At 50.7% G+C, this 144,179-nt stretch overlaps 2 protein-coding genes across 2 annotated transcripts; one reads left to right on the top strand and one right to left on the bottom strand.

The window, feature by feature from the left end:
- Window positions 1-9,080: 9,080 nt before the first annotated feature.
- DYNC1LI2 (dynein cytoplasmic 1 light intermediate chain 2) lies at window positions 9,081-52,216 on the top strand. Its single transcript, XM_077450653.1, has 13 exons — window positions 9,081-9,244; window positions 16,878-16,951; window positions 18,158-18,274; window positions 27,529-27,759; window positions 31,157-31,329; window positions 34,301-34,394; window positions 36,229-36,364; window positions 39,320-39,431; window positions 39,561-39,620; window positions 40,494-40,535; window positions 46,810-46,921; window positions 47,878-47,997; window positions 49,012-52,216. The coding sequence occupies exons 1-13, from the start codon at window positions 9,183-9,185 to the stop codon at window positions 49,113-49,115; spliced, it is 1,437 nt and encodes a 478-aa protein (XP_077306779.1). The 5' UTR covers window positions 9,081-9,182; the 3' UTR covers window positions 49,116-52,216.
- A 14,578-nt stretch (window positions 52,217-66,794) lies between these two features.
- LOC143926641 (cadherin-1-like) lies at window positions 66,795-135,671 on the bottom strand. The gene is made up of 16 exons (XM_077450566.1): window positions 135,328-135,671; window positions 114,271-114,379; window positions 110,989-111,197; window positions 107,918-108,031; window positions 103,788-103,943; window positions 101,596-101,740; window positions 98,235-98,410; window positions 94,051-94,179; window positions 91,719-91,901; window positions 87,903-88,147; window positions 85,272-85,414; window positions 82,999-83,223; window positions 79,494-79,703; window positions 78,308-78,402; window positions 72,615-72,758; window positions 66,795-69,466 (listed from the first exon to the last, which is right to left on the bottom strand). The coding sequence occupies exons 1-16, from the start codon at window positions 135,376-135,378 to the stop codon at window positions 69,458-69,460; spliced, it is 2,343 nt and encodes a 780-aa protein (XP_077306692.1). The 5' UTR covers window positions 135,379-135,671; the 3' UTR covers window positions 66,795-69,457.
- Between the last annotated feature and the right edge of the window lie 8,508 nt (window positions 135,672-144,179).

The raw sequence follows: 144,179 nt of genomic DNA, 5'->3' as shown, positions 1-144,179 counted from the left end.
AGTGTTCATCGATCTAAGGGGCCCTTCTCCCAGTGTTCATCGATCTAAGGGGCCCTTCTCCCAGTGTTCAACAATCTAAGGGGCCCTTCTCCCAGTGTTCATCCATCTAAGGGGCCCTACTCCCAGTGTTCATCCATCTAAGGGGCCCTACTCCCAGTGTTCATCCATCTAAGGGGCCCTTTTCCCAGTGTTCATCAATCTAAGGGGCCCTTCTCCCAGTGTTCAACAATTTAAGGGGCCCTACTCCCAGTGTTCATCCATCTAAGGGGCCCTTTTCCCAGTGTTCATCGATCTAAGGGGCCCTTCTCCCAGTGTTCATCGATCTAAGGGGCCCTTCTCCCAGTGTTCAACAATCTAAGGGGCCCTTCTCCCAGTGTTCATCCATCTAAGGGGCCCTACTCCCAGTGTTCATCCATCTAAGGGGCCCTTCTCCCAGTGTTCATCAATCTAAGGGGCCCTTCTCCCAGTGTTCATCCATCTAAGGGGCCCTACTCCCAGTGTTCATCCATCTAAGGGGCCCTTTTCCCAGTGTTCATCCATCTAAGGGGCCCTACTCCCAGTGTTCATCCATCTAAGGGGCCCTTTTCCCAGTGTTCATCCATCTAAGGGGCCCTACTCCCAGTGTTCATCCATCTAAGGGGCCCTACTCCCAGTGTTCATCCATCTAAGGGGCCCTTCTCCCAGTGTTCATCAATCTAAGGGGCCCTTCTCCCAGTGTTCATCAATCTAAGGGGCCCTTCTCCCAGTGTTCATCAATCTAAGGGGCCCTTCTCCCAGTGTTCATCGATCTAAGGGGCCCTTCTCCCAGTGTTCATCAATCTAACGGGCCCTTCTCCCAGTGTTCATCAATCTAAGGGGCCCTTCTCCCAGTGTTCATCGATCTAAGGGGCCCTTCTCCCAGTGTTCATCAATCTAAGGAGCCCTTCTCCCAGTGTTCATCGATCTAAGGGGCCCTTCTCCCAGTGTTCATCCATCTAAGGGGCCCTTCTCCCAGTGTTCATCAATCTAAGGGGCCCTTCTCCCAGTGTTCATCCATCTAAGGGGCCCTTTTCCCAGTGTTCATCGATATAAGGGGCCCTACTCCCAGTGTTCATCCATCTAAGGGGCCCTTCTCCCAGTGTTCATCGATCTAAGGGGCCCTACTCCCAGTGTTCATCGATCTAAGGGGCCCTTCTCCCAGTGTTCATCAATCTAAGGGGCCCTACTCCCAGTGTTCATCGATCTAAGGGGCCCTTCTCCCAGTGTTCATCCATCTAAGGGGCCCTTTTCCCAGTGTTCATTGATCTAAGGGGCCCTACTCCCAGTGTTCATTGATCTAAGGGGCCCTTCTCCCAGTGTTCATCCATCTAAGGGGCCCTTCTCCCAGTGTTCATCAATCTAAGGGGCCCTTCTCCCAGTGTTCATCCATCTAAGGGGCCCTTTTCCCAGTGTTCATTGATCTAAGGGGCCCTACTCCCAGTGTTCATTGATCTAAGGGGCCCTTCTCCCAGTATTCATCCATCTAAGGGGCCCTACTCCCAGTGTTCATCGATCTAAGGGGCTCTTCTCCCAGTGTTCATCAATCTAAGGGGCCCTTCTCCCAGTGTTCATCCATCTAAGGGGCCCTTTTCCCAGTGTTCATCAATCTAAGGGGCCCTTCTCCCAGTGTTCAACAATTTAAGGGGCCCTACTCCCAGTGTTCATCCATCTAAGGGGCCCTTTTCCCAGTGTTCATCGATCTAAGGGGCCCTTCTCCCAGTGTTCATCGATCTAAGGGGCCCTTCTCCCAGTGTTCAACAATCTAAGGGGCCCTTCTCCCAGTGTTCATCCATCTAAGGGGCCCTACTCCCAGTGTTCATCCATCTAAGGGGCCCTACTCCCAGTGTTCATCAATCTAAGGGGCCCTACTCCCAGTGTTCATCCATCTAAGGGGCCCTTCTCCCAGTGTTCATCAATCTAAGGGGCCCTTCTCCCAGTGTTCATCCATCTAAGGGGCCCTTTTCCCAGTGTTCATCCATCTAAGGGGCCCTACTCCCAGTGTTCATCCATCTAAGGGGCCCTTTTCCCAGTGTTCATCCATCTAAGGGGCCCTACTCCCAGTGTTCATCCATCTAAGGGGCCCTACTCCCAGTGTTCATCCATCTAAGGGGCCCTTTTCCCAGTGTTCATCCATCTAAGGGGCCCTTCTCCCAGTGTTCAACAATTTAAGGGGCCCTACTCCCAGTGTTCATCCATCTAAGGGGCCCTTTTCCCAGTGTTCATCGATCTAAGGGGCCCTTCTCCCAGTGTTCATCGATCTAAGGGGCCCTTCTCCCAGTGTTCAACAATCTAAGGGGCCCTTCTCCCAGTGTTCATCCATCTAAGGGGCCCTACTCCCAGTGTTCATCCATCTAAGGGGCCCTACTCCCAGTGTTCATCCATCTAAGGGGCCCTTTTCCCAGTGTTCATCCATCTAAGGGGCCCTACTCCCAGTGTTCATCCATCTAAGGGGCCCTTTTCCCAGTGTTCATCCATCTAAGGGGCCCTACTCCCAGTGTTCATCCATCTAAGGGGCCCTTTTCCCAGTGTTCATCCATCTAAGGGGCCCTACTCCCAGTGTTCATCAATCTAAGGGGCCCTTTTCCCAGTGACTACCAATTTGAGGAGCCCTTCTTTCCCTATCCACCAATGTAGGAGGCACTCTACAAACTGACTGCATGTAATAGGACCATTTTCCCAATCTAAGGGGGCCCTTCCCCTCTGACCTCCATTCTGAGGGGCCCTTCCCCTCCAACCTCCATTCTGAGGGGCCCTTCCCCTCCAACCTCCATTCTGAGAGGCCCTTGCCCTCCAACCTCCATTCTGAGGGGCCCTTGCCCAATGACTGCCCATGTAAGGGGCCACATTCCTCTGCCCGGGGTGTCAGTATACTCGGTAAGCCGCATTCTTCTCTGTTATTTTTGGGGGTCCATGGAACGCGGAGATCTGGGGATACATTTTGGGGTTCCTCCATGCTGAGATGGTGGATCTGCAGATGTCAGGAATATGGGGAGCTCAGAACTGAACCCACCATAGTCCGGCCCTCCCCCTCCATCCTCTCACACAATATGCGGATCATTTCTATACTCCCACACCTTTCTTTTCCCCCTCCTAGATTATCATTCCGCATTCTGAGTCTCTGATTGGAGGACGATGATGGCCTTTTCTCCTGGCAGGTTTATATGAATGGTGCAGTACAGCAGAGTGGTCGGCACTTCCGCCTGGCAGCACTGGGCTCATCGGTTACAAAACCCCAACCACAGTTCTACCTGCATGGAGTTTGCATGTTCTCCCTGCGCCTGCGTGGGTTTCCTCCGGGTACTCCGGTCTCCTCCCACACTCCAAAGACATGCAGGGAGGTGAATCGGCCCCAGTATGTGTATGAATGTGGGGTGCGGACATTAGATTGTAAGCTCCTGGGGGGCAGGACTGGTGTGAATGTACAATATATATGTAAAGCTCTGTGTACACTGACAGCGCTATATATAAGTACCATAAATGGTGGTCTATATACCACCCTATAGTACATCGGGGGCGGGGGGGAGGGGGGCGCCTGTCATATATATATATATATATATAATACATTCTCTTCCTTCTTCTCGGATCTGTGAATTATCAGAAAGGAAATTTCTTCATCTCATTCTCTGCGATTAGAACTGCAGCGGATGGATGGAGTCCGCCTATCAGAGGAGAGGCAGCGCCACCTCCAGGCTGACTGAGGGTATTACAGTGACAGCGCACCCATAGACCACCTACAAATGAAGTGGCAGCTAACCACCTCGGGATCTGGTGTAGGGATCGTCTGCCCGGCGCCCGACATACCGGCGACCATGGGAGGGAACGATTGAAATTTTATTTTTTCGTCAAAATCACGAAGAAATCAACGGCATAAAATGGAAGCGAACTGGACGGAAATTCCCGCCATCAGATGCGGCGTAACAATCCGCGGGAATCGCTTTTCCTCGTTTCAGGTCAATCGATTTATAAACTCCATTAAAGGTGCACATTTTTTGCCCAGTTTGGATTTCACAAACGGCTGAATTCTATTGGCCGGCTGATCTCCTGGGTGGAAGATCTCCCTCATTTATGGAAAAGACTTCTGATTGGTGATTGCAGTCCCTAGAGGCAGGAAAGGCGTGTCCTGTGTACGGTGAGATTAAAGCGGAACTCCGCCCACAAAAACGAAATATCTGAATATTCTCTATAACAATCACAAAGGACACAAATCAATATAAAGAACAATAACTGAATGAGCGCTGAAATAATGTATAAGACCAAAGAAGTGCAGCGCTACAAATGTGTGGAAAAGGTGTGAAGGCGGGAACAAGCGAAGAACAAAACCTCAGTGCCGGTGATGATAATACAAGAGACTCCATAGCAGAAATAGAAATATGAATAAAAAATATACAAAAATGAAGTGTGATGTCAGGAGGTAATTCCATCGACCTTAATACACTGTGACGATCCGGGGGATGGCGCTCTAGTGGTGAATGTGAACTGAAGAAATCCTCTCAGTCCGACTCCATCTTCAAGGAGGAAGTCCTGCGGAGGCACTCCTCCTCAGACCTTCCTCCTCAGGCACTCCTCCTCAGACCTTCCTCCTCTGGCACTCCTCCTCAGGCCTTCCTCCTCAGGTACTCCTCCTCAGGCCTTCCTCCTCTGGCACTCCTCCTCAGGTACTCCTCCTCAGACCTTCCTCCTCAGGCACTCCTCCTCAGACCTTCCTCCTCTGGCACTCCTCCTCAGGCCTTCCTCCTCAGGTACTCCTCCTCAGGCCTTCCTCCTCTGGCACTCCTCCTCAGGTACTCCTCCTCAGACCTTCCTCCTCAGGTACTCCTCCTCAGACCTTCCTCCTCAGGTACTCCTCCTCAGGCACTCCTCCTCAGACCTTCCTCCTCTGGCACTCCTCCTCAGGCCTTCCTCCTCAGGTACTCCTCCTCAGGCCTTCCTCCTCAGGTACTCCTCCTCAGGCACTCCTCCTCAGACCTTCCTCCTCTGGCACTCCTCCTCAGGCCTTCCTCCTCAGGTACTCCTCCTCAGGCCTTCCTCCTCTGGCACTCCTCCTCAGGCCTTCCTCCTCAGGCACTCCTCCTCAGACCTTCCTCCTCAGGGTTTCCTCCTCAGGCCTTCCTCCTCAGGCACTCCTCCTCAGACCTTCCTCCTCAGGTACTCCTCCTCAGGCCTTACTCCTCAGACCTTCCTCCTCTGGCACTCCTCCTCAGACCTTCCTCCTCAGGTACTCCTCCTCAGGCCTTCCTCCTCTGGCACTCCTCCTCAGGCCTTCCTCCTCAGGTACTCCTCCTCAGGCCTTCCTCCTCTGGCACTCCTCCTCAGGCCTTCCTCCTCTGGCAGTCCTCCTCAGGCCTTCCTCCTCAGGCACTCCTCCTCAGACCTTCCTCCTCAGGTACTCCTCCTCAGGCCTTCCTCCTCAGACCTTCCTCCTCAGGCACTCCTCCTCAGACCTTCCTCCTCAGGTACTCCTCCTCAGGCCTTCCTCCTCAGGCACTCCTCCTCAGACCTTCCTCCTCAGGTACTCCTCCTCAGGCCTTCCTCCTCAGGCACTCCTCCTCAGGCCTTCCACCTCAAGCACTCCTCCTCAGGCCTTCCTGGATAACACACGGCACTCCTCCTCAGGTACTCCTCCTCAGGACTTCCACCTCATGCACTCCTCCTCAGGCACTCCTCCTCAAGCACTCCTCCTCAGGCCTTCCTCCTCAGGCACTCCTCCTCAAGCACTCCTCCTCAGGCCTTCCTCCTCAGGCACTCCTCCTCAGGCACTCTTCCTCAGGCACTCCTCCTCAGGCCTTTCACCTCAGGCCTTCCTCCTCAGGCACTCCTCCTCAAGCACTCCTCCTCAGGCCTTGGTCTGTCTTCTCCAGACCTCTGTGCTGCACTGCCTCCCTCCTGACTCCTAAACCAGAGCTGTCTCCAAGGATGAGCACTGACCTCTATTCCTGGGATGATTATGATGCCAGCGCACTGGTGTGCAATTAGCAAGCCTACCAAAATCAGACATACACCACTCATATGTACCTGTGACATGGAGGGTCGCATCTCCACAACATATAACACAATATAAAGTCCATCAATGATGAGTGTCGTGATGAAATCCTCAAGAAATGGTCCAGGATGGCAAAAGAATCAAATGGATCTTAAAAAACATAGAAGTGCCAATATTCCTAAAACCCCCAGGACTGTGCTTCCACCACCCGGGGGAGGGGTAGGTACTCCTACCATAAAACGTGGACACACGCCAGCTGTATGTATGGAACCCTGGATCTCAGGCCACGGTCTCCAATAGCTGAAACGGTACTCTCAGCAATGGAAGACGACCACAGTCTCCTGATCTGTATGATATCTTGGTTGTGAACACTTACAGACCACTTTGTGCTACAGGTAAGTCTATAATAAGGCCTATAATAAGACTTACCTGTAGCTCCCCCGGAGATCTCCTATGCCTGCACAGTTTATGAGATATCCCTGTGTCTGCATGTACCGACGTCATCGGACCATGCGCACTGACACAAACTGAAGCAATGGCATGTACGTACCGTTTGTTTCAGTGGGCTCCGCCCACTACAGGAGGGGGAGGAGACAAGACCAAGCCCCCTGTACAAGGAGCGAGAGCAGAGCTGTGGGAGGGGCCTAGCAGGCTCCGCCCACTACAGGAGGGGGCGGAGACAAGAGCAGGCCCCCTGTACAAGGAGAGAGAGCAGAGCTGTGGGAAGGGCCTAGCAGGCTCCACCCACTACAGGAGGGGGAGGAGACAAGACCAGTCCCCCTGTACAAGGAGAGAGAGCAGAGCTGTGGGAGGGGCCTAGCAGGCTCCACCCACTACAGGAGGGGGAGGAGACAAGCCCAGTCCCCCTGTACAAGGAGAGAGAGCAGAGCTGTGAGAGGGGCCTAGCAGGCTCCACCCACTACAGGAGGGGGCGGAGACAAGACCAAGCCCCCTGTACAAGGAGAGAGAGCAGAGCTGTGGGAGGGGCCTAGCAGGCTCCACCCACTACAGGAGGGGGAGGAGACAAGCCCAGTCCCCCTGTACAAGGAGCGAGAGCAGAGCTGTGGGAAGGGCCTAGCAGGCTCCACCCACTACATGAGGGGGCGGAGACAAGAGCTGGCCCCCTGTACAAGGAGAGAGAGCAGAGCTGTGGGAAGGGCCTAGCAGGCTCCGCCCACTACAGGAGGGGGCGTAGACAAGAGCAGGCCCCCTGTACAAGGAGAGAGAGCAGAGCTGTGGGAAGGGCCTAGCAGGCTCCACCCACTACAGGAGGGGGAGGAGACAAGACCAGTCCCCCTGTACAAGGAGAGAGAGCAGAGCTGTGGGAGGGGCCTAGCAGGCTCCACCCACTACAGGAGGGGAAGGAGACAAGCCCAGTCCCCCTGTACAAGGAGAGAGAGCAGAGCTGTGGGAGGGGCCTAGCAGGCTCCACCCACTACAGGAGGGGGCGGAGACAAGACCAAGCCCCCTGTACAAGGAGCGAGAGCAGAGCTGTGGGAAGGGCCTAGCAGGCTCCACCCACTACATGAGGGGGCGGAGACAAGAGCTGGCCCCCTGTACAAGGAGAGAGAGCAGAGCTGTGGGAAGGGCCTAGCAGGCTCCGCCCACTACAGGAGGGGGCGGAGACAAGAGCAGGCCCCCTGTACAAGGAGAGAGAGCAGAGCTGTGGGAAGGGCCTAGCAGGCTCCACCCACTACAGGAGGGGGAGGAGACAAGACCAGTCCCCCTGTACAAGGAGAGAGAGCAGAGCTGTCGGAGGGGCCTATCAGGCTCCACCCACTACAGGAGGGGGCGGAGACAAGACCAAGCCCCCTGTACAAGGAGCGAGAGCAGAGCTGTGGGAAGGGCCTAGCAGGCTCCACCCACTACATGAGGGGGCGGAGACAAGACCAGTCCCCCTGTACAAGGAGAGAGGTCAGCAGTGGGCGGTCTTTATTACAGGAAGACTCACTCTGGATTATTGCACAGATCTGGGACATGACCGATGGATTTATTACCCCGAAGTTCGAGGGGAGGAGGGGTTTATTGAGGGAGGGAGTGGTTACCTGCCCCCACCATCTCATACTTTGTGCCGCCCCCAGGGAGCCATTGCCCCTCCCCCTCTTATTCTGGACATACATGGAAGATTTCCGGTCATTAGACTGTCTACAGAGATAAGGGAACCTCCTGCACTATAAGAACCTTCTAGGTGGAGTTACACTTTAATTTCCACCTGCAGACCCGCCCCCGCCATGATTATACTGCGGCTCCATTCAGAGCCATAGCAGGTGCGCACACGCCCGCTGCACGGCGGGGGAGCTGATGGGCGTGGCCGGGGGCCGCGATGTCTACCGGTGACCCGCCATCGCTCCGTAGAGAACGGGGATCTCTCAGTGTAAACAAACCGTTCTCCGTTCTGTCAGAGGAGAGATCGTCTGTTCCTAGCGATCGATCTCTCCTCCCAGTCAGCCCCCTCCCCCCACTGTTAGAACACACTTAACCCCTTGATCGCCCCCTAGAGTTACCCCTTTCCTGCCAGTGACATTTACACAGTAATCCTCTTTATCTCTGATCGCTGTATAAATGTGAATGGTCCCAAAAATGTGGGGAAAAAAGGACATTGATTTTGTTTGTGTGCAGAGGTGCACGACCGCGCAATTGTCAGCTAAAGTAATGCGGTGCCGTATCACAAAAAAAATGACCTTCCAGGGCTAAAGTGCTTAAAAAAATTTCTGATAAATAATAAGGATGGAATGTTTCTATTGGTTCCTCCTCTGGCTGCTTCATGGGCCCCATAATATGAACTTTTATAAATTTACCAACATATAAATCTAACGAGTGAGCTCATCCAGTGACGTCACCCAGGGACATCTCAGCATGCAGTACCGCGCTGTGGCCGGCAGGTGGCGGGGTGCTCTCAGGGCGTCTCCTCCAGCGATGACCTCACCCTCAGGCCCCCATCACACACATTAGCTGCTTCCTCCATTGCCTGAAAAGAAAGAGAGATGATTTGTGACTTCCGCTCCTGATTCCAGCGCGGAGCGGGACGGGGACGGAGCAGTTCGGTTTCCTGCGCGGACAGCTCTCCGGTTATCCAGGAAGTCGGATATTTCTTTGTTTTCCGGCACCGCCGCGGACAGCCCTGAGCCGGGGCCCTGAGGCCGCGCCGGGTGACGTCATTCTTTGTGGTGGCCGCAGTGGCAAGATGGCGGCGGAGAGGAAAGTGTTGGAGACTGAAGGGGAGGAAGACGAGGGGCAGAGCCTGTGGTGAGAAGGACCCCCGACCGGAGAGACCCCCTCCCAGTATCACCCCCGGACAGGAGAGACCCCCTCCCACCACCCCCCCCCTGACAGGAGAGATCCCCTCCCACCATCCCCCCTGACAGGAGAGACCCCCTCCCACCATCCCCCCTGACAGGAGAGATCCCCTCCCACCCCCCCCCTCTGACGGGAGAGACCCCCTCCCACCATCCCCCCTGACAGGAGAGACCTCCCTCCCACCACCCCCCCCCCTGACAGGAGAGACCTCCCTCCCACCACCCCCCCTCTGACAGGAGAGACCCCCTCCCACCATCCCCCCTGACAGGAGAGACCCCCTCCCACCATCCCCCCTGACAGGAGAGATCCACTCCCACCATCTCCCTCTGACAGGAGAGACCCCCTCCCACCACCCCCCCTCTGACAGGAGAGACCCCCTCCCACCATCCCCCCTGACAGGAGAGACCCCCTCCCACCATCCCCCCTGACAGGAGAGATCCACTCCCACCATCTCCCTCTGACAGGAGAGACCCCCTCCCACCACCCCCCCTCTGACAGGAGAGATCCCCTCCCACCATCTCCCCCTGACAGGAGAGACCCCCTCCCACCACCCCCCCTCTGACAGGAGAGACCCCCTCCCACCATCTCCCCCTGACAGGAGAGACCCCCTCCCACCACCCCCCCTTTGACAGGAGAGACCCCTCCCACCACCCCCCCTTTGACAGGAGAGACCCCCTCCCACCATCTCCCCCTGACAGGAGAGACCCCCTCCCACCATCTCCCCCTGACAGGAGAGACCCCCTTCCCACCACCCCCCCCCTCTGACAGGAGAGACCTCCTCCCACCACCCCCCCTGACAGGAGAGATCCCCTCCCACCATCTCCCCCTGACATGAGAGACCCCCTCCCACCACCCCCCCCCCTGACAGGAGAGACCCCCTCCCACCACCCCCCCCCCCCTGACAGGAGAGACCCCCTCCCACCACCCCCCCCCCTGACAGGAGAGACCCCCTCCCACCACCCCCCCCCTGACAGGAGAGACCCCCTCCCACCACCCCCCCCCCTGACAGGAGAGACCCCCTCCCACCACCCCCCCCTGACAGGAAAGACCTCCTCCCACCACCCCCCCTGACAGGAGAGATCCCCTCCCACCATCTCCCCCTGACAGGAGAGACCCCCTCTGACAGGTGAGACACCATCCCCCTCTGACAGGTGAGACACCATCCCCCTCTGACAGGAGAGATCCCCTCCCACCACCCCCCTCTGACAGGAGAGACCCCCTCCCACCACCCCCCTCTGACAGGAGAGACCCCCTCCCAGCATCACCCCCCTCTGACAGGAGAGACCCCCTCCCAGCATCACCCCCCTCTGACAGGAGAGACCCCCTCCCAGCATCACCCCCCGGACCGGAGAGACCCCCTCCCAGCATCACCCCCCCTGACAGGAGAGATCCCCTCCCGCCATCCCCATCTGACAGGAGAGATCCCCTCCCGCCATCCCCATCTGACAGGAGAGATCCCCTCCCGCCATCCCCATCTGACAGGAGAGATCCCCTCCCGCCATCCCCATCTGACAGGAGAGATCCCCTCCCGCCATCCCCATCTGACAGGAGAGATCCCCTCCCGCCATCCCCCTCTGACAGGAGAGATCCCCTCCCGCCATCCCCCTCTGACAGGAGAGATCCCCTCCCGCCATCCCCCTCTGACAGGAGAGATCCCCTCCCGCCATCCCCCTCTGACAGGAGAGATCCCCTCCCGCCATCCCCCTCTGACAGGAGAGATCCCCCTCCCGCCATCCCCCTCTGACAGGAGAGATCCCCCTCCCGCCACCCCCCCCCGTGACAGGAGAGACCCCCTCCCGCCACCCCCCCCGTGACAGGAGAGACCCCCTCCCGCCACCCCCCGTGACAGGAGAGACCCCCTCCCGCCACCCCCCCTGACAGGAGAGACGCCCTCCGGCCCCCCCCCCCCATGACAGGAGAGACGCCCTCCGGCCCCCCCCCCCCCCGTGACAGGAGAGACGCCCTCCGGCCCCCCCCCCCGTGACAGGAGAGACGCCCTCCGTCCCCCCTCTGTGACAGGAGAGACGCCCTCCGTCCCCCCTCTGTGACAGGAGAGACGCCCTCCGGCCCCCCTCTGTGACAGGAGAGACGCCCTCCGGCCCCCCTCTGTGACAGGAGAGACGCCCTCCGGCCCCCCTCTGTGACAGGAGAGACGCCCTCCGGCCCCCCTCTGTGACAGGAGAGACGCCCTCCGGCCCCCCTCTGTGACAGGAGAGACGCCCTCCGGCCCCCCTCTGTGACAGGAGAGACGCCCTCCGGCCCCCCCCTGTGACAGGAGAGACGCCCTCCGCCCCCCCCCCCCCCGTGACAGGAGAGACGCCCTCCGCCCCCCCCCCCGTGACAGGAGAGACGCCCTCCGGCCCCCCCCCCCCCCCCCGTGACAGGAGAGACGCCCTCCGCCCCCCCCCCCCCCCCCCGTGACAGGAGAGACGCCCTCGGGGCCCCCCCCCCCCCCCCGTGACAGGAGAGACGCCCTCGGATCCCCCCCCCCCCCCCGTGACAGGAGAGACGCCCTCCCGCCATCCCCCCCGTGACAGGAGAGACGCCCTCCCGCCATCCCCCCCGTGACAGGAGAGACGCCCTCCCGCCATCCCCCCCGACAGGAGAGACCTCCCTCCCACCATCCCCCCCCCCCGACAGGAGAGACCTCCCTCCCACCATCCCCCCCCCCCCCCCGACAGGAGAGACCTCCCTCCCACCATCCCCCCCCCCCCGACAGGAGAGACCTCCCTCCCACCATCCCCCCCCCGACAGGAGAGACCTCCCTCCCACCATCCCCCCCCCCGACAGGAGAGACCTCCCTCCCACCATCCCCCCCCCCCCCGACAGGAGAGACCTCCCTCCCACCATCCCCCCCCCCCCGACAGGAGAGACCTCCCTCCCACCATCCCCCCCCCCCGACAGGAGAGACCTCCCTCCCACCATCCCTCCCCCGACAGGAGAGACCTCCCTCCCACCATCCCCCCCCGACAGGAGAGACCTCCCTCCCACCATCCCCCCCCCCCGACAGGAGAGACCTCCCTCCCACCATCCCCCCCCCGACAGGAGAGACCTCCCTCCCACCATCCCCCCCCCCCCCCTGACAGGAGAGACCTCCCTCCCACCATCTCCCCCCCCTGACAGGAGAGACCTCCCTCCCACCATCTCCCCCCCCCTGACAGGAGAGACCTCCCTCCCACCATCCCCCCCCCCCCCCTGACAGGAGAGACCTCCCTCCCACCATCCCCCCCCCTGACAGGAGAGACCTCCCTCCCACCATCTCCCCCCCCCCTGACAGGAGAGACCTCCCTCCCACCATCTCCCCCCCCCTGACAGGAGAGACCTCCCTCCCACCATCTCCCCCCCCCTGACAGGAGAGACCTCCCTCCCACCATCCCCCCCCCCCCCCCCCGACAGGAGAGACCTCCCTCCCACCATCCCCCCCCCCCCCCCCCGACAGGAGAGACCTCCCTCCCACCATCCCCCCCCCCCCCGACAGGAGAGACCTCCCTCCCACCATCTCCCCCCCCCCCCCGACAGGAGAGACCTCCCTCCCACCATCCCCCCCCCCCCCCCCCCCCCCCCCGACAGGAGAGACCTCCCCCCCACCATCTCCCCCCCCCCCCCCGACAGGAGAGACCTCCCTCCCACCATCTCCCCCCCCCCTGACAGGAGAGACCTCCCTCCCACCATCTCCCCCCCCCTGACAGGAGAGACCTCCCTCCCACCATCTCCCCCCCCCTGACAGGAGAGACCTCCCTCCCACCATCTCCCCCCCCCTGACAGGAGAGACCTCCCTCCCACCATCTCCCCCCCCCTGACAGGAGAGACCCCCATGCACCCCGTGTGACAGGAGAGACCCCCATGCACCCCGTGTGACAGGAGAGACCCCCATGCACCCCCCTCCCAGCATGCACCCCTGTGACAGGAGAGACCCCCCCCTCCCAGCATGCACCCCTGTGACAGGAGAGACCCCCCTCCCAGCATGCAGTACTGTGTGCGGGGATGAGAAGTAGAGAATCATGTGATTATATGTCAGTATTACATTGTATCTGCACACTGGTGATCAGTAGGTCTGGTGAGGCTTTATTTCTGGTTGGTGCGTCTTCCATCCGACCAATAATACTGAGGGCCACATTCCTCCTCCCCGGGGATGGGGGATGGGGGGGGGCAGATAGTACAATTCCTGACTCGGCTCCTGCATGTGGTGATCTCTCCCTGTAGAGATGATTCATAAATCACTAAGAATCCGAAGTGTCATCTTTTCCCTCCCCATCTACAAAACATCACAGGGGATTCTTTCCAGTGCAGAGAGTTCTCACCACCGGGAGAATCCAGGCAGTGTGCCTCATCACAGGGGATTCCTTCCAGTGCAGAGAGTTCTCACCACCGGGAGAATCCAGGCAGTGTGCCTTATCACAGGGGATTCCTTCCAGTGCAGAGAGTTCTCACCACCGGGAGAATCCAGGCAGTGTGCCGCATCACAGGGGATTCCTTCCAGTGCAGAGAGTTCTCACCACCGGGAGAATCCAGGCAGTGTGCCGCATCACAGGGGATTCCTTCCAGTGCAGAGAGTTCTCACCACCGGGAGAATCCAGGCAGTGTGCCGCATCACAGGGGATTCCTTCCAGTGCAGAGAGTTCTCACCACCGGGAGAATCCAGGCAGTGTGCCTTATCACAGGGGATTCCTTCCAGTGCAGAGAGTTCTCACCACCGGGAGAATCCAGGCAGTGTGCCGCATCACAGGGGATTCCTTCCAGTGCAGAGAGTTCTCACCACCGGGAGAATCCAGGCAGTGTGCCGCATCACAGGGGATTCCTTCCAGTGCAGAGAGTTCTCACCACCGGGAGAATCCAGGCAGTGTGCCTTATCACAGGGGATTCCTTCCAGTGCAGAGGGTTCTCACCACCGGGGAATCCAGGCAGTGTGTCTTATCACAGGGGATTCCTTCCAGTGCAGAGAGTTCTCACCACCGGGAGAATCCAGGCAGTGTGTCTTATCACAGGGGGCACCTTCCAGTGCAGAGAGTTCTCACCACCGGGAGAATCCAGGCAGTGTGCCTTATCACAGGGGATTCCTTCCAGTGCAGAGAGTTCTCACCACCGGGGGAATCCAGGCAGTGTGCCGCATCACAGGGGATTCCTTCCAGTGCAGAGAGTTCTCACCACCGGGGAATGCAGGCAGTGTGCCGCATCACAGGGGATTCCTTCCAGTGCAGAGAGTTCTCACCACCGGGAGAATCCAGGCAGTGTGCCTTATCACAGGGGGCACCTTCCAGTGCAGAGAGTTCTCACCACCGGGAGAATCCAGGCAGTGTGTCTTATCACAGGGGATTCCTTCCAGTGCAGAGAGTTCTCACCACCGGGGGAATCCAGGCAGTGTGCCTCATCACAGGGGATTCCTTCCAGTGCAGAGAGTTCTCACCACCGGGGAATCCAGGCAGTGTGCCGCATCACAGGGGATTCCTTCCAGTGCAGAGAGTTCTCACCACCGGGAGAATCCAGGCAGTGTGCCTTATCACAGGGGGCACCTTCCAGTGCAGAGAGTTCTCACCACCGGGAGAATCCAGGCAGTGTGTCTTATCACAGGGGATTCCTTCCAGTGCAGAGAGTTCTCACCACCGGGGAATCCAGGCAGTGTGCCTTATCAGAGGGGATTCCTTCCAGTGCAGAGAGTTCTCACCACCGGGGAATCCAGGCAGTGTGCCTTATCAGAGGGGATTCCTTCCAGTGCAGAGAGTTCTCACCACCGGGGAATCCAGGCAGTGTGCCTTATCAGAGGGGATTCCTTCCAGTGCAGAGAGTTCTCACCACCGGGGAATGCAGGCAGTGTGCCGCATCACAGGGGATTCCTTCCAGTGCAGAGAGTTCTCACCACCGGGAGAATCCAGGCAGTGTGCCTTATCACAGGGGGCACCTTCCAGTGCAGAGAGTTCTCACCACCGGGAGAATCCAGGCAGTGTGTCTTATCACAGGGGATTCCTTCCAGTGCAGAGAGTTCTCACCACCGGGGGAATCCAGGCAGTGTGCCTCATCACAGGGGATTCCTTCCAGTGCAGAGAGTTCTCACCACCGGGGAATCCAGGCAGTGTGCCGCATCACAGGGGATTCCTTCCAGTGCAGAGAGTTCTCACCACCGGGAGAATCCAGGCAGTGTGCCTTATCACAGGGGGCACCTTCCAGTGCAGAGAGTTCTCACCACCGGGAGAATCCAGGCAGTGTGTCTTATCACAGGGGATTCCTTCCAGTGCAGAGAGTTCTCACCACCGGGGAATCCAGGCAGTGTGTCTTATCACAGGGGATTCCTTCCAGTGCAGAGAGTTCTCACCACCGGGGAATCCAGGCAGTGTGCCTTATCAGAGGGGATTCCTTCCAGTGCAGAGAGTCCTCACCACCGGGGAATCCAGGCAGTGTGCCTTATCAGAGGGGATTCCTTCCAGTGCAGAGAGTTCTCACCACCGGGGGAATCCAGGCAGTGTGCCTTATCAGAGCAGAAAATAAGAAACAAAGTTTTCTTCATTCTTTTATCAAATGAAATAACTCCGGTGTTCTGTCGGGTAGTGCCCGCTACGGAGACGTGCCCTGCTATGGAGAGACGCGCCCCGCTACGCACTGCCCATGCACCGTACTGAACAAAGCAATAGCTGGCTTTATAATCCGCTGCTGTGACGGCGCATGCGCACAACAGCCGACGGAAGGAATGTTTCTGCCAGGTTGTGCCGGGCGCTGGGGAGGCGTGTCCATGTGGGTGAGGGGCAGATTTTTATATGATGGGCAGTGCTGCAAAACAATTTTTATTCTGCTGTTTTCCTGGATGTTTGTGGGGTGTGCCCATCTTTTAAAAATCCGCCCCCAAAGTGTACAAATCCGCCCCTCACCCACATGGACACGCCTCCCCGGCACAGCCTGGCAGAAACATTCCTTCCATCGGTATATTGTGTGCAGGCGCCGTCACAGCAGCTGCATGCGCAGTACATTGCGGGCCCTCGTCGGTGGCGGGCGCTCGTCGGGGGCGGACATTCCTCGGGGGCGGACATTCCTCGGGGGCGGACATTCCTCGGGGGCGGACATTCCTCGGGGGCGGACATTCCTCGGGGGCGGGCACTACCTGACAGAACACCGAAGTGTTAATAAGGGAAGTTTAACCATTTAGAGATCGAACCTTTTCTGACATTTGTAGAAATCATTTTTTACTTGAATATGACTTGCAACCTCCAAACATGATATATTTATTTTTAGCAGAGACCCTGGAGAATAAAAATGGTGGGTGTTGCAATATTTTATGTTGCGCCGTATTTGCGCAGCGCTCTTCTAAACGCAATTTTAAAAAAAATACACTTTAATGAATTAAAGAAAAAAGGAAGCCGTAACGTCCTCCCAATTTATCTTGTATAATGTGATGTCACACGGTGAGAATCGCCATCTTTATTCTGAGCAACAGAATCATGAATGTCATTTTAGCGAGGAGGGTGGCGCTCTGAACCCCCCCCCCCATGGTGGCGCTCTGAACCCCCCCCCCCCCCCATGGTGGCGCTCTGAACCCCCCCCCCCCCCCCTCCCGTGGCTCTGCTCTCCGTGGTAATGACTGTTTTCTCCTCCTCAGGTCTTCCATCCTCAGTGAAGTGTCCACCAGGGCCAGTAATAAGTTGCCGTCCGGGAAGAACATCTTGGTGTTTGGTGAGTAGCCGGGAGGTGCCCAGAAATGACCCTATCAGGGGGCTCGATAGTACTGGGCCCTTTTCACATGGGGTTTTTCAAGCGGATCTGATTGGACGTTCCCTGGACAGGTGGGTGTGAATGAACTTGTGTCCAGTTACACCCGCCTACAATCCTCCAATCGGCTTCCATCTGATCCGTTCAGAACAAAGGAGAAGAAAGAAGTGGTGGATCCGTCAACTTTTTAGGCGGATGGAATCGGGGGAGGGGGCAGTTGGGTGTAAAGGTGGGCGGAGTCTGTGTACTCCTCCCGTCCGTTCTGCAGAAACGGAGTGCAAACCGACCTGCCATCACCCCGATCCAATCAGCAGGAGATCTGCGAGCGGATCAGAGTCCCCCTCCCCCATGTGAAAGGGGTCTGAGGCTGTACAATGATACATTTCCCCTGTCTTTATTTCCTGCTCAGTGTGGAGTTCACTGTGATTGCTCTGTGGTGAGGCGGCTCTTTGACAGCCAGGGCTGCAACTAACAATTCTTTTCATAATCGATTAGTTGGCCGATTTATTGTTTTGATTAATCAGTTTATAACCTTAAAAAAAGTAATTTTGCTGCAATTTGCATTTTTACATTTTTTTGGCCAATTTGTTGTTGGGCAGATTAAAAACCACAAATTGACGCAAAAATTCATTATTACACGCTTTTCTGCAGTTTATCCATTGAAGTGTATTGATGCAAAGAAACCAAATTAGCCCCGTTTTGCGTTTAAAAAAAAAAAAGTCCTCGTCTTTTCCAAATACGCAGCAGATGAAGAAATCCTGGATGTGAAGGTGTCCCATAGGAAATCATGGAAATGGACTGTAGTGCGTTTCTGCAAATAGCACCAAAAAGCACAGAGGTGTGACCCGGGCCTGAGATATTTAGTAATATAATGGGGTTAAAAAAACTAAAATTAGTACAAAAAGAGTAAATAATCGCTACTGTAAGGGGCTAATTTTTTACTACGGGACAGTGAAAGTAATATTTACCGTAGCAATTTGCTCTTTTTGTACTATAAAGGGCTCATTTTCATTTTTTTTTTTTAACCCCATTATGTTAGTGGCCATTTAATCGATTATGAATTGAAAATAGTAATCGATTAATTTCATAATCGATTAGTTGTTTCGACCCTAGTGACGGCTCTGTGGTGACGGATCTTTCTGATTTATTTCCTGCTTTTGTCTCCATCAGGAGAGGACGCCTCGGGAAAGACCACACTGATGGCTAAACTACAAGGAGCCGAGCACAACAAGAAGGGACGAGGCCTGGAATACTTGTATCTCAGCATCCATGATGAGGACAGAGATGGTAAGTGCTACAAACCGCAACCTCCGATCTACAAAACACAACCTCCGACCTACCCAAACCGCAACTTCCGACCTACCCAGACCGCAACTTCCGACCTACCCAGACCGCAACTTCCGACCTACCCAGACCGCAACTTCCGACCTACCCAGACCGCAACTTCCGACCTACCCAGACCGCAACTTCCGACCTACCCAGACCGCAACTTCCGACCTACCCAGACCGCAACTTCCGACCTACCCAGACCGCAACTTCCGACCTACCCAGACCGCAACCTCCGACCTACCCAGACCGCAACCTCCGACCTACCCAGACCGCAACTTCCGACCTACCCAGACCGCAACTTCTGACCTACCCAGACCGCAACTTCCGACCTACCCAGACCGCAACTTCCGACCTACCCAGACCGCAACTTCCGACCTACCCAGACCGCAACTTCCGACCTACCCAGACCGCAACTTCCGACCTACCCAGACCGCAACTTCCGACCTACCCAGACCGCAACTTCCGACCTACCCAGACCGCAACTTCCGACCTACCCAGACCGCAACTTCCGACCTACCCAGACCGCAACTTCCGACCTACCCAGACCGCAACTTCCGACCTACCCAGACCGCAACTTCCGACCTACCCAGACCGCAACTTCCGACCTACCCAGACCGCAACTTCCGACCTACCCAGACCGCAACTTCCGACCTACCCAGACCGCAACTTCCGACCTACCCAGACCGCAACTTCCGACCTACCCAGACCGCAACTTCCGACCTACCCAGACCGCAACTTCCGACCTACCCAGACCGCAACTTCCGACCTACCCAGACCGCAACTTCCGACCTACCCAGACCGCAACTTCCGACCTACCCAGACCGCAACCTCCGACCTACCCAGACCGCAACCTCCGACCTATAGAGCACCAGCACTGCTTTGTAGAATACAATCCCCGTTCCCAGAGGGAACTTGCGGATTTCTGCAGTAAGGAGAATCTGATCCTCGGTGTGATCTGATCCCCGGACCGCAGAGCTGACACTCACCCACAATCCCGTACCTGGCTAATTCCATTCACTTTATTTTTTCCTTCTGGGGATGATTGATGGAAGCCGGGCTCGGACTTTGCATTGTTTTGTATGTTTGCTTCCTTTCTGGGTGTAATAAAAGGGGAAGTGGAGCTCCTCGGCTCCTCATTTGGTGCTCTCAGAGAAGGATTTGTATTGAGAGCTTTTCCTGACAGAGAGAAGGGAAGGACTGTCACCGGAGCGGCCTGTGGGCTCGATTTCGCTGATTGTAAAAGATACATTAGTCGCTTGCTCCCGAGCCACCTCTGTGTGTCTGAGACACACGGCGCAGCTTGGCCCCGCCCCCAGTAGCTATAATTGACAGCAGCAGGAGCAAATGGCTCCCATTGCTGTGTCTGAACTAAGGAGGGAGAGAGCCAAGCCAAGCCGCTGCTCCGGTGCACATCACCGGATCGTGATCGGTAAGCATGTAGTGGGGGGGGATGCTTTGAATGGAGTAAGGTAAACAAATCTTCTGCCAATACAGCCAGGTGGGAAGCTTGGTATAGGAGCAGGGCATTGGTTCCTCGTGTCAGGAGATGATTAGGAGGCAGTGGGGGAGGTGGGGGAAGCACAGTCCACTGACTGAATAAAGCAGGGAGATCATTACAGTGCGGATTCTCAGGTACAGCTTGTCTTCCAGCAAGGAGAACAGGAAGCGGCACAGCAGTGACGTCATCGCGTCTCATAGGATGCACTCACTGTTGTGGCTGATAACTTTCCCCAGGACTCAGTCATTTGTTTGTTTGAATGGACTTTTATCAAGCTGAGTGTTGCTTGCAGAGCCACTCAAATTTCAGTCCATTCAGCTGGAATCTGACAAAATGAAAGCTCTCTGGGGGTTTTAGTTTCAGATATGGTAATTTCCCCAGCCTTTGATCACTCGGTGAGGGGAGAAGAATCACACTGATCAGTGGGTCTCATCGTACTCTGCTGTCTCCTCCTATCAGCACCTCAGCTGTTTGCTAGTGCTGCTCCTCTCTCTCCCAGTTTGAGCTTTGCTGTACAGGGCCTGTAAATGGCTTGATACCAAGTCACACTCACATGTATACAGAGCATTAAAATACAAATAATGATGTAATGAAGAGTAGAGGGGTGTCTGGATTTTAGCTTCAAGGAACAGAATCTGAAGTCGCATTGAATTCCTGATTTCACCTGAAATGCCCGTTATTTTCCCCCATAAATGGCGCTGAGCCCCCTCTCCATCCAGAGATGTGCACAAGAGCCTCAGCTCTCCGGGGACTCTGCCGCCCCATTGGCTGAGACAGCAGCAGGTGCCATTGGCTGTAAATCACAGCCAATGAGGAGAGAGAGAGCAGGTGGGGCTGAGCCGCACTTCTGTGTGTGAATGGACACATAGAGCAGTGGCATGGAAGTAAGCTTCGGAGCTTCGGCGGGTGGCCGAATTCACAGAGCGGGTCCAGGCTGGGGAAAGATTGTGACCATATGGTTGGGATCCGCCCACATGCCTGGACCGCCATGCTCAGTGAACCTGAGCCGGCAACTCTTGCCCCCTCCACAGCCTGGTGCTCTAGTGAGCACTGGAGGGGGCAGAGCAGACAGCGGTGACAGTGACCAGCTCTCCGCTCGGGGAGCTCCGAGAACTGAACAACCAGCGATGTTGATGACAAGCAGGCGGGTGATGATGATGTCATTGCGCCGCTACTCGGCCACCGCCGGGTGGACCAATATAGCCACCGCTCCAGGGCTAGGCCAGAGCCACGGCCTTTACTATGGGCAAGACCGCGGAGCTCAATCTGCAGATCGTCCTTGATCAAAATTATTTTGATCGATCAAAGAAATTAACGATTAATCGAGCAATTAATCATTAATTTCTGCAGCCCTATAAAAAAACAAATGCAGACTGGGTGGTTCGAGAGCGAGTACACACAGGGGCTTTCCCTGGTGGAGGAGGAGTCTGGAGCGCCGATGGGGGACCTCAGAAGAGGAGGATTGGGGCTGCTCAGTGCAAAACCATTACAGAGCCGTAAGGCCCTTTTCACACTACCGCAACTTTGCCGTGATTTTACATGGTATCGCTGCTGCGATTTTAGGGACTGCCTGTGTGAACTTGAGATCTATGGACCCCCAACTCGCATGGAAGTCAGACCAAAGTAGTGCAGGGAATACTATGAAGTCGCACAGATATGAACGGTTATCATTGGAAATCAGGGGGAACGACTTGTAATGTGACTTTGCAGTCCCAAGACTCAGGACAAGTCGCACAAATGTAAAAGGGGCCTTTATATTTTATATAACATGTTAATTGATTGGCTTTAATATCATTATAAAATGTGCTTCTGTGTAGATATAAAGACTGGGGGTGTCGGTGAAGGCGCAGGCTGCGGGCCGCTCCCTATTATCCCTCTTAGACACCAAACTAAGGGCTCTTCTACACTTCAGCTTCGGACCGGCTTTGGTAAAGCTCTCTGAACGCCAGTCAAAGCTCCTCCCACTAAATACAATGGTTGGCTTACAGTCCTCTTTATACTTTTCTTTTGCTTTGACTTCGCTTCAAAAAGGATACCCCATGTAACTTCAGTGGCGCTTCAAAGCGTCTTCAAAGCCTCCATAGAAGTCTATGGTGAAGCTCCAAGCAAAGGCAAGGTGTAAACAGGACTGTAAGCCACCCGTTGTATTTAGTGGGAGGAGCTTTGACTGGCGTTCAGAGAGCTTTACCAAAGCCTGTCCGAAGCCTTGTTTTGAAGCAACATGTAAACTAGCCCTGAGGAGCTTTTCAGGTATTTTAGCGCTAAAAATAGCACCTGAAAAGCGCCTCATATGCCTCCCCAGTGTGAAAGCGCGAGTGTTTTCACACCGGCGCGGTGCGCTTGCGGGATGTTCTGAGAAGTCTGCAAGCAGCATCTTTGGGGCGGGTTGGGAGCGCTGTATACACAGCTCCCAAAACTCCCTGCCCATTGAAATGAATGGGCAGCGCTGCCAAAGTGCCTGCAAAGCGATTCGGCACCGCTGAAACACGGGCGCTATTAACCCCTTCTTTGAAAAAAGCGCCACTAAAACTACGATAAAGTGCTGCTAAAACAACTGCCAACTCATCCCCGCCCCAGTGCCTTACACTGCATGGTGTCTCTGCCCTCAAAGGTGCATATTGGGTTTAAGGAATACTTGCTCCCGGCCAGTGACCCCCGTGAAGGGGCTTGCTCCCGGCCAGTGACCCCCGTGAAGGGGCTTGCTCCCGGCCAGTGACCCCCGTGAAGGGGCTTGCTCCCGGCCAGTGACCCCCCGTGAAGGGGCTTGCTCCCGGCCAGTGACCCCCCGTGAAGGGGCTTGCTCCCGGCCAGTGACCCCCCGTGAAGGGGCTTGCTCCCGGCCAGTGACCCCCGTGAATAGTGAGAGGGGTGGCAGCCCAGCACTGGCAGGGCGAGGTTTGCAGTCGGCACCCCTCTGGGGATAACACATTGTTAGGTGTGGTTGGAAGGGTTGGACTCGTTCAAACAAAGCTTTTATGAGCCACACCTTGAGTAATCTGAGGCTTTATGTTTGGCGTTTGCTGGGAGGTTCTCGGTGAGAAGAAGCAGACGGGTGACATGTAAGGTGTTATGAGGTTCTGGCGGCTCGGTGACATGTAAGGTGTTATGAGGTTCTGGCGGCTCAGTGACATGTAAGGTGTTGTAAAATATGAAAATGTGGCGCTCCCAAATAGTAATAAATGTGCAAACTAAGTATAAATGAGTGCAGATGTAAATAAACACAATTCATGTGAAGTCCAAATAAAATATTCTAAATGAAACTTTCCAGGTGCGAATCAACACCCCGATATGTGTCCCCACTCACCAAATGACGATGACCCCCACCCCCTCTTTGCAGTCTGGGGGTCACTTCAGGCTTAAATTACGGTATCCATCATTGTAGATGTATCCGGAAGCTCCTGGTCCCTGGAACACACGCCTGTGGGTGGCGTCCGGATACACCTACACCCCCTTTACATGCCAGTTTTTATCAGCACCCTTCTGTATGTGGAATAAATTCCTTTCAAATGGTACTTTCACTATTCGTTCCTTTTTTTAAAATCTTTTTTTGGTGCTGGCGACTCTGCTGAGAATGAGAATTTCTAATAAGAATGCTTTGCTGTGCACATCACCACCCCTGAACGTCTCTGGATACCATCATTTAAGCCTAAAGTGACCCCCAGACTGCAGAGCGGGGGGGTCGTCGTCATTTGGTGAGTGGGGACACATATCGGTTTGTTGATTTGCACCTGGAAGGTTTTTCCATCGCGGATCGGAAAATTTACAATATTTTATTTGGACTTCACCGCACATGAATTGTGTTTATTTACATCTGCATTTATTTATACTTAGTTTGCATGTTTATTACTATTTGAGAGCACCACAATTTCATATTTTACATTTTCTAGTGAGCAGAACTTTGTGGCTGCTGCTTTTATTTTTTTTTCACCATTCAGCGCGAGTTTATATTTTAGGATAAATAGTTTACTATGTAAGGCGTTGGGTCGTTGCCGGGAGGTTCCGGCGGCTCGGTGACATGTAAGGCGTGGATCATTGCCGGGAGGTTCTGGTGGCTCGGTGACATGTAAGGCGTTGGGTCATTGCTGGGAGGTTCCGGGGGCTCGGTGACATGTAAGGCGTTGGGTCGTTGCCGGGAGGTTCCGGCGGCTTGGTGACATGTAAGGCGTTGGGTCGTTGCCGGGAGGTTCCGGCGGCTCGGTGACATGTAAGGCGTTGGGTCGTTGCTGGGAGGTTCCGGCAGCTCGGTGACATGTAAGGCGTTGGGTCGTTGCTGGGAGGTTCCGGCAGCTCGGTGACATGTAAGGCGTTGGGTCGTTGCTGGGAGGTTCCGGCAGCTCGGTGACATGTAAGGCGTTGGGTCGTTGCTGGGAGGTTCCGGCAGCTCGGTGACATGTAAGGCGTTGGGTCATTGCTGGGAGGTTCCGGTGGCTCGGTGACATGTAAGGCGTTGGGTCGTTGCCGGGAGGTTCCGGTGGCTCGGTGACATGTAAGGCGTTGGGTCGTTGCCGGGAGGTTCCGGTGGCTCGGTGACATGTAAGGCGTTGGGTCGTTGCCGGGAGGTTCCGGCAGCTCGGTGACATGTAAGGCGTTGGGTCATTGCTGGGAGGTTCCGGCAGCTCGGTGACATGTAAGGCGTTGGGTCATTGCTGGGAGGTTCCGGCAGCTCGGTGACATGTAAGGCGTTGGGTCGTTGCCGGGAGGTTCCGGTGGCTCGGTGACATGTAAGGCGTTGGGTCGTTGCCGGGAGGTTCCGGTGGCTCGGTGACATGTAAGGCGTTGGGTCATTGCTGGGAGGTTCCGGGGGCTCGGTGACATGTAAGGCGTTGGGTCGTTGCCGGGAGGTTCCGGCGGCTTGGTGACATGTAAGGCGTTGGGTCGTTGCCGGGAGGTTCCGGCGGCTCGGTGACATGTAAGGCGTTGGGTCGTTGCTGGGAGGTTCCGGCAGCTCGGTGACATGTAAGGCGTTGGGTCGTTGCTGGGAGGTTCCGGCAGCTCGGTGACATGTAAGGCGTTGGGTCGTTGCTGGGAGGTTCCGGCAGCTCGGTGACATGTAAGGCGTTGGGTCATTGCTGGGAGGTTCCGGCAGCTCGGTGACATGTAAGGCGTTGGGTCATTGCTGGGAGGTTCCGGCAGCTTGGTGACATGTAAGGCGTTGGGTCATTGCTGGGAGGTTCCGGCAGCTCGGTGACATGTAAGGCGTTGGGTCATTGCTGGGAGGTTCCGGTGGCTCGGTGACATGTAAGGCGTTGGGTCGTTGCCGGGAGGTTCCGGTGGCTCGGTGACATGTAAGGCGTTGGGTCGTTGCTGGGAGGTTCCGGCAGCTCGGTGACATGTAAGGCGTTGGGTCGTTGCTGGGAGGTTCCGGCAGCTCGGTGACATGTAAGGCGTTGGGTCATTGCTGGGAGGTTCCGGCAGCTCGGTGACATGTAAGGCGTTGGGTCATTGCTGGGAGGTTCCGGCAGCTCGGTGACATGTAAGGCGTTGGGTCATTGCTGGGAGGTTCCGGCAGCTCGGTGACATGTAAGGCGTTGGGTCATTGCTGGGAGGTTCCGGTGGCTCGGTGACATGTAAGGCGTTGGGTCATTGCTGGGAGGTTCCGGTGGCTCGGTGACATGTAAGGCGTTGGGTCATTGCTGGGAGGTTCCGGTGGCTCGGTGACATGTAAGGCGTTGGGTCATTGCTGGGAGGTTCCGGCAGCTCGGTGACATGTAAGGCGTTGGGTCGTTGCCGGGAGGTTCCGGTGGCTCGGTGACATGTAAGGCGTTGGGTCGTTGCCGGGAGGTTCCGGTGGCTCGGTGACATGTAAGGCGTTGGGTCATTGCTGGGAGGTTCCGGTGGCTCGGTGACATGTAAGGCGTTGGGTCATTGCTGGGAGGTTCCGGGGGCTCGGTGACATGTAAGGCGTTGGGTCATTGCCGGGAGGTTCCGGGGGCTCGGTGACATGTAAGGCGTTGGGTCGTTGCTGGGAGGTTCCGGGGGCTCGGTGACATGTAAGGCGTTGGGTCGTTGCTGGGAGGTTCCGGGGGCTCGGTGACATGTAAGGCGTTGGGTCGTTGCTGGGAGGTTCCGGGGGCTCGGTGACATGTAAGGCGTTGGGTCGTTGCCGGGAGGTTCCGATGGCTCGGTGACATGTAAGGCGTTGGGTCGTTGCCGGGAGGTTCCGGTGGCGTTGGGTCGTTGCCGGGCTCCCGCTGTCACCAGTATAAGGATAGGATGCTCAGCCGCCCTCATTGCTTTGATCTGGCAGCTCCTGCCTTAGACTGTTTGCAGCGCGTGGCTTTGTGCCTCTTCCCAGCAAAGTGCCAACTATTCAGCACCCGGCGGTGCCAAGCAGCAGCTGCCGGACAAATGACGGGGAGATTGTCCCAATACAATGAGCCATTTATTGGCGGGATCCGGCACATGGCAGGCAGCGAGTTCTGTGTAAACATGAAGAGTTCCTCTACACCGAGCAAAGTCCAGTGTGGTGAAATACCGATCACTTCACCAATAAATCAACAAGAAATCTATAAAAAAATCTGAAGGTCCTCCCGCTAAATCCACCAGATATGAAGGAAAATATATAATATATACTATAGACCGCGAACATCTGACATCAGGACCTTCTTCACCTGACAATAAACCTTTGTGTGTTTTTCATTTAAACTAAAATAACAAACATCTCACACTTGCTCTGTAATGGTTTTGCACAGAGCAGCCCCAATCCTCCTTTTCTGGGGTCCCCCATCGGCGCTCCAGGCCCTTCCTCCCCCAGGGAAAGCCCCTGTGTGTGCTAGCTCCCGAGCCGCCCAGTCACATCTGTTTTTTACCTTCATGCATAGAATGTGTAAAACGGCAAGTAATTCTCTTAATTTGCAGAGATTTCCTCTCACTTCCTGTTTGTCTATGAGACAGGAAGTGAAGAGAAATCTCTGCAATGGGACACGGAGCCGGAAAAAAAAATCTGACTGGAGTTATAACCCTCTATTGCTCTAAGCAAGGGGTAAATTTATACTTGTGGTGGTTGGTGGAGGAAAAAGTGAACCTGTTGTTATTTTGCTCTCAGCCCAATCGCCCGTCCCCAGAGAGTGCCGCATGGTGAGAGAGAGAGAGAGACGTCTTCACGAGAGACCAGAACTTTAACACTTTCTGAATGTGTCACCTGGAGGAGGTCTTTAACCTCAATACCGGACCCCCCCCCCCCCCCCCGTACAAATACCCCCCCCATACATATGCCCCCCAAATCACCCCCAATTCACCCCCTCTGTACGAATCACCCCCCCCCCCCCCGTACAAACATCCCCCAATTCACCCCTTTTTGGAAAGTAGACAGTCTGAGGTATTTTTGGGGTCCATCACATAGAATGTGTTGGAGCCACAAGACTGACTGAGTAGAATTTTGATATTCTGGCAGCTAAAACTGTTTACATGAATGTGGATGATCGGCTGTAGTTCTGTATGGGAAGACGAGGCTTACAAAGAAACGATTTCTTCTAGTACAGGAAGCTTTCCTCCCCTCTCTTCTTTCCTCTGCGCTTTTATTTATTTTTTTGCTCGGCTCTTTTTTCCTTGGGGCTCTCTCCTTTTTATTTATTTTTTTTTTTTCCTTGGCTCTCTCCTTTGCTAGGCTCTTTTTTCCTTGGGGCTCTCTTTTTATTTATTTATTTTTTCCTCGGCCCGCTCTCCTTTCCTCAGCTCTCCTTTCCTGACGTCATGTCTTTGCTTCTCTCTGCAGATCACACACGCTGCAATGTCTGGATATTGGACGGGGATTTGCACCATAAAGGCCTTTTAAAATTTGCTGTATCGGCGGAGACGATGAGGGACACACTGGTGGTGTTTGTTGTGGACATGTCCCGGCCCTGGACTATAATGGAGTCATTGTTGAAGTGGGCCAGTGTCCTCCGAGAGCACATAGACCGGCTGAAGGTCCCACCCGAGGAGCTGAGAGACATGGAGCAAAAGAGTAAGTCCCCCCCCCCCCCCCCCCCCCCAGTGCTGTGTATGGAGGGACGCTGGATTTTCTTTGTAACTGCTGTCATTATTTCACTGCTTGTTAACTTGTGTGCTAAAAGGGGCTTCAGATGTGGCCCCTGACATCACCAAAGGGCCACACATAATGTTCAGTATATGTAATGCTGGAGAGGAGTGTCCGAGACTGCAGAGATTACCCCTAATTGCAGCCGGTCGGTTCCTGTGCAGTTGTGGCTGGAGAGGGGTAATTGTAGTCGGTTCCTGTGCAGTCGTGGCTGGGGAGGGGTAATTGTAGTCGGTTCCTGGGCAGTTGTGGCTGGGGAGGGGTAATTGTAGTCGGTTCCTGGGCAGTTGTGGCTGGGGAGGGGTAATTGCAGCCGGTTCCTGTGCAGTTGTGGCTGGGGAGGGGTAATTGCAGTCGGTTCCTGTGCAGTCGTGGCTAGGGAGGGGTAATTGCAGTCTGTTCCTGTGCAGTCGTGGCTGGGGAGGGGTAATTGCAGTCGGTTCCTGTGCAGTCGTGGCTGGGGAGGGGTAATTGCAGTCGGTTCCTGTGCAGTTGTGGCTGGAGAGGGGTAATTGTATTCGGTTCCTGTGCAGTCGTGGTGGGGGAGGGGTAATTGTAGTCGGTTCTCAGGCAATTTTGGTCGGGAGGGGTAATTCTATTCAGTTCCTGGGCAGTCGTGGCGGGGGAGGGGGTAATAGTTACAGATGTGTCTGGAATTGGCGCTTCATACTTTGCACAGATGTTTGGGAATATATGGAGGGAGAACTCCGCTGGAAGGGAGGTGACATTTTCCAGTGTGAGAGCCGCTCTGATCTCCTGGATGAAGAAGCGAAGGTACGATGTGATTGGACGGTTGGGAGATGGGCAGTGGAGACGGGGCGTTATTCTAGGGACTCGGCTGATTGGAAGGAGCGGTAAAGCACAACTGCTGGATATCAGTACAAAGGAGGGGGCGGGGCCTGGGGAGGAGGCGGAGCCTGAGGATGTGATCAGCCAATATGTCTCCTTCACCTTCAATAAATAACATAAATTGGCATCTTTTGCGCTGCAGCCGGTCAGGCTGTAATCAGTAGTAGTAGTAGTAGTTGTAATCAGCAGGTGGCGGGTGCAATGCCGGGATCCTGCACACTCTCAGTACACGGCCCGCCTGTTCCTCCTGTATGGACCCGCAGGTACTGAATGGCAGGAAGAATCAATGAGAGCCTCACCAGCGCCCCCTCGCAGCTCATTGAGAATTACAAGCTATATGACACAGAGGCAGAAGGTACTTGTAGTTCATCCATTCACAGAACTATGTGGGTGGAGCCTTGCGTGGTCACACTGGTTTTAAATTGTGACAGTGTGTGCGGGGAGATGATCCCTGCCTGTTGTCACAAGAAGAGGAGGCAGGAGCTGGAACATGTTAAATCTTCCACCCTGAATACTGTGTGCTATGGGGGGGTGCATGTGCGGGCATACTCCCACGCTAGGCTATGTGCATCCATAGACACACACACTCAGCACGGCTCGCCCCCAGCTCCCTCCTCACTGACCACAATGGCTCCCATTGCTCTGTCCTGTGAGTGGAGAGACATCCGGCACGGGGCTGATCCGGGGGCGGGGGTGGGGGGGAGTTTTAGCTCGGTGCAGGGAATGTCTGGCTTTGCAGAGCGCTCCTGTCAGAATACGGGGTCACGGAATTCCTGTTCATTGCTCCGGATTTTTATCCAGATGTTGCTGTGGTGCACCCTGCCCCTATTTATCGGTGATCCGGTCAGACCGCGGTCATCTCATGTCTGTGGGGGGGCCATAAAATCTCCATCAATATTTGTAACACTTCACACCTGCGCTCCATATAGAACATAAACAAGGACGCGTTTTCCTGGCTGCGGTTTTCCGGGTAGTTGATGAAATCTTCTGTGTGCAAATAATGAATGTTCTCTGCAAATATCGATCGCGGTGAATGTGTGTTTACCTGTCTGGCCTCTGTACAGCCGCCTTTGTTTGCCGGGTTCCGGGGTTGTTGTCTCTGAAAAGCAAACCGTTCAGTCAGCTTTCCAGTTACATCGGAAAAGCGACTTCCCAACTCGCCCAGATCGCTAATCCCTGCGTATCTACAGCGCTAGATGGGAAATGCAGCCCTGGCCACCTCATCCAGTCAGAGAACGCTTTGCATTGATTGGTAAAGGTGCAAGACATTCTCTGAATGGCGCCTATGGTGAGCGAGCGGCCCTGTCTTCTCTGTGCCGCAGAGGAGCGAGCGGCCCTGTCTTCTCTGTGCCGCAGAGGAGCGAGCGGCCCTGTCTTCTCTGTGCCGCAGAGGAGCGAGCGGCCCTGTCTTCTCTGTGCCGCAGAGGAGCGAGCGGCCCTGTCTTCTCTGTGCCGCAGAGGAGCGAGCGGCCCTGTCTTCTCTGTGCCGCAGAGGAGCGAGCGGCCCTGTCTTCTCTGTGCCGCAGAGGAGCGAGCGGCCCTGTCTTCTCTGTGCCGCAGAGGAGCGAGCGGCCCTGTCTTCTCTGTGCCGCAGAGGAGCGAGCGGCCCTGTCTTCTCTGTGCCGCAGAGGAGCGAGCGGCCCTGTCTTCTCTGTGCCGCAGAGGAGCGAGCGGCCCTGTCTTCTCTGTGCCGCAGAGGAGCGAGCGGCCCTGTCTTCTCTGTGCCGCAGAGGAGCGAGCGGCCCTGTCTTCTCTGTGCCGCAGAGGAGCGAGCGGCCCTGTCTTCTCTGTGCCGCAGAGGAGCGAGCGGCCCTGTCTTCTCTGTGCCGCAGAGGAGCGAGCGGCCCTGTCTTCTCTGTGCCGCAGAGGAGCGAGCGGCCCTGTCTTCTCTGTGCCGCAGAGGAGCGAGCGGCCCTGTCTTCTCTGTGCCGCAGAGGAGCGAGCGGCCCTGTCTTCTCTGCGCCGCAGAGGAGCGAGCGGCCCTGTCTTCTCTGCGCCGCAGAGGAGCGAGCGGCCCTGTCTTCTCTGCGCCGCAGAGGAGCGAGCGGCCCTGTCTTCTCTGCGCCGCAGAGGAGCGAGCGGCCCTGTCTTCTCTGCGCCGCAGAGGACCATGGACAGCCAGTGGGGTGCAGAAAAGATGGGGGGAGAAACTTTGGGATGATCCCAGCTGAAGATTTACCTCCAATTTGCCTAAAATTTTGGGGTGACCCCGGAGTAAGCTCACAAATCTGGTGCCCCGCCGCCATGTGGCATGTGCCCCGTGTTACAGGAAGTGTTGATGACGCTGGAATATACAAACTGAGCTTCCAGTGTGTGCCAGTCCTTATTACCCCCCCCCCCCCGCCACCTCCCCCCCATTATCAGCTGCTGGTTGTGGTAGTTGAGGGAATGGCTCCTCCGCTGCCCCCCTTCTGAGTAGATCTGAGACTTCCATCTCAATGTCACTTCATTCAGCTTGTTGGTTTGATCTTTGCAGTTGTGAGAGACTTCCAGGAATATGTGGAGCCGGAAGACGCGTCGTCATTGAGTTCTCCACAGAGAAGAGTGCCTACAACCTCCAGTCCAGAGGACGAGAACATCATCCTTCCTCTCGGGGACAACGTTCTCACCCACAACCTCGGCATCCCCGTGCTTGTCGTTTGCACCAAGGTCAGTTCTTTGCTGCGGTCATACAATGCAGCTATGGGAGGGCATGCTGACATCCATCTTAACTTACAAGGGCCACATCTGTAACCACAAGTAGAGCCAGGGGCCAAAACCACACAACAGTCTTTCATTCTTCTTGATGGTTGGACCACCTATGATTGGTTAGTCACCAGCAAACCCTAAGGCCCCGCTCTCGTAGGCGGAGTTCCAGGCCTTTTTTGTTTTGTTTATTAAAAGTTACCAGGTACACTTTATTTAGCTGCTGAATCTGGTGACTTTTAATAAACGGACACTTACCTGTCCCACGGCCCAGTGATGTGGCCACACAGAGCCTCACTCCTCTCCCCCTCCTCTCCGCGGAGCCTCCATTGAAACTGTGGGCACCCGGCCGTGACAACTTGTGGCTTCACAACCGGGGGGTGTACTGCACATGCACAAGGCACGCTCTCCAATTGGACAGGCAATCTTCTGGGACCTGTGACTTGTCCCAAAAGGTTGCCGAGAGGGAGGAGCCACCTAGGGGGAGAGGAGGAGTCTTCTAGGCGGCCTGGAGACTGAACAAGGAAGTGGGACAGGAAGTCCCACTGAAAACTAAGCAACCCCCCCAAAATAAATGACATGTAAGGGGGCGAGGAGTGCTTAAAGCTGAAGCTTCACTTTTGGGTGGAACGTAAAACAAAGGGAGATTCCCCCACTCTATTTGTCCTGCTTACTATTGTCATTGAAAGGGAAAGTAAAACAAAATCCCAAATTTTGAGTTGTCAAAAGAAAAGTAATGGAGGGGACCTGGGGGGGGGGGGGGGGGGGGTCCATTACAAATTCCCTTCATTTGCAGAGTTTTCCTCTCACTTCCTGTTTGGCTAGTGAAGGGAAATCTCTGCAAAGGGCCACAGATGGCACAAACAAATCTGACCGGGGCTATAACACAACACCCCAATAACCCCCAAGACCCCCCCCACCCCCCCACTCTACAAAATCGAGAAAAAAAAAGTTTTGCCCATAGCTCTCCGTGTGATGGGCCGTGTTCTCCCGCATGGGATGAACGGATGTTCTGTGTATTCACACCATATAAACAGAGGCCGGCACTCCCGTGTATCCGTGTTCATTTTGGCAGCAAGTTTCAATTTCGTTTTAGTCTTAGGACTAAAATTGCATTTTAGTTTTAGTCCCATTTTAGTCTATTGCAATGGTTTTAGTCGTATTTAGTTGACTAAATCTCCAGTACATTTTTTTCGACTAAAACGCATTATAGTCGTCTATTTACACCCATTCGATTTTAAATTGTAACGCATTCGTTAACATTTCTCTACAATTTCCAAACTCATTATATACGGCTGGAGTGAAAAATCTCATCTGTTGTTATTGATGGTATTGAGGTGTGAACATGCACTACAGACCAGTGTTCATTTTGAAGTCAAATTTCAATTCAGTTTGTCTTAGTCTTTTGACTAAAACGCCATTTTAGTTTTAGTCGTATTTTAGTCTTCTCAATTGTTTTAGTCGTATTTTAGTCAACTAAAATAATATTCATTTAGTTGTCCAAAATGTTTTTACTTGTTTTAGTTGACAAAATGAACACTGCGGTGTATGCTCTGCAATCTCTGTTTATTGGTGGGTGACCAATGACGGCCATAAATGTCAACGCGTTTCAGCCAAGCTAGACTTATTCATGACCTGTTCCAGGCAGTCCCATTCGTGTCACTGGCTGCATGGACATGTGCGCTGCTCCCGATTTGGCATCCATGTGGTTGTGTGTTGCTGAACTCACGCTGCAATTGAGGACACGCACCCACATGGATGTAAAGTGGGGAGCAGTGGCTGTGTCCATGCTTGATATAGAAGGGACTGCCTGCATGAAGATGTACATCCTGTGTGAGCTGACATGGAGCTTCACATGGCTGTAAGAGAATAGCTTCAGTCTGCACTGCTCTGCCATTCACAGGGAACTTTGTATTTTATGAATGATGTCATCTGCCCGCCTCTCTACCTCAGCCAATCAGAGGAAGCTTTTCTCAACTCTCATCCCACTGTGGGATCACAGCGCTGTATACTGTATATAGCTCAGGCTCCGTACAGATTATACAACACTCACAGCTACTTGTTCACACCGGTGCGATTGTCACGTGATTTGACAATTCCAATTCGCATGGCAAGATGCAGCCCATTGCTGGCAATGAAACTGTTCAAATCTCCACGAATCGTGTCGCAGCGACATTGGAAAAAAGGTTCCTGGACTACTTTTTTCCAATTTCATTGCGACTGGCATGGACTTTTGTTAAATGAAACCGCAATGAATTGGGAGGTGCAAATTGCTGATCTGCAGCTTTGAAATCGCTCTGAAGCAGCACAATTCCCGGGCTCAGGCTTCACGCACACTGGCAGCTCTTACACTGAGTTTAGGAGCTTTTGCCATTTATTTTCTTGCCAAAGCCCCTGAACTCCTCTCCATAGAGGCCTCTCTGTCATTGTATATACATTGACTTTAGGCAGAGCTTGGCCACTGCTGCCTTTTAGGTGAGCTGCAACCTCCCTCTTCTGAACGCAGGAGAATAGCATTCAGGAAAGGAATGTTTTGACTGCAGGAAAACGCAGCAAAACTGCGGCAAAAAACGCGTCAGTAAGCGTAGGGCAGTGTATATGAAGCCTAATCGTTCGTTGGGATCAGCTTAGTCCAAACAAACTAAACTTCACTAAAATCTGCAAATTATCTTCACACCTGATAGAGGTTCAGCTCTTCACCTATCCTGCCATCCGGTACGGCCTCCTTACTGGTTATTAATACTCCTATGGGGAGGACTGATAGCATCATATAAAAGATGAGCAATGTGGGTGATGTCAGGTAAGTGATTGGATGGGGGAGGGGATGTTTCCTGTCTGTGTTGCACTGTGCTGCCCGTGGTGATCAGTCCATGAATCTCATCCAATGAAATGTGGGAAGAGGTGGTGACTGTGACTTTGTCTCGTCCTGTCGCAGTGTGACGCGGTCAGCGTGCTGGAAAAGGAACACGACTACAGAGAGGAGCACTTTGACTTCATCCAGTCCCACATCCGGAGGTTCTGCCTGCAGTGTATCCTTTCCAGTGCCAAGTGATGGAGCGGGAAGCTCTATAACAGGGATATGCAATCAGCGGACCTGCAGCTGTTGCAAAACGACAAGTCCCATCATGCCTCTGTCTCTGTGTGTCATGCTTGTGGCTGTAAGAGTCTTGCTATGCCTCATGGGACTTGTAGTTCTGCAACAGCTGGAGGTCCGCTAATTGCATATGCCCGCTCTATAACATCCAATCATTCAATTCTCTAGGCAGAATGTAAAGTGGGATTGGTCAGCAGCTCTGTGGCTGGATCGTTTGCCCCTTTTATGAGATGAGTACCCCCCCCAGCTTTATTTTATTCCGTGCCTGAATATCATTTCTGAATACTTAGAACAGGGAAGGAGCGGTGCCATAATTCCTGAATGACCCCCTTATGATTGGCCCACTTCAGTGACTGCTTCCTGGCAGGATCGCTCAGGGGGATTCGGACCCCGGATCTGAGCTCCTCCATCGCTGCCGTGTTCGGATAATGGGAGAGAAAATAAACTGCAAGTATTTTTGGTTGGGGTTATTGGCCAATCATTGACCCAGTGCTGTGAGAGGGGGGTGTAGAGAGCCCTGCCTGTCACATAGAGATTCCTATCTATCCGCCCTCCTGGGGGCTGAATTGAGTAATGGGGGGGGGGGGGGGGGCAGCTACCGTACACCGGCAGGTCTGGCCTGTCAAGCTGATGGCCAGGCTTTATAAATGGGGGGAGGAGCCCATAAACTCCTAAGGCCTCCTGCAGACCCCCTGTGTTGTGGTAACACCCAGCACTTACATTGGGCGCCTTACTAGGGCACTCCAGTGTACAAATACAGCCTGGACCTGCCCTGCGGCAACACAAAACATGCCGTGCATTGAGGTGTGACACATTCTTTTGGTGCATTGCAGCCCATTCCACATAATTCTATTGCATTGTCAGCCATTCACAGTGTTGTGAAAAAGTATTTCCCCCCCTTCCTGATTTATTTATTAATTTTATAAATTTGCATATTTATCTTGGGGATAATGAAGATGTTTTTTGGTAAATGTGAGATGAGCCTTTGTGTTCTTTTGGGTCAGCGGTGGCTTTGGCCTTGGAACTCTCCCATGGACGCCATTTTTGCCCGGTCTCTTTCTTATTGGTGAATGATGAACACTGACCTTACCTGAGGTAAGTGAGGTCTGCAGGTCCTGGATGAGTCCTTGTTCTCTGAGTCATTTTGGTTGGCCGGCCACTCGCTACTGGGAAGGTTCTCCACTGTCCAAGTGGTCTCCATTGGTGGATAATGTCCCTCCCTTAGAGGCCATAGACATGTCTGTGTAACCCTTTCCAGAATGATACATGTCAGTGACTTTGTTTCTCATCTGTTCTCGAGTTTCTTCATGATATGTTGCTTTTTGAATTTTTATAGCGTTTTTTTTTTTTTCTTTTTTTTTTTTTGACAGTTTTTCTATTTGAGCAATTTCATAAATCAACAGGTCTGGCAGTAATCAGGCCTGGGTGTGGCAAATTCAATTTAACTCCACTTTCCAAAAAATGTGTGTTAGTCACAGTTCATTCATGAATGTTTGTGTGTAGGGGGGGGGGGGGCAATTACTTTTTCACATACTGTAAGGCCAGGCAGGATTGGACGGCTTTTCCCTTAGTTGCAATCATCATTTAAAAACATTTTGTATTTCATCGGGTTATCTTTGTGTAATATTAATATTTGTGTGACAAATATATGCAAAAAAATCAGGAAGGGGGTAAATACATTTTGTGGTTTGTACTTCCCCTTGATGTGTGGATTTCGGTACTTTCCACCCTCTTCCCTGCTGTGGATTTGTCCTCAATGTATCTGACAGACGGCGCGGCCTTAATATATTCTTCTGTCAAAGAAGAGAAGAACCTGGACTTGCTGTACAAGTACATCGTCCATAAAATGTACGGATTTCACTTCAGTACTTCTGCCTTGGTGGTGGAGAAGGACGCCGTCTTCATGTAAGTCATTCATTATGTTTACTCCATTCACACTTCCTAAAATGTGTGTGACGTGTGCAGGGTGTTTACTAAACGGTGGAGGATAAAGTGAATAGAATGGCTGCATGCCTTAAAGGATAAGTTCACCTTTTATAAAAATAAAAAAAAATAAAGTAAAGCATTATACCTGTGATCCGACTGACTGAGAGTCCACTGTCTGTACCTGTGATCCGGATCCTGCAGACTCTGTCCGCTGTCTGTACCTGTGATCCGGATCCTGCACACTCTCAGTCCGCTGTCTGTCTGTACCTGTGATCCGGATCCTGCACACTCTCAGTCCGCTGTCTGTCTGTACCTGTGATCCGGATCCTGCACACTCTCAGTCCGCTGTCTGTCTGTACCTGTGATCCGGATACTGCAGACTCTCAGTCCGCTGTCTGTACCTGTGATCCGGACAGTCTGTGAATGGCAGGAAGGTGATCTATAAGAACACTCGCCAGCACCCCCACAGTTCATTGAGAACTACAAACCGCTGAATGATGGGGCTGTGTGGGCGGAGCCCCACGTGACAGCACTGTTTTTAAATTGAGAGCCTGCCCACTTTTCACGGGGGGGGGGGGGGGGGGATTGGGGAGAGGATCACCTGCCCACTGTGACAGGGGGGGGGGTTCGGGGAGAGGATCGCCTGCCCACTGTGACAGGGAGGGGGGGTTTGGGGAGAGGATCACCTGCCCACTGTGACAGGGGGGGGGGTTCGGGGAGAGGATCGCCTGCCCACTGTGACAGGGAGGGGGGGTTTGGGGAGAGGATCGCCTGCCCACTGTCACAGGGAGGGGGGATTGGGGAAAGGACCGCCTGCCCACTGTTACATGGAGGGGGGGATAGGGGAGAGGATCGCCTCCCCACTGTTGCAAGGAGGGGGGAGGATTGGGGAGAGGATCGCCTGCCCACTGTCACAGGGAGGGGGGGATTGGGGAGAGGATCGCCTGCCCACTGTCACAGGGAGGGGGGGTTTCGGGGAGAGGATCGCCTGCCCACTGTCACAGGGAGGGGGGGTCGGGGAGAGGATCGACCTGCCCACTGTCACAGGGTGGGGAGGTTCGGGGAAAGAACCGCCTCCCCACTGTTGCAAGGAGGGGGGATCGGGGAAAGGATGCCGGAACTGGAACATGAAAATAAAAATGGAGGATCTCATTGTGCCCTAAATAAATGACTTGGTGAGTCAAAAGAGTTGGTGATTCTGATAAACCATCAATTCAATAACAAATCACTAAATATTTTCACATAAACAGAATAAAAAATATATTGTGCAACATGGGCAAAAAAAGTCCAAAGTGAATATCTAAGTCTCTGATTTTAATAATATTTATAAGGTGACTTTCAATTCCTCTTACTCCAATATGTTCAGTGACTCCCACCACCAACACACGCATGCGCTCCCCTTCAGGGATGGACCTACAAATAATCAGGTCACTCACACTTCCCCTCTCCAGGATTATGCTCCTATTCCACTCCGCCTAATCCGTCTCTCCACACTTTCCTTCTGTGGAGTCTCAGCATTGGATAAACTGTATCCACTTAAGTAGGTGTATAGCCCTTTAAGGGATCCTGGCTCTCCCTACAACCAAGCCCCCACAACACAGGGGTCCCATATAGTGTAGTAAGTTGGAAAAGTAAAATTGCACCTACATAAATAAAACAAGAGACATGAGAATGCCAGCTGGGCCATGGGCCCTGTGTCACTTCCGGTTTTGGCAAATGACCCGGCTCCGCCCCACGTGTGTCGCCATTGTCAAAAAGCAGCTGTAACATGTTTCAAAGGTGAACTTATCCTTTACTCACATTTCAGTACATCAGTACTACGTTCACTATTACTGCCGTGTATGCTCTCCATGAGAGCGAATTCAAAATGGTCAGATCAATTAATAGCTGGAAAAAGAAATCTGAAACCTTTTTGGTTTTAGGATCAGCAGTTTTTGTTGTATATCTTTTCAAAATGTGAATCCACATTTCTGTGCCCTTCACATTGTGGTCTGAGCTTCTAACCTGCAATGTGTATAGCGATGACCTCGGAGCAGGCGGGCCATGAAGCCCTATGTTCAGATATGCACTTTTCTGTGTCTCTGCGATCCCTATCTGGGTCTGGGGACTGCCTGGCAGCATGGATGGGGGTGTGAGCGGGATTATGAGTCCCTGACACCTCTGATCACTATTTGTTTACTGTGCCAAGAGATCCATCTTCTTACACTTTATGGGGTAGATTTCCTAAAACTGGAGCACACAGAATCTGGTGCCGCTGTGCTTGGTAGCCAATCGGCTACTAACTTCAGCTTCTTCAATGAAGCTTTGATAATGAGCCCCCCGTTCACACCAGTGCGACTTGTCATGTGATTTGGCAGGTCCATATCACGGGACAAGTCGCACCGTATTGCTGGCAATGAAACTGTTCCAATCGGTGCAACGCCGACTTTGCAGTGCCGCACCGATTTGAAATAAGTTCCTGCACTATTTTTGGCGATTTCAGGTGCGACTTCCATAGAGATTTGTGCATGAAGTCGCATAGATGTCAGCCAAGTGGTGCCTGAAGTCGCACTGACATGCGGCTGTGAAATCGTGCAATTTTCAAGTGAAGGCGCACGATTTCAAAGTCAGATTTGCTGTGAACAGGCTGGTTATCTATACAGAGCTGCACGCCATATTCTGTTTGCTCCAGTTGTAGTAATTCTCCCCCTCCCAGACTCTGTAGCGCAGCGGGTCCCAGGTTCTGATTGTGTAGCACAGCCGGATCCCAGGTTCTGTAGCAGTGCCGTCATCAGGTTCAGTAGCGCAGCCAGGTCCTAGGTTCTGTAACAGAGCCGGGTCCCGGGTTTGGTTTGTGTAACACAGCAGGGTTTGAGTTGTGTAGCACAGCACAGCAGGGTTTGGGTTGTGCGTTTGGTTTTTATTGGCTTTCTTTTCTTGTGATGTTTTCTGTAGTCCTGCTGGCTGGGACAATGAGAAGAAAATAGGAATTTTGCATGAAAATTTTTCCAGCATCAAACCTGAAGATGCCTTTGAAGACTTTATTGTAAAGCCGCCTATTAGAAAGGTAAGTGATTGGTCTGAGTGAAGGATGTGGTGGAAATGCTGCAGTTCGAGGTCTGTGGGGGTTTATATATTTCCATCTTCACAGTCAGGAAAAATCCACCTGACCTGTCGTCTTCTCTTCTCTGATTAGCTGGTCCATGATAAGGAGGTGGCAGCAGAAGATGAGCAGGTCTTTCTGATGAAGCAACAGGTACGTCCGTTCACTCTGCACAGGTGATGTCACATGTCGTCCTATTTATTTATGGTGAATGAGTTCAAAATGGAGCAAGGTGATGAGCGGGCAAGCATTGGGGGCGGACGGGCAGCCAGGGCGGGCAGGCATTGGGGGGCGGACGGGCAGCCAGGGCGGGCAGGCATTGGGGGGCGGACGGGCAGCCAGGGCAGGCATTGGGGGGCGGACGGGCGGGCAGGCATTGGGGAGCGGGCAGGCATTGGGGGGCGGACGGGCAGCCAGGGCAGGCAGGCATTGGGGGGTGGAAGGGCAGCCAGGGCGGGCAGGCATTGGGGGGCGGACGGGCAGCCAGGGCAGGCAGGCATTGGGGGGCGGAAGGGCAGCCAGGGCGGGCAGGCATTGGGGGGCGGACGGGCAGCCAGGGCGGGCAGGCATTGTGGGGCGGAGCGGGCAGCCAGGCATTGGGGGGGCGGACAGGCAGCCAGGGCGGGCAGGCATTGGGAGCGGACGGGCAGGCATTGGGGACGGGCGGGCAGGCATTGGGGGCGGACAGGTATTTGATTTAATATTACGCATATAATGTAGTTTGGGAAATTTCTACATTAGGTTTCGTTTAACCTTGCAGAGTATTAGCATTCATATTTATAGTACACTAATAAGGTTTTAGCGCCAAAGCTCAACTTACTTTTCAGATTTCCAGCCTATTCCCATTTAGAGGGATAGGTTTCAAGCACAGGCAGCTTTAACCCCTCATAGTTCACTTTATTGTAGTTTTTTTGGTTATTTCAAACTTGTCTAGTGAACAGGTAAATTTGTCCATAGCGCAATCTTATTTTTTCTTATTGTCATTTGATTTAAAACTTCTAATTGTTTTCATTCTTTTATTGGCAGTCTTACCTGGCGAAGCAGCCGGCCACTCCAACCAGAGCCTCGGTGAGTATTCCAGGATATACCGGACTAGTTGCCTTAGAGAGTACCTGTAAGTAGTCAGGTCTGTCTTCAGATCAGTTCCTGATAGTCTAGGTCAGTGGTTGTCAACTCGCAAGGTAAAGGGGGCCCTCAGATACATCCCCTAATGGCTCCAAAGGGGCCCATATAATATTGCATGTAATGCTCCAGGAAACGAACAGACTGAAGACTTACTGGGGGGGATGGCCAGAGATTGGGTGTGTTTGGAGACTGAAGTCCCGCTATAGGAGACCGTCGGGTACTAGGCCATGAAACTGCCAGACTTTACTACTACCAAGAGACCCTTTTCAAATCTCAAATGTTCCCTCTATTGACTGCTGGGGCCCAAGGGCCACACTACAAACACTAAAGGGCCATAGGTTGGGCACCAGGGGTCTAGGGGGACCCTAGATTACAGAGTCAGGCTGTCTGTCTGTGTACCTGTGACCCCGATCCTGCACACTCTCTCAGTCCGCTGCCTGTACCTTTTGATCCAGATCATGCACACTCTCAGTCCGCTGCCTGTACCTGTGATCCGGATCCTGCAGACTCAGTCCACTGTCTGTACCTGTGATCCGGATCCTGCACACTCTCAGTCCGCTGTCTGTACCTGTGATCCGGATCCTGCACACTCTCTGTCCGCTGTCTGTACCTGTGATCCGGATCCTGCACACTCTCAGTCCGCTGTCTGTACCTGTGATCCGGATCCTGCACACTCTCTGTCCGCTGTCTGTACCTGTGATCCGGATCCTGCACACTCTCAGTCCGCTGTCTGTACTGAGCTGTATAGGAAGGTGTTGAACTTTTTTGTCTTCACTGTTTTTTCTGGCAGATATTTGTCTGGAGGTTTTCTTTAATGGACATTTCTTCTTATAATGTTACACAATAGTGAGATTTTTTGGATGATTGTGTTCAGTTTCTGTAGACCAGCCTGCTTGTTATGTGAACATCTCTTGCCCTGGGCTAGTGATCCCATGCTGTACAATGGTGTGCCCTCCCCCCCCTGCCCTCTGCAGACAGGGAAGTAGCTCAGATCCCCGGTGGTGTGATGTGTTGGTGGCCGTCTGCCAGTGCAGCCCCAATACATGAATGTCTGGGAGCCGAGCCGTGTGATTGGTCACAAGCCACGGGGTGAGACACCCTTCCTCACAATCCCGCTCTTCATCTAATGGAAGCTCCGGACTACAAACCATTGCTGAGCTCTCACTGAACACATCTCATTGTTCATTCCGTGTTCACTACATCTCTACCGAGGATATCCCGAGCTGCACTACATCTCTACCGAGGATGCCCCGAGCTGCACTACATCTCTACCGAGGATATCCCGAGCTGCACTACATCTCTACCGAGGATGCCCCGAGCTGCACTACATCTCTACCGAGGATGCCCCGAGCTGCACTACATCTCTACCGAGGATGCCCCGAGCTGCACTACATCTCTACCGAGGATGCCCCGAGCTGCACTACATCTCTACCGAGGATGCCCCGAGCTGCACTACATCTCTACCGAGGATGCCCCGAGCTGCACTACATCTCTACCGAGGATGCCCCGAGCTGCACTACATCTCTACCGAGGATGCCCCGAGCTGCACTACATCTCTACCGAGGATGCCCCGAGCTGCACTACATCTCTACCGAGGATGCCCCGAGCTGCACTACATCTCTACCGAGGATGCCCCGAGCTGCACTACATCTCTACCGAGGATGCCCCGAGCTGCACTACATCTCTGCCGAGGATGCCCCGAGCTGCACTACATCTCTGCCGAGGATGCCCCGAGCTGCACTACATCTCTGCCGAGGATGCCCCGAGCTGCACTACATCTCTGCCGAGGATGCCCCGAGCTGCACTACATCTCTGCCGAGGATGCCCCGAGCTGCACTACATCTCTGCCGAGGATGCCCCGAGCTGCACTACATCTCTGCCGAGGATGCCCCGAGCTGCACTACATCTCTACCGAGGATGTCCCGAGCTGCACTACATCTCTCCCGAGGATGCTGCGAGCTGCACTACATCTCTCCCGAGGATGCCGCGAGCTGCACTACATCTCTCCCGAGGATGCCGCGAGCTGCACTACATCTCTCCCGAGGATGCCGCGAGCTGCACTACATCTCTCCCGAGGATACCGCGAGCTGCACTACATCTCTCCCGAGGATGCCGCGAGCTGCACTACATCTCTCCCGAGGATGCCGCGAGCTGCACTACGTCTCTCCCGAGGATGCCGCGAGCTGCACTACGTCTCTCCCGAGGATGCCGCGAGCTGCACTACGTCTCTCCCGAGGATGCCGCGAGCTGCACTACGTCTCTCCCGAGGATGCCCCGAGCTGCACTGCGTCTCTACCGAGGATGCCCCGAGCTGCACTGCTTCTCTCCCGAGGATGCCCCGAGCTGCACTATGGATGGAGTCAGGGAAATTTCCACAGCCATTCTCTTTTCTACACATAAGGAATCGCATACAGTGAAGGGGAAAAGTATTTGATCGGCTGCTGATTTTGTAGTTTTTCCCCACTGACAAAGAAACAATCGGTCTGTAGTTTTATTGGTCGGTTTATTATAACAGTGAGAGAATAACAACAAAAATATCCAGAAAAACACATTTCAAAAAAGTTCTAAATTGATTTGCATTTTAATGAATGAAATATTTGATCCCCGATCAATTGGGAAGATTTCTGGCTCCCAGGTGTCTTCTATACAGGCACCGAGCTGAGATTAGAGAACTCTTCTCTCATAAAGGGAGTGCTCCTAACCTCAGCTTGTTTCCTGTATAGAAGACACCTGTCCACAGAAGCAACCAATCAGATTCCAATCTCTCCACCATGGAGACCAAAGATCTGCCCAAGGATGTCGGGGAGAAGATTGGAGACCTACACAAGGCTGGAATGGGCTACAAGACCATCGCCAAGCAGCTTGGTGAGAGGAGACAACAGATGGTGGGATTATTATTCACAAAATAACGATGGATCTCCTCGGTCTGGGGCTCCATGGAAGATCTCACCTGGTGGAGGATCAATGATCAGGAGAACGGTGAGGAATCCGCCCAGAACTACACCGGAGAATCTTCTCCATGATCTCAGCTGGGACCATAGTCACCAAGAGAACAATCGGTAACACACTACACCGCGAGGGACTGAAATCCTGCAGCCCCCGCAAGATCCCCCCCGCTCAGGAAATCACATGTACAGGTCCCCCCGCTCAGGAAATCACATGTACAGGTCCCCCCGCTCAGGAAATCACATGTACAGGTCCGTCTGAAGATCACTAATGAACATCGAATGATTCCGAGGAGAACCGGGGGAAGTGTTGTGGTCAGAGGAGACCGAAATCCAGATCTTTGGTATCAACTCAACTCGGCGTGTTTGGAGGAGGAGGAATGCTGCCTATGACCCCATGAACACCATCCCCCACTGTGATACATGGAGGAACTATGACCCCAAGAACACCATCCCCCACTGTGATACATGGAGGAACTATGACCCCAAGAACACCATCCCCCACCGACATACATGGAAGACCTATAACCCACGAAAACACCATCCCCCACCGTCATACATGGAAGACCTATGACCCCAAGAACACCATCCCCCGTCGTCATACATGGAAGACCTATGACCCCAAGAACACCATCCCCCGTCGTCATACATGGAAGACCTATGACCCCAAGAACACCATCCCCCGTCGTCATACATAGAGGACCTATGACCCCAAGAACACCATCTCCCACTGTCATACATAGAGGTCCTATGACCCCAAGAACACCATTCCCTACCATCATAATCATACATGGAGGACCTATGACCTCGAGAACACCACCCCTCACTGTCATACACGGAGGACCTATGACCCCGAGAACACCATCCCCCACTATCATACATGGAAGACCTATGACCCCGAGAACATCATCCCCCACCGTCATACATGGAGGACCTATGACCCCAAGAACACCATCCCCCACCGTCATACATGGAGGTCCTATGACCCCAAGAACACCATCCCCCACCGTCATACATGGAGGTCCTATGACCCCAAGAACATCATCCCCCACCGTCATACATGGAGGACCTATGACCCCAAGAACACCATCCCCCACCGTCATACATGGAGGTGGAGACATTATGCTTTGTGGGGGTTTTCTGCTAAAAGGACAGGACAACTTCACTGCATCAAAGTGAGGATGGACGGGGCCATGGACCATCAAATCTTGGGTGAGAACCTCCTTCCCTCAGCCAGGGCATTGAAGATGGGTCATGGATGGGTCTTCCAGCATGACAATGACCCCAAAACACATGGCCAAGGCAACAAAGGCGCTCAAGAAGAACAACATTGAGGTCCCGGAGTGGCCTAGCTAGTCTTCAGACCTTAATCCCATAGAAAATATGTGGAGGGAGCTGAGAGCTCAAGTCAGCAAACATCAGCCTAGAAACATTAATGACTTGGAGAGGATCTGCAAAGAGGACAAAATCCCTCCTGAGATGTGCGAACCTGGAGGCCAACTCCAAGAAACGTCTGACCTCTGTGATCGCCAACAAGGGTTTCTCCACCAAATACTAAGTTATGTTCTGTGAGGGGTTCACATACTTATTTCACTCATTAAAATGCAAATCAATTTATAACTCTTTTGAAATGCGTTTTTCTGGATATTTTTGTTGTTATTCTTTCTCTGTTATAATAAACCGACCAATAAAATTACAGACCTATCGTTTCTTTTTCACAAAATCCGCAGCCGATCAAATTCTTTTCCCCTCACTATATGGATCAGTCATGGAAGTCCTGAATCCTGAATGATAAAGGGGGTGTGGTCTGTTCATACAGAACACGTATGTTATGAGGCCTGTTGGGCTATAAAGTGGAAGGCAAGTAAAAAGATAAGTTTAAATCCACTCCCTCCCCCATTCTAGTTCTGTCTTTCCTGTAAAAGGAGAGATGTTTATAGTTGCCTATTCTGAGGTCACTCCGGTCCAGTGACGTCACATGAACTCTCCAGCACTGGCTTTAGTGCAGTGGAGAAATCGCCAACAACTGACCGTGACGTCACGCATAGGCTTCCTATGGGGCTTCCGTTGTCAGCTGTCTCTCTGCTGCACTGAAAGCCGGTGTTCTATCAGCCGCTACCCATCAGAAAGCCGCTACCCGGCCTACTACGCATGCATGATGCGCAACCGAAGTGACGTTCCATCGCAGCCATCTTGGTACACCCGCACTCCTCCGCAGTAAGCCTTGAGTTAGAAGTCAGCAAGCGGACATCTATATACACCCACCGGAGTCTTGCTTTTCACAGTTTATTTGTACAAGTTAACACAGCTTATATCGTGATATACAGGATTTAGAAGTCCGTAAAACTGTTTTGATGCTGAATTATAAAATCAGCGGTGTTCTGTCAGATCAGCAAACCTGTGAGATCAGAAGGCTCCCCGCTGCTTTTAAAATTCAACATCAAAACTGTCAGACGGACTTCTAAATGCTGTATGTCACTATATAAGGTCAGCATACTGCTAAAAATAAATGAGAAATGCCAGACTCCGGTGGGTGTAGAAAGATGTCCGCTTGCCGCCTTCTAACTCTAGGCTTACAGCAGATGAGTGCGGGTGTACCAAGATGGCCACGACTCAACCCTCACTTAGTTTGCATATTCTGATGGGTAGCGGCTTTCTGACAGGTCACTGGCGCTGGTATACGATCATGTGACCAGAGTGACTTCAGAATAGGTAAGTATTAGACGTCTTTTCTTTTATAGGGGAGATAGAAAAGTCTTAGAATGGGAGTAGAGTTAAAGGGGTTGTAAAGGTTCGTTTTTTATTTTCTAAATAGGTTCCTCTAAGCTAGTGCATTGTTGGTTCACTTACCTTTTCCTTCGATTTCCCTTTATAAATGTTTTTTTTTCTTAGGGGTTGACCAGCCATCCACTGTAAAGTGCATGTAAAGCCAAAACCTTCTTTGTTTTGGGTATGGGGTGAGGGGAGAGAACATTTTTATTGCTGTCTGTATGGGAAATTCTTCCAATGGGGACGCTCCTTCCAGTGACAACCGTCACTGCCTGTCTACAGAGCAGAATGTACGAGGAAATCTCCCAAATTGGCAAAATACCCTTCACACCTTGTTCCAAAATTGTAAAAAAAAACGTTTTGGCTTTGATGCACTTAAAAGTATTCCCTACCTGTGATTGGAGGAAATTTTCTTATTGCCCCCCCGTTGTGCTCTCTGATATTTGACACATCAGAAGAGAACATTAAATAATCTCCAGGTTTATTTTTTTTTTGTTTTTCAGGAATCACCGGCCAGAGCTCCCACAGGTTCCCCCCGGACTCCGGGCCGCACTGGTTCCACCGCCGTGCCCAGCTCTTCACCCATGGCAGCCGTCAAGAAACCCGACCCCAATAGTAAGAGTAACTGGGTTTAAAGTGATTGTAAAGTCCCTCCTCTGTGTAATGGGTTTGCACAGAGCAGCCATGATCCTCCTCCTTCTTGGGTCCCTCTTCGCTCCTCCTGGCCCCTCCCTCCTGTTCAGCACCTGAGCCAAGCTGCAGCCCCGCGTGTCTATTCAGGCTCGAAGCTGTGGCCTGGCCCCGCCCCACCCCCTTTCTCTCCTCATTGGTTGACTGACTTTAATAGCAGTAGGATCCAATGTGCTGCGCTGCTGTCTCAGCCAATGAGGAGGGAGAGTCGAGGACAACTGAGACAGTCCTACAACATCGCTGGATAGAGAGGGGGCTTAGGGAAATATGAGGGGGGCTGCTGCACATAGAAGGCTTTTTATCTTAGAGTTGTAAAGGCAGAAGGTGCATTCTATGCATTAAGATAAACCTTCTGTGTGTAGCAGCCCCCTCCCCCCCCCCCCCCCCCCCAATACTTACATGAGCCCCCTCTCCAGCGATGTCCAAAAGTGTCTGAGCTGTCCAGGACCTTTCTCCTGATTGGCCGAGAGACGGAAACAGCGTAATTGGCCCCCGTGGCTGTCAATTAAAGTCAGTCAGCCACTCAGGGGATAGAGGGGACGGGCCGGGTCAGGGTTCCATGTCTGAATGGACACATGAAGCTGTGACTCGGCTCCAGTGCCCCCCACAGAAAACTGCTGGCTGTGGGGCACTCAATAGGAGGGAGGGACCCGAGAAGAGGAGGATCGGGGCTGCTCTGTGCAAAACCAACTGCATAGAGGAGGTAAGTATAACATGTTTGTTATTTTAAAAAAAATAGACTTTGCAATCAGTTTAATGCATAGAATGCACCTTCTGCCTTTACAATCACTTTAAGTTCCATTTTAAGGGGGGGACCTATAGATTTCAAATATTCTTATTCTGTATGTTTAATATAATAATAATAATGTTTCCTTTTGCAGACGCAGCGGCCAGTGAAGGTGTCTTGGCCAGTTTCTTCAATAGCCTGCTGAGTAAAAAGACCGGATCACCGGGGAGCCCAGGGGGGGCGAGCCCTGCACAGAATTCAGCAAAGAAGCCAGGTATGGGTATGGAGGGGAGCAGGTAGGTCTTATGCACGCTGCGGCAAACATTCTTACCTCCTCTGTGTAATGGTTTTGCACAGAGCAGCCTGGCCTCTCCTCTTCTCGGGTCCCTCTGCTCCTATCCCCTCCTCTTCTCGGGTCCCTCTGCTCCTATCCCCTCCTCTTCTCGGGTCCCTCTGCTGTGCTCCTGGCCCCTCCTCTTCTCGGGTCCCTCTGCTCCTGGCCCCTCCTCTTCTCTGGTCCCACCTCTGTTCTCTTGGCCCCTCCTCTTCTCTGGTCCCACCTCTGTTCTCTTGGCCCCTCCTCTTCTCTGGTCCCACCTCTGTTCTCCTGGCCCCTCCTCTTCTCGGGTCCCACCTCTGTTCTCCTGGCCCCTCCTCTTCTCGGGTCCCACCTCTGTTCTCCTGGCCCCTCCTCTTCTCGGGTCCCACCTCTGTTCTCCTGGCCCCTCCTCTTCTCGGGTCCCACCTCTGTTCTCCTGGCCCCTCCTCTTCTCGGGTCCCACCTCTGTTCTCCTGGCCCCTCCTCTTCTCGGGTCCCACCTCTGTTCTCCTGGCCCCTCCTCTTCTCGGGTCCCTCTGCTGTGCTCTGGCCCCTCCTCTTCTCGGGTCCCACCTCTGTTCTCCTGGCCCCTCCTCTTCTCGGGTCCCACCTCTGTTCTCCTGGCCCCTCCCTTCTGTTGAGTGCCCCCCACAGCAAACAGCTTGCTATGGGGGCACCTGAGCCACACCTCTGTGTGTACAGACCCAGAGCCATGGCTTGGCCCCCGCCCCTTTCTCTCTTCATTGGCTGACTGACTTTGGCAGCAGTGGGAGCCAATGAGGAGGGAGAGTCCCGGACAGCTAAGTCTCTTGTGTAACATAGCTGGACAGTGGGGGCTCGGGTAAGTATTGGGGGTGGGGCTGCACACAGAAGCCTCCTTATCTTCATGCATAGAATGCACCTTCTGCCTTTAGAACTCCTTTTCAGGGCACAGATCTTGTCCTCTGACTGTGTGCCTCTCTTCTACAGGACAGAAGCCGGTACTGACCAACGTCCAGGAGGAACTGGACAGAATGACCCGCCAGCCTGATGCCGTATTAACAAATTCTGCCCCCACGGAGAACGAAGCCTGACCCGCCTATCAAGCAAACCATTACACCTGTGTAAATGACCAAATAATAACCATGTATAACGGACTTATGGCTGCTCTGACACAGCGGATCCTGTAGGTTTCGTCGTGGAAAGGGGCGGGCCTCCTAGCTTGTCTCAAGTGTTACATGCCCCTTATGGGAAGCTTGCCTTGATTTTATTCCACCTGATTAACCCCTCAAGTACAGGAAGTGGTCCCTGCCCCCCACGAATGCTTATAATGGGTTGTTGTGAATGGAGAGTCGGGAGTTACTGGCGGCGCGTCTCACGTGTTCCCGCGGTCTGTGACGTGCGCCGACTCTGCTTAAAGAGGGAGATTTGTACGTTTGAACCTGAGCTGAATGAAGCATGTGCTCCAGTTATTGGAAAGTAAAGGCCCGGCTGTAGGCTAGGGGCAGGAAGCCGAATCGCCTTCCCCTTTGTGCATCTGCTCTGGGACGCTTCTGCCCCAGGGTGTATGTCTGGCTTTCCGGGAATCCTTCACTTTGCCCCTAGCCAACCTCGGCAAGGGAATTCTGGATAGGACACTTTGTCGCCAGTCGGGAGAATTATACATGGGGGGAGGGGGGTGGCGGCCATATCGTAGGGTGGAAAAAAAATTAGCATGTTTTTCAGTTCCAAGTGCCTAGAGCGGTTCAGGATGTGCCACTAGGAGGCGCTTGGAGGATTTCTGCACTGTATGAACAGTCACTTTTATAGACTTTTATTATTTGCAATGACCTAGCAGCAGTCACTGTTACCTGTTGATCCATAACGTTTCCCAGCATGCATTCCTGCATCATAAACACCAAACCCTTACCTGTGGAAGCTCTGCGGAGCTGGTCAGAGGGGTTTGCTGCCTCTGTTCTCTCATAGATTATTATTGAAGGTAATTCTGGGACTACATGCTGCAATGCTTAACCCATTAAACCCCAGAGGCACAACAAGCTCCCGCTTTTCAGGTGGATCAGCAAAAGTACAATGGGAACATTGCAGACCTGCAGTCTGTAGAACAGACCACTTTAGCACCTTGTCCAGCCTTACGCCAACTAGAAAAGAAACTACTCCTATGTACATAGCAATGTTCATACTTCTACCACCAGAACGCCGCCTGCTGGGGAATTCGTGTGACCTTTATGTCCTGAACACCACTTCGTTTTCTTCTTTGTTTTATAAATGTGTTTTTATCACTTGCCAACAGTCCGAGCACTGGGGGCTGCTCCTTCTGTCTCCTGATCCCAGGGTCGGAGCTCCTCTTGGGGCAGTTCCTTCTGTCTCCTGAGGGGTCGGAGCTCCTCTTGGGGCAGTTCCTTCTGTCTCCTCAGGGGCAGAGCTACTCTTGGGGCTGCTCCTTCTGTCTCCTCAGGGTTGGAGCTCCTCTTGGGGCAGTTCCTTCCGTCTCCTGAGGGGTCGGAGCTTCTCTTGGGGCAGTTCCTTCCGTCTCCTGAGGGGTCGGAGCTTCTCTTGGGGCTGCTCCTTCTGTCTCCTCAGGGGCGGGAGCTTCTCTTGGGGCTGCTCCTTCTGTCTCAGGGGCAGAGCTTCTCTTGGGGCTGCTCCTTCTGTCTCCTCAGGGGCGGGAGCTCCTCTTGGGGCTGCTCGTTCTGTCTCCTCAGGGGCGGGAGCTCCTCTTGGGGCTGCTCCTTCTGTCTCCTCAGGGGCGGGAGCTCCTCTTGGGGCTGCTCGTTCTGTCTCCTCAGGGGCGGGAGCTCCTCTTGGGGCTGCTCCTTCTGTCTCCTCAGGGGCGGGAGCTCCTCTTGGGGCTGCTCCTTCTGTCTCCTCAGGGGCGGAATTTCTCTTGGGGCTTTTCCTTCTGTCTCCTTAGGGGTGGATCTCCTCTTGTCTTGGTTCTTTTGTGGGCGGAGCTTGTGAGGTTTCACTTTGGACTGTTGGCAAGTAGATTTTTTTTGTTTATTCTTATCAAGGCACTTTCCCAGTTTTAGCTGCAAAGTCTGTACAGTGAGTTGTGGAGTACACTGCCGGAAGGAAACCTCCGATCCCACCGCTGGGTTTCTTTTTTAATTTATTTATTTTTTTAATCCTTTAAATTGGATGAAGTTGTTTTGTGTGCAGTGCAGTCCGGCCTCTCCTGTATATTGAGTAGATATGTCTCTGTTTTACCACTAGAATCCACAACCTGTTTTATCGTCCGATTTTTCTGTGTAACCAAAACACTATCAAACGCGTTACAAATGTGTACTTACCTTCGGAGCGGGGCGCGCGTTCCTCTCTCCAGTTTCCACATTATTGGAATCTTTCTGCTTAGTGTCCTAACATAACAGTTATTAGTAAGGATTTGTCAGTATGAAGCATGCGGACCCCGATCACGTCACTGTCCATGATCCGCACACGCTGGAGGCGGTTCTTCTCATCCTAACCCACTGATTGGCTTATTCCCTCATTGGGGACACCTGTCCCTCCTACACTATTGTTTATAGCAACCAATCAGGTTTGTACCTTCAGCTTCCCTGTGCCCTATGGGAGAAGAGAATAAGAAACTGGTTGCCATTGGCTACAAATTTGATACTTTTTGTAAAGACCTTTTAAAAATCGTGTCAATTTGTGCTCCCCCCCCCCCAGTCATGTGACTGGCTCTGAGGGGTTGGATAGGTGAGTTGGGTGATGAGGAAGCTGCCTTGGCTAAGTGCAGGAAGATGGACACAACGAGGTGATATTTCAGCCGGATCTCGTCTCAGAAATCGCAGTGCTCAGTAATTGTGTCCTCAGAAGTCGCACACAACTTCACTACCATTGTATTTATAATCTCTGAGTGATTGGAAGGATTTCCTTAAAGGGACCTTCGTCTGAACTGGCTCCTCCCCCTTTCTATTAATTGGAGCTTACTTTTTATATTTTTTTCTAAATTGCGTGTAGAGACCCCCTTTTTTATTTTTTTTTTTCAATCGTTTTTAATTGAGGTTATAAACCATACAGATATAAAACCATACAATACAGTATAGAAAAGTACCAGTACATGATATCATCAGTAACCTACACCATTGGTCACTAAGGAACCGGCATAATGTCATTTTGGGCTGTGACTATATTTCCTAATAACAAGAGGAACTGCATGATCAGTGGGGGGGGGGGGCGCCCTCGTCTAGGACGGTGGGGGGGGGGGGGCGCCCTCGTCTAGGACGGTGGGGGGGGGGCGCCCTCGTCTAGGACGGTGGGGGGGGGGCGCCCTCGTCTAGGACGGTGGGGGGGGCGCCCTCGTCTAGAACGGTGGGGGGGGGGCGCCCTCGTCTAGGACGGTGGGGGGGGGGCGCCCTCGTCTAGGACGGTGGGGGGGGTGCCCTCGTCTAGGACGGTGGGGGGGGGCGCCCTCGTCTAGGACGGTGGGGGGGCGGGGGCCCTCGTCTAGGACGGTGGGGGGGCGGGGGCCCTCGTCTAGGACGGTGGGGGGGGGGGCGCCCTCGTCTAGGACGGTGGGGGGGCGGGGGCCCTCGTCTAGGACAGTGGGGGGGCGGGGGCCCTCGTCTAGGACGGTGGGGGGGGCGGGCGCCCTCGTCTAGGACGGTGGGGGGGGCGGGGGCCCTCGTCTAGGACGGTGGGGGGGGCGGGCGCCCTCGTCTAGGACGGTGGGGGGGGCGGGCGCCCTCGTCTAGGACGGTGGGGGGGGCGGGCGCCCTCGTCTGGGACTGGTGGGGGGGGCGCCCTCGTCTAGGACTGGTGGGGGGGGGCCCTCGTCTAGGATGGTGGGGGGGTTGGATCATCCCAGCCATGAGTTGATCACAGTAGTTGGTGTTTGTATATACAGTCGTATATACGAGAAGTAGGACCAATGGCGGCTGACCAGCGCTCCTACGTCTCTCCCCAAATTAGGTTTGAAAAAAAAAAAAAAAAAGTTTAAGTAGGAAGAGGAGAAAGAGGCAAGAATGGGAACAGACAGGGGGGGGGGGGAGATTAGCTGGCGGTTGCACCGGATTCTGCAGATAGACAGAAGCCGGTCTTCAGGAGCTGGCGGAATCATTTGGCACATATCTGTATTCACAAGATATTCAAAGAGGGCGGGGCCAGAGAGGAGGGGGGCGGGGCCAGTATTTACAACCAAATCCCAGCTGAGTATAAATATAAGAAGTCTGATCTTCTGACTCAGACGGGGGAAGAACTTGTAGAAATTGAAAAGTCGGATTTTCTGGGTAGCCGGCTGCTCAGACTTTATATATAAAGAACGAGGGCTGTAGCCTGAGAAATGTATCATTGATATTCTTTTATTGAGAGCAAAGATTGCTGATTCATGCAAATAACTCGCTCGTTTTTTTTTTTTCTTTAGAAGTCGCCCGCTGAGGTATTGCTGTAATCAGTGAAAAGTCATTTTTGACAGTTTTTTTTAACGTCGGCTTGTTTGCTGTTTCATATTTAATGTTGGTGTTTCATACGCTAATTTTTCATTAATTTCTGCCCAGTAATATTGCTCCTCCATGCAAGCATATATTTATCTTTTTTTTTTTTTTTTTTTTTATTCAGACCTCCAACCCACCAAATAAAAGCCATGGCTGCCCACAGCTCTGCATTCCCATCTGTAAACACATTCAATAAAATGATGTATTGGGTCGGCTTCACACCTCTGCGGGTCGCATATTCCGGGTGCATTTTGTGTTTTTCAATATACGTTTTTGATTCATTGAAATCTATGGAACCAGAAAAAAGTTCCTGGCCCTTCCCATAGAACGCACAGATGTGACCCATCGGAAACCGTGTCACCTGGGCTGTCACATGGCCTGTGTTGCATGGACTGTGCCGCGTGTCGCATGGACTGTGCCGCGTGTCGCATGGACTGTGCCGCGTGTCGCATGGACTGTGTCGCGTGGACTGTGCCGCGTGTCGCATGGACTGTGCCGCGTGTCGCATGGACTGTGTCGCGTGGACTGTGCCGCGTGTCGCATGGACTGTGCCGCGTGGACTGTGCCGCGTGTCGCATGGACTGTGCCGCGTGGACTGTGCCGCGTGTCGCATGGACTGTGTCGCGTGGACTGTGCCGCGTGTCACATGGACTGTGCCGCGTGGACTGTGCCGCGTGTCGCATGGACTGTGTCGCGTGGACTGTGCCGCGTGTCGCATGGACTGTGCCGCGTGGACTGTGCCGCGTGTCGCATGGACTGTGCCGCGTGTCACATGGACTGTGCCGCGTGTTTCTGCAAAACTGAAAACGCTCTAAAAAAATGCATCGGTGTGAACCCGGCCTTAGAGAGGAATTTTATACTAGGAAATGAAAATGGGGGAAGGAATTTCTATTGCTTTGTTTGGCTACTTACCTGCCTGCCTGCCTGCCTGTGCAGACACAGTTCACTGCACCAATTCTGCAATGCTGAAGCTGACGGAACAATGTCCGCCCAGCCCAGCCAATGACAGTCCAGCAATGGAGACCCAAAAGCCGGCTGCCTGAAGATGTCAGCGGCTGGGGGGGAGTTCCGGGATGTGGCATTGCTGCATCGAAGGTGAATATAGTTCAGATTTCAGGTACTTCCACTCTCGGGGGGGGGGGGGGGGGGCGGTAAAACGTGGCTAGTTTTAGTTCTGCTTTTAACTCCCACTAGCGGCTGAAGAAAGGGATAGAAGTGCTGTGTTGCTTTGCTGCTGAAGCGCTTTGTAGGTACTGCCCATTCATTCCAATGGTCAGGGCGGTGGAGGAGGGGTGTATACAGCGCTGCCTCACCGTCCCAAACATGCTGCTTGCAGGGCTTTTTTTTCCCCCCCATACCGCAAGTGCACCGCCCCGATGTGACGGCGCTCAGACTTTCACACGGGGGAGGTGTGAGAGGCGCTATTTGTGTCGCTAAAACACCTGAAAAGCACCTTGGTATGACAGGTCTCTACATTTAATTGGGACCTCCCTGGGGGGGGCTTCCAGGGGCACCCCCGATATAAACTGCCATGACTACAGCCATGTGAGTGCCAGCCGCTCCCCGTATTGCCAGAGACCTGACATCATGTGAACAATGAGAGCGTCAGAACGTGTACAGCGCGTGCGTGAGGTCTGGTGATTACATTTACTAGGTAAAATGGCGGCGATGGTTTAGGTGAGGAGAAAAGGAACATTGACCTATAGAAAGCAATGAGGGAGAAATCATACCTCAGTCTATTTGTCTATACTAACTTCATCAATGGAGGGATTCATCCACCTTAAGACATAAACTTACATTGATGATCATTTTAGGGTAACATTTTGTAGATCTAAATAACGTTTAAAAGTTAAACATTCCCCTTCCAGAGTGACTCCGACACTCTACAGACCTTCTGAGGACACGTTTTCTGAGCACTTTCCTCCTCCAGAGGACACAGAGACTCTATAGATGGAGGAAGATTTCTACCCTTTTATTCCATAGTTATTCATTACAGATCTGTACACCCCCAGGAGGAGGAGGAGGGTGGTGGTGGTGACCATGATGAGGGTGGTGGTGAGACGGCACAGAACACGGAGGGCGCTGACCCTGTCCACCACGGGGGCTCACTTTGCTCCTCGGTGACATCACAGACCCTTAGACGTCTGATCCTCAATATTGCGTTCTGCTCTGTGTAGGTGCAGTTAGTTGTATAGAGTTTTATACAGGGGTAGGAAAACGCAGCGCTCCAGCTGTGCGAAAACTACAAATCCCATCCTTCCCCCATCCTTCATGTCTGTGGCTGTCAGTCTTGCAGGGCCTGATGGGATTTGTCTCAGCGGAGTGCCAGGATTGCTGCCCCCCCCCCTGTAATGCTTCACCACCTCTGTGATCTGGAAAGGGCGCTCGCAGTATCCGCTGTCCAATGCTCTTCTCAACTGACCTCTAACATGGCGCTTTCTGGGGCAATTTAAAAAAACAAAAAAATAAAGATTACCTTTTAAAAGGGATGGAAGATCCGTCTGTTATTTCTGATTGTCTTCAGTACTTGTATATACAGTCCAGGCTTCGCCCTCCGGGGTTGCTGCAATACTCCATGAAATGACTTTGATCTTGGATTTTGAATCATAGAGATACTTTTGTAAGAGGAGGATTTGGATTTTGTGGGAATTTCTGGGACCTGCTTCAACAGCTCTCATGTTTGGCTGGCAACCATTCAAGGGTATACCCTTTATCACGGGGATAGAGAGGGTAAAAAAGGGGGAGGGGTATGCCTATATATCAAGAATAATGTACAAGTGAATGTGAGCGATGACATCACTAAGGGAGCTAGGGAGGAGGTGGAATCCTTATGGGTAGAGCTCCAAAGGGATGAAGCTAAGGGTAAAATGATACTTGGAGTATGCTATAGGCCCCCTAACCTGAGGAAGGAGGGGGAGGCGGATCACCTATCACAATTTGGATTAGCAGCAAGGATGGGAAGTGTTATCATAATGGGGGATTTTAATTATCCAGACATAGACTGGGCGGAGGGAACCGCACATTCATCTAAGGCTCGCCAGTTCCTAAATGTCTTGCAGGACAATTTCATGGGTCACATGGTAGAAGCACCAACTAGAAATAAAGCGTTACTGGATCTACTGATTACTAACCATACAGACCTGATCACGGATGTGGAAATACGGGGCAATGTAGGGAACAGCGATCACAGGTCAATTGGCTTCTATATAAATCACACAAATCGGAAACATAAGGGGAATACAAAGACACTGAATTTCAAAAGAGCCAACTTCCCTAAACTACAACCCTTACTAGAAGGCATAAATTGGGATAAAATCTTAGGAACAAATAACACGGAGGAGAGATGGGTTTGCTTTAAGAGCATATTAAATAAGGGCATTAGCCAATGCATCCCATTGGGTAATACATTTAAAAGAGCAAACAAAAGTCCTGGATGGCTTAACTCCAATGTAATAATGCATATAAAAGCAAAGGAGAAGAACTTCAAAAAATACAAGGCTGAGGGATCATCATTAGCACACCAACTTTACAAAGAATGCAACAAGATGTGTAAGGGTGTAATTAGGGTGGCTAAGATAGAACAAGAAAGACACACAAGTGAGAAGAGCAAAAAAAAGTATATAAACAGTAAAAGAGGGAGGACAGACCACATTGGCTAACAGAGGAGAGAATTAGAAATAGACTTGGGAAACTTAACATTAATAAGTCACCGGGACCAGATGGCTTGCACTTCAGAGTACTTGGGGAACTGTCAAGTAATTGCCAGACTATCGGCCCTAATTTTTACTGACAGTCTACTGGCTGGAATGGTACCAGCTGATTGGAGAAAAGCCAATGTAGCACCAATATTTAAAAAGGGCCCAAAATCCATCCCTGGGAGGGGATGATAAGGGACTATATACAAGATTTTAGTAATGAGAACGCTATCATTAGCAGTAATCAGTATGGATTCATGAAGAATTGTTCTTGCCAAACCAATCTACTAACCTTCTATGAAGAGGTGAGTTGCCATCTAGATAAAGGAAGGCCCGTAGACGTGGTGTATCTAGATAAGGAAGGCCCATAGACGGGGTGTATCTAGATAAAGGAAGGCCCGTAGACGTGGTGTATCTAGATAAAGGAAGGCCCGTAGATGTGGTGTATCTAGATAAAGGAAGATCCGTAGACGGGGTGTATCTAGATAAAGGAAGGTCCGTAGACGTGGTGTATCTGGATAAAGGAAGGCCCGTAGACGTGGTGTATCTAGATAAAGGAAGGCCCGTAGACGTGCTGTATCTAGATAAAGGAAGGCCCGTAGACGTGTATCTGGATAAAGGAAGGCCCGTAGATGTGGTGTATCTGGATATAGGAAGGCCCGTAGACGTGGTGTATCTGGATAAAGGAAGGCCCGTAGACGTGGTGTATCTGGATATAGGAAGGTCCGTAGATGTGGTGTATCTGGATAAAGGAAGGCCCGTAGACGTGGTGTATCTGGATATAGGAAAGCCCGTAGACGTGGTGTATCTGGATAAAGGAAGGCCCATAGACGTGGTTGTTCTGGATAAAGGAAGGCCCATAGACGTGGTGCATCTGGATATAGGAAGGCCCATAGACGTGGTGTATCTGGATTTTGCAAAAGCATTTGACACAGTTCCCCATAAACGTTTACTGTATAACCACTTCCCGACCGGCGCACGACGATGTACGTCGACAGAATGGCACGGGCAGGCATATTGGCGTACAGGTACGTCCAATATTCGATGCCGCCCTGCCATCGGGAGCGCGCCGCCGGCGGCGCGCTTCCGCGCTGGTCGGGACCCCCGTGAGTCCGGTTGCGGGACCCGCGGACTCGATCGCTGCGGGCATCCCCGCGATCGTCTCACGGAGCGGCCGAATGGAGGAAATGCTGTATAAACAACATTTTTCCATTCTGCCTAGCAACTAGTGACGCTGATCTCTGCTCCATGTGATTGGAGCAGAGATCAGTGTACACTAAATGAAAGCCCAACCCCCCCACAGTTAGTAACACACCCCTAGGAACACTTAACCCCTACACTGCCACCCACTGGTTAACCCTTTCACTGCCAGTGTCATTTACACAGGAATCACTGCATTTATATAGCACTGATTACTGTATAAATGACAATGGTCCCAAAAATGTGTCAAAAATGTCCGATGTGTCCGCCACAATGTCGCAGTCACAATAAAAATCGCAGATCGCCGCCATTACTAGTAAAAAAAAAAAATAATAAAAAATTATTAATAAAAATGCTATAAAACTATCCCTATTTTGTAAACGCTATAACTTTTGCGCAAACCAATCAATAATCGCTTATTGCGATTTTTTTTACCAAAAATATGTAAGGAATACGTATCGGCCTAAACTGAGGGAAAAAATGTTTTTTTATATATTTTTGGGGGATATTTATTATAACAAAAAGTAAAAAATAATGCGTTTTTTTCAAAATTGTCGCTCTATTTTTGTTTATAGCGCAAAAAATAAAAACCGCAGAGGTGATCAAATACCACCAAAAGAAAGCTCTATTTGTGGGAAAAAAAGGACGTTAATTTTGTTTGGGAGCCACGTCGCACGACCGCGCAATTGTCAGTTAAAGCGACGCAGTGCCGAATCGCAAAAAGTGGTCTGGTCTTTGACCAGCAAAATGGTCCGGTCTGAAAGTGGATAAAGTAAGGTGGGTTGGCATGGACCATAGGGTAAGTAGATGGATTGAAAACTGGCTACAAGGGCGAGTTCAGAGGGTGGTGATAAATGGGGAGTACTCGGAATGGTCGGGGGTGGGTAGTGGGGTCCCCCAGGGTTCTGTGCTGGGACCAATCCTGTTTAATTTGTTCATAAATGACCTGGGGGATGGGGGTGGGGGAAACAGTCCAATCTCTGTATTTGCGGATGATAATAAGCTAAGCAGAGCAATAACTTCTCCGCAGGATGTGGAAACCTTCCAAGAAGATCTGAACACCTTAATGGGGGGAGGGGCAACTACATGGCAAATGAGGTTCAATGTAGAAAAATGTAAAATAGTGCAATCTATAGACTGGGGGGAGAACATCTGGGGGGGGATCTAGGGTGGAGAAGGACCTGGGGGGGAGAACCTCTGGGGGGGTCTAGGATGGAGGAGGACCTGGGGGGAGAACCTCTGGGGGGATCTAGGGTGGAGAAGGACCTGGGGGGGAGAACCTCTGGGGGGGTCTAGGATGGAGGAGGACCTGGGGGGAGGGGAACCTCTGGGGGGGATCTAGGATGGAGAAGGACCTGGGGGGAGGAGAACCTCTGGGGGGATCTAGGATGGAGGAGGACCTGGGGGGAGGGGAACCTCTGGGGGATGTAGGATGGAGAAGGACCTGGAGGGAGGGGAACCTCTGGGGGGATGTAGGATGGAGGAGGACCTGGGGGGAGGGGAACCTCTGGGGGGATGTAGGATGGAGGAGGACCTGGAGGGAGGGGAACCTCTGGGGGATGTAGGATGGAGGAGGACCTGGGGGGAGGGGAACCTCTGGGGGGGATCTAGGATGGAGAAGGACCTGGGGGGAGGAGAACCTCTGGGGGGATCTAGGATGGAGAAGGACCTGGGGGGAGGGGAACCTCTGGGGGGGATCTAGGATGGAGGAGGACCTGGGGGGAGGGGAACCTCTGGGGGATGTAGGATGGAGGAGGACCTGGAGGGAGGGGAACCTCTGGGGGGATCTAGGATGGAGAAGGACCTGGGGGTCCTAGTAGATGATGGGCTCAGCAATGCCAAGCTGCTGCTAACAAAGCAAACAGAATATTGGCATTAAACAGGGATCAACTCCAGAGATAAAAGGATAATTCTCCCCTCTACAAGACTCTGGTCCGGCCGCACCTGGAGTATACTGTCCAGTTCTGGGCACCAGTCCTCAGGAAGGATGTACTGGAAATGGGGCGACTACAAAGAAGGGCAACAAAGCTAATAAAGGGTCTGGAGGATATTAGTTATGAGGAAAGGTTGAAAGAGACGCCTGAGAGGGGATATGATTTCATTATATAAATACCGGACTGGTGACCCCACAATATATAAATACCGGACTGGTGACCCCACAATATATAAACACCGGACTGGAGACCCCCCAATATATAAATACCGGACTGGTGACCCCACAATATACAAATACCGGACTGGTGACCCCACAATATATAAATACCGGACTGGGGACCCCACAATATATAAGTACCGGACTGGTGACCCCACAATATATAAGTACCGGACTGGTGACCCTACAATATATAAATACCGGACTGGTGACCCCACAATATATAAACACCGGACTGGTGACCCCACAATATATAAATACCGGACTGGTGACCCCACAATATATAAACACCGGACTGGAGACCCCACAATATACAAATATCAGACTGGTGACCCCACAATATATAAATATCAGACTGGTGACCCCACAATCGGGGGATTAGGAGGGGAGTTTAACAAGACTCGTGGCCACTCTTTAAAATTAGAAGAAAAAAGGTTTAACCTTAAACTATGTAGAGGGTTCTTTACTGTAAGAGCTGCAAGGATGTGGAATTCCCTTGCACAGGCGGTGGTCTCAGTGGGGGGCATCGATAGCTTCAAGAAACTATTAGATAATCACCAGAATGACTGCACCATACAGGATATACAATGTAATACTGACATATAATCACACAACATACATGATATACAATGTAATACTGACATATAATCACACAACATACATGATATACAATGTAATACTGATATATGATCACAGGGAGGTGTCTTTTTTTCAACCTCACCTCCTATGTTACTATGTATTTGTAGTTTTTGAGTACTGCACCAAAACAGAACAAAATATTACAGCGCACGCATGCAAAAAAAGACATTTATCTCCAGCACGGCTTATTTTTAACACATTTTCAAAAAACATTATCAAAAGAGAAAATATACCATAAAATGCAGAGTTTATTGTACAAAATGTAAAAAGTAGATGCAGTAGTAGTGACCATATCCATGTAATATACCCAAATAGAACGCACATCTCTACTACGGAGACCAGTCCTGATTTTACAGAAGCTCCACATAAGAAGTTTGACACATTCTGAAAACACTCGTGGAGCGAATGTGAACATTATACAGTGAGGGGAACAAAGTATCTTTTTTTTTAATTACATGATCTTTATTTTCTTCAGCATTTTACAGAAAAAAACATTCTTTATAAAAAAAAAAAAAATATCCACTTATTTCATCCTTACTATCGAAAAAAGCATGAGAAAGATATAAAAAAAAAAAAAAAGAATGCGAAGAAAAAAAAACTAAAAAAGCCCTAACAAGTAAAACGTTTCTGCATAACAGGGTAGGCCTTTAAAAAACACTCTTGCCCGTGATATATCATGAATTCTTCTACTATCAACCCACTTTTCTTCTCACTTCTCAATGTTCTTCCTCTTTTACTCCCTTTTTTTATAGCAGATACTTTCCCACTTATATGTGAAGGAAGTATAGAAAGTCCAGAAAATGTAGAAGGAAATGGGAGGAGGAATTCGGAACGTTTACGGATGAGCAGTGGATGGGGATATTGGAAGTTGGGCATTCAATCTCAGTCTCGCCTGCCCAGAAGACGTCACACTTGATGCTGCTACATAGATCATATTATACACCAAAGAGATTGTTTAGCTTTGGACATAAAGCGGATGATGAATGCCCAAGATGTCAGGAGTCTGGGGACCCGACACACATGTTCTGGCGATGCCCAAAATTGTTTCGCTACTGCTCAGAGATTAGTACCATTTTGAATGAAACATTTAGAGTGGCGGTCAAGGGGGACCCCAGATTATGTGTGTTGGGTCTGGATGAAGCATGCATAAATAAAGCAGTATTGAGGTGTATGTTTCAAGCAAGAAAATTGATAGCGCAGAGGTGGCAAGCAAAAAAAAAAACCCCTCCAGTAGCAGATTGGCGGCTGGCAATTACAGAAACGATATGGAAGGAAAGGGTAATATATCTAAGGAGAGGAAACTTTAAAGAATTTAAAAAGATGTAGAAACCCTGGTTGGATAGGCTGAGATACCCAGTATGAGGGATTGGGAAGATAGGGGAGGGGGAGAAGGGAATAGTAAAAAAAAAAAGGAAGTAAAAGAGGGGGAACAAAGCATTTGATTGGCTGCTGATTTTGTACATTTGGCCACTGACAAAGAAACGATCGGTCTATAATTTTAATAATACAAAATAAGCGCAGCGCTATGTCAAAAATCAATATAATGCATATACAAAATGATATAGATAAAAAAGTGCAATATGATGTAAATGTCCAGATACTATGCAAAAGAAATAATGATATGCCTTAGAACTAGCAATAAAGTGCAACATACTCCTTATTGCACACAGTGTCCTTATAAATTCCAATCAATCGTGCAAAAGAGAGAGCGATCACACAAAAAACAAACAGTCCATTTGGTGATCTGTGATATCACTAAATGAATGAAGGTAAATGTCTTCACTCCAATCCAGCTCTGTGCCATATATATATATATATCCATCCTCGTGTCACCGTCACCTGTTGTGCCTTCACCTTATAGGCTTAATAGCTATGCCTTTAGATTGCAATCAATTCTCTGCTTGGCCTCTTTAGATTTTCCTCCTTCTTATGGCTTATCCACTTATTCAGGCATCTCTTATCACAGGGTATACTCCATCCTTATTAATTTACCATTGGTCTCCACTCACATCGCCCACATACAAGGTAATAAAGCTTACAATAGTGCTTTACCGTTTTAAAAGATTTATTTATATAAAACATAATAATGCAGATTACACTCACATTTCTTCAGATTAAATTAAGCCTTGATATGTGTCTCCACAAGGACTAGGATAAAGGTTTCAGTCACTAGCACTTGTGGATGCACAGATCAAGGCTTATTTCAATCTGAAAAATTGAGTACTGTCCGTGCTACTTTTTTTATCTGCACTAACATATCATTTTTCGGGTGTCTCCCCTTCTTCAAGGGCCAAGCAGTACTGATTTACAAGTTTTAGCAGAAGGTAAAATGTTAAAATAAAATAAAAAATATGAAGGAAAGGAAAAAGAAAAACAAACACACATTTTAATCTGAAGAAATGTGAGTGTAATCTGTTTTATTATGTGTTTTATATAAAAAAATCTTTTAAACCGGTAAAGCACTATTGTAAGCTTTATTACCTTGTATGTGAGCGATGTGAGTGGAGACCAATGGTAAATTAACCACCTAAGCCCCGGACCAATTTGCAGCCAAAGTACCAGGCCCCTTTTTGTGATTTGGCGCTGCGTCGCTTTAACTGACAATTGCGCGGTCGTGCGACGTGGCTCCCAAACAACATTGGCGTCCTTTTTTTTTCCCACAAATAGAGCTTTCTTTTGGTGGTATTTGACCACCTCTGCGTTTTTTATTTTTTACGCTATAAACAAAAATAGAGCGACAATTTCGAAAAAAAATTCAATATTTTTAACTTTTTGCTATAATAAATATCCCCAAAAAATATATAAAAAAACATTTTTTTTCCTCAGTTTAGGCCGATACGTATTCTTCTACATATTTTTGGTAAAAAAAATAAAAATAAATCGCAATTAGCGATTGATTGGTTTGCGCAAAAGTTATAGCATTTACAAAATTGGGGATAGTTTCATAGCATTTTTATTAATATTTTTTTTTTACTAGTAATGGCGGCGATCAGCGATTTTTATTGTGACTGCGACATTATGGCGGACACATCGGACATTTTTGACACATTTTTGGGACCATTGTCATTTATACAGCAATCAGTGCTATTTAAATGCACTGATTCCTGTGTAAATGACACTGGCAGTGAAGGAGTTAACCACTTGGGGGTGGGGAGGGGTTAAGTGTGTGTGTGTGTGTTTTTTTTTAAATTGTAGAGGGCGTGGCTTGGCGTCTGACGTCACTGATCGTCTTTCCCTATAACAGGGAACAGACGATCGGTGACAGGCTCAGTAGGAAGCACGGGGAGAGGTTTGTTTACACAGACCTCTCCTCCTTCTTCAGCTCTGTGACCCGATCGCGGGACACCAGCGGCGATCGGGTCCGCTGGTCCCGCGGTCACGGAGCTCAGGACCATGGCTGGCCACTTAAAGAGCAACGTACAGGTACGTGCTTGTGCCCAGCCGTGCCATTCTGCCGACGTATATGCGCAGGAGGCGGTCCTTAAGCGGTTACTAAGGATGGAGTATACCCTGTGATAAGAGATGCCTGAATAAGTGGATAAGCCATAAGAAGGAGGAAAATCTAAAGAGGACAAGCAGAGGATTGATTGCAATCTAAAGGCATAGCTATTAAGCCTATAAGGTGAGGGCACAACAGGTGACGGTGACACGAGGAATATATATATATATATATATATATATAAACATTATGCACAGATCTGGACTGGAGTGAAGACATTTACCTCCATTCATTTAGTGATATCACAGATCACCAAACGGACTGTTTGTTTTTGGTGTGATCGTTCTCTCTTTTGCACGATTGATTGGAATTTATAAGGACACTGTGTACAATAAGGAGTACGTTGCACTTTATTGACAATTCTAAAGCATATCATTATTTATTTTGCATAGTATCAGGAAATTTACATCATATTGCACTTTTTTATATACAGTGGTGTGAAAAAGTGTTTGCCCCCTTCCTCATTTCCTGTTCCTTTGCATGTTTGTCACACTTAAGTGTTTCGGAACATCAAACCAATTTAAACAATAGTCAAGGACAACACAAGTAAACACAAAATGCAATTTGTAAATGAAGGTGTTTATTATTAAAGGTGAAAAAAAATCCAAACCATCATGGCCCTGTGTGAAAAAGTGATTGCCCCCCTTGTTAAAACATACTATAACTGTGGTTGTCCACACCTGAGTTCAATTTCTCTAGCCACACCCAGGCCTGATTATTGCCACACCTGTTCACAATCAAGGCATCACTTAAATAGGAGCTGCTTGACACAGTAAGGTCCACCAGAAGATCCTTAAAAGCTACACATCATGCCGAGACCCAAAGAAATTCAGGAACAATTGAGAAAGAAAGTAATTGAGATCTATCAGTCTGGAAAGGGTTATAAAGCCATTTCCAAAGCTTTGGGAATCCAGCGAACCACAGTGAGAGCCATTATCCACAAATGGCGAAGACATGGAACAGTGGTGAACCTTCCCAGGAGTGGCCGGCCGCCCAAAATGACCCCAAGAGCGCATCGACGACTCATCCAAGAGGTCACAAAAGACCCCACAACAACGTCCAAGGAACTGCAGGCCTCACTTGCCTCAGTTAAGGTCAGCGTTCATGCCTCCACCATCAGGAAAAGACTGGGCAAAAATGGCCTGCATGGCAGAGTTCCAAGGAGAAAACCACTGCTGAGCAAAAAGAACATCAAAGCTCGTCTCAATTTCTCCACAACACATCTTGATGATCCCCAAGACTTTTGGGACAACATTCTGTGGACCGATGAGACAAAAGTGGAACTCTTTGGAAGGTGTGTGTCCAAGTATATCTGGCGTAGAAGGAACACTGCATTTCATAAAAAGAACATTATACCAACAGTAAAATATGGTGGTGGTAGTGTGATGGTCTGGGGCTGTTTTGCTGCTTCAGGACCTGGAAGACTTGCCGTGATAAAAGGAACTATGAATTCTGCTGTCTACCAAGAGATCCTGAAGGAGAATGTCCGACCATCTGTTCGTGTACTCAAGCTGAAACCAACTTGGGTTCTGCAGCAGGACAATGATCCTAAACACACCAGCAAGTCCACCACCGAATGGCTGAAGAAAAACAAAATGAAGACTTTGGAGTGGCCTAGCCAAAGTCCTGACCTGAATCCTATTGAGATGTTGTGGTATGACCTTAAAAAGGCCGTTCATGCTCGAAAACCCTCTAATGTAACTGAATTAGGACAATTCTGCAAAGATGAGTGGGCCAAAATTCCTCCAGGACGCTGTAAAAGCCTCATTGCACGTTATCGCAAATGCTTGGTTGCAGTTGTTGCTGCTAAGGGTGGCCCAACCAGTTATTAGGTTTAGGGGGCAATCACTTTTTCACACAGGGCCATGATGGTTTAGATTTTTTTTCACCTTTAATAATAAACACCTTCATTTACAAATTGCATTTTGTGTTTACTTGTGTTGTCCTTGACTATTGTTTAAATTGGTTTGATGTTCCGAAACACTTAAGTGTGACAAACATGCAAAGGAACAGGAAATGAGGAAGGGGGCAAACACTTTTTCACACCACTGTATATATAATTTTGTATATGCACGTTTGATTTTTGGTATAGCGCTGCACTTATTTTGTATTTTCACATATTTTGGAAGTACCGGCTTATATAGCAGCTCACAAGGTTTTAGCCAAATCTATCGTTTTATTGGTCAGTTTATTATAACAGTGAGAAAATAACAACAAAGAATATTCTGAAAAACGCATTTCAAAAAAGTTATAAATTGATTTGCATTTTAAAGAGGAAGTAAACCCTGATGGGTGTTACTTCCTCTTTGATTCCCTGCAAAGGTAAAGCATAATGGACTACTATGCATCGCATCGCATCGCATCGCATAGTAGTCCATTATGTGTCACTTACCTGACACAGGAGCCAGCAAAGTCCCCAGCTGTCCCCTGTAATCCGGAGCCTCCATCTTCTCGGTGGGTCTCGCTGCTCCGGCGCTGTCATTTGACGGAGCCGCGATGACGTCACTCCCGCGCGTGCGCACGGGAGCCGCCGCTCGCGGCATATCGCTGTAGACAGCAGCACCTGTGTTTTGGTAAATATCTCCTAAACCGTGTAGGTTTAGGAGATATTTCTTGGACCTACATGTAAGCCTTAATCTAGGCTTAACTGTAGGTAAAAGTGGTTTGTAAGGGTTTACACCACTTTAATGAGTGAAATAAGTATTTGATTCCCTATCAATCAGCAAGATTTCTGGCTCCCAGCTGTCTTCTGTACAGGTAACAAGCTGAGATTAGGAGAACTCTTCTCTCTAAGGCTTGATTCACACCTATGCATTTTGTGCTTTTTGCAGATTTGCACTGCAGAAAGTGTTCCATAGGAAACCATGTTAAATGGACTGCAGTGCAAATCTGCATAATGCAAAAAGCTCTAAAAATGCATAGGTGTGAATTCAGCCTTAAAGGGAGTGCTCCTAATCTCAGCTTGTTCCCTGTATAAAAGACACCTGTCCACAGAATCAATCAGAGTCCAATTTCTCCACCATGGAGATCAAAGATCTGTCCAAGGATGTCGGGGAGAAGATTGGAGACCTACACAAGGCTGGAATGGGATACAAGACCATCGCCAAGCAGCTTGGTGAGAGGTGACAACAGTTGGTGGGATTATTATTCACAAAATAACGATGGATCTCCTCGGTCTGGGGCTCCATGGAAGATCTCACCTCGTGGAGGATCAATGATCAGGAGAACGGTGAGGAATCCGCCCAGAACTACACCGGAGAATCTTCTCCATGATCTCAGCTGGGACCATAGTCACCAAGAACCAAACTGGTTAGATGTTGAATTTTAAAAGCAGCGATCTTCTGTCAGATTAGCAAACCTGTGAGATCACCAGGCTTGTCGCTGCTTTTAAAATTCAACATCTAACCAGACAGATGGAGTTCTCAGTCCTGTATTTCACTATATAAACTCACTTTACTGTTAAAAATACGTGTAAAATGCAAAACTCCGGTGGGTGTAACAAGATGTCCGCTTTCCCCCTTCTTAGTCTATCCTTAATATGGAGGAGTGCTGGGTGTAGCAAGATGGCAGCGACGGAAAGGGGGTGGCAATATCCTGATATGGGGGTGTTTCTCTTCAGCAGGGACTGGAGCACTTGTCATGATAGATGAGCACACAGTGGTTGGAGGAGAAGGCGGGGAATGTCCACCAATGAGCACACAGTGGTTGGAGAAGGTGGGGAATGTCCACCAATGAGCACACAGTGGTTGGAGGAGAAGGCAGGGAAGGTCCACCAATGAGCACACAGTGGTTGGAGGAGAAGGCAGGGAAGGTCCACCAATGAGCACACAGTGGTTGGAGGAGAAGGCGGGGAATGTCCACCAATGAGCACACAGTGGTTGGAGAAGGCGGGGAATGTCCACCAATGAGCACACAGTGGGTGGAGGAGAAGGCGGGGAATGTCCACCAATGAGCACACAGTGGGTGGAGGAGAAGGCGGGGAATGTCCACCAATGAGCACACAGTGGATGGAGGAGAAGGCGGGGAATGTCCACCAATAAGCACACAGTGGTTGGAGGAGAAGGCGGGGAATGTCCACCAATGAGCACACAGTGGTTGGAGGAGAAGGCGGGGAATGTCCACCAATGAGCACACAGTGGTTGGAGGAGAAGGCGGGGAATGTCCACCAATGAGCACACAGTGGGTGGAGGAGAAGGCGGGGAATGTCCACCAATGAGCACACAGTGGATGGAGGAGAAGGCGGGGAATGTCCACCAATAAGCACACAGTGGTTGGAGGAGAAGGCGGGGAATGTCCACCAATGAGCACACAGTGGATGGAGGAGAAGGCGGGGAATGTCCACCAATGAGCACACTGGTTGGAGGAGAAGGTGGGGAATGTCCACCAATGAGCACACAGTGGATGGAGGAGAAGGCGGGGAATGTCCACCAATGAGCACACAGTGGTTGGAGGAGAAGGCGGGGAATGTCCTTGCATGGCCTAGTCAGAGCCCAGACTTAAACTCCATTGAAAATCTGTGGAATGATTGAAGACTGCAGTTCACAAACGCTCACCATCAATTGTAACGGACCCCGAGCCGTTCTGCAAAGACAAGTGAGCAAATATTGCAAAGTCTAGATGTACAAAGTTACCAGAGACAAATCCCAACAGACTAAAGGCTGGAATTATAGCAAAAAGAGGGTCCAATAAAATACTGAGCCAGTCATTCAGAGCGCTGTAATCCTGATCCCCGCTGAGAATGGTGGCTTCCGACCTGCTGCCTTCATAGTCCAAGAGAGGGTGGGGGGATGGGTCCATGCGGTCATTTTTTACATTCTTTTTATTGTATCTGACAAATACAAATGGAAAAAACAGTCAATCAACAAGACAGAAAACTTGTGAGCTGATAACTTTCTGTACTGTAGCCTCTGGACTGCTATCAGTTACATTGTTCCCTGCTAGCTTATGAAGTCCTAACACACTCGCTGTCCTATGGCGGGTAAACATTTTTTTGCTCCTGGGTTCAGATACACTTTAAGTTGGATCACATAATCCGTACACTTCTACAACACAGCGGGACTATTTCACAAAGCTCTCACACAAGGGGGAGGGGCTTAGTATTCGCCATGTGACTTTCATTTTAAAACTCATTGGAATTTTCTACAAACAAGAAGGATCCTCATCCTGCATTGGGTTTGTGAATTCAGCATTTTGTGTCCATTCTCTTGCGGTCTCTGTGAATGTAGATCAGCCCCTACCCTGTCCACCTTTAGGAGTTCCCTGAAAACTCATTTATTCAGGGAAGCCTCCCCACCCCCCACCTAACTGTCCCCGAGCCCCCCCCCCCCCCCCCCCCCACCATCAAATCATTTTCTGCAGCTATTACCTTTTGTACCACCACCCCCTCCCTTTAGAATGTAAGCTCTATGACCCGGGCCCTCTTGCACCTTCTGTATTGTACTGTAATTGTGTTGTCCCCCCCATACATTGTAAAGCGCTGCGTAAACTGTTGGCGCTATATAAATCGTGAATAATAATAATAATGTAGATCTCCATTTATATAGAGGATGCAGCATTCACACTGCACAGCAAGAGAGCGCCCCTCAGTGACATAAGGATAAGGCACACCCTTTAGGTCTGATTTGGTGAAGCGTTTTTCTCAGATTCCTGAACTCAAGGAACATGTACGCTGCCGTGCTGACCCTTTTCTTCTACAAATGGTATTTGTGTGTCTTCCATGCTATCTCAGCCACTAACATCCCATAAACCTGGAGGACTGAGGACATACTGTGAGTGCGGAGCGCCAAGGACCTCCCCCTGAATAGGTGCCATCCCTCCCCCCTGCACTCACATTGTAATGATACAAAGAGCATCACACCACTTTCTGCATCCACCAGCGCCAGGAGAGGAAGAGGACTGGCCTGTCACGTGACCAGGAGAAGAAGAGGACCAGCCTGTCACGTGACCAGGAGAAGAAGAGGACCGGCCTGTCACGTGACCAGGAGAAGAAGAGGACCGGCTTGTCACATGACCAAGAGTGGAAGAGGACCGGCCTGTCACGTGACCAGGAGAAGAAGAGGACCAGCCTGTCACGTGACCAGGAGAAGAAGAGGACCGGCCTGTCACGTGACCAGGAGAAGAAGAGGACCGGCTTGTCACATGACCAAGAGTGGAAGAGGACCGGCCTGTCACGTGACCAGGAGAAGAAGAGGACCGGCCTGTCACATGACCAGGAGAGGAAGAGGACCAGCCTGAAGATTTTGGGTAAAGGTAGAGTATCTGACAAAAATAAGGTCCCATCCTGGCAATATGCTGTTTTCTTATTAATGTAGTTACAGAAAAAGTAAGTACACCCCTCACATTGGTGTAAATCTTTTCTTCTGTCTTTTCATGTGACAACACTGAAGAAATGACACTTGTCTACAATGTAAAGTAGTGAGTGTACAGCTTGTATAACAGTGTAAATTTCCTGTCCCCTCAAAATAACTCAACACACAGCCATTCATGTCTAAACCGCTGGCAACAAAAGTCAGTACACCCCTAAGTGAAAATCTCCAAATTGGGCCCAATTAGCCATTTTCCCTCCCCCGGTGTCATGTGACTCGTTAGTGTTACAAGGTCTCAGGTGTGAATGGGGAGCCGGTGTGCTAAATTTGATGTTATCGCTCTCACTCTCTCATCCTGGTCACTGGAAGTACAACATGGCACCTCATGGCAAAGAACTCTCTGAGGATCTGAAGATAAGAATTGTTGCTCTACATAAAGATGGCCTAGGCTATAAGAAGATTGCCAAGACCCTGAAACTGATCTGCAGCACGGTGGCCAAGACCATACAGAGGTATAACAGGACAGGTTCCCCTCAGAACAGGCCTCGCCATGGTCCACCAGAGAAGTTGAGGTCACGTGCTCAGCGTCATATCCAGAGGTTGTCTTTGGGAAACAGACGTATGAGTGCTGCCAGCATTGCTGCAGAGGTTGTAGGGGTGGGGGGTCAGCCTGTCAGTGCTCAGACCATACGCCGCACACTGCATCAAATTGGTCTGCATGGCTGTCATCCCAGAAGGAAGCCTCTTCTAAAGGTGATGCACAAGAAAGACCACAAACAGTTTGCTGAAGACAAGCAGACTAAGGAGATGGATTACTGGAACCATGTCCTGTGCTCTGATGAGACCAAGATAAAGGTATTTGGTGTCAGATGGTGACAAGCGTGTGTGGGGGCAACCAGGTGAGGAGGACAAAGACAAGTGTGTCTTGTCTACAGTCAGGCATGGTGGTGGGGGTGTCATGGTCTGGGGCTGCATGAGTGCTGCCGGCACTGGGGGGCTACAGATCATTGAGGGGACCATGAATGCCAACATGTACTGTGACATACTGAAGCCGAGCATGACCCCCTCCCCCCAGAGACTGGACCGCAGGGCAGTATTCCAACATGATAACCACCCCAAACACACCTCCAACACCACCACTGCCTTGATAAAGAAGCTGAGGGTAAAGGTGATGGACTGGCCAAGCATGTCTCCAGACCTAAACCCTATTGATCATCTGTGGGGGATCCTCAGAGGGAAGGTGGAGGAGGGGAAGGTCTCCAACATCCACCAGCTCTGTGATGTCATCATGGGGGAGGGGAAGAGGACTCCAGTGGTGACCTGTGAAGCTCTGCTGACCTCCATGCCCAAGAGGGTGAAGGCAGTGCTGGAAAATAATGGCGGCCACACAAAATATTGACACTTTCGGCCCAATTTGGACATTTTCACTTAGGGGTGTACTGACTTTTGTGAGATACTGCATGTACATTTATAAGAAAACAGCGTATTTCCGGGATGGGACCTCCGGTGGAGTCCGGGGTTCAGTTTTCAGGATACGGCTCATTGTCTGATGTATAATGAGGCCCCTCCCCCCTCTGGTCTGGGATGTGATAGGAAACCCAACACGAGGCTGTACTGCTTCTCCATGCACTGTACACTTCTACAGATGAAGCTGAAAGTACGACTACTTACCTCCTCAATGAAGGCTCCAATCTCATTGGGATTGGCTGGTCTTGGCTGGTACTGAGGAGCAGGAATGGGTGTTGGTGCGATATCATTAGGAATGACCTCAGGGCGGGCACCAAGACCACGGTGAAACTGGCCAAGTTCAAAACCCTGGGGGGTAAAAATAAAGTTCAGTTCTGGTTCTTCTAGAAGATGTGAGAAAACATTTACTACTCTTAAAGGAATGACCTGGTAATTACACTGAGCTGAAAGTAAAAATTAGGCTTAAATAGAGAAAGGCTGATCTAAATAATGATGGCGAGGAAGAGCAGAGAGACAGCTCTGGGTGGGTGTCCCAGGGTAAGGGCAGGAAGTGTCCCCGGGGTAAGGGCAGGAAGTGTCCCCAGGGTAAGGGCAGGACGTTTTCCAGAGGTAAGGGCAGGACGTTTTCCAGAGGTAAGGGCAGGAAGTGTCCCCGGGTAAGGAAGGGAAGTGTCCCCAGGGTAAGGGCAGGAAGTGTCCCCAGGGTAAGGGCAGGAAGTGTCCCCGGGGTAAGGGCAGGAAGTGTCCCCGGGGTAAGGGCAGGAAGTGTCCCCGGGGTAAGGGCAGGAAGTGTCCCCGGGGTAAGGGCAGGAAGTGTCCCTGGGGTAAGGGCAGGAAGTAGGGCACGGTACTAGCACGTGGGGTCCAGTGCCGGATTGTAGGCCACCGTACAGCACAGAGGATGAGGACGTCACATGACAAGATCTACAAATCACTGGCCGGGATAATTATTATAGAAATCATAGAAAGGGGTCGTCAGACAATCGGGATGATATTTTGTTTCTGAATACTTTTTACTAAAAGCCGAATCTAAAGCAAAAGTGATGGGGACAGGGGCCAGCAGGGAGGGGGGCAGGGGTCAGCAGTGAGGGGGGCAGGGGTCAGCAGGGAGGGGGGCAGGGGCCAGCAGGGAGGGGGGCAGGGGTCAGCAGTGAGGGGGGCAGGGGTCAGCAGGGAGGGGGGCAGGGGTCAGCAGTGAGGGGGACAGGGGTCAGCAGTGAGGGGGGCAGGGGCCAGCAGTGATGGGGACAGGGGCCAGCAGTGAGGGGGGCAGGGGCCAGCAGTGATGGGGACAGGGGCCAGCAGTGAGGGGGGCAGGGGTCAGCAGTGAGGGGGGCAGGGGTCAGCAGTGAGGGGGACAGGGGTCAGCAGTGAGGGGGACAGGGGTCAGCAGTGAGGGGGACAGGGGTCAGCAGTGAGGGGGGCAGGGGCCAGCAGTGATGGGGACAGGGGCCAGCAGTGAGGGGGGCAGGGGCCAGCAGTGATGGGGACAGGGGCCAGCAGTGAGGGGGGCAGGGGTCAGCAGTGAGGGGGGCAGGGGTCAGCAGTGAGGGGGGCAGGGGCCAGCAGTGATGGGGACAGGGGCCAGCAGTGAGGGGGACAGGGGTCAGCAGTGAGGGGGGCAGGGGTCAGCAGTGAGGGGGGCAGGGGTCAGCAGTGAGGGGGGCAGGGGCCAGCAGTGATGGGGACAGGGGCCAGCAGTGAGGGGGGCAGGGGCCAGCAGTGATGGGGACAGGGGTCAGCAGTGAGGGGGGCAGGGGTCAGCAGTGAGGGGGGCAGGGGCCAGCAGTAATGGGGACAGGGGTCAGCAGTGAGGGGGACAGGGGTCAGCAGTGAGGGGGCAGGGGTCAGCAGTGATGGGGACAGGGGCCAGCAGTGATGGGGACAGGGGCCAGCAGTGATGGGGACAGGGGCAAGCAGTGATGGGGACAGGGGCCAGCAGTGAGGGGGCAGGGGGCAGCAGTGATGGGGACAGGGGCCAGCAGTGATGGGGACAGGGGCCAGCAGTGAGGGGGACAGGGGCAAGCAGTGAGGGGGACAGGGGCCAGCAGTGAGGGGAGCAGGGGTCAGCAGTGATGGGGGCAGGGGTCAGCAGTGAGGGGGACAGGGGTCAGCAGTGAGGGGGGCAGGGGTCAGCAGTGAGGGGGGCAGGGGCCAGCAGTGAGGGGGGCAGGGGCCAGCAGTGATGGGGACAGGGGTCAGCAGTGAGGGGGACAGGGGTCAGCAGTGAGGGGGACAGGGGCCAGCAGTGAGGGGGACAGGGGCCAGCAGGGAGAGGGGCAGGGGCCAGCAGGGAGAGGGGCAGGGGTAAGAAGGGAGGGGGACAGGGGCCAGCAGGGAGAGGGGCAGGGGTCAGCAGTGAGGGGGACAGGGGTCAGCAGTGAGGGGGACAGGGGTCAGCAGTGAGGGGGGCAGGGGCCAGCAGTGATGGGGACAGGGGCCAGCAGTGAGGGGGGCAGGGGCCAGCAGTGATGGGGACAGGGGCCAGCAGTGAGGGGGGCAGGGGTCAGCAGTGAGGGGGGCAGGGGTCAGCAGTGAGGGGGACAGGGGTCAGCAGTGAGGGGGACAGGGGTCAGCAGTGAGGGGGACAGGGGTCAGCAGTGAGGGGGGCAGGGGCCAGCAGTGATGGGGACAGGGGCCAGCAGTGAGGGGGGCAGGGGCCAGCAGTGATGGGGACAGGGGCCAGCAGTGAGGGGGGCAGGGGTCAGCAGTGAGGGGGGCAGGGGTCAGCAGTGAGGGGGGCAGGGGCCAGCAGTGATGGGGACAGGGGCCAGCAGTGAGGGGGACAGGGGTCAGCAGTGAGGGGGGCAGGGGTCAGCAGTGAGGGGGGCAGGGGTCAGCAGTGAGGGGGGCAGGGGCCAGCAGTGATGGGGACAGGGGCCAGCAGTGAGGGGGGCAGGGGCCAGCAGTGATGGGGACAGGGGTCAGCAGTGAGGGGGACAGAGGTCAGCAGTGAGGGGGGAAGGGGCCAGCAGTAATGGGGACAGGGGTCAGCAGTGAGGGGGACAGGGGTCAGCAGTGAGGGGGCAGGGGTCAGCAGTGATGGGGACAGGGGCCAGCAGTGATGGGGACAGGGGCCAGCAGTGATGGGGACAGGGGCAAGCAGTGATGGGGACAGGGGCCAGCAGTGAGGGGGCAGGGGGCAGCAGTGATGGGGACAGGGGCCAGCAGTGATGGGGACAGGGGCCAGCAGTGAGGGGGACAGGGGCAAGCAGTGAGGGGGACAGGGGCCAGCAGTGAGGGGAGCAGGGGTCAGCAGTGATGGGGGCAGGGGTCAGCAGTGAGGGGGACAGGGGTCAGCAGTGAGGGGGGCAGGGGTCAGCAGTGAGGGGGGCAGGGGCCAGCAGTGAGGGGGGCAGGGGCCAGCAGTGATGGGGACAGGGGTCAGCAGTGAGGGGGACAGGGGTCAGCAGTGAGGGGGACAGGGGCCAGCAGTGAGGGGGACAGGGGCCAGCAGGGAGAGGGGCAGGGGCCAGCAGGGAGAGGGGCAGGGGTAAGAAGGGAGGGGGACAGGGGCCAGCAGGGAGAGGGGCAGGGGGCAGCAGTGAGGGGGCAGGGGCGAGCAGTGAGGGGGCAGGGAGAGGGGCAGGGGTCAGCAGTGAGGGGGCAGGGGCGAGCAGGGAGGGGGACAGGGGCCAGCAGTGAGGGGGCAGGGGTGATCAGTGAGGGGGCAGGGGCAAGCAGGGAGGGGGACAGGGGTCAGCAGTGAGGGGGACAGGGGCCAGCAGTGAGGGGGACAGGGGCCAGCAGGGAGAGGGGCAGGGGCCAGCAGGGAGAGGGGCAGGGGTAAGAAGGGAGGGGGACAGGGGCCAGCAGGGAGAGGGGCAGGGGGCAGCAGTGAGGGGGCAGGGGCGAGCAGTGAGGGGGCAGGGAGAGGGGCAGGGGTCAGCAGTGAGGGGGCAGGGGCGAGCAGGGAGGGGGACAGGGGCCAGCAGTGAGGGGGCAGGGGTGAGCAGTGAGGGGGCAGGGGCAAGCAGGGAGGGGGACAGGGGTGAGCAGTGAGGGGGCAGGGAGAGGGGCGAGCAGTGAGGGGGCAGGGAGAGGGGCGAGCAGTGAGGGGGCAGGGAGAGGGGCGAGCAGTAGTTATCAGAGAAGTGTGGGCAGTTTGTGGTCTCTGGAGTCTGCTCTGGGGACAGATGAGGAGAAGACACATTGGTGACAACAGGCACTGGGGACGCCTCACTGGCAAGTATGCTGTCAGAATGTTTACCTTTACCTGGGCTGTGATTCCTGGGGGTGGAGTCTGCCTGATCACATGACCACCAGCCAGTCCCACTGCCCCCAAGGATCTCATGTCAGTGAGCGCATGTAAACCCCTCCCCCGCACATACATATGTGTTACATCGATAGCAAGAGGTTATAGTCTAATGTATTCCTCCTTATTATAGGTGATGAAAAGTTTGCTGATTTTTATTATAATTTATAACAAACGTGATAATTCCCTCCTCTGTGCGGTTGGTTTTGCAGAGTGGCCCCCGATTCTCCTCTTCTGGGGTCCCTCAGCGGCGCTCCTGGCTCCTCCCCTCCATCCGGTGCCCCTCGGGGGAAAGCCAATTTCCATGGGGGCACTTTTCCAATGACAGACAGCAGGACTCAGCCCCGCCCCCTGGATTTGATTGACATCAGTGGAAGCCAATGGCTGTGCTGCTATCAGTCCTTCCAATGAGGACCCGAGACAACGACTGGAGCTACTGGGCTCCTTCTCATCACTGGAACGATCGAGTCCACCTAAGAAAAACGTGGGGGGAGGGGGGGAGGGGAGCTGCACTACAGAAGATTCTTCACCTCCCCTTTAACCCTTCCCTTACATTAACCCTTCATTTTCCTTTCTTGTCCAGAATTTTCTCAATGATTTTATTTTTATTATTTTTGTAAACATTAATATTTCGTTTTTTATTCATTTTGTTTCCGTTTCACATTAAATAACAAATAAAAACATTTTTTGAAAAGCCTTCATTTCAATAAATCTTCTGTGATTTGCACCAGAATTATCATTTTAGAATAAAATCTTCACATTTTACTGATAGTGACACCATTTTTGCTTTTTTATCTAATAATGATCACATTTTTCTTTCTTGCTGTTTTTTATTAGTCACTAAAAAGCACTTTTTACAGACCGCTATCAGGCCCGTTCACAGTGATCTGCTCCGCCCGGCCGCGGCCGGCTGCGCAGTGTTTCGGGCACCAGTAGGGGGCGGGGTGATGCCTGTTTTTTTATTTTAATTTGCATGACATTGCTCTCCTTTTTTTTTTTTAACAAACTTCATTTGAAGTGCGCAGACACTTCATTCCTATCACTGCAGAGAAGCGAAGTGCGTCGAGCATCTGTGACATGTGGGGGCGGAATGGTGCGATATTATATCTGCAGATTGTGTGACCCTCAGGAAAGGGAAAGCCGTGTCTGTTCTAAACAACAACGTCTGTGTTACTTTGTAATCTGAAGTAATGATGAAGTTATTGCTGAATAATGGGGGGGGGGGCAGAAATATACAGATAATAGAAGTTGAATAAACAAGAAGTAAACATTTGGTCTGACCCATAGGAGGAGTACAGGGGGGAGTACATGGGGAGGAGTACATGGGGGGGGAGTACAGGGGGGGTACATGGGGGGAGTACATGGGGGGGGAGTACAGGGGGGGTACATGGGGGGAGTACATGGGGCGGTACAGGGGGGGAGTACATGCGGGGGGAGTACAGGGGCGAGTACAGGGAAGTACATGGGGGGAGTACAGGGGGGGTACATGGGGGGGGTACATGGGGCGGTACAGGGGGAAGTGCAGGGGGGGTGTACTTAGGGGATGAAATGGTTAAGCACGGCACTGCCAGGAATCTGCTGTACACCTCCAGACATTTGCTGGTTAATGGAGTTTTAGCAATAAAACCTGAATGTTCCATACCTGATTCTCCTCCCCACCCCCTTCTTCCTGACGCGTTTTGTCTTCAGGAGGCAGAAGGGGCTTCTTCATAAACAGCAGACACGGCAATATCAGTACTATGGGGAGAAATATACAAGGATTACAAATCTATGGATAACTGGAGGAAGATGCTTTTATTTGACATCAGAACCCGATATTATTATTATAATATATATATATATATATAGTGCTGTACTTCCCCCGCCCCATCATTTCAGATATTGACATAAAACACACAATTGGGATCTTAGTCACTATTCCATTTGACCAGCAGGTGGCAGTGGCTGACTGTATGAAGACCTATATGATATATATATATACTGTATAAGATCTATATAAGGGATGTGACAATTGATTATTGACCATCATACTGAGTGCCAAAATATGATTGTAATCTGATACATATTGATCATTGTAGTGTATGATTGGGTGATATCTCTCCCGAAGAAGCAAACTATCTCCCGTGAACCTGCGCCGAAGTTCTAGCGAATCTCCCATCCCCCGACTGCACTGCGGAAAATCAACACTAATGCCGCGTACACACGACCAGACTTTCCGGCAGACTTTCCGAATGAACGGACTTGCCCACACACGAATGGACTGACTGCGTTCAAAAGTCCGTTCCTTTTTAAACGTAATGACGGGACTAGGAAAGGAAGTTCAATATTCAGTAGCCAATAGCTGCCCTTATTTGGTCCGTCGGATCAGCACACAGACAAACCTTTTTTCCTGATTTTAGTCCGTCAGAATTGAGTCCGTCGGATAGATTTGAAACGTTCTATTTGTAGGTCTGTCAGATTTTTTTTCAAAAAATGATCGGATTGTCCGACGGGCTGATCCCTTCAGACCTAGTCTGGCGGAAAGTCCGGTCGTGCGCACGCGGCATGAGAAGAAACAAATTTGTGTTTTTTCATGTCATGTTTTTGGTTCATGTTTAATATTTTATCTTTTACAATAAATATTTTGTTACTTTTTTTCCCCTTTTGTGCCGTTATAGTCCTTGTAGTTTAGTCATTCGTGTTTTTGTGGAGTCGATCTTTTAGGAGGAGGAACCGACTACTATTGTCCAATTTTAGGGAGATCCCCCTCACAAATGTTTTTTCTCAAAGGGAATGTTTAGCCTTTCTGAGCCCCCCCCTCCCCTCCCCCGAGCACTAATACTACTTACTGAGAAGAGCCAGGGTGCCCCCGAAGATGCCCAGGATGACAGGGATGCCCAGCCCTCCAGCCAATGTCGTGTCACAGATTTTATCGGCTGTACATTGGCACACTTGTATTTTCAGTGTAGTTGTGTTTTTCATATCCCCGACATCGATGAGGGTGACGGGTATATTATAGATCTCTTCAGCCATTTCCCTGATTGGCTTAATCAGAAATTCTGTACAAAAAACAAAAAGCAACAATTATTCAAAGAGAGAAATAATATACACACTACAGGGCCTACCAAATATTACCGCAACATTCCAGTGTGTTTGACCCCCCACCCTCCTTGTTGTGTGTATATAGAGCCGGAAAATGAGGATACCCCAATATACAGAGCTCAGTATAAATAAGGACACCCATGTATGACATTCCTCTGCCGTGTACCCCATATTATGTCACGGGAAACAATCCCCCCAGTTTGTCTTTCTACTCCTTTCACTGCCTGCAGTGATCTTCTCTGGTGATTTTCTTCTTCTCATCAGAAGTCGCTCCTGATGAGGTGAGAACTTCCCTGGACGTCGGTGGGTGAGAACTTCCCTGGACGTCGGTGGGTGAGAACTTCCCTGGACGTCGGTGGGTGAGAACTTCCCTGGACGTCGGTGGGTGAGAACTTCTCTGGACGTCGGTGGGTGAGAACTTCTCTGGACGTCAGTGGGTGAGAACTTCCCTGGACGTCGGTGGGTGAGAACTTCCCTGGACGTCGGTGGGTGAGAACTTCTCTGGACGTCGGTGGGTGAGAACTTCCCTGGACGTCGGTGGGTGAGAACTTCCCTGGAAGTCGGTGGGTGAGAACTTCCCTGGAAGTCGGTGGGGGAGAACTTCCCTGGAAGTCGGTGGGGGAGAACTTGCCTGGACGTCGGTGGGGGAGAACTTGCCTGGACGTCGGTGGGTGAGAACTTCCCTGGACGTCGGTGGGTGAGAACTTCCCTGGACGTCGGTGGGTGAGAACTTCCCTGGACGTCGGTGGGTGAGAACTTCCCTGGACGTCGGTGGGGGAGAACTTCCCTGGACGTCGGTGGGTGAGAACTTCCCTGGACGTCGGTGGGGGAGAACTTCCCTGGACGTCGGTGGGTGAGAACTTCCCTGGACGTCGGTGGGTGAGAACTTCCCTGGACGTCGGTGGGTGAGAACTTCCCTGGACGTCGGTGGGTGAGAACTTCCCTGGACGTCGGTGGGTGAGAACTTCCCTGGAAGTCGGTGGGTGAGAACTTGCCTGGACGTCGGTGGGTGAGAACTTCCCTTGACGTCGGTGGGTGAGAACTTCCCTGGACGTCGGTGGGTGAGAACTTCCCTGGACGTCGGGGGGTGAGAACTTCCCTGGACGTCGGGGGGTGAGAACTTCTCTGGACGTCGGTGGGTGAGAACTTCTCTGGACGTCGGTGGGTGAGAACTTGCCTGGACGTCGGTGGGTGAGAACTTCCCTTGACGTCGGGGGGTGAGAACTTCCCTGGACGTCGGTGGGTGAGAACTTCTCTGGACGTCGGTGGGTGAGAACTTCTCTGGACGTCGGTGGGTGAGAACTTCCCTGGACGTCGGTGGGTGAGAACTTCCCTGGACGTCGGGGGGTGAGAACTTCCCTGGACGTCGGGGGGTGAGAACTTCTCTGGACGTCGGTGGGTGAGAACTTCTCTGGACGTCGGTGGGTGAGAACTTCCCTGGACGTCGGTGGGTGAGAACTTCCCTGGACGTCGGTGGGTGAGAACTTGCCTGGACGTCGGTGGGTGAGAACTTCCCTGGACGTCGGGGGGTGAGAACTTCCCTGGACGTCGGGGGGTGAGAACTTCCCTGGAAGTCGGTGGGTGAGAACTTCCCTGGACGTCGGTGGGTGAGAACTTCCCTGGACGTCGGTGGGTGAGAACTTCTCTGGACGTCGGTGGGTAAGAACTTCTCTGGACGTCGGTGGGTGAGAACTTCCCTGGACGTCGGTGGGTGAGAACTTCCCGGGGCGTTGGATGGGGAGGAGAAAGAAGACCCCCCTTGTCCTGGCAGTTCTCCACACACTGGTAGACCAGGCAGGTAGCACTCCACTCCGCGCCGCGGTCTCTCTCCTCCAATCAGGTACACTGTGCACAGTGTATGCATAGCAAGGGGCGCGGCCAGAGTGTCAGTGGAGCTCAAGGCCCCGCCCACCCGCACCTCGAAAAATACAGCACTGGCACTGACTGCTGCACTGTGCGCCGCCGCTAACGGTGACAGACTGTCTGTGGGGGGGGGGGGGGATTTTCAGCGCCGATTTGTGAGCAGCACGCGGGCTTAATGGGCAGCTCTGCTTTGGGCCCCAAACAATGAAAGCGCCCTGGGCAGCTGCCCTGTTTGCCCTGCGTTAAAGACGGCCCTGGGGGGCAGGTCCATCACAGCCTGGGCTCAGAGGAAGTGGAATGGATGACACGGCCATCAATCAGCCAGGAGGACCGAGGACATCTTGTGGTGGAAGAGAAGTATTGCTCCAGACTTGACATTGCAGTTAGAGCTTCCTATTTATTTCATCCTTATATGGAATGTTCAGCATTTTAGCTGGAGTTCTCCTTTATTCATGATCCGCACTCTTTTATTGTTTTATAGTTTTAGTATCAGAGAGCGAATGATTTCTCCTCAGTAGGAGCACAAGATGCCAATAAAACCTGACAGAGGTGTTAGAGCTCATTTAAGGGTTAAATTGTGTTTTTTGTCTGTAAGGGGAAAGCAGGCAGCTCTCTCCTCTCTCCTCTCTCCGGGTTGGGGGCGGGCGCTCGGCATCCTCACTTACAATGCCGGACCTGAAATGTATGGGATGAAAAGGAAGAAGAGCGCGTCGTGTAGAATGAGAAAAGGAGTGAAAGATTTATTAGAGATATTATTGTACTTACAAGAGTGACAGAAAAATGGGCCAATCATCATCGGTCTGGAGAGGAGGGGGAGTGGCAGAGCAGCACCCACAACCCGCAGCCTTGGCCCCTGGTGTGTGGACAGGAATGGCGAGTGTGCGGATAGACGCCGCGGTCACAGGTCCATGGAGATCGCTGGAGCCGGAATGAAGTGGAGCCGCCAGATTCGCTGGTTGACATTTGCGCCGCACAGCGACGCGTTTCGGAGCTTTCACCCTTCATCAGCCGGTCTGTCATAAGACTCCCCACCACAAATAAATCCACCGGCTGAGCTCAGTTTGGCACAACCAGATCACCTTTTCCATATCTCTGATCACTGAGGGTCTCAGCCACAAAGTCCGCCTCTAATGACACCAAACACCCACAATGCACCTGACTGTCACCTTCATACCTTAGAGAGGTTTTGGGTTTTTGCCAGCAGGACGCCGTTCAGCCGCGCTGACATGATTTATTTGACATGTAAATCTTAATGAAGGTCTTTTTGAAATGAAATATCACAGAAATTCTGATAAATCTGATTATGTGATGAATCTAGAATGTTCTACCAGCCATGAGAACGCTGCGCATGCGCACACAAACAGGAGGAAGCGATGTGCGGGAACTTACTGTCATTCTCCACGCTGACTGTCCAGTTGTTGCGAGCTTCGCGGCTCAGTTCTGCCCTGTATGGGGCTGTAAAGGGGGGCAGATCTCTGTCAATAATATTAATAGATACGGGGTCTGCACTCTTCAGGCAGTATACGGCGTCTCCATATTCCGGATACGGCCCGTTATCGTTCACATCTTGGAGTTTGATCTGAAGGGTGCCTGTCCCGGTGGCTGGGGGAGAACCTGTAGGAATCACAATATATATTAAAGAACTTCATAATAAATTCCACATTCTGGGTGGTGATTGTATTACAGCATCTGCAACATTGTCTGTAGCGGTGTACACATCCTATATGGTCAGAGAGTAACCCCGCCATTCTGTCCTGCACCCCTCCGTGCCATCTCCTATCTGCTGCTGGACGGTCACTGAGCCCCCCCATAATCATTCATGGTGCAGGGACACCCCCCATGTGCTCTCTCCCTCCTGTAAGCACACTAAACAACTGCTGCCCCTTTTGGCCTTCAATGCCTGAAATATGTTAGACATGCAGAACGGAGACTATTTGGCACACTGTGGAGATTATGGGATGTACAGATCGATTTTAGACATTTCCGCTCGATGGATTTATCATACATAATGATTTCTAAATAACGGCATAAGTGGGCCAAATGTTTTTTTTATGCTCTAATTATCCGGAGTGCTGCTTTAAAGTGGTTGTAAACCCTCCCCCACAACTTTGTCCCATGTAATTCAGAATAAAAAACACGGCTTGTAGATATCTCCTTACTTGCTCAGTATTGTTGTAATCCTTTTTGTTCTTTAGAATGACGTCACTGAGCGTGCCCAGATCTCCCCTGATTTACGGCACACTCTCAATGTGCTTGTCTATCTGTTATCAGGACTTCCTACGGCACAACACTGAACTCCCAGGAGGCTGCAGAATCACTCAGAACTTCCTCCTACACCCCGTGTGACCATGTGACATCACATACAGTGTAAATCAGGGCATGGGACAGCATTACTGAAGACTGACATAGGCAAACACTAGATAATCGTCACGAGTAAATACCATGAAATAAAACAAGTCAGCTATGAACAGGGAAGGAGGGTTGCCATAGTAACGTTGGATTGAGAAAGAGGCTTGGTAAACAGTACAGGAAGTGCTCGATGTAAGGGCGGAAATACACTCCACTGTGGACTCAGAAAACAATACTTAAAGCGGGATTCCACCCTAAAGTGGAACCTCCGCTGATCGGAACCCCCCCCCCCTCCGGTGTCACAATTGACACGTTTCAGGGGGGAGGGGGGGTGCAGATACCTGTCAAAGACAGGTATTTTCACCCACTTCCGGGCATAGACTCCCGTGGGAGTCTACGCCATTTCCTGTCCTGCCGCGCTGTCTGCTGGGACACACACAGGTCCCAGTGACAGCGCGGAGATTTCCTATTGCGCGGCACGGCTCGCGCATGCGCAGTAGGGAACCGGGAAGTGAAGCCGATTCGCTTCACTTCCTGATTCCCTCACCTAGAATGGTGGCGGCAGCAGCCGAGAGCCGAGCGATCGATCGGCCTCAGCATCGCTGGAACCCGGGACAGGTGAGTGTCCATTTATTAAAAGTCAGCAGCTGTAGTATTTATAGCTGCTGGCTTTTAATATTTTTTTTTTTGGTGGAATCCCTCTTTAAGATAGCGCTGCCTAACCCCTGGAAACAAGTTTTTTAAAGTTTCTGTAAACAGTAAGTAATATGTGATTTGGGCTGATTACAGCGGCTATAGTCTGATAATGACTTATTATAATGGACTAAATGAAAAGAGGCATCAGAGTGGAAGAGTTTACTTCCTCTTTAAGGGTGTAGTAAGGAGAGCAGAATAAGAGAAGTTCTGCCCTTTATATATTTATTTCTGGGGGTTGTCAATTTTTTATAAAGTGAATGAAATGTATAAAAATGTGACTTGTTTGTAGTTCCGGTGTAAATGGCCCCGGGCTCTGTGGAGCGGAGAACACCAAACTGGTGAGACCTTCCATGGCTGATGTAGTTGTGTGGAATTTCACCTGACAATGGTCACCAGGACCTATGAAGAGGGTGAATTTTACTATAATCCATGTTCTGATGCCACCACCTTGGCAGTACACCCCTTCTACCATGAAGCCGTGTGCCCTCCTGTATATAGTTTCAGAAATGCAGACATTTGTCCCAACCACACAACATGCAGGAAAAGCAAATCTAAAAACCAACGTCCAGAAACCATCAGATGTTCTCCGAGACATCGGAGACTTGAGGAACACTCACCATTGTCCACAGCCAAGATGATGGCTCTATAAATGTCGTCCTTCACAAACACCGACTCTCGATCCAACTGTCCGTTTCCTGTGATGATTCCATTATCCGGGTTCACGCTGAGCCACCCGGCCGGGTCATTGGCTATTCTATAGCTGCAGGAAAACATTTAAAAAGTTTGTCACGACCAACGTCTGAGTTTCCGTATTGGGGTTGTTTGTATATCGGGGGATCTCTATCAAATATCAGATATAAGATGGACGATTGGGCCTCCTGGAACTGTAAAACATCACAAGATTCAGCAACTTTCTTTGTATCTTTGGGTATATACAGTGAACCCTAAGTTGTCCTTCTGTAATCCTGAGGAAGTGGAAAGTGAAACACGTCAATGCACAAGGGCTCACTTAATTGTACAGTTTTTTGGAACGCCACAACTGTGATTGGTGTATCATTGCCCTTGTTATACACAGTGAAGTATATGTTTTTACCAATGTATAGATATTACATGCTTTATTTTAATATTGTTTTTGTACACTAATAGAAATCTATGTTTTTGTACTATTTATTGTCCCATCTGCCTTTAAAGTCCAACCAAACATCTTTTCCTGTTTCTAGGCTATTTCTTTGACAAAGTAATACTGCTGAGTGTTAGCTCCAGTGATTTCCTGATATATTGTATGTTTATAGATTCCACATGGTGTGTCAGAGGGGCTGAGGATCTGGAGAAGTTCGAAGCAAAGAATAGAGGACTCATCCTATCCAGTGGCTCCCATAGGGGTAGCACTAAAGGTGTTTTTCTGGTGGTTTTCTGGCCCCATTGAGGAGATTTCTTATTTCTTGTCCTGACAGGAAGTGTTAGGACAAGACATAGACAGCAATAAACACCTAACAGAGGCTCTAATCATTTACCGCTCTATCCAAAACAAGGTAAATAGTTTTGCCCGGCGTTGGTCTTTAATGGGCTGGCAGATACGAGCCCATCGACATCCCCAGCTGTGGCTGTATAAAGCTCTTGAGTGAGGCCTTAGGTGGAGCTGCGTGGCGGTGCACTTTATAAATGGAAGATGTAGAAATATGAAGGATGATGGATGTAGATTGTGACAGGAGTCACTTTGGGCGGGGGGCCCGTGGAACCCAGAATCCATTGGAGAGGTTGGGAAACCCTTGCTTCAGCTCCCCATGCGCCTCCTATGCCTAAGTTACCCTGTGTCTAATAGGGACACAGGGTGACCAAGAACCCCAGTCTGATCTGTACTAATCAGACTCACTGTACAACCAAACTGGAATGTTGTGTGTGTGTGTGTGTGTGTATGTGTGTGTGTATGTGTATGTATATATATATTGAATATTGTCTCATATTGTTGGGGGTTCTAAGTGCAGAGATACTGCTCTAGTCTCCAATCCCACGGTAAAAGTATCCACCTTGATTGGACTTCACAGTGCTGGCTCTGCTCGTAATGAAGTAGAAAAATAAGTTCCTGGGTGGCCGCACTTCAGAAAGGCATCTTTATTTAGTTGCATAAAATCCAAAATACAGTCACATCATCAAAACATGGCAAACAGGATAGCTAGCTAAGGATAGTTAGCTATCTATCCTGTTTGCTATGTTTTGATGATGTGACTATATTTTGGATTTTATGCAACTAAATAAAGATGCCTTTCTGAAGTGCGGCCACCCAGGAACTTATTTTTCTACTTCATACTGTTGGGGGCTCTTTGTTGGGTCATTTGGGGTGTGGTTGTATTCCATTGTTCTATTGTGCCTGTCTGCCTTGAGTATTATGAGATGTGTATGTAGATTAGCTGCTGATTGGACAATCTACCCCACCCAGAATGCAAAGGTAGGGGATTGTTCTTAGTGTTACCTCTGTGTACCTGTGTTTTAAAAAACAGTTTCATGTTCAGCAACCAAAACGAGTACTGTCTACTTATTGGTTGTCAGCAGTTTGGAATATCTGATATCTATATTCAGACTGGGAGGAAGCGGTATATGACAAACACACTCAAGCGGAGTGAGGGACGTTTTGCTACAGATGTGGAAGGTTGTCGGGTTTCAGAAATCTTACTGTGACAGTGGGGTCACTTTGGACACAGGGTGAATAAAAGAAACCCCCGATATGGTCTGTGATAGCCATATTCAAGGCTGTATATACATTGTATATAGATTGGATGTATACTGTATATGGGGGTTAAGTATCATTGCTGTGAGGAATTAAGTTGTTTTGCATTTCTATTGTTCATTTAAGTCTGTCCTTGTGTGTATTGTAAAGTGCCAGACAGACTGGCTGCCAACCCTTTGTGAAAAGATGTGTATTGGGTGGGATCGTTTGAAGCCTAGCAGACGTCAGGATGAGGTGTTGATTCTTGGGATGTGTGGGTGGAGCTGGGCTCTTGTTCATGTTAAAGCATGTGCCTTGAATTGTGTATAAAGTTACAATGTTTCTCAATAATAAAGTCATTCCTACTACAGAAGAGACAGAGTGCGTCTCGTCCTTTTGCCAGAGGGGTCGGCTCCTATAGGAAAGGGTCGTTTAGCTGTGGATATTGGTCGCGAGTGGATGTGTGTCTAGGAGAGGGAACATCGTAAACGGCGTTAACCCCCTTTATATTAGGGGTGCCGTTACACTTACAATCACCACTCACGTGATCTTTTGGATCTGCGCCTTGTCGGGGTCCTGAGCCGTGTAGGACGCCACCTCTTGGCCGCTCGGCAGATCCTCCCGGACAGTGACATTCTTCACTGGCGGTACGAAGATCGGAGCCTCATTCAAATCCTCCACATCCACCGTGACGGTGGCGGTAGAAGTTACCAGTGGTACAGAAAAGCCGACTTGGTTGGTGGCCGCTACCAACAGGATGTATTGTCTCTTCAGTTCAAAGTCCAGTCCCTGCAAGCAGGAGGAAATGATTGATTGACAGTTATACATCAGAATATTATAGCAGCTCGATCTGGTGCATCGATTATTCTTATTATTGCTCATTACATAGGCAGGCTCTGCTTCCTGCTTAGAGGAGCTACACAGTGCAGATCCCAATGCAAGTCTACAAGTGAGGACTAACTAGAACCAAAAAGGATAAAGTGTCCATCCAAAGCTGGATATCCCGGGTTAGCTGTATCTGTTGTTGCATCCAATATTCAGATTCAGAATTCAGAATAGTTTATTAATCCCAAAGGGAGGTTATTAAGATACAATTACATTCAACAAAGACAACACAAACTCACAATAACAATAACAGCAAGTCAATAAACAATAACCATACAGTACATTTAAATAAACAAATTCAAATTAAATTTGCACTTTACTGTAATAAACATACCATCCTATTAAAATACTACATAGAATTATAACACCGATTGAAAAATAACAGAAAACCAAATTACAAAATGCAAATATTGCACCACTTTCTCTAACATTATCCTAAAAATGATTACACATATTTACCAATACCAACATGATATAAATCTGCATAAAAATAAAAAAATGGTCAACGCATTTCAGGATTAACTGTTAGCTCACACAGGCAGCCAGGGGGCAGTATAAACAGGAGGCGTTTATATGACTAGAACAGGCAGTGAGGAGACAACATATTACCCCCTTACTGCCTGTCACCGATGCACCGTGGAACCCGGCAACCTATGTGCACGAGTCCTAGGGAAGTCTGTGATGTTAGATAACTCTGTATAGTGCCGTAGTCTGTCCTGCTGAGGTCCTCCGTGACCTTAATTAGTTTAGTTGGCTTTCTCTGCATCCTCTCCAGATCCACAACTTTCTATTTGGTGAAAAGGTCCCCAAATCTGTATTTCTTCCTCCATCTTTCTACCGTTTTGCAAAAATCCTGCTAAGGCTCCTGTACATTAGAGAGCTGCCCGTGGAACTATATTCAGATATATTTAACTTTGTCCAACTATGTCCAACTATACCCAAATATACACAACTATACCCAAATATACCAAACTATACCTAACTATATTCAATTGTGTCCAACTATGCCCAACTATATCCAGCTATACCCAACTATACCCAACTATACCCAACTATACCAAACTATACCAAACTATACCCAACTATACCCAACTATACCCAACTATACCCAACTATACCAAACTATACACAACTATACACAACTATACACAACTATACACAACTATACACAACTATACCCAACTATACCCAACTATACCAAACTATACCAAACTATACACAACTATACCAAACTATACCTAACTATATTCAATTGTGTCCAACTATGCCCAACTATATCCAGCTATACCCAACTATACCAAACTATACCCAACTATACCCAACTATACCCAAATATACCAAACTATACACAACTATACACAACTATACACAACTATACACAACTATACCCAACTATACCCAACTATACCAAACTATACCCAACTATACCAAACTATACACAACTATACACAACTATACCCAACTATACCCAACTATACCCAACTATACCCAACTATACCCAAATATACCAAACTATACACAACTATACACAACTATACACAACTATACCCAACTATACCCAACTATACCCAACTATACCAAACTATACCCAACTATACCAAACTATACACAACTATACACAACTATACCCAACTATACCCAACTATACCCAACTATACCCAACTATACCAAACTATACACAACTATACACAACTATACCCAACTATACCCAACTATACCCAACTATACCCAACTATACCCAACTATATTCAATTGTGTCCAACTAAGTCCAACTATGTCCAACTATACCCAGATATAACCAACTATATTCAATTATGTCCAACTATGTCGAATTATATTGAACTCTGTCCAACTATACCTATGGAAATGTACCCAACCAGAACCCCAAATATACTCAACTATATTCATGTATATACCCAACTATACCCAAATATGTCCAACTACCGTAGTATAGTAACTATAGGTATAGTTGAATATAGTTTGGTATACTGTATATCCGACTATGTCTGACTATACCTAACTATGTCCAGCTATGTCCAACTACATTATGTCCGACTATTTCCAACTATGTCCAACTATACTCAATTCTGTCCAACTATACCCAACTACAGTATGTCCGACTATTTCCAACTATGTCCAACTATACTCAATTCTGTCCAACTATACCCAACTACAGTATGTCCGACTATGTCCAACTATACTAAACTGTGTCAAACTATATTCAACTCTGTCCACTATAACCAGAACCCCAACTTATCCCAACTATACCCAACTATGTCCAACTATGTCCAACTATGTCCAATTATGCCCAACAATACCCAACTATATCCAACTATACCCAACTATACCCAACTATGTCCAATTATGCCCAACAATACCCAACTATATCCAACTATACCCAACTATACCCAACTATGTCCAATTATGCCCAACAATACCCAACTATATACAACTATGTCCGACTATGTCTGACTATACTCAACTATGTCCAAATATACCCAGCTTTGTCTATCTATGTCCAACTACAGTATGTCCGACTATGTCCAACTAAGTCCAACTATACTCATCTGTGTATAACTTTACCCAACTATATACCCAACTATACCCAGCTTTGTCCAACTACATCCAACTATACTCAACTGTGTATAACTATACCCAACTATACCCAGCTATTTCCAACTATGTCCAACTACAGTATGTCCGACTATCTCCAACTATACCCAATTATGCCCAACTATCTCCAACTATACCCAACTACAGTACATCCAACTATCTCCAACTATACCCAACTACAGTACATCCAACTATCTCCAACTATACCCAACTACAGTGAAATATATATAATACAGCCGATGAAATATGGTAAGGAAAACATGAGAAAAAACATGAGAAAAGTCAAATTGCATGTAAAGTAACAGAAAGATCAGTCTGTGTGGTCCTAGACCTAGAATAAATGCTGTTATTTCTGATTAACACTCTGCAGTTGTTTATGAAATCCAAACTTCAGGTAGAAAAGAATCCTTCAATAAATTAACTGTATTTAAAAGTAATTATGGTAATATAACACCCAATATCAGCCAGTTGCAGTTCCTTTCCTAGCAGAGCTCAGACTAGGAGAGGGAGAAGCAGCAGAAGGAGGTAATATGTAGTGCTCATGTACTCACAAGCAGCATGCTGACAGCAAAAGAGAGCAGAGTGACAGTGAGAAGAGCTCATCAGTCAGCTGTTTCTCCCTTACTGTCCAATCACAGGCTGGGGAAGGGACAAGACCTGGTTCTATTATATAAATGTAATAACAGTGGGGTCTCTGGGCTGCCTGTGCTGTGTATATCTCAGGAATCCATGGAGAGGAATATAAAGTATTTGGCTGGTGAAGCAGCTCTCATGTACAGATGTAATCGGTGTATTTGGCTGATGCCTGGAGTCCAGCTCTACATAAGGACGACTCTTATTATGGCAACCACAATGAGCTTACCTTCACCGTTGTCAGCTGACCCATGTTATCTGGGGTTGTAGTTATGCCAAATAGGTTTCCTTCATTGCCTTTAACAATCTTAAATAGGGCTGTCCAGGCGTCTGTGTTGGGGATGTCGTCATCTGTGACCGTCAGGAGTGCAACATTGTACCCCACAGCGTTTTCAGGGACCTTCGCTGAGTACTGAAATTAAGAGATCTCATGTCAGAACTACAACATAACGGTCTTCATGAATGTAGAACTATATGTCAGGGCTTCTCCAAAATGGCCTCCGCCTACAGGACCATAACAAAATGCCTTCCACCTACAGGACCATAACAAAATGGCCTCCGCCTACAGGACCAGAACAAAATGGCCTCCGCCTACAGGACCAGAACAAAATGGCCTCCGCCTACAGGACCAGAACAAAATGGTCTCCGCCTACAGGACCATAACAAAATGGCCTCCGCCTACAGGACCAGAACAAAATGGCCTCCGCCTACAGGACCAGAACAAAATGGCCTCCGCCTACAGGACCATAACAAAATGGCCTCCGCCTACAGGACCATAACAAAATGGTCTCCGCCTACAGGACCATACCAAGATGTCCTCTGTTTGCAGGACCATAACAAAATGGCCTCCTCCTACCCATACACGGATCTCTGCCCATACACGGATCTCTACCCATACACGGATCTCTGCCCATACACGGATCTCCGTTACAGTTTTTTAATATGAATGGCCGCGCTTAGGTCTACAAATGGTTGCTGCCACCCTAAAAATATCTACAGCCCCTTCAGGTGCTGTTGACATGAGAATGTTATATATAAGGAAGATTAGGGTCTGGGGCGCTACCTCCTGCTGTTTGAGATATAATAGACTGAGAAAAGGAAGGGGGAGAAAATGACTCTCTAACCCCGATTGTTATATAACCCAAATGTGTTTATAACCTGTAACAAGCAGCCTACTACGTAAAAAGGGCCAGATTCACACTCTGTCTCCTATATTCTTTAGAGCCACACTTATACACCAGGGTATCCCCTCACCCAAAATTAGGTGTATTCAATTAAATATCCAGCACCATGTGTAAAAGTTTACCCCGTATTGATACCCAACATATACTCTAAACGGGCTACAAATAAGCACCCTAAGCCTATAGTATATTCGTGCTGCTACATCGAGCTATAGCAAAACCTTTGAAAATGAGCCAAAGTGATAAGAGAAACGGCAATTCTGGTAATGAAAATATATACAAAAGTATGTGAACTAAACCATAAATATGAATATTTTAAATATGTATATACGTGGAGAAACCACAAGATGTATAAAAGGACCCCAGAACACCATCCAAATGTAATCAAAAGTCAATATAAATCCATAAATAGTATATAGCTATATATCACTTATGTCCATAAAGTGCCAAGTGCTGAAAAATGCAAAAACAGTCCAAAAAATGTGCAAAATATTAGGAAATATATATATGTGCAAAAACCTGTGAGGAATGTGCAGGAGAGCAATCTTATATATGCTGCATTGGCTGCAAATATATAAATAGTGTCCTCAGTCTCTATATATCAAATTCCCAGGCACCATGAGGGAAGTCAAAATCAAATATAGGTGACTTTTGTGCTTGATCAGGATGATCCGGTGACTTTCGTGCTCCCCCCACTCAGGTCCCCACTCACCAGATCCCCGCACCCCAAAAAGGGGTCAAATGCCTCCAATCCTTCTATATGGAGTTGTCTCCGTTCCCCTCGACCTCCTCCTCTCACGGCTCCACTTTATATATCCTCAGGACAATCCCCTTTATATTTATGGCTCCCAGTGCTTTATGATGAGTCCTCAGAGAAAGCAAAAAGCAGCTCCCATGGTGCAGTGTTTTCAATCACCAAAAATTCATTTATTGAAAAGCAAAAATGTATCCAAAAAATACAGAAATTACAAAAAAATGTATTAAAAATACAAATAAAAAATAGAAAATTATAATATTAAAAAATAATGATAAAAATCTTATGGCCAACAGAGACAGTCAAACTAGATAACGGCCAGTACAGAATCCATCTATGTGGTCCCAGTGATGTACAATGAGCCACTATACACCTCCGGGATACACACACTAATCGTCCCTGTGCTGGAAGATGGACTCACGTGGTGCATAAGGGACAGCCGTATACCAATAGCTGGACCTGTCCATGCAAAAACCCAGAGGCACGGACGCTAAGTCTGCGGAGCAGCGGCTCGATTTCCAGGAATAGCAGCTACGACAAACAACTACCCCTTTAGCAGCTGCTACAACATTGTGCGGAGTCACACGGAGCGTTACATAATGGCGGAAGGCGGGATTCTCTCTCACCTGGATGGGATCGAATACGGGAGCGTTGTCATTGGCGTCTGTTACGGTGATCACAGCTTTGCCGGTGGTTTCAAATCCGACCCCCTCCTGGTCCGCGGCTTTGAGAGTCAGAGTATACACAGGATACAGCTGAGAAGAATATGATAATAAAAGTCATTAATAAATATTATGTATCGGAAATACAATCATTGTGTGTTCTTCCCTGAAAATACAAAGAATCATCAGAAGATCCTCCTTCCATTATACCTGATGATGAATTACATTCTATTCCATGTCCAGCAGCACTCACCAACAGGGGGCAGTAAGGAGCAAAGACTTCATTGGCCCTTGCAGGCCGATCTAAAGGGAAAACAAGTTTCCATGTTGCTTATTGGAATTTTCTTTTTTTTTTTTTTGGGCCAAAAACAATCACTGATTTGGGCCAATTAGCTCTGATCCATTTAAATAAGATTCCCGAAATGTAGAGTGTGGTCAGTTTGGACTCACCGTGTGACCGCACTGACCGGGTCACATGATCCTCCATACTCTGAAGTAGCGGATATTTCCTGAATGGAGCTGTGAAGACGAGGGGAGTTTATGATTTGCCCTGAATGGGAAGTCGTGATTCTCATGGAGCGTCTAGGACTTGAATTTGGGGTGGAGACACTTTTAGAAGACACTTTCACAAAACGTCTGCACCGGTTTCTCTCATTTTGCCAAAATAAAGTTGGTCCTAATTAGCTCCAATTTATTTTTATTTTTTTGTGTAACCAGGTGCTGGGCTACAGCTATATGGAGGAGGAGACATTGCACTTCATTCCTCTTTCCATCTACTGAGATGTTGATGTTTTTCTGGACCTCCCGCCTGCAGGGGGCAGGAGACTGGAGAGAGATTCACTTGTTATCTGGAGACCAAACCAACAGAGATCTGAGCTTATAACTAGAACCAAGGAGACCTGGGGCAGTGCGGTGCCACCCACAGCATCTGTACCACGGCCACAGGGAGACTGCCACTCGCCCTCTGCTTCCCACCCCCGATCACTGGGGGTATCAGGGAAAGACCAAGGGGGCCCCCCGTCTACATCAAGAGGTCACAGCAGCACCCTATTAACCCACTCACAGCAAGATACCACGTGTACCCAGTCCACACTGCACCCTATACAGCACTTCTTCCAAACCCAGACTGCACCTATACCAACCCTATACCAGCCCTATACCAGCCCTATACCAACCCTATACCAACCCTATACCAACCCTATACCAGCCCTATACCAGCCCTATACCAGCCCTATACCAACCCTATACCAGCCCTATACCAGCCCTATACCAACCCTATACCAACCCTATACCAACCAAATACCAGCCCTATACCAGCCCTATACCAGCCCTATACCAACCCTATACCAGCCCTATACCAGCCCTATACCAGCCCTATACCAACCCTATACCAACCCTATACCAACCCTATACCAACCCTATACCAACCCTATACCAGCCCTATACCAACCCTATACCAGCCCTATACCAGCCCTATACCAACCCTATACCAGCCCTATACCAGCCCTATACCAACCCTATACCAGCCCTATACCAGCCCTATACCAACCCTATACCAGCCCTATACCAGCCCTATACCAGCCCTATACCAGCCCTATACCAACCCTATACCAACCCTATACCAACCCTATACCGCACTATATCAAACTTTTACTGTATCTGAACCACATCTACCTTGCACCTGTGCTGAGACTATACCATACCTATACTGCACCTATACAGTACCTATACTGCACCTATACCCCATCTATACTGTACCTATATCATAACTATACTACATCTATACTGCACCTATACAGTACCTATACTGCACCTATACCCCATCTATACTGTACCTATATCATAACTATACTACATCTATACTGCACCTATACCCCATCTATACTGTACCTATATCATAACTATACTGCACCTATACCTCACCCATACTGTACCTATACCACACATATACTTTACCTATATCATAACTATACTGTACCTATATCATAACTATACTACATCTATACTGCACCTATACCCCACCTATACTATACCTATATTATAACTATACTACATCTATACTGTACCTATATCATAACTATACTGCACCTATACCTCACCCATACTGTACCTATACCATACCTATATCATACCTATACCACACCTATACTGTACCTATACCGTACCTATACCGCACCTATACTATACCTTTATCATAACTATACTGTACCTATATCATACCTATACCGCACCTATACTGTACCTACATCATACTTATACTGTACATATACTGTACCTATACTGCATGCAGGTTAACTAAAGCTGTCGTTAAAGATGAACTGCAGTCTATTCACACAATTTGTAATAAAAACATCTTTTCCATTCTGAAGCTTCCCTCCAATCACTTTGCATATTATTTTATATATACTGCAATTCTGTACTTGCCAAATATGCTGCAGAAATCTCCCTCCGCTGAGTCTGGCTGCAGCCATTTTAACTGTGGGCAACTGAAGCTGCTGCCTGTTTACTTCCTAGATTTACACAGAGGCACACCTCCAGCCCTGCAGCTCTCATTGGCCCTCTTAGGACTCACTCCCCCCCCCCCCCTCCATTCCTGGCAAACTCTCAGGAGAGTGAGAGAGAGAGAGCTGTGCACGATGTCCTGAGCCTAGGCTAATGTATAAGGGATTTACTGGCAGGAAAAAAAAAGTTTTACTATCCAAAGATAAAACAACAACAAGGGGAGAAGATTTAATAGATGGAAAGATGAAAAAAATGACAGAATTTCCGATTTAAGTGCATCGATGCTTTTAAAGGGCCCCAATGATGGCCGCCAGAAGAACATCTCAAAGGACTTTCCCTCCTGTAATATAATTCTGCCTGTCCCCTCCCCCCCTTACCACCCCACTGTTCTATGGGCAGTGCCCACCCAGTGGGTTCAGGAGCAGAACCACCGCCATAAATGTGCTCTGGCAGTTCCAGCACTCGGGGGAACAAACTTTACCGCTCCTCATTGCTGCACTGAGGTGACCTTCTTATTGTCTACACTGATCTGGACGCCTCATGCCGCCTCATGCCGCCTCATGCCGCCTCATGCCGCCTCATGCCGCCTCATGCCGCCTCATGCCACCTCATGCCGCCTCATGCCGCCTCATGCCGCCTCATGCCGCCTCATGCCGCGCCCTCCTTACTGATAATCACAAGTTCGCCTTCGCCCGCTCTAGTGCTGCTTTTCTTTGATATGGCGCTACTATTGGGCACTAAGTGTCCCTTTCAGTGATTTCCTGTGATATTCTATGTTTGTACCCCCCCCCCAGCCTGGTGTGTCAGAGGGGCCGCGGTTCTGGAGGAGGTGGAGAACAGAGGACCCGTCCTATCCAGTGGCTCCCCAGGGGGTGGCGCTACATTTGCAAAAGTACAAACTATTTTTATCTCCGCTGAGCAGGAAGATGACAGAGCGGTCGCTGCACACTGCGGAGGGGCGGACCTGCCACAGCGCTGCTCTCCCCTATGGGGGATGGGATGACGACGGACCGCAGTGCCCCCCGATCCGATGACGGGTCGGGGACATCCGACGCTGCATAGACCTCTATGGAGAGTCCCTTCAGGTCCGCCTGGAAAACTGACATCCGGGTCTGAACGGATCATCCGTGTGAAAGGGGCCTTAGTGTTGTTCCGGCTGCTACTAGATATATGTCAGCGCGATATACACCAATTATTTCTATTACTGTCAGTCAAGTGTCAAAAGACTGCAAGCGCAATCAGCACCAGCTCTGGACACTGACAAGGCAGCAGCGGTGACAGTGGAGAGGAACGCCTCACAGGTCAAGCTTTGTTCTCAAAGTAAGAAATAATTATGGGGCGCCCCCTGAATCCTCCACAGTTAAGAATAAAAAAAAAAGAAAAAATAGTTCTTGCCACTCATGACCGGTACTCTGGACTTCTCCATCCACATCTATCAGTTCAGTTCTAGACGCCCCTTCCTGCAAATACCAGAATGAAACCTCCACTTTCTAGTGGCTGCATCTCCCAATGATTCTACATTACGGGGACTCCGTCACTGGAGGAAGACCCCAGTAGCTGTGGAATGTCAGCAATGGTTAGCCGGGACTGTGAGTGGTGGTGGTGGGGATTCCTCGCCACTGAAGATACAAAAATATATCACAAACCTCGCGGTCCAATCCGGAGGTCACAACGCTGATCAGTCCGGAGGATTGATTGATGGTGAACATTGTAGGGGTAGGTGAAGGGGGATCCTGATTTGTGATATAGTAGGCGAGAATGCCGTTATTCGTGTCCTCGGTGTCATCGGCGTCTATTGCTGTGACATTCATCACAGGAGTCCCTAAAGGGGGAGGAGAAGAGACATTACAATGGAAGTATCTGGAGGGAGTGCCCATAGGGAGTGCCCATAGGTAGTGCCCATAGGGAGTGCCCATAGGGAGTGCCCATAGGGAGTGCCCATAGGGAGTGCCGCTTCACTAAAGTCATCACATGACAACAAACCCCAGAAGATTGTTTGATGAAAAAGCCAAATGACCATCCAGCCCCCCCCCCCCAGAACCCCAGAGGAGGCAGCGGGGGGGGGGGGGGGTGCTGTTTTATGGACACACTTAGCCATCTTGGGAGAGAGCACACACAAGTGTCCCCAGAACATGAGGAGGAACCAGGAGCACCGAGGAGGGACCCGAGAAGAGGAGGATCAGGACTGCCCCTTGCAAAACCACTACAGAGGGCAGGTGGGTAAGACATGTCTGTTATTATTAGAAAATGAAACCTTTAGTCCCCTTGTACACGGGGCACCCGAAAAAAACGAGCTGCAAACCAACTATCTATGGCAGGAAAAAGCGGATATAAAAACACGTTTTTAGTAGCTTTTTGCATTGACATTAATGTGTGTTTAGTCACATTAGATTTTAGCAGCATTTCTCTGCCTGTATTCAAAATCAATCGTTCCCTATGAGAGCCAATTAACTAATCCGACTTTCAGCCCATTGATTTGAATTGAGGTCCCATCCAAGTTGGAGATCGGAGGAAGAACACGACCAGAGATAGAAGCCTGAAGGAAGAAGACCAGAGGAAAAAGATCAGAGAAAAAGGTCTGCAGGAAGAAGACACTACTAGAGGGAGAAGACCGGAGGAAGAAGTCTGGAGGAAGAAGACACCACTAGAGGGAGAAGACAGGAGGAAGAAGTCTGGAGGAAGAAGACACCACTAGAGGGAGAAGACCGGAGGAAGAAGTCTGGAGGAAGAAGACACCGCTAGAGGGAGAAGACCGGAGGAAGAAGTCTGGAGGAAGAAGACACCACTAGAGGGAGAAGACAGGAGGAAGAAGTCTGGAGGAAGAAGACACCGCTAGAGGGAGAAGACAGGAGGAAGAAGTCTGGAGGAAGAAGACACCGCTAGAGGGAGAAGACAGGAGGAAGAAGTCTGGAGGAAGAAGACACCGCTAGAGGGAGAAGACAGGAGGAAGAAGTCTGGAGGAAGAAGACACCGCTAGAGGGAGAAGACAGGAGGAAGAAGTCTGGAGGAAGAAGACACCACTAGAGGGAGAAGACAGGAGGAAGAAGTCTGGAGGAAGAAGACACCGCTAGAGGGAGAAGACAGGAGGAAGAAGTCTGGAAGAAGAAGACACCACTAGAGGGAGAAGACAGGAGGAAGAAGTCTGGAGGAAGAAGACACCACTAGAGGGAGAAGACAGGAGGAAGAAGTCTGGAGGAAGAAGACACCACTAGAGGGAGAAGACAGGAGGAAGAAGTCTGGAGGAAGAAGACACCGCTAGAGGGAGAAGACAGGAGGAAGAAGTCTGGAAGAAGAAGACACCACTAGAGGGAGAAGACAGGAGGAAGAATTCTGGAGGAAGAAGACACCACTAGAGGGAGAAGACCGGAGGAAGAAGTCTGGAGGAAGAAGACACCACTAGAGGGAGAAGACCGGAGGAAGAAGTCTGGAGGAAGAAGACACCACTAGAGGGAGAAGACAGGAGGAAGAAGTCTGAAGGAAGAAGACACCACTAGAGGGAGAAGACCGGAGGAAGAAGTCTGGAGGAAGAAGACACCGCTAGAGGGAGAAGACCGGAGGAAGAAGTCTGGAGGAAGAAGACACCGCTAGAGGGAGAAGACAGGAGGAAGAAGTCTGGAGGAAGAAGACACCACTAGAGGGAGAAGACCGGAGGAAGAAAACAAAATATTACAGCACACACATGCAATAAAGACATTTACCTCCAGAAAGGCTTATTTAAAACACCATTAGACATTATCAAAAAATATGGGGATTTAGTCACTATATTGCTATATGGTGCTTAGTACCCCATGATTAGTGGGTCCGACACTGTCCATACATTATGCATGTGTGCTCTGTAATATTTTTGTTTATTTTTTAGGGTGTGCCCCCCAAATATCTTGCTGGAGGAAGAAGACACCACTAGAGGGAGAAGACCGGAGGAAGAAGACACCACTAGAGGGAGAAGACCGGAGGAAGAAGACACCACTAGAGGGAGAAGACCGGAGGAAGAAGACACCAATAGAGGGAGAAGACCGGAGGAAGAAGACACCACTAGAGGGAGAAGACCGGAGGAAGAAGTCTGGAGGAAGAAGACACCACTAGAGTGAGAAGACCGGAGGAAGAAGACACATTGAAGATTTTTAATAAAGGACTTGTCACAAAGGTATCTTGTTTTTATTTACACTACACTGCATTATTTGGGGTGAATGGGTAGGGGTACAATGTACCCCATACTCATTCACATCGGGGGGAGGAATCTGGGGGGCCCCCTTATTAAAGGGGGTTTAAAGATTCCGGTAAGCCCCCCTGCCCGCAGATCCCCACAACCACTGTCCAGGGTTGTCAGGAAGAGGCCCTTGTCCTCATCAACATAGGGACAATGTGCTTTGGGACGGGAGGGTGCAGGGCCCCCCTGCCCCAAAGCACCCACCCCCTCATGTTGAGGGCATATGGCCTGGTATGGTGCAGGAGGGGGGCTTACCCCCCCCCCCCCTTGTGACCTGCTGGGCTGCATGCTCAGATAAGGGTCTGGTATGGATTTTGGGGGGGGGGGGCCCATGCCATTAGTGTGGGGTTAGTCCAGAATGAAGGGTCTGGTATTGTCTTTGATGGTGGGGGGACCCACGCATTTTCTAATTTTGGTGTGGGGTTCCCCTTCAAGATCCTTGGAGCACAAGTCACATGTCACAATTCGGAACATGAGGATACAACTTGGATGCGACTTCAATTCAAATCAATGGGCTGAAAAAAACGTTTGACGTTGTATGCAGCGTTAAGCCGCGTTTAGCAGCATCAGATTCTGGTCTTCGGAACGCGTCGGCCCTGAGGTTTTTGCCGCTTGAAAACGCCTCTGCCACTTACAGCTCCAAAAACCCAAATGTGCATGGACACAGATAACATGGAGAGGAGCTGCAAAAAAAAGAAAACCACATCTGGGGAAAACAGCTGTAAAAACTCCCCGTGAGCCCGAGAGGACCTCCAATCACTTTACAGTTAAGTCCTAAAACAAAAAAAAAGACAACTTACCTGGTCTGGACCCCTCAACTACCGAACCTTCAAACAGCGGCTGGGTGAAGACCGGGCGATTGTCGTTCTGATCGGTCACTTTAATAAAAATCTCAATGGGGGTCTCCACTTGTTGTCCATTTGATGAGACGGCGAAGAGCAGGAGCTGGAAGAAGAGGGAACAATCTATTATTTTCCAATCGTCTTGTCTGACGTACAGTGCCTGGAAAAAGTATTCATACCCCTTGGAATTCCCCACATGTTGTCATGATACAACCAAAAACATAAATGTATTTTATTGGGATTTTATGTGATGGACCAACACAAAGTGTCACATAATTGTGAAGTGGAAGGAAAATGATAAATGATACAAATAAATATGTGAAAAGTGTGGGGGAGGGGCATTTGTATGGCGCCCCCTTTACTCTGATACCCCCTAACTAAAATCTAGTGGAACCAATTGCCTTCAGATGTCACCTAATTAGTGAATAGAGTCCACCTGTGTGTCATTTATTCTCAGTATAAATACAGCTGTTCTGTGAAGCCCTCAGAGGTTTGTTAGAGAACCTTAGTGAACAAACAGCATCATGAAGGCCAAGGAACACACCAGACAGGTCGGGGATGAAGTTGTGGAGAAGTATAAAGCAGGGTTGGGTTATAATAAAATCTCCCAAGCTTTGACCATCTCACGGAGCTCTGTTCAATCCATCATCGGAAAATGGAAAGAGTATGGCACAACCGCAAACCTACCAAGACGTGGCCGTCCACCTAAACTGACCGGGCCGGGCAAGGAGAGCATTCATCGGAGAAGAGCCAAGAGGTCCATGGTAACTCTGGAGGAGCTGCAGAGATCCACAGCTCAGGGGGGAGAATCTGTCCACAGGACAACTATTAGTCGTCTCTCCACAAATCTGCCCTTTATGGAAGAGTGACAAGAAGAAAGACATTGGAGAAAGAAAGTCATAAGAAGTCCTGTTTGTAGTTTGTGAGAAGCCATGTGGGGGAGGGGGCAGCAAACATGTGGAAGAAGGTGATCTGGTCAGAGGAGACCAAAATTCTACTTTATGGCCTAAAAGTAAAACGCTATGTGTGGGGAAAACCAACACCGCCCATCCCCCGAACACACCATCCCCACCGTGAGACATGGTGGTGGCAGCATCATGTGGTGGGGATGGTTTTCTTCAGCAGGGACAGGGAAGCTGGTCAGAGTTGATGGGAAGATGGATGGAGACAAATACAGGACAATCTTAGAAGAAAACCTGTTAGAGTCGGCAGAAGACTTGAGACCGGGGCGGAGGTTCCCCTTCCAGCAGGACAACGACCCGAAACATCCAGCCAGAGCTACAATGGAATGGTTTACATCAGTCATGACCGGTTCAGGCTGGTGGTGAGGGTGTAATGGTGTGGGGGATGGGATATCACCGGTTCAGGCTGGTGGTGGGGGTGTAATGGTGTGGGGGATGGGATATCACCGGTTCAGGCTGGTGGTGGTGGGGGTGTAATGGTGTGGGGGATGGGATATCACCGGTTCAGGCTGGTGGTGGGGGTGTAATGGTGTGGGGGATGGGGTATCACCGGTTCAGGCTGGTGGTGGTGGGGGTGTAATGGTGAGGGGGATGGGGTATCACCGGTTCAGGCTGGTGGTGGGCGTGTAATGGTGAGGGGGATGGGGTATCACCGGTTCAGGCTGGTGGTGGGGGGTGTAATGGTGTGGGGGATGGGATATCACCGGTTCAGGCTGGTGGTGGGGATGTAATGGTGTGGGGGATCCACACCATGTGTGGCCTCCACACTCACCGCATCTCACCCAATAGAGCAGCGGTCATCACCCCTGTCCTCGGGGCCCACTAGCAGGCCAGGTTTTATGTATTACCTTGAGGAGATGCAGACTAGAATAGTGCAATCATTGAGCAGCAAATGAGATCACCTGTGATGTATTTCAGTTATCTTGCAAACCTGACCTGTTAGTGGGCCCCAAGGACAGGGTTGGGGACCACTGCAATAGAGCAACTTTGGGATGTGGTGGAACGGGAGATTCGGCATCATGGATGTGCAGCCGACAAATCTGAAGCAACTGTGTGATGTTATGATGTCACTATGGAGGAAAATCTCTGAGGAATGTTTTCAGCACCTTGTTGTATCTCTGCCACCAAGAGTGAAGACCAAAGAGGGTCCAACCCGGGACTAGCAATGTGTACCTAATGTTTACTTACCGTATATCTGGGTATAGTCTCCCTGTCCAGAGGTCGGGTCACGTTAAGCCATCCAGTACTCCTCTCAATGACAAAAGTCCCCACGGGCGGAGAGTCGGCCCCTTGGCCGGTGATGCTGTAGAACACAGAAAGTTCGGCTGCCCGGGTGGACTTGACCTAGAAGGAAGCGATAAGGGAAATGAGAAGAGCGATCAGATTTCATAAAGGCATCAGAGTCCTAATTATTTATTTTATATGGATGGACTACAACAATAGATTCTCCCCATCATTTGTGTTGTTATGTTTGACCTGAATAACACTCCTCCGGCCAGCAGGGGGAGATTGAAGTCCAGAGAACTCATAGACCTCAATGTGGCACACCTGGAACCTTGGGAGTGGTAGTTTGAGGCTGCCCATTGGACGAGGCAGTTTACTGAACTACAGATCCCACCAGACCCTGTGCTCTGAGAGCGGGAGGGGAGAGCTCTCTTGGCAGTCCATGAAGGAAGACCTGTCTGTGCCGGTGGGGAAAACAAAGTAGCCCATGAAAGCCTGGCGATGGAGAGGAGGTCGCCGGGGATCAGCAACTCTGTCAGTCTGGTCCATCTTGCAGGGTTGCAAAGAAGAGACCTAAGCATTCACCAGACCCTCCTCTCCCACCATTCACAGCTACACTGGAACCCGCCCAAGGGGCCCCTTCCATTGCAAAAGCCTATCATCTCATTAGAGAGTTGGTGAGAGGAGCACCGGCCCATCTTGTACTGAAAGTAGGACAATCATCATACCCAACCAACCCGCATCCATCTAGAGCAATCTGGTATTCTGTCACTTAAAGGGGTCATAATGTCTTATGGTTTCCATTGGTTTGTATTAAGGTGAAAAACCTCCAGTGGGGCAGCTGCCCCCAGAGCCCCCCCCCCCTTTTCTTACCTGAGTCCGTCCGTTCCAGCCATGTGCACAAGCCAAGCCGCTCCAGCCGCTGTCTCCATCCTCATTGGATAGAGCCAGTGGCTCCCGCTCACAGGTGCCCCAATGGAAAGCGTCTCTCCTTGGGGGCACCCGGTGAAAAGGAGGAGCCAGGAGCGCCACACTGGGCACCCCAGAAGAGGAGAATCTGGGCCACTCTGTGTAAGAGCCCATTCACACAGGGGCAACACGACTTGTAGGCGACTTGAGTCAGGCAACTTGGACACGACTTGAGTTAAGATCACAGCGCGACTTGGGACGACTTCAACACGACTTGTGCTGACTTCAACCTGACTTGGGACGACTTACAATTCGCCCCAGGCCAGGCGACTTTTGCCGTGGCCAAGCAGAGAATGAGCTCAAGGGGGAACTCCACGGCAAATTTCTGAAAAAAAATTGGCGTGGGTTCCCCCTCCGAGAGCATACCAGGCCCTTAGGTCTGGTATGGATTCCAAGGGGAACCCCCTACGCCGAAAAAACGGCGTGGGGGTCCCCCCCAGATCCACACCAGACCCTTATCCGAGCACGCTACCCGGCCGGCCAGGAAAGGGGGTGGGGACGAGCGGGCGGCCCCCCCCCCTCCTGAGCCGTACCAGGCCGCGTGCCCTCAACATGGGGGGGTGCCTTGGGGGAGGGGGGGCGTGCGGCCCCCCCACCCCAAAGCACCTTGTCCCCATGTCGATGAGGACAAGGGCCTCTTCCCGACAACCCTGGCCGTTGGTTGTCGGGGTCTGCGGGCGGGGGGCTTATCGGAATCCGGGAGCCCCCCTTTAATAAGGGGGCCCCCGGATACCGGCCCCCCACCCTATGTGAATGAGTATGGGGTACAATGTACCCCTACCCATTCACCTGTGAAAAAAAAGTACAAAAAAAAACACAACACAGGGAAAAAATATTTTATTGCACAGCTCCGGGGGTCTTCCGTCTTCGGGGGTCTTCTCGCCGGACTCCTCCGCTATCTTCTTGTAGCTCTTTTGCTAGCGGAGGAGTCCGGCTTTCTTCCTCCCCGCCGCCGGCCTCTTCTCCCGACTTCGGGGGTCTTGTCCCCCTCTTCGGTTCTTCTGCCGGGCCACCGCGCCTTCTTATAGCTCTTTTGCAGGCGGTGGCCCGGTCTTCTGTCTCCGCCGCCGCCGCCGCCTTCCGTTCTTCTTCTTCTTCTTCTTCTTCTTCTTCTCCAGGAGATGTTGACACGACGCTCTCTCCGGCCACAATGGCAGGGACGCGCTCCGCTGCCACTTATATAGGGACAATGGGGCGGTGTCACATGGGTTGATGTCACATGGGTTGGTCACATGGGTTGATGTCACATGGTAAGGGGGCGGGGTCACCATGTCGCGCTGTGATCTTAACTCAAGTCGTGTCCAAGTTGCCTGACTCAAGTCGCCTACAAGTCGTGTTGCCCCTGTGTGAATGGGCTCTAAGGCCGCGTACACACGCGCGGACTGTTCGCCCAACTTTGTCCGTCCAACAGTTTCGGCAAACAGTCCGCTCAAAATTAGCATGGACGGACATGGCCACACACGACGGACGAACAGTTTGCTGAAACCGTGCGCGATGACGTGAACGGCACGTACGACGGGACGAAAAATACGACGTCCTATACACTGCATTATAGCTTTCGGCGTGAAAATCCTTTCTGAGCATGCGCGCAACTTTGTTTGACGAACAAGCCTACACACGAGCGGACTGTCCGCTGAAACAAGGTTTCAGCGGACAGTTTTACGGAATTTCCGAAAAACCTTGTCCGTCCAACTGTCCGCTGAAACTGTCCGCTGAAAGCCCACACACGAGCGGACTGTCCGCCCAAACACTGTTCAGCGGACAAAGTTGGACGAACAGTCCGCCCGTGTGTACGCGGCCTTAGTAAAATATGTTTGTTATTAAATAAAAATAAAACAATCACTTTAAGCACATACCGTGCCATTACCAAGCCAGGGTTGTGGTCATCTTCTATTCCTCCCCGCAATGAATGGCACCTACTGTTATCTTACTGCACGCAGTGCTGAAGGTCTATCTTAGGCGCACCAATGCTCAGATGAAAAATGGCCCCAACATAAGCCGGCAGAAGATTAACTTTGAGGACTGCCTCTAATATTCACCTTACAGGTTTGCCTTATATCCCTCCACTTCATTATATATTGTATTGTTCACACTCACCTCGTTAATTTAGGCCACGCTCTGCCACCATTAGTGCATGTCGGCTGTACAGCCCCGATATTGGTAGATCTACTCCTGCCCATCATTACATTTTGGATGGCATTGCTGGTGTTATGCTGGTCTGGGTGGCCCATCTCTCTTATATTTAGCCCTCATGATTAGCCACCTCTTATGCTAAACTGTTGTATTTGGGTTTCGGCATTACCCGGTAATAATATAATCAGACTACCTCTGCTGACTGCTTTGGTTTCTGTTTTTGGCACTATCATTGGAGAATAAGGATTATTTGCTGTTTGCTTCTCTTTACACTCAACCTGGCTTGTTAGAGGGAATGAGGCCCTTGGGAAGGTCGAGGCCAAGAACAAAGGACCCACCCTACTGCTGCTCCTATGGGGGTAGCCAGTGGCAGCCGATGCTTCGTTTCATTGGAATTCAGTGCCTCCGGGACCTAACATGTAGATTTAGGGGCCGGGTGCATGGATTGGGGGGTGTCACCCCTGCGCCCCTAATGGAGTGGCTGTCGCTCTGGGGGTAGCGCCAAATAAACTTTGCTCTGTCCTTGTGACCCCATCTACTTTTATTTTTCTGATGTCCATGGATTGTAGGTAGGATTGTTCCTAAACTGTGACATCACAACAGTTTGTGGAAAAAAGTTTGGGGACTCCTTACAAACTTTATTTTTACTGAATGGACCCCAATACAAAATCTTGTGGAAAGCCTTACCAGAAAGGTGGCGGTTGCTAAATACGGCTAACACCATATTATTGCCGATGCTTTTAGAAAGGGAGATCCAACAAACGTATATAGGTATCGGGGTCATCTCTCCTCAAACCTTGGGCCATATGCTGTGCCAATCCTGAACAATGTGGGGCAATGTCAGAAGAGAAGCATTGCATGCAGGAAGGAATTTCTTTATTTTTAATGTTTTGCTCATCCGACACAGAAGGAAGACATGCTGAGCCCTCTGTGCTAATAACCAATGTGTGATGTATTCTATATGGAAGGAGAAAGGTTTGGGTTGTAGGTACCTGAATGAGCCTTTTGGGAAATGGGCCTCTTTCATTTTCAGAGCATTGAATTGGTGGGATGACCCAATCTCTCTTCTGCCTGCGAAGCTCACGTGATGGATGAGAATGTTCAGCCTGCAGAGGACACAAACAATTATCACAATCAGCAAAATTGTCAGGTCACCTTGAGACGAGGTGACAGATGCACACCGTAGGGATCAGGAGTGCACCGCAAGTTTGCGGACCCTACGGCTGACTGCTACGGACGGAGACAGATCCCACCGGGGTTAGAGCGTAAGATTCCCTGGGGCGCGGAGTCTAAGAGCCAGCAGGTGTTCACCAGCGCCTCTAGTGGTGAGAATGGACTTGGCTGCAACTGGCTCCAGGTCGCGACCCCCAGGGTCCCCCAGCTCACACCCACAGTAGGCAACAGGAGGATAGGCATAGTGAGGGATAAAGCCAAGGTCGGGGCCACAAGCAGACAGGAATAGTCAGGGACACGCCAAGGTAACGGAACAAAAGAAGAGCACACGGCAGGTAACAGGAAGCTAAACACACAAAGGTTGATCAGCAGGGTTGGCCTGCAGTGCACAGGTTAATATAGAGCTCCCTGATAGGAGCTAGGGTGGAGTCATGCCAGAGGATGGATTACAAAAGCAGTCAGGTGAGGGTCGGCTGGTCTCTAGAGATGAACACATGGAAACAGGTAAGCAGACAAACTCTATTGCATAACCATGACAAAAATAGAATACTTTATAACTAAAAAATAAAAACTCCAGCCAAAGATGACATTTCGTGTTATATGCTGTACATTTATTTCATTTTGATTGAATGAAGGCGGATCAATCATCTGCTTTCTTCTCATATCATCCCCAATGGAGCTCCCTACTGTCTCATCTGCCACCTTGAAATAAATGAACAGCCGACAGTGATAGTGGAAAGTCCTCTTTGCGATGTCCAGTCCTAGGAACTTGTTTCTGAAGTCTCTTAAACAAATTCTGTAAAACATATTTTTGCCCCCAGTGAGGGCTTCCATTAGCACGAAACGCGTCGTGCAGAACTACAACGGTGACGTCATCACGCCTGCTGGGGGGTGTTACGTGTGATCTGTGTGTTATGCTGTGTTACCATTTTTTTATTTGAGTAGATGACTGGTTTTAATAAAACCCTCGCTGTTATACTGCACCATCAGAGACCTCCTTCCTTTTGCATGCTTTATTCTGATATGACCAAAGGCGGGCCTGATCTATGGCAGATCGATGTGGATGGCGGTGTAAAGCGGTGTGAACCGGTAATGGAAATTGTGTGCCGCTCAGGCTACAAGGGAAGGCAATCCTGTATCCACCACTGTCAGTGCAGACCGGGGAAGGAGCTTGTCTCCATACAACTGGTGAGCAAAGGATGGATCCCATGAAGCCATCAATGAAGACCCAATGGTAATGGAATGAATGGCAGTGGCAGGAGCCGGGCTGAGACTGACATTCATTCCGATGCCATTGGGTCTGCATTGATGGGCGGCTTCATGGGATCCATCCTTTGCTCAACAGGTGTAAGCGGTGGAGATAGTGAGAGCACATTCTCCATCCAGAAGGTCGGAGTGTTGTTTATCCATCCATCCATTCCATCATGGAGCACTTGGTGTGTTAGGAAGTCACCATCCATCCATCTATTTTGGGATTTCTCCCTAAAACGCTGTAAGACCTCCCATACTCTGCGGTCTGAGGGTCTGGTAAGTGGCCTTGGTGTGTTGGTGTTCACAATGGTGAAGAGTTTGCTGATACATAGGATCCCTTGGGTTGTTTCCTTGGAGTTCGGATACACTTTATCTTCTGGATCTTGTTCTCTGCACTTTATTTACAGATGAGCTTTATTGGACGTATATATATATGTTTTGTGGGTTTTTCTATATAGTACATGATTTATTGATTGATTTGTGTATTTTTAATATATTTATATGGCACTATATATATGATTTGTGGCACGTCCACTTTCACTTATTTATGGCGGCCCAAGATAATGGGTGAAATATTTCTCTAGTGTGTCACATGCGGTGATGTAGTGAGTGCCGCTACCAATCACAATTTAGATATTTGCACCGTTTTGTTTCGCTGACACTTTAGGACAAACACTTTATACATTGTGTAAAACGCGTAGAGCAGTATTGGGTGTAATGAGAATGTAACCCCTTCATCACCATTGCTGCCCTAAATGTGACATACAGGATGGAACACCGTGCCGGCTGCGGTCTCCAAGGTTTTTTTACAAGCAGACTTCATATGATCACCTCTTCATGGCGGTTATATTGATCACATGATTGGGAAAAGTTCTGACTGTTAGTGGAGTGCTCAGCTGTCAGAGACGGCGTGGTTTTATGGCTTTGAGCACGCAACTTGTATGTTCTCCTACCTGTTAAATCTGGAATGTCTATTCATGTCCCTTGGCGTGGGGCACCGTACTGGGAAGGCTGATCTACAGATTGCAGATGCCAGCTGGTTAACCCTTTTGTTTTATTAGAATCAACAATTAGATATGATGTTCCATATGTTCTCCTCTACTCATGTCATGGAACCCTTCATATACCACTTCCACTGGCACAGCTACAGACAATGGGGGCATCAGAGATAATCCTAATCCCTAAATCCTTCATATTGATCTTTCGCTGCCCCCTCTTGCCATGACTGGATGGATCCTCCACATAAAGCTGCACAAGGGACCCTGAGTACAATGACTCAACACCCATCATGGGTCTTCTGACTTGGATTCCATGAGAGGACACGTGTAGAAGTATCTGTGGACCTGCCCGGTACTTCCCCTGTGTGGTTCTGTGTGGACAGTCCAGCACCTCTCTGGGTGAGGTCACAGTAAAGGGTATATTGGTGTATAACTGAACCCGGGCCCCATTGCAGCTGCCCTGACTCTATGGACACCCCACCCCCACCGACAGCTAAGGAAGAATATTTTCAGCATCAATGAGCCCCATTCAGTCTGGAGCTTCCTCTACTGATGGTATTATTGGAGGTAGGGAGAGACATGGGAGGAAGACCCCCACCATTCATACAGTGACCTACCTGCACCACACACGGGGGACTCACCTGTTTGTGGTGGGGGTGGCGTTTTCTCAGTATCACGGTGGTCTCGGTCAGCTCATTATTCCCCTCCAAAGCCACAACACTGAACTCTCGGTGTCCATGAAGCTTCAGATGTTCCTTCACTACGATGGAGCCGTCAGCCTGAACTTCAAAATGAGAGTCTTTGGATTCATAGCGAACCTTCGATTTCAGGCCGCAGGTAATGAAGTCCACTGAAAGGTAAAAGAGGGGGAGGGGTGAGCATTGAGGTCATCCCACCACGGCACGCCCCCCGCCACGGCACGCCCCCCGCCACGGCACGCCCCCCGCCACGGCTGTTCAATTCTGGATTTTCTCTTCAAAATGTTCAATTCACTAAAATGAATATTGTGTAGAGCTGGAATTTTATATCCAAAGCCAAAACCTTTTTTTTTTTCACCTTTTGATAGAGAGGGTAAGGGTTAGACCTCTGTGAGGTTTTTATTGCCCTCTGTGTCCCACCCGGAGAGCTTCCCCCACTGACCTGTCTGTCACTGGGGCAGAGAGTTGAGGGGGGACAACCAAATTATTATAAGTGTCACCAGAACAGCAATACAGGGGGGTCTCCAGAGGGACATCTGTTCTCTGGGGAGATTTCCATCCCTATTCTTCATATCTCCAGGACAGGAAATGAAGAGAAATCTCCCCAACAGGACCAAAAAATCCAAAACAGAAAAAAGAAACCCTTCTACCCTGTTTCCCCTAAAATAAGACCTAGCATGAGTGTCGGTGATGGCTGCAATATAAGCCCTACCCCCCAAATAAACCCCATCCCCATGCAGCCATTGTCGACAATCACGCTAGGTCTTATTTTAGGGGAAACAGGGTAATAGAGTTTAACTAGTTATTTCCTGTGACCCTTTATTTTTCTGCAGCTGCAAACTGTAAGATGATTGTATATAGATTTACAGTAGAGATGATATTGGAATATAATTGTATTCTATTTGTTACAATTTTGTTCCAGCCTGGCACACTCTTACCCCAGAGGAAGATAGAAACATTGTATCCACTTGGGTTACCCTGATTATAGGGCATAAGCCCTATTTTATTTTATAAAGACTTATAATTTGTGCATAGGCCGTATCCGGTATAACTGGGTATTGCTGGGATATGGAGCCGCCCATTAGGATGTATGATATGTCAGCCATGTATTTTTTTTATTGAACACGCGTCTTATGAAGTATAAATAAAGATTAATATGATTTGTATAAGAAAGTCTCATAGATGGCTGCCCATGGGAGATAAACATACATGGAGTTATTGAAGGATGTTGGCAACACGTTAGCTCAGTTTAATCCCCCCCCCCTCCCCTCTTTATATCTGTAGATGTGATTTCCCTTTGGAAATATCTCACCAAAAATGACATTTGTGTTGCAGGGGATGCCCTAAATCTGACTTGTATATTAGTGCAGACTTCTGGGAAAATCAGTCAGCCAATCACACAATCAGGAAATGACATTTTCAGGGGGCGGTCCATTTTCCATGTGTGTACAGAGCGCCCCCAGGTGGCCATATTGCATTTTAAAGTAAATCACAGCAGCCGCAGATAGAAAATAAAATACATTTTCAATAACAATCAATTGCAATATGACTTGTGTAGCAATTTTAGAAGTTAGATAATGTTTTTTTTTTGCTATTTTTATTTCCCTTATGAAAGTGGAATCACCATTTGCAGGAACTAATGAGAAAAAAAGGAAGTAATTCCTAGCAGACTAGACACCGGGGAAAGAGGTTGCACAATGGTGGTAGACATATAACATTAGTCTTCCACGCACAATACCGACCTTCCAACACCACAAAGCATGTGTTCAGTTGTGTTATATTCAGATACCAAACTGAGATTTTGCAGACTGTTCCCATACAGCTCAAGCAGCCCTGTATAATGAAACATCCAAAGTTATGTACTAGAAAGTTCCCCCCATACAGAAAGCTGGATAATGGACATTCTACATTGTAATTACCTTCAACACTGCATGCAGACTGTATTGGGGGTCATCTCCTCCAGAGATAAATTAGGTCAAATAAAACATTTACAAGGTATCTATTATACACCATATAGAGCAGCCTTTCCCAACCAGAGTTCTGCAGAACCCCAACATTCCTACAGAGGTCCCCAGGGAGTCCTGGATCAACAGGCAATGTCTGCCTCTCAGATAAGTAACAACTTCGACTGATGAAGACGCTGACCAGCATCGAAACGCGTCCCATGTCTACAGTGATGTCCGGGGATTCCAGTCTGGGGTTGAACACTTATTATGCCGCGTACACACGACCGGACTTTTTGACAGCAAAGGTCCAACGGAACAAGTCCGTCGGACAATTCGATCTTGTGTGGGCTCCATCGGACCTTTGCTTGCCAAAAATCCGGCGGACTTTAGAAATAGAACATGTTTTAAATTTTTCCAACGGAACTCTGCCAGACCGAGAAATCTGTTCTTGTGTATGCTGGTCCGACGGACAAAAACCGACACTAGGGCAGCTATTGGCTACTGGCTATGAACTTCCTTATTCTAGTCCGGTCGTACGTCATCACATTCCAATCCGTCGGAGTTTAGTGTGATTGTGTGTGGCCAAGTCCGTCGGAACTCTGCCGAAAGTCTGCCAGAAAGTCCGTCGGACCTAGTCCCTTGAAAAGTCCGGTCGTGTGTACGTGACATTATAGTTGGACTGACAGCGGCTTCCTCCATCTTCAGCACTCCTTATCCCCAGTCAGTGGGCAAGTTCTTTGGCTGCCCCTTGGACATTTCTGGCTCCCAAGTCACCCTTATGCCATGCCCCACACATGCGTACTTTTGTGAGTGCATTTTTCATCTTTCGATAAATTGTCACTTATTTTTTAATGCTACACTATGGGGCTGCATTGGTGTTTCTTTTGTTTTCTTACAGTTTATTCTTCATTATGAGAAAAGGCATTTTTAACAAGTTTAACAACTGTCAGTGAATATTCACTACTACTGGAAGACCGAAGCCCCTGTTCCTTTAATTCCTGTATGGCCACTTCATAGCCTCCTCATTCACTGATAACATTCACATCCAATGAAGAAGGTGAACAGATCTTCAGCTTCAAGAATGCAAACCGTCCACCTGAAGAGGTTATAGAGCCCACCCAGTCAGCCATCCTCCTGACAGCCGTCTACGGCCTTCCAACAAGATAACAAAAGATAGGAGAAGGACAGCCACCCTGATATTATCTGTGTCACAGGAGCTTCCCACCACTCCATCTGGATTATGATCAAACCAAAGTGAAACCATGACCGGTACTCTTACCTTGACCCACCACCGTGCCGGGGTCCAGAGATTTGGGCACAGAGAAATGATAATCCTTAATAGCAAAATCATAGCGACAAATCGCCCAGTCTGATAATCCTCCCGTAATCTGCGGCAAGGCAAGAGAAAGCATTGGTTGGTCTACAGAAGAGAACTTTAATCATTAGAGGCACATGGGGGTATCTAACGAGACATCGGGGGTGTATCTAGCCACACCAATGCCACAGAGAAGTGACACCCTCCTACAATGTTAAAGGAAATGTATAATTCTTTTGTACATCATTTTTTTATTAGGGTTATAATTGAAAAATAAATACATTTTATTATTTTTCTGCTTTAGGTCATTGTTTTGCTTTGGTGGCTAGTAAGGTCACATTGCAATAAAGCAAGGAAGCACAGACCTCTGAAAAATTTACTGGCACAGCCAAGTTTTTACTGGCATTTCCAGAAGTTACAAAATTATAGTTTTAAAGCAGAGGTCCACCCTAAAATGGACCTCCGCTCATCGGAATCCCCCCCCCCCCTCCGGCGCCACAATTGCCACCTTTCAGGGGGGAGGGGGGTGCAGTTACCTGGATAATCCAGGTAACTGCACCCACTTCCGGGCTAGCTCTCTGCGGAAAGGGGCGTACGTTACGCCCCTTTCCGCAAGCGCCCGCCCCCTTCAGCAAGTGCCCCGCTGCCTGCTGGGAAACACACAGCTCCCAGAGGCAGCGGGGACCGTCCGGATTGCGCCACGCGGCTCGCGCATGCGCAGTAGGGAACCGGGAAATGAAGCCGAAAGGCTCCATTTCCTGATTCCCATACCCAAGATGGCGGCGGCAGGACCCGCCAGACGAGCGAGCGATCGGCTTCGGGTGCCGACATCGCGGGCGCGCTGGACAGGTAAGTGTCACTATTTAAAAGTCAGCAGCTGCAGTATTTGTAGCTGCTGGCTTTTAAAAAAAAAAAAAAACACGGAGTCCCGGTGGACTCCCGCTTTAAGTACAAATTTCACTATTTAGGCTACAAACAAGTACAATATGTAATTAGTAATGTGATGTAAGGTAGATAATAAGGGGAAAAAAGGAAAAAAGTGTGCCAGACCACTCATTACTAAGCATTAGTAATGGGCTCGGACGTGTTTGGCTCGAACCTTCCAGGAAGCCATTCCTGCACACCGCCAATCATAGGCAGTGAGGCATTTCTCAACCGGCAGCTGCACATACTTACACTGCCTATGATTGGCGTGTGCAGTGCCAGCTTCCTGGCAGGTTCGATCTGAACACACCCGAGCCCATCACTACTAAGCATAGGAAAAGGCAACATGATAGAGAGGATATGGCCATGGGCGTCCGCAGAACTTTTTTCAATGGGGGGCAAAATTTTAGGGTCACCCATGCGCCGCCCCTTTTCGACAATGTCATTATCAGATTATCATGGTCAGAGACTGCAGACTTAGTACAATCCCTAGGATAGGTAATGGATAATGGCCAACAGGCCCTCTTACCAGACCCAGCGAAACAACACCAGTGATCCCTCTGGCTGGAAGATCGCTCACGCGCCCCGGGGGCGACTCTGGTCAGTAGTGTAGCATGTATGTACCCTGGCAGTGACTTAGTCTTTCTCTCTCTGGTGGTGCTGGGCAGCATGGCTCTCTCTGGTGGCATGGGGCAGTGTAGTTTTCTCTCTGGTGGTGCTGGGCAGCGTGTCTCTCTCTCTCTCTGGCTTCTGCCCAGCACAATCCTTGTTCTTTTTCCCGTAGCACTCTCTCCCTTAGCTTTTTTCCCAGGCTACAGTCTCTCAATCTCTCGATCGAGCTGTGTCCTCCTCCCTGTGGAAAATGGGACCGCCAATCTTTGGGACTACATGTCCTATGATTCTCTCCTCTCCTAGTCTCTTTTGATTGGCCCTCAGTTATGGCCAATAGGGAAGGAACAGAGCGGGCAGGAAGCTGGGTGAGGAACCTGGTGAGAGCCGTCGTCTCTTCTCCCTGACAGGAAAAAGGAGGGGGTGACCGGGGTAAACCTGATAGCACCGCTGCCGAGTTGTCTGCTGGACTGAGCATGGAAAAGAGCCCGCAGTCACGCTACACTGATGGGGGGGCTTGGCAGAACCTTGATGGTGTCACGCAACTGGCGGGTTGCACATGGGTGTGGGCTGCCCACACCCCGATAGGGATGGAACTGTGTTGAATTTAAGATCTCATCCCTGATTCCAGGGGGGGCACTTGACCCCCCTTGCCCCTACCTGCGGACGCCCATGGATATGGCAGATGGGGAGGTACATCACTGCAACCCCAGAGATGTGCAATTTAAAGAAGGGAGTTTACACAAACTGAATTCAATGAGCTGCCAAAACAATACAAACAGAATCCTGGGGAACCCCTACTGAGTTGGCGCCTATGTTTGTGGGATGTTTGTGGGATGTTTGTGGGATGTTTGTGGGATGTTTGTGGTATGTTTGTGGGATGTTTGTGGGATGTTTGTGGGACGAAGGACAGCAGATAGTGTTGTTTTGTCAGGTAAGGAAGCAGTGGCTATGGGACTGTTAACACATGATGCACAATTGCGTCAAGCCTTGCAAAAAGCCAGAGAGTTTACTGTGAATTTTGCACTGTTGGACCTGGTGAGACATGGGATAGTCCGAGTATACGCGAGTCCTAGATCCGGAAAATACCTACTCATGGAAAACAAAGAAGGTATTTCCCGGTTACATGAGATGGGCTGCATAACCGGAATAAATACATTTCCAGAATGGATGGGTCCAGATATGAAACCCTTTACATCTGCTCTGCACTCTAAGCTAATGAAGTCTGTGCCATTAATATCAGGGCTCCTTTATTGTCCTTGTTGGGAGGCCTTGGAATAAATAGCAAGATTCATGAAGCCACTACCCTTTTAAGCCAGTTGGGAGAACTAATGCCGCGTACACACGACCGGACTTTTCGAGGGACTAGGTCCGACCGACTTACGGCGGAGGTCCGACTGACTTTCCGAATGAATGGACTTGGCCACACACAATCACACCAAAGTCCGACGGATTGGAACGTGATGACGTACGACCGGACTCAGGGCTGGACTGGGACAAAGATTTGGCCCTGGACTTCATCCAGACCGGCCCACAGTATATAAACTATATGCAATTGCGCAAAAAAAAACATAGGTAAAAACATTCCAGTCACTGTACTATGGGTGAGCAGGGACTTGGGTATCTATGGTTTCACTGAAAGAACAAAAAAGTCCCTGCATTGGTGGTTTCACTGGAAGGACAAATGTCCTTCTGTCCGTGTTGTCACTGGAAGAAAAAAAAAATGTTCCTGCATTCATCATATGTGACACCAGTAAATTTAAGGAGGTGGAGTGGTAGAAAGCTGGAAATGGGGATGGAGATGACGGGAGTGGAGTGTGGGAAGCTGACAGGGGCGATGACGATGACAAGGGGGATGAAGATGACGTGGGGGGTGAAGCTGACATGGGGGATGAAGCTGACATGGGGGATGAAGATGATGGGGCAGAGTGGTAGGAAGCTGACAAGGGGGGTGAAGGTGACAGGAGGATGAAGATGATGGGGCGGAGTGGTAGGAAGCTGACATGGGGGATGAAGATGACATGGGGGATGAAGATGACATGGGGGATGAAGATGACATGGGGGATGAAGATGATGGGGAGGCGGAGTGGTAGGAGGCTGACATGGGGATGAAGCTGACATGGAGATGAAGATGACTGGGGGATGAAGATGACAGAGGGGATGAAGATGACAGAGGGGATGAAGATGACATGGGGGGATGAAGATGACATGGGGGGATGAAGATGACATGGGGGGATGAAGATGACTGGGGATGAAGATGACATGGGGGGATGAAGATGACAAAGGGGATGAAGATGACATGGGGGGATGAAGATGACTGGGGGATGAAGATGACTGGGGGATGAAGATGACATGGGGGGATGAAGATGACATGGGGATGAAGATGACTGGGGGATGAAGATGACATGGGGATGAAGATGACATGGGGGGATGAAGATGACATGGGGGGATGAAGAGGACATGGGGGGATGAAGATGAATCGGGGGGATGAAGATGACTGGAGGATAAAGATGACATGGGGATGAAGATGACATAGGGATGAAGATGACAGAGGGGATGAAGATGACATGGGGGGATGAAGATGACATGGGGGGATGAAGAGGACATGGGGGGATGAAGATGAATCGGGGGGATGAAGATGAATCGGGGGGATGAAGATGACTGGGGGATAAAGATGACATAGGGATGAAGATGACAGAGGGGATGAAGATGACATGGGGGGATGAAGATGACATGGGGGGATGAAGATGACATGGGGGGATGAAGATGACATGGGGGATGAAGATGACATGGGAGATGAAGATGATGGGGGGATGGAGTGGTAGGAGGCTGACATGGGGATGAAGATGACATGGGGGGATGAAGATGACATGGGGGATGAAGATGACTGGGGGATGAAGAGGACATGGGGTGAAGATGAAGACAAAATCTGTGTAGAATAGCTATTAGCCTGTTGGGGTTGAAATATGGGGTCACCCACCCTATAATTTGGGCAGAACAGTAAAGGATGTGCCCTCACTTCTCCAGAGCCCTGTGCTTTGCCTCTTTCGGGCTCTTCAGCAATCGCACACCGCGTGGGGCAGTCCAAACAGCCAGGGACTGCGGGGGCTCCTCTGATCTGTCGTGGGTGGGACTGGACTGAGCCTGGAGGAGGGGATGACGTCACGTTGAGGCGAGCGGAGCGCCGTGCCTGTGCTTCAGCACCTCATTGGCTGACATGGCACACAGTGCCAGCGAGGTTGCAGTGATTGGCGGGCGGCGGCAACTCACCACCAATCTGAATAGTGCATAAAGACAGCGCTGCCCGGACGGGCCGTGGAGCCCGCACACCGAACATTGAGGCTGAGCACATTATGCTTAGGCTCACGGCACGGCGCACACAGTGAGTGACATTCCAGACCGTCAGAGTCACTCCGCGCTATTTCAGCAGAGCTGCGCCGGCCCCGCAGCCTGGCAAACTGATCCGGGCTGGCCTGCACCCTCCCAGCTAGGCAGCAGTGCTCCCTAGGTGACAGGCTGTCACTGGAGCCGGCCCACTGAGCCATCGGCCCACCGGGAAACTCCCGGTAGTCCCGATGGCCAGTCCATGCCTGACCGGACTAGAATAAGGAAGTTCATAGCCAGTAGCCAATAGCTGCCCTAGCGTCGGTTTCTGTCCGTCGGACCAGCGTACACACGAATGGATTTCTCGGTCCAGCGGAGTTCCGGTGGAAAAATTTAAAACATGTTCTATTTCTAAAGCAAAGGTCCGATGGAGCCCACACAAGATCGAATTGTCCGACGGATTCGTTCCGTCGGACCTTTGCTGTCAAAAAGTCCGCTCGTGTGTACGCGGCATAGGAGGTGGAATCAGTTAGTGGGGAAAACTGTCAGTGTCAGGAACCCTACTCCTAGTTAAGTTCTAGTTCTAGTTATGCCCCTTTCCCTTCTCCTGATCTCTCTGTCAAAATCGATGGCACAGCTATAAGCCCATCCCCCACATGCCGAGGTTCTAGGTTTAGTCCTGGACTCTGAACTCTCCTTTAAGCACCATGTCCAATCCCTGTCCAAATCCTGCCACCTCAACCTCCGCAACATCTCCAAAATACGCCCCTTTCTAACCAATGACACAACAAAGCTTAGTTCACTCGCTGGTCATCTCCCGCCTCGACTACTGCAACTCCCTTCTCATTGGCTCATCTCTACATAGTCTATCACCTCTTCAATCCATCATGAATGCTGCTGCCAGACTCATCCACCTTACCAATCGATATGTGTCTTCTACCCCTCTCTACCAATCCCTCCACTGACCTCCATTCAGTGTCCTCCACTCCTCTCTACCAATCCCTCCACTGACCTCCATTCAGTGTCCTCCACTCCTCTCTACCAATCCCTCCACTGGCCTCCATTCAGTGTCCTCCACCCCTCTATACCAATCCCTCCACTGACCTCCATTCACTGTCCTCCACCCCTCTCTACCAATCCCTCCACTGACCTCCATTCAGTGTCCTCCACCCCTCTCTACCAATCCCTCCACTGACCTCCATTCAGTGTCCTCCACCCCTCTCTACCAATCCCTCCACTGACCTCCATTCAGTGTCCTCCACCCCTCTCTACCAATCCCTCCACTGGTCTCCATTCAGTGTCCTCCACCCCTCTCTACCAATCCCTCCACTGACCTCCATTCAGTGTCCTCCACCCCTCTCTACCAATCCCTCCACTGGTCTCCATTCAGTGTCCTCCACCCCTCTCTACCAATCCCTCCATTCAGTGTCCTCCACCCCTCTCTACCAATCCCTCCACTGGTCTCCATTCAGTGTCCTCCACCCCTCTCTACCAATCCCTCCACTGACCTCCATTCAGTGTCCTCCACCCCTCTCTACCAATCCCTCCACTGACCTCCATTCAGTGTCCTCCACCCCTCTCTACCAATCCCTCCACTGGTCTCCATTCAGTGTCCTCCACCCCTCTCTACCAATCCCTCCACTGGCCTCCATTCAGTGTCCTCCACCCCTCTCTACCAATCCTTCCACTGGCCTCCATTCAGTGTCCTCCACCCCTCTCTACCAATCCCTCCACTGGTCTCCATTCAGTGTCCTCCACCCCTCTCTACCAATCCCTCCACTGGTCTCCATTCAGTGTCCTCCACCCCTCTCTACCAATCCCTCCACTGGCCTCCATTCAGTGTCCTCCACCCCTCTCTACCAATCCCTCCACTGACCTCCATTCAGTGTCCTCCACCCCTCTCTACCAATCCCTCCACTGACCTCCATTCAGTGTCCTCCACCCTTCTCTACCAATCCCTCCACTGACCTCCATTCAGTGTCCTCCACCCCTCTCTACCAATCCCTCCACTGACCTCCATTCAGTGTCCTCCACCCCTCTCTACCAATCCCTCCACTGGTCTCCATTCAGTGTCCTCCACCCCTCTCTACCAATCCCTCCACTGGTCTCCATTCAGTGTCCTCCACCCCTCTCTACCAATCCCTCCACTGGTCTCCATTCAGTGTCCTCCACCCCTCTCTACCAATCCCTCCACTGACCTCCATTCAGTGTCCTCCACCCCTCTCTACCAATCCCTCCACTGGTCTCCATTCAGTGTCCTCCACCCCTCTCTACCAATCCCTCCACTGGCCTCCATTCAGTGTCCTCCACCCCTCTCTACCAATCCCTCCACTGACCTCCATTCAGTGTCCTCCACCCCTCTCTACCAATCCCTCCACTGACCTCCATTCAGTGTCCTCCACCCTTCTCTACCAATCCCTCCACTGACCTCCATTCAGTGTCCTCCACCCCTCTCTACCAATCCCTCCACTGACCTCCATTCAGTGTCCTCCACCCCTCTCTACCAATCCCTCCACTGGTCTCCATTCAGTGTCCTCCACCCCTCTCTACCAATCCCTCCACTGGTCTCCATTCAGTGTCCTCCACCCCTCTCTACCAATCCCTCCACTGACCTCCATTCAGTGTCCTCCACCCCTCTCTACCAATCCCTCCACTGGTCTCCATTCAGTGTCCTCCACCCCTCTCTACCAATCCCTCCACTGGTCTCCATTCAGTGTCCTCCACCCCTCTCTACCAATCCCTCCACTGACCTCCACTCAGTGTCCTCCACTCCTCTCTACCAATCCCTCCACTGACCTCCATTCAGTGTCCTCCACCCCTCTCTACCAATCCCTCCACTGACCTCCACTCAGTGTCCTCCACCCCTCTCTACCAATCCCTCCACTGGTCTCCATTCAGTGTCCTCCACCCCTCTCTACCAATCCCTCCACTGGTCTCCATTCAGTGTCCTCCACCCCTCTCTACCAATCCCTCCACTGACCTCCATTCAGTGTCCTCCACCCCTCTCTACCAATCCCTCCACTGACCTCCATTCAGTGTCCTCCACCCCTCTCTACCAATCCCTCCACTGACCTCCATTCAATGTCCTCCACCCCTCTCTACCAATCCCTCCACTGGTCTCCATTCAGTGTCCTCCACCCCTCTCTACCAATCCCTCCACTGGTCTCCATTCAGTGTCCTCCACCCCTCTCTACCAATCCCTCCACTGACCTCCATTCAGTGTCCTCCACCCCTCTCTACCAATCCCTCCACTGGTCTCCATTCAGTGTCCTCCACCCCTCTCTACCAATCCCTCCACTGGTCTCCATTCAGTGTCCTCCACCCCTCTCTACCAATCCCTCCACTGATGTCCATTCAGTGTCCTCCACCCCTCTCTACCAATCCCTCCACTGGTCTCCATTCAGTGTCCTCCACCCCTCTCTACCAATCCCTCCACTGGTCTCCATTCAGTGTCCTCCACCCCTCTCTACCAATCCCTCCACTGACCTCCATTCAGTGTCCTCCACCCCTCTCTACCAATCCCTCCACTGGTCTCCATTCAGTGTCCTCCACCCCTCTCTACCAATCCCTCCACTGACCTCCATTCAGTGTCCTCCACCCCTCTCTACCAATCCCTCCACTGGTCTCCATTCAGTGTCCTCCACCCCTCTCTACCAATCCCTCCACTGGTCTCCATTCAGTGTCCTCCACCCCTCTCTACCAATCCCTCCACTGGTCTCCATTCAGTGTCCTCCACCCCTCTCTACCAATCCCTCCACTGGTCTCCATTCAGTGTCCTCCACCCCTCTCTACCAATCCCTCCACTGACCTCCATTCAGTGTCCTCACCCCTCTCTACCAATCCCTCCACTGACCTCCATTCAGTGTCCTCCACCCCTCTCTACCAATCCCTCCACTGACCTCCATTCAGTGTCCTCCACCCCTCTCTACCAATCCCTCCACTGACCTCCATTCAGTGTCCTCCACCCCTCTCTACCAATCCCTCCACTGGTCTCCATTCAGTGTCCTCCACCCCTCTCTACCAATCCGTCCACTGGTCTCCATTCAGTGTCCTCCACCCCTCTCTACCAATCCCTCCACTGGTCTCCATTCAGTGTCCTCCACCCCTCTCTACCAATCCCTCCACTGACCTCCATTCAGTATCCTCCACCCCTCTCTACCAATCCCTCCACTGATGTCCATTCAGTGTCCTTCACCCCTCTCTACCAATCCCTCCACTGACCTCCATTCAGTGTCCTCCACCCCTCTCTACCAATCCCTCCACTGACCTCCATTCAGTGTCCTCCACCCCTCTCTACCAATCCCTCCACTGGTCTCCATTCAGTGTCCTCCACCCCTCTCTACCAATCCCTCCACTGGCCTCCATTCAGTGTCCTCCACCCCTCTCTACCAATCCCTCCACTGATGTCCATTCAGTGTCCTTCACCCCTCTCTACCAATCCCTCCACTGACCTCCATTCAGTGTCCTCCACCTCTCTCTACCAATCCCTCCACTGGCCTCCATTCAGTGTCCTCCACCCCTCTCTACCAATCCCTCCACTGGTCTCCATTCAGTGTCCTCCACCCCTCTCTACCAATCCCTCCACTGATCTCCATTCAGTGTCCTCCACCCCTCTCTACCAATCCCTCCACTGATCTCCATTCAGTGTCCTCCACCCCTCTCTACCAATCCCTCCACTGATCTCCATTCAGTGTCCTTCACTCCTCTCTGTCAATCCCTCCACTGGTCTCCATTCAGTGTCCTCCACCCCTCTCTACCAATCCTTCCACTGATCTCCATTCAGTGTCCTCCACCCCTCTCTACCAATCCCTCCACTGATCTCCATTCAGTGTCCTTCACTCCTCTCTGTCAATCCCTCCACTGGTCTCCATTCAGTGTCCTCCACCCCTCTCTACCAATCCTTCCACTGACCTCCATTCAGTGTCCTCCACCCCTCTCTACCAATCCTTCCACTGACCTCCATTCAGTGTCCTCCACCCCTCTCTACCAATCCTTCCACTGGTCTCCATTCAGTGTCCTCCACCCCTCTCTACCAATCCTTCCACTGACCTCCATTCAGTGTCCTCCACCCCTCTCTACCAATCCTTCCACTGACCTCCATTCAGTGTCCTCCACCTCTCTCTACCAATCCCTCCACTGATCTCCATTCAGTGTCCTCCACCCCTCTCTACCAATCCCTCCACTGGTCTCCATTCAGTGTCCTCCACCCCTCTCTACCAATCCCTCCACTGATCTCCATTCAGTGTCCTCCACCCCTCTCTACCAATCCCTCCACTGATCTCCATTCAGTGTCCTCCACCCCTCTCTACCAATCCCTCCACTGATCTCCATTCAGTGTCCTTCACTCCTCTCTGTCAATCCCTCCACTGGTCTCCATTCAGTGTCCTCCACCCCTCTCTACCAATCCTTCCACTGATCTCCATTCAGTGTCCTCCACCCCTCTCTACCAATCCCTCCACTGATCTCCATCCAGTGTCCTTCACTCCTCTCTGTCAATCCCTCCACTGGTCTCCATTCAGTGTCCTCCACCCCTCTCTACCAATCCTTCCACTGACCTCCATTCAGTGTCCTCCACCCCTCTCTACCAATCCCTCCACTGGCCTCCATTCAGTGTCCTCCACCCCTCTCTACCAATCCCTCCACTGGTCTCCATTCAGTGTCCTCCACCCCTCTCTACCAATCCCTCCACTGGTCTCCATTCAGTGTCCTCCACCCCTCTCTACCAATCCCTCCACTGATCTCCATTCAGTGTCCTCCACCCCTCTCTACCAATCCCTCCACTGATCTCCATTCAGTGTCCTTCACTCCTCTCTGTCAATCCCTCCACTGGTCTCCATTCAGTGTCCTCCACCCCTCTCCGCCAATCCCTCCACTGACCTCCATTCAGTGTCCTCCACCCCTCTCTACCAATCCCTCCACTGGCCTCCATTCAGTGTCCTCCACCCCTCTCTACCAATCCTTCCACTGGCTTCCATTCAGTGTCCTCCACCCCTCTCTACCAATCCTTCCACTGGCTTCCGCTTACCCAATGAATTACATTCAAAATACTAACAACTACTTACAAAGCCACCAGCTAAATCACTAGCTTAGTCTCTAAATACCAATCTAATCGTTCTCTTTGTTCCTCTCAAGACCTCCTTCTCTCTAGTTCACTCATCACCTCCTCTCCAGGACTTCTCCAGAGCCTCTCCAATCCTATGGAATGCCTTACCCCAATCTGCCCACTTATCTCCTACTCTATTAGCTTTTAGACAATCCCTGAAAACCCTTCTCTTCAGAGAAGCCTACCCTCCCCCCACCTAACAACTGTATTTTCATTTTCTCCATCTGATCATCCCCCACAGTTATTTCCTTTTGTTCCACTTGACCCTCCCTCCTAGATTGTAAGCTCTCAGGATCAGGGCCCTCTGATCCTTCCTGTATTGATTTGTATTGTAAGTGTACTGTCTGCCCTCATGTTGTAAAGCGCTGCGCAAACTGTTGGCGCTATATAAATCCTGTATAATAATAATATAAAGGAAACAGTTCAGACCCCTCCTGTTAGCCCCAAACCAGTTCCCAAAACTGCAAATGAACCCAAACCCAAATCCTTTTATGCTGGGGATCAGTTAGAGAGTTAGCCCCTGTACACACGGTCAGACATTCCGACAACAAAATCTGTCGGATTTTTTCCAACGGATTTTGTCCGAAACTGGTGTTGCATACACACTGTCGGACAAAGTTGTCGGAGGATCCGATCATTCAGAACATGATGACGTTATTTTGTTAGGACGGGATACGTTCAGGCTAGTAGCCAATAGCTTTGGTCTCGAAATTTGATCTGAGCATGCGTGGCACTTTGTCCGATTGGAGTTCTCTACAAACAATTGGACAAAGTCCGATTGGATCATGTTGTCAGAAAATTTTATATCCAGCTCTCAAACTTTGTTGGTCGGACATTCCGACGGAAAAAGTCAGATGTAGCAAACACACGGTCGGATTATCCGACAACAAGGTCCGATCGCACATTTTCCGTCGGAATGTCTGACCGTTTGTACAAGGGCTTAGAGAGACTCAAGAAAAGGGGATTGGGAGGTTCCCTATCCTTTATGAAGGGAAGGTGAGTCTCGTATAATAGCGGTAAGGACAGCAGGAGAACGACGCACATATCCACCCGTCACTGTATGGTGGGGGAAGTCATCTTCTCCTTCACATCTCTGATGGCTTTAGATGATACTGGAGCTGAAGTTACACTTTTGTAAGGAAATACTTCTCATCACAAAGAATTGATTTATGTAGAAGGTTTGGGAGGACAAACCACACCAGAAGTTAGGACATGGGTGAAAATGGCTATTGGCAAGGATTTTGGACAAATGTTTTGGTATCAGAGTTACCCAAATATATTCTTGGAATGGATGTACTTCAAGGTCAGTCTATTCAGACTGAATGGGGTACATTGACATTGGGGTGTCCTGATAAAGTGTATGTGGTCAGGGTGGTGCAGGCTGTGGTGAGAGATAATGCGAAATGGACCCGAGTCTTCATTCCTCCACCAGAGAAGCCAGTCTGTCTCAAGCAGTACAGACCTCCATGAGGCAACAAAAGGGAGACTATCCAAGAAGTGTTGAGAGTAGGGATCCTTATACCTACTGTAAGTCCTTTCTCATCTCTGGTGTTCCCAGTAAAGAAACCTGACGGGACATATAGAATAACTGTGGATTACAGAGCTCCAAACAAAGTTGCACCTCCATTTAATTCTGCTGTACCCAATATGATCTCCATCATTGAGAAAATTGCCAAAGAGGCAGGAAAATGCCATACTGTGATAGACCTTGCTGATGCCTTCTTTTCTATTTTGATAGACCCAGAGTGTCAGGGCCAGTTTGCCTTTGTATGGGATGGCTACCAGTACACTTTCACCGTACTTCAAGAAGAGTATGTCCATTCTCCAAAAATTTGTCATTGCCCGAGATTTAAGTACCCTCAATTTGAAAGTCGCTGTGTTTCGATGACATTGTGATCTCTGGAACAAAAGAAGATGTAACTGAAGCACTGCACCTGCTGATACATCACATGGAGAACAGAGGTGAGCTGTCAGAGACAAAGTCCAATGACCTGCCACAGAGGCGAAATTCATGGGAATGATGTGGACTGGGCCCCGGAGGAAAATTTCAGAGACAGTTGTGCAAACTACAGTATCCAGGCACTATCGCCCCCTACTGCCAAAAAGGAGGCACAGAAGTTCATTGGAGTTGTGCGATTCTGAAGATCGTTCATCCCACATCTTGGACTGATCCTGAGGCCTATATACAATGTCACCAGGAAACAAAACTGAGTTCTAATGGGGTTCAGAGCAGCAAACAGCGTTCCTGGCTGCTAAAGAAGCCATTTTGCAGCATCAGAGATTGGGACCTGTGAGGCAAGGAGTGTCATTTCAGCGGGATGAAGTGGAGCAGGATGGTACTATATCTTGGAGTCTGTGGCAGCCAAATGAAAAGATAGGACAGAGAGCAATACCCATTGGATTTTGGTCCAAGCAACTGACAGGGGAACAAAAGAGCTACATGCCCCTAGAGCAGTACCTGTTATGGGCCTACACAGCGCTTCAACATGTAGAGACCATTAAAGTAGAGACACAGTCACCGTCCATACTGCATTGCCAATAGCAGGATGGGTGAGAGATAATGGACTGACCACCCGGGTAATTGTAGCCCAGAACCAGACATTGATGAAATGGAAGAAAGAAGAAGGGGTATTGCAGCTGGGGATGTCAGAGACATTTCAGAACAGTTGGTGGGGCTTGTAATTTTTACCAGCACCCAGCCAAGTAGAAATTCCTTTGCTGCAGTTATTCCCCATTCAAGAGGCTTCACCATTTGATTCTCTGTCAGAAGATATTAAAGGGTCAGCGGGGTTCACTGATGGTTCAGCCATAGTCACCTCATCTGGGTGTCAATGGACAGCAGCAGCCTACAACCCAAGGACAGACACAGTTCTGCAGGAGACCGGAGTTGGAGGGTCCAGTCAGTATGCAGAGTTTCAAGCTGTAGTGATGACTCTTCAGGAGGATTCTTCTTCCCATATTACTATCTACACTGACAGCTGGGTAGTCTTTAAACGACTGACAACTGGGATGCCCACGTGGAAGTCCACTAAATGGATGATTCATGGAAAGGTGGTGGGGAGGAAAGGAAGTCTGGGACTACATATGGAAGGAAGCTCACTCCTGCACCATAAAAGTGGGGCATGTAGACGCACATGTGCCCCTGGTCCCAGACTCCGAGAACTATAACAGAGCGGCAGAATAAATTGCCAAGGTGAATGCAGTTGTGCCAGTTGATCCTGTCTTGATGAACCTGGCCAAATGGGCTCACAAACAGCCCAGACATTTGGGGCAGAAAGCGACATATAAATGGGCACAGCAGAGAGGATTGCCTTTGTGCATGGACATGGATACAAGACTCTAATAGGGAACTGTACAGTGTGTGGGGAATTGCGAGAATGGCCATTGCAAAAGTACTCCACCAGGTTGATTAAGAGGGGTAAGAGTCCTGCAGAGATATGGCAGAGTGAAATGTCACATCCCATACCATCCACAGGCAGCTGGTTTTATTGAAAGATACAACTGGCCATTGAAGAAGCAGATGCACAAACTTACACCCACACATACACTAAGAGGGTGGCAATAATATTGTTAAATGCTAGGCCAATAGCCAAAAGCACATTATATGAGAGGATGGTGGGGGCTGGGGTGCAGATTCCACATCTTCCACATCTGGAGTGCAGAGTTCAGTTATTACGTAAGGTTCCTGAAAGAACAGGCTCAACAGGTACCAAGTTGCTGCTTCCCATGATATAGAATCCAGAAGTGACGTATCTAAAGCTGAAGCCTATGTAGGAATGAGAGGGAATTTAGCAGGAAGGTTTGAAGTTATATTTGTAGATGAGTTTCAGGACAGTGGCTGGGACTCTCACTGGTTAGTGGATACTTCTCAGCAAGAGTGGAAAGTGAGGCTCTAAAAAAATCAAAAATTCCAAAACAAACAGCAATGATCTTCTGGGTAATATCAGTATATCTCCTCTCCTCCCTATTGATGTTCTTTGGGAGGGTCAGAAGTGGATACAGGCGGGAGGCAAAGTGTTGGTCAGAGATCGAGGCATGAAGCCAGTTAGAGGAGAGATTATAGCTGAAGGGCCAGGGTCTATGGTTAATGTGTATTAGAAGGAACAGATAATCCATTTTGTTTCCCACTCAATAAACTGCCTCTGATTTGATCCACAGGAAAACCACAGAAAAGTGGCTTCATGATAGAGACTGCAAGAGCTGTGGAGAGCAAGGCCCCTTGATGTGTTACAAGCCTGGACTTGTTCTTAACTGACTTTCTAAAGAACTTTTGCAAAAGGTTGAAACACCTTCTCAGAGGCAGAAATATGGGAAGGGGTTGCATTCAAGGCAAATGAATGTTTTGTATGAATTTTGGTAGTAATTACGTGATTTTCTGCGTGGAGGCTGAGACAAAAATCAAGGGCGGAATGTGTTGCGCTCGATATAAATTTAGCAGGTGTCTTGCCGGCGCAATTTACATAGGCTTTTTTAACATAGGGATAATTTGCCTGCCAGCACCTGTGGGTGATCACCCCCTTCCTCTACTCCCACACACGGAGAACTGCTCACCCTGCACCCTTCCCTGTGTCCCTGTTGTTAGGAAGAAGAAAGACAATTAAAGGCACAGTTACAGCAGCCAATGGGGTGGGGGACTAACAAGCTGCAGGAAGCAGCTGCTGCAAAGGATTATGGAATATATAGTCCCTATCTAAAAGGGCCCCATAGCTTTATATGGGGACAGAAATACAAATCCCAGAATACTCTGCTGGCAAGAAAATAAAGACTGCATCTTGCTTATCAAAGGAGACTCAGACACCATGAAAGAGTGAGAGAGATCAGACCTGGAGGAGAGGTGCTGTCTCTTAGATGATCTTCCTGCACGATTCAGGCCTCCATCGCCAGTCGGGACTTCCAGCTTGAGAGAGGAGGATCCCAGGTGCATATCGAGGCGCACCTGCACCGATGGTGAATAGCTCCAGTGTGAGGTGACCAGTCGGGTTGCCAAGAGAGCCTGTCTGTTCCGGGACATTCATTTGGGCCTTGACCGCAGGATTTGGTGAGAGGGCATTTTTGCCCATCTGCAGAGAACAGAGACACTGCACTACAGAAGCAGTTATTTGAACACTTTATACAGACATCATCGCTGGTAGTCATCTTGCTGACACTTGTCGTACCACAGGGATAAAGGATAAGGCCATTCATTTCTGGAACAATGTATCATTGTCCTCTCACCTTGGTGAACAAAACCCTTCCTGTTTCACTTGATAATCTGGGCCAGTTGTGTTGTTTAGCCCTGCTACCCAGGAGTTTAAGTACACCAACGACAGTGGCTAATAGAAGACACCAAAGCTTATCTTTGCTTCAACAGGAGTGAAGATACAGGCAGTCCCCGAGTTGCAAAGGGGTTAGGGACTGCCAGTTTGTTCTTAAGCTGGATTTGTTCGTAAGTCAGAAGTTCATGCGCAGAACGGCAGAGATTATGTTTTCCGATGTTCTGTCAAATAGCTGCGCATAAGCAAACGCCGTTTTCTAATGTCCCACCACCGTTCGTAAGTAGGATTCATTCACTAGTCGGAGGTTCGTAACTCGGGGACTCCCTGTACTAGTGCCATACGGATCTGCACACACACATTCAGGGCTCAGCATATGCATTGGGTGTGTGGGACAGATTATCTAGAAAGTTAAGCCATTACTTGCTGACTTGTATAGAGTGATTAAGTTGGGCCTGTGGTGTCAGGGGAGAGAAGAGAGAGGCCTGACACAAGGGGAGTCATTCCTCTGCTCTCCTCCTGCCTGGACTCATGGAGCTAACCTGAGTAGAGGTAACCAATCCAATATAAAGTGTCATATTGGGCTTTATTTGCCATATAAGTGTGCCTCTGCACTTGGGGAAAGTCTCAGGTTTAGAATCCCCTGAGAGCAGTTTGGATATAGGATGGAGAGCTCTATTGCTCTTAAATCTCAGTTATTGATCTCTAGTTGATTATTTGAATATATATTGTTACTGTGTGTTATTCTTCCACAGAAGTATTGCAGTAAAGGCAATTCCTGTGTTTTATCACAATGTGTGCGTTTCTCTTTGGTCATTGAACTTACACTATTGTCAGGTGTGCCAGAGGGGGCTGAGACTGAACATACTTAAGCAGCCCTTATGGGGGTATCGCCACATAAATATATGTCTATATGGAAGAACCAGTTTAGTAGTTTGTCTTAGAAACAGAAATCAGGCTACTTGTGAATGTTAAGTGGACTTCTCAAAGCAATGCCTTTGTAAAAACGACACAAGCTGTCCTCAATGACAACTTAGACACCATTGTTGTATGTTGGGCTATGTAACATAAAACAACAAGTCAAGTTAATCAATGGTTAACATTAGCTTGTCCTTCTGATATATATGACCTATGGCATGTATGATAACAGTCATGCAAATATGACCCATCGGTCCTCCTAACATCTGGTGTCCCCATCAGTCATCCTTACATCTGGTGTCCCCATCAGTCCTCCTTACATCTGGTGTCCCCATCGGTCCTCCTTTCATCTGGTGTCCCCATCGGTCCTCCTTACATCTGGTGTCCCCATCATTCCTCCTTACATCTGGTGTCCCCATCAGTCCTCCTTACATCCGGTGTCCCCATCGGTCCTCCTAACATCTGGTGTCCCCATCAGTCCTCCTTACATCCGGTGTTCCCATCGGTCCTCCTAACATCTGGTGTCCAAATCAGTCCTCCTTACATCCGGTGTCCCCATCGGTCCTCCTTACATCTGGTGTCCCCATCATTCCTCCTTACATCTGGTGTCCCCATCAGTCCTCCTTACATCTGGTGTCCCCATCGGTCCTCCTAACATCTGGTGTCCCCATCAGTCCTCCTTACATCCGGTGTCCCCATCGGTCCTCCTAACATCTGGTGTCCCCATCGGTCCTCCTTACATCTGGTGTCCCCATCGGTCCTCCTTTCATCTGGTGTCCCCATCGGTCCTCCTTACATCTGGTGACCCCATCAGTCCTCCTTACATCTGGTGTCCCCATCGGTCCTCCTAACATCTGGTGTCCCCATCGGTCCTCCTAACATCTGGTGTCCCCATCAGTCCTCCTTACATCCGGTGTCCCCATCGGTCCTCCTAACATCTGGTGCCCGCATCGGTCCTCCTTACATCTGGTGTCCCCATCGGTCCTCCTAACATCTGGTGTCCCCATCAGTCCTCCTAACATCTGGTGTCCCCATCAGTCCTCCTTACATCCGGTGTCCCCATCGGTGCTCCTAACATCTGGTGCCCGCATCGGTCCTCCTTACATCTGGTGTCCAAATCAGTCCTCCTTACATCTGGTGTCCCCATCGGTCCTCCTAACATCTGGTGTCCCCATCGGTCCTCCTTACATCTGGTGACCCCATCAGTCCTCCTTACATCCGGTGTCCCCATCGGTGCTCCTAACATCTGGTGCCCGCATCGGTCCTCCTTACATCTGGTGTCCCCATCGGTCCTCCTTACATCTGGTGTCCCCATCGGTCCTCCTTACATCTGGTGTCCCCATCGGTCCTCCTTACATCTGGTGTCCCCATTGGTCCTCCTTACATCTGGTGTCCCCATCGGTCCTCCTAACATCTGGTGTCCCCATCAGTCCTCCTTACATCTGGTGTCCCCATTGGTCCTCCTAACATCTGGTGTTCCCATTGGTCCTCCTAACATCTGGTGTCTCCATCAGTCCTCCTTACATCTGGTGTCCCCATCGGTCCTCCAAACATCTGGTGTCCCCATTGGTCCTCCTAACATCTGGTGTCTCCATCAGTCCTCCTTACATCTGGTGTCCCCATCGGTCCCCCTTACATCTGGTGTCCCCATCGGTCCTCCTTACATCTGGTGTCCCCATCGGTCCTCCTTACATCTGGTGTCCCCATCATTCCTCCTAACATCTGGTGTCCCCATCAGTCCTCCTTACATCTGGTGTCCAAATCAGTCTTCCTTACATCTGGTGTCCCCATCAGTCCTCCTAACATCTGGTGTCCCCCTCTGACATCCAGATTATCCCCTCCCCCCGGCTCCTCCAGACAAAGTTGCCACATGGAAAGAGATTGAGCTGCGGCGCAGCTCATCCTCTGCCCCTTTCCGTTACAGGTCACAGAGACTGGCAGTGGGGCGGGGGGTGGGCGGTGCTGCAGCATCTCTATTGTAGCCTTTTGCCAAGCCTACTTCTGGTCTTCTTGAAAATGGCGGCTGTTGGCGAGAATCATGAATAACCACATTTCCCATGAAACGATTAAATCGGGAAAAGGGTCATAATCCTGGGAATGTACCGGGAAATTTGGGACAGTTGGTAACTATGCAATATTCCACCTGGCACAATCGTTAATTTCATTTTGATGAGTCAGATAGTGCCAACAGGGCCACCTATGACTTGATGTATAGAATGTACAGAATTGGGGAATTTCCAAGCAGCTTACTCCAGGTTGTGAACAAGCACAAGTTCTCCGTGTGAAGGCCGTCTACCGATCTACCGATGTTCCTGTATTGTCCTCTCTACGTCTTTTGGCACCTTGGCAATAAAGTAACTATTCTACAGAAGATCTTCCTTCCATGCTGTGCCACCAATTTTCATTTTCTTCGATATCTTACTCTAAACATGCAGCCTTTTCTACACAATGCGGAGGATTAACCCCTTAGACTCCACAGTGAGTATAACAGGCATGCTTTACTGCATACACAGACTGCTTTTACTGTTGTAGGTTTAGGTGACCGTAGGGCAGTAGTTAATATAAAGAAAGGTAGATGTCCATAAGGCAGTAACTAATACAGGGCAGGTGTCCATAGGACCATAGGTAATATAGAGAAGGGTAGGTGTCCATAGGACCAGAGGTAATATTTTGTAGGGTTGGGGTCCAAAGGGCAGTAACTAATACAGAGAACAGTAGTTGTTCAAAGAGCAGTAAATAAGTAATAAGTAATATAAAGAAGGGTAGGTGTCCATAACATAATAGCCCGATATAGAGGAAGGTACAGGGCAGTTTCTAATATAGAAGGTACACAGGACAATAGGAACAATCTTCAGAGTAGGAGTCCATGGGTAGTAGCTAATACAGAGAACAGTAGGTGTTCAAAGAGCAGTTGCAGACATGAAGTAGGGTAGGTGTACACAGGGATATAACTAACAGAATTGGGAAGGTGTCCCTATGACGGTAAATAACATTTAGTGGGGTATCCAAAAAGCAAACAGCTAATGGTAGGGTAGGTTTCCATAGAGCAGTAGGTAATAAAGAGAAGGGGAGATATCAGAGGGGAGTAGCTATAAGTTGATTAAGAGTTTATAGGACAATAACTAACACAGAGTAGGCGTCCATAGGACAGTAGATAATCTTTAGTAAAGTAGGTATTCACGGGGCAGTAGATAATACAGAGGTGGGCAGTAGGTGTCCAAAAGCCAAGTAGCTAATGGTAGGGTAGATTCCAAAAGGGCAGTAGGTAATATGGAGAAGAGTAGGTGTCCATAGGTTGCATGTATTATAGAAAAGAAAAGGTTTTCATAGGGCAGTAGTTAATATAGAGAAGGGTAGGTTTCCATAGGGAAGTAGGTAGTATAAAGAAGGGTAGGTGTCCATAGGGCAGTAGATAATATAGAGAAGGGTAGGTGTCCATAGGGCAGTAGGTAGTATAAAGAAGGGTAGGTGTCCATAGGGCAATAGGTAATATAGAGAAGGGTAGGTGTCCATAGGGCAGTGGGTAGTATAAAGAAGGGTAGGTGCCCAGAGGGCAGTAGTTAATATAGAGAAGGGTAGGTGTCCATAGGGCAATAGGTAATATAGTGAAGGGTAGGTGCCCAGAGGGCAGTAGTTAATATAGAGAAGGGTAGGTGCCCCGAGGGCAGTAGGTAATATAGAGAAGGGTAGGTGCCCAGAGGGCAGTAGGAAACAGTTGAGTAGGTACTGTAGGTGTCCACAAGGTAAGGTGCCCCTAGGATTGTAGTTTGGTGTCCGGACAATATTATGTCTCTAGGGGACACCGGCTGTGTGTAGGGCATTTGTTAGTCTTCATTCTGCAGAACTTTGATGGGATATTCTGCGTCCTCCCTGCTCGGGGTCACCACTCACCTGCAGCAGGAGGCAGATCAGCAGAGCTTCCAGGCAGCTCCTCTTCCTCATTGGTGGGCTCTGGCTGGTGTCAGTCCTGCACAAAGTCCTGAGTGATGTGAGGTCTCCTCCGCCTGTCCTTGCACTCTCTCCCCTGTGGAGGGCGTGGCGTCCTCAGGTAAAGAATAAGAGGTGACCACCGGGTACCCGGGGCTGCAGCTTAGTGACCCCGGGGAGTCTCAGTCCTCTGGAGAAGAGAGGTGAAATATGACACTATCAGAGGGTCATTTGGGACTAGGAAGGTCCAGTCTTAAAAATCAGAGATCTGTTTTCAGGAGAATCAGCACAATGGCCGTCCATTAATACACAAAACTGGGAGCGATCAGATCAGATCACCGACACCGAGATGTGCCGAATATTCTGTGTAACCAATCTGCAAAGTGCAGTGAGACCGACCGCCTGACACCAGAAGAAGAAGAAGTGGTTAATAATTCTCCGGGGCGGTCTCCGGGGTCATACATGTATATTGGGTAAAGCAGAACTTCAATCTCTCAGTCAATGAACTCGGTTCTCCTTATCCTGCCAGCAATACTGAATAGATAGGAAGGGAGATGATATTTTTGTGTTTTACACTTTTTTTTTTACATTTCTTCAGTCGCTTCCTGACTTCTGGCCCACGTCACAATGATGACATACATCCCTCTTTAAGGAGGAGCTTTCTCAGCTAAGCACACCCTACTGCCTGCATGCCTAAGCTAGGGGCAGATGGATTCCAGGAAATTGCATAGTTAGCAGTGGTGGCTCAAAATTTGAGGGGGGGGGGGGGCAGACAAACTGAAAAATGTAACTGTTAGTAATGCAGGACTGTAAATAGCAATTTATCAAGTGATTATGTATCATTACTGCTAAATAAAATTATACCCATCATATGCAGCCTCACTGTGCCCATCAAATGCAGCCTCACTGTGCCCGTCAAACGCAGCCTCACTGTGCCCATCAAACGCAGCCTCACTGTGCCCGTCAAATGCAGCCTCACTATGCCCGTCAAACGCAGCCTCACTGTGCCCGTCAAATGCAGCCTCACTGTGCCCGTCAAACGCAGCCTCACTGTGCCCATCAAATACAGCCTCACTATGCCCGTCAAATGCAGCCTCACTGTGCCTGTCAAACGCAGCCTCACTGTGCCCATCAAATGCAGCCTCACTGTGCCCATCAATTGCAGCCTCACTGTGCCCATCAATTGCAGCCTCACTGTGCCCATCAAATGCAGCCTCACTGTGCCCATCAATTGCAGCCTCACTGTGCCCATCAATTGCAGCCTCACTGTGCACATCAATTGCAACTTCACTGTGCCCATCAAATGCAGCCTCACTGTGCCCATCAAAGGCAACCTCACTGTGCCAATCAATTGCAACCTCACTGTGTCCATCAAATGCAGCCTCACTGTGCCCATCAATTGCAGCCTCACTGTGCCCATCAATTGCAACTTCACTGTGCCCATCAAATTCAGCCTCACTGTGCCCATCAATTGCAACCTCACTGTGCCCATCAATTTCAGCCTCACTGTGCCCATCAATTGCAGCCTCACTGTGCACATCAATTGTAACTTCACTGTGCCCATCAAATGCAGCCTCACTGTGCCCGTCAAACGCAGCCTCACTGTGCACATCATATGCAACCTCACTGTGCCCATCAAACGCAGCCTCACTGTGCCCCGTCAAACGCAGCCTCACTGTGCCCGTCAAACGCAGCCTCACTGTGCCCATCAAACGCAGCCTCACTGTGCCCCGTCAAACGCAGCCTCACTGTGCCCGTCAAACGCAGCCTCACTGTGCCCGTCAAACGCAGCCTCACTGTGCCCATCAACTGCAGCCTCACTGTGCCCATCATATGCAGCCTCACTGTGCACATCATATGCAGACCCACAATTCTCCATCCATGTTCATTGCACAAACTTGCAGGGTAGTTGTGGTGCATCCTATTCATGGTGAAATGCCATTTCATTTTTGCCATTGAACAGCACTGAGTGGCTGCATCTCTTTTCAGGTGGGGTGGTCGTGGGTGGTAAAACTTCAGTTCAGTGCCTGCTTGTACTGCCCCTCCCAGCTGTGTGAATGAGCCCCTAAGGTCTTCTTTACAAGTGTGGTCTCAGATCTGGGCATTCCTCTCGAAGGGTCCAATCACTGACTGTCTGACTGACACCCTTTCCATCCCACATTACTTTTTATCTTTTTTACCTGTTCAGCAGCTCAGCACATTCTCTGCACTCACTTAAGTTGGAGTGGCATTGGGACCCTGTGCTACCTGGAAGAATCTGGAGAGAAGGGCACGCTGATTGCACAGCTGTGTGCTGGGCTATTTAGTTGTGACCTGGCTATGGCTGAGGGCCCCACCCCACAGACAGGAAGTCTGTGCATGGGAATCAGGTGGACTCCCATTCCTCTGCAGGAGGCAGAAGCTGCATGGGTGCAGCCAGAGCATGCATGTCTGCAGGAGGCAGAGGCTGCATGGGTGCAGCCAGAGCACGCATGTCTGCAGGAGGCAGAGGCTGCATGGGTGCAGCCAGAGCAGGCATGTCTGCAGGAGGCAGAGGCTGCATGGGTGCAGCCAAAGCACGCATGTCTGCAGGAGGCAGAGGCTGCATGGGTGCAGCCAGAGCACGCATGTCTGCAGGAGGCAGAGGCTGCATGGGTGCAGCCAAAGCACGCATGTCTGCAGGAGGCAGAGGCTGCATGGGTGCAGCCAGAGCACGCATGTCTGCAGGAGGCAGAGGCTGCATGGGTGCAGCCAGAGCACGCATGTCTGCAGGAGGCAGAGGCTGCATGGGTGCAGCCAGAGCACGCATGTCTGCAGGAGGCAGAGGCTGCATGGGTGCAGCCAGAGCACGCATGTCTGCAGGAGGCAGATGTACTCTCTAGGAAACTCTTTTGTTCTAAGGAGCAGACCTAAGGCCTTGGCTACAGGCCTGAAGCAGCCATGTGGCAATAACGTAACCCAGGAGGCTGAAGCATTTGGAGTCTGTACAATACAGTAATGGTGGAACCCCCTGCGTGGGATACTGATGTCTTTGTGAACCTTTCTGTTTTTGTTCAAATAAAAGGTGGGCTACCACACCCTTAAAATACAGTTTTGGACTGGCGTACTCACTGGAAACGCACCCACCGCTTGAGTCTGATCTTCCCAATCCTAGTATGGCCGCCATAAATGAGTGCAGAAAATGTACTGAGCTGCTGAACAGGTAAGAGATAAAAAGTCATGTGGGATGGAAAGGGTGTCAGTGATGAGACTGGAGGATGCAGGATGGGAGCAGAGGGGAGAGCAAACCCCAGAAACTGGTCAGTGTCCTCCACCCCTCTCCGCCAATCCCTCCACTGACCTCCATTCAGTGTCCTCCACCCCTCTCCGCCAATCCCTCCACTGACCTCCATTCAGTGTCCTCCACCCCTCTCTACCAATCCCTCCACTGATCTCCATTCAGTGTCCTCCACCCCTCTCTACCAATCCCTCCACTGACCTCCATTCAGTGTCCTCCACCCCTCTCTACCAATCCCTCCACTGACCTCCATTCAGTGTCCTCCACCCCTCTCTACCAATCCCTCCACTGACCTCCATTCAGTGTCCTCCACCCCTCTCTACCAATCCCTCCACTGACCTCCATTCAGTGTCCTCCACCCCTCTCTACCAATCCCTCCACTGGTCTCCATTCAGTGTCCTCCACCCCTCTCTACCAATCCCTCCACTGACCTCCATTCAGTGTCCTCCACCCCTCTCTACCAATCCCTCCACTGGTCTCCATTCAGTGTCCTCCACCCCTCTCTACCAATCCATCCACTGACCTCCATTCAGTGTCCTCCACCCCTCTCTACCAATCCATCCACTGACCTCCATTCAGTGTCCTCCACCCCTCTCTGCCAATCCCTCCACTGGTCTCCATTCAGTGTCTTCCACCCCTCTCTGCCAATCCCTCCACTGGTCTCCATTCAGTGTCCTCCACCTCTCTCTACCAATCCCTCCACTGGTCTCCATTCAGTGTCCTCCACCCCTCTCTGCCAATCCCTCCACTGGTCTCCATTCAGTGTCCTCCACCTCTCTCTACCAATCCCTCCACTGACCTCCATTCAGTGTCTTCCACCCCTCTCTACCAATACCTCCATTCAGTGTCCTCCACCCCTCTCTGCCAATCCCTCCACTGGTCTCCATTCAGTGTCCTCCACCCCTCTCTACCAATCCCTCCACTGACCTCCATTCAGTGTCCTCCACCCCTCTCTACCAATCCCTCCACTGACCTCCATTCAGTGTCCTCCACCCCTCTCTACCAATCCCTCCACTGACCTCCATTCAGTGTCCTCCACCCCTCTCTACCAATCCCTCCACTGACCTCCATTCAGTGTCCTCCACCCCTCTCTACCAATCCCTCCACTGACCTCCATTCAGTGTCCTCCACCCCTCTCTACCAATCCCTCCACTGGTCTCCATTCAGTGTCCTCCACCCCTCTCTACCAATCCCTCCACTGACCTCCATTCAGTGTCCTCCACCCCTCTCTACCAATCCATCCACTGACCTCCATTCAGTGTCCTCCACCCCTCTCTACCAATCCCTCCACTGACCTCCATTCAGTGTCCCCCACCCCTCTCTACCAATCCCTCCACTGGTCTCCATTCAGTGTCCTCCACCCCTCTCTACCAATCCCTCCACTGACCTCCATTCAGTGTCCTCCACCCCTCTCTACCAATCCATCCACTGACCTCCATTCAGTGTCCTCCACCCCTCTCTACCAATCCCTCCACTGAGCTCCATTCAGTGTCCTCCACCCCTCTCTACCAATCCATCCACTGACCTCCATTCAGTGTCCTCCACCCCCCTCTACCAATCCCTACACTGGTCTCCATTCAGTGTCTTCCACCCCTCTCTGCCAATCCCTCCACTGGTCTCCATTCAGTGTCCTCCACCTCTCTCTACCAATCCCTCCACTGGTCTCCATTCAGTGTCCTCCACCCCTCTCTGCCAATCCCTCCACTGGTCTCCATTCAGTGTCCTCCACCTCTCTCTACCAATCCCTCCACTGACCTCCATTCAGTGTCTTCCACCCCTCTCTACCAATACCTCCATTCAGTGTCCTCCACCCCTCTCTGCCAATCCCTCCACTGGTCTCCATTCAGTGTCCTCCACCCCTCTCTACCAATCCCTCCACTGACCTCCATTCAGTGTCCTCCACCCCTCTCTACCAATCCCTCCACTGACCTCCATTCAGTGTCCTCCACCCCTCTCTACCAATCCCTCCACTGACCTCCATTCAGTGTCCTCCACCCCTCTCTACCAATCCCTCCACTGACCTCCATTCAGTGTCCTCCACCCCTCTCTACCAATCCCTCCACTGACCTCCATTCAGTGTCCTCCACCCCTCTCTACCAATCCCTCCACTGGTCTCCATTCAGTGTCCTCCACCCCTCTCTACCAATCCCTCCACTGACCTCCATTCAGTGTCCTCCACCCCTCTCTACCAATCCATCCACTGACCTCCATTCAGTGTCCTCCACCCCTCTCTACCAATCCCTCCACTGACCTCCATTCAGTGTCCCCCACCCCTCTCTGCCAATCCCTCCACTGACCTCCATTCATAGTCCTCCATCCCTCTCTACCAATCCCACCACTGACCTCCATTCAGTGTCCTCCACCCCTCTCTACCAATCCCTCCACTGACCTCCTTTCAGTGTCTTCCACCCCTCTCTACCAATCCCTCCACTGACCACCATTCAGTGTCCTCCACCCCTCTCTACCAATCCCTCCACTGAGCTCCATTCAGTGTCCTCCACCCCTCTCTACCAATCCCTCCACTGACCTCCATTCAGTGTCTTCCACCCCTCTCTACCAATCCCTCCACTGACCTCCATTCAGTGTCCTCCACCCCTCTCTACCAATCCCTCCACTGGCCTCCATTCAGTGTCTTCCACCCCTCTCTACCAATCCCTCCACTGACCTCCATTCAGTGTCCTCCACCCCTCTCTACCAATCCCTCCACTGACCTCCATTCAGTGTCCTCCACCCCTCTCCGCCAATCCCTCCACTGGCTTCCATTCAGTGTCCTCCACCCCTCTCTACCAATCCCTCCACTGACCTCCATTCAGTGTCTTCCACCCCTCTCTACCAATCCCTCCACTGACCTCCATTCAGTGTCCTCCACCCCTCTCTACCAATCCCTCCACTGGCCTCCATTCAGTGTCTTCCACCCCTCTCTACCAATCCCTCCACTGACCTCCATTCAGTGTCCTCCACCCCTCTCTACCAATCCCTTCACTGACCTCCATTCAGTATCCTCCACCCCTCTCTACCAATTCCTCCACTGGTCTCCATTCAGTGTCCTCCACCCCTCTCTACCAATCCCTCCACTGACCTCCATTCAGTGTCCTCCACCCCTCTCTACCAATCCCTCCACTGACCTCCATTCAGTGTCCTCCACCCCTCTCTACCAATCCCTCCACTGACCTCCATTCAGTGTCCTCCACCCCTCTCTACCAATCCCTCCACTGGTCTCCATTTAGTGTCTTCCACCCCTCTCTACCAATCCCTCCACTGGTCTCCATTCAGTGTCCTCCACCCCTCCTCTACCAATCCCTCCACTGACCTCCATTCAGTGTCCTCCACCCCTCTCTACCAATCCCTCCACTGACCTCCATTCAGTGTCCTCCACCCCTCTCTACCAATCCCTCCACTGGCCTCCATTCAGTGTCTTCCACCCTTCTCTACCAATCCCTGCACTGACCTCCATTCAGTGTCTTCCACCCCTCTCTGCCAATCCCTCCACTGACCTCCATTCAGTGTCCTCCACCCCTCTCTACCAATCCCTCCACTGACCTCCATTCAGTGTCCTCCACCCCTCTCTACCAATCCCTCCACTGGTCTCCATTCAGTGTCCTCCACCCCTCTCTACCAATCCCTCCACTGGTCTCCATTCAGTGTCCTCCACCCCTCTCTACCAATCCCTCCACTGGTCTCCATTCAGTGTCCTCCACCCCTCTCTACCAATCCCTCCACTGGCTTCCATTCAGTGTCCTCCACCCCTCTCTGCCAATCCCTCCACTGACCTCCATTCAGTGTCCTCCACCCCTCTCTACCAAACCCTCCACTGGTCTCCATTCAGTGTCCTCCACCCCTCTCTACCAATCCCTCCACTGACCTCCATTCAGTGTCCTCCACACCTCTCTACCAATCCCTCCACCGACCTCCATTCAGTGTCCTCCACCCCTCTCTACCAATCCCTCCACTGGTCTCCATTCAGTGTCCTCCACCCCTCTCTACCAATCCCTCCACTGGTCTCCATTCAGTGTCTTCCACCCCCCTCTACCAATCCCTCCACTGACCTCCATTCAGTGTCCTCCACCCCTCTCTACCAATCCCTCCACCGACCTCCATTCAGTGTCCTCCACCCCTCTCTACCAATCCCTCCACTGGTCTCCATTCAGTGTCTTCCACCCCCCTCTACCAATCCCTCCACTGACCTCCATTCAGTGTCCTCCACCCCTCTCTACCAATCCCTCCACTGACCTCCATTCAGTGTCCTCCACCCCTCTCTACCAATCCCTCCACTGACCTCCATTCAGTGTCCTCCACCCCTCTCTACCAATCCCTCCACTGATCTCCATTCAGTGTCCTCCACCCCTCTCTACCAATCCCTCCACTGATCTCCATTCAGTGTCCTCCACCCCTCTCTACCAATCCCTCTTCACTCGTTACCCCTACCCCACCATCTAAAATTCAAAATACAAACCAGAACATAAAAGACCATCCACAACATCGCCCCCCAGCTGCATCCCCAACCTCTTCTGCAGATCTTGCCCAAACCACCCTCTCTGCTCCTCCCAGGACCTCCTGCTCTAGTTCTCTTGTTACCTCCTCCCATGCTCACCTCCAGGACTCCTTCAGAACCTCTCCCATCCTCTGGAACTCCCTACCCCTACTCCCAGCTCCTATCCTGTCCACCATTAGGCATCCCTTGACAACTCATTTATTTAGGATAAAGCTCCTTACCTCGCATTCCCCTGAGAACTGGTGATCCCGCTGACATCAAATCTTTATGTGTTTTATGTTGTCTGTCTTTGGCTCTGTAAAACGTCCAATCTGCACGTCAGCCCAGTTACCTAAATTACGAGACTTATTTTTCTGAGGCTGCACTCCCCAACCCCCACCTCCTGAAATAAGCATGAATGATGAGGCTAAACCTGATTCTCCCTGACGGCCAGCATAAAACAACGATTCCAGACAGAAATTTGTCACCCTGCTCTCTTCCCCCTTCTGCCCCAGTTCAGCTGGTGTGCCGGGGGTGAGAGTTCAGTATAATAAAGTATTACAATACTACACACAGTATAGTCTAGCGGGTTCATGACCAGCTGAAGAACATCTATTAGAAGCGGTAACCCGGATCCTTCACAGCATCAAATCCATTTATTTTATATAAGTAGAAGCAAAAAAATCCAGAAAACAAGTCGGGCTTATTAATGCCGCCTGATGGCCGAAACGCGTAAGCTGCTTGTCTTCTGGATTTTTTTACCTCTGCCTATACTAAATAAATGGATTTGATGATGCGAAGGGCCCGAGATACCGATTGCATCTGTTTCAAATCTTTATTCCTGGCTTGTGGAGCCTGCCGATCGGTTCCCGGAGGACAATCTTCCCCGCCGATCGGTTCCCGGAGGACAATCTTCCCCGCCGATCGGTTCCCGGAGGACAATCTTCCCCGCCGATCGGTTCCCGGAGGACAATCTTCCCCCGCCGATCGGTTCCCGGAGGACAATCTTCCCCCGCCGATCGGTTCCCGGAGGACAATCTTCCCCCGCCGATCGGTTCCCGGAGGACAATCTTCCCCGCCGATCGGTTC

Source organism: Lithobates pipiens, unplaced genomic scaffold (genome assembly GCF_037356315.1).
Source record: "Lithobates pipiens isolate NorthernLeopardFrog02 unplaced genomic scaffold, aLitPip1_a1.2 Scaffold_10, whole genome shotgun sequence".
Classification (NCBI taxonomy): Eukaryota; Metazoa; Chordata; class Amphibia; order Anura; family Ranidae; genus Lithobates; species Lithobates pipiens.
The sequence above is the reverse complement of the archived record's forward strand: the minus strand, read 5'-3'. Positions and strand labels throughout refer to the sequence as shown.

Coding starts and splice junctions, on each gene's coding strand:
- LOC143926641 (XM_077450566.1), bottom strand. CDS start 135,378: ATGAGGAAGAGGAGCTGCCTGGAAGCTCTGCTGATCTGCCTCCTGCTG. Junction 111,198..114,270: donor CGGCACGGTGGTGGGTCAAG/GTAAGAGTACCG, acceptor TTTACCTTTCAG/TGGACTTCATTACCTGCGGC. Junction 108,032..110,988: donor GCCACCCCCACCACAAACAG/GTGAGTCCCCCG, acceptor TGTCCTCTGCAG/GCTGAACATTCTCATCCATC.
- DYNC1LI2 (XM_077450653.1), top strand. CDS start 9,183: ATGGCGGCGGAGAGGAAAGTGTTGGAGACTGAAGGGGAGGAAGACGAG. Junction 40,536..46,809: donor CCACTCCAACCAGAGCCTCG/GTGAGTATTCCA, acceptor TTTGTTTTTCAG/GAATCACCGGCCAGAGCTCC. Junction 47,998..49,011: donor GAATTCAGCAAAGAAGCCAG/GTATGGGTATGG, acceptor TCTCTTCTACAG/GACAGAAGCCGGTACTGACC.